The 126,835-nt window shown below is 48.1% G+C and overlaps 4 protein-coding genes across 7 annotated transcripts; 2 read left to right on the top strand and 2 right to left on the bottom strand.

Annotated features, from left to right (window-relative positions):
- Positions 1–17,403: 17,403 nt before the first annotated feature.
- On the top strand, positions 17,404–40,625 carry ISYNA1 (inositol-3-phosphate synthase 1). 2 transcript variants are annotated; one of them, XM_060275347.2, is made up of 11 exons: positions 17,404–17,432; positions 18,772–18,895; positions 25,201–25,362; positions 27,506–27,635; positions 28,453–28,646; positions 29,788–29,937; positions 31,609–31,824; positions 33,967–34,131; positions 34,251–34,364; positions 36,500–36,717; positions 40,250–40,625. In XM_060275347.2, exons 2-11 carry the CDS (start codon positions 18,782–18,784, stop codon positions 40,458–40,460), a joined length of 1,674 nt encoding a protein of 557 aa, XP_060131330.1. In that variant the 5' UTR covers positions 17,404–17,432; positions 18,772–18,781; the 3' UTR covers positions 40,461–40,625. The 2 variants fall into 2 exon arrangements, with proteins under 2 accessions (XP_060131330.1, XP_088529157.1); XM_088673031.1 differs by having other exon boundaries at positions 17,404–17,612.
- Positions 40,626–43,067: 2,442 nt separating this feature from the next.
- On the bottom strand, positions 43,068–75,360 carry SSBP4 (single stranded DNA binding protein 4). Of its 3 annotated transcripts, none has more exons than XM_060275348.2 (17): positions 75,054–75,360; positions 71,183–71,255; positions 70,672–70,733; positions 66,288–66,372; positions 64,549–64,638; positions 63,127–63,204; positions 60,786–60,845; positions 59,024–59,093; positions 57,516–57,583; positions 56,241–56,308; positions 55,462–55,507; positions 53,111–53,146; positions 52,849–52,948; positions 49,671–49,738; positions 47,518–47,596; positions 46,201–46,229; positions 43,068–45,004 (listed from the first exon to the last, which is right to left on the bottom strand). In XM_060275348.2, the coding sequence occupies exons 1-17, from the start codon at positions 75,107–75,109 to the stop codon at positions 44,735–44,737; spliced, it is 1,338 nt and encodes a 445-aa protein (XP_060131331.2). In that variant the 5' UTR covers positions 75,110–75,360; the 3' UTR covers positions 43,068–44,734. The 3 variants fall into 3 exon arrangements, with proteins under 3 accessions (XP_060131331.2, XP_088529159.1, XP_060131332.2); XM_060275349.2 differs by having other exon boundaries at positions 43,626–45,004; positions 52,849–52,903; XM_088673033.1 differs by lacking the exons at positions 70,672–70,733; positions 71,183–71,255; positions 75,054–75,360 and adding an exon at positions 66,673–67,021.
- Positions 75,361–91,237: 15,877 nt separating this feature from the next.
- Positions 91,238–101,283, top strand: LRRC25 (leucine rich repeat containing 25). Its single transcript, XM_035120715.3, has 3 exons — positions 91,238–91,466; positions 93,835–94,671; positions 99,520–101,283. Exons 2-3 carry the CDS (start codon positions 93,836–93,838, stop codon positions 99,662–99,664), a joined length of 981 nt encoding a protein of 326 aa, XP_034976606.2. The 5' UTR covers positions 91,238–91,466; position 93,835; the 3' UTR covers positions 99,665–101,283.
- Positions 101,284–120,113: 18,830 nt separating this feature from the next.
- Positions 120,114–124,057, bottom strand: GDF15 (growth differentiation factor 15). The gene is made up of 2 exons (XM_035117275.3): positions 123,760–124,057; positions 120,114–120,969 (listed from the first exon to the last, which is right to left on the bottom strand). The coding sequence occupies exons 1-2, from the start codon at positions 124,055–124,057 to the stop codon at positions 120,191–120,193; spliced, it is 1,077 nt and encodes a 358-aa protein (XP_034973166.1). The 3' UTR covers positions 120,114–120,190.
- Between the last annotated feature and the right edge of the window lie 2,778 nt (positions 124,058–126,835).

Raw genomic sequence — 126,835 nt, 5'->3', positions numbered from 1 at the left:
TCTGGGGTGAGGTTGGCAGGGAGAGCTTGTGGGAGGGACGGCCCCCAGCATTGCTGGGTCTAGCTTTGGGCAGAGTCTGGCCTGGCACCCCCCTTTCCCCCAACCCCCAAAGGCCCCCTTTGCTTCACTCTGCCCGGCGTTACCTTGAAATGCAGCCAGGTTTTGTCGATTCCCAACAGGTCTGTTTTTGTACATTTTTGTTTGTTTGTTTTCATTTTGGGGAAAAGGTCCGCCTGCTTTTCAGCAGTTGACAGCTTTTAGCCCCCTCTGGGTGCTCGAGAAACGGCAAGGCAAGCAGAGCATGTGTGTGTTAAAAGGTGGGGGGGTGTTTTCTGGGGGGGGGCAAGCAAAATTGCCATAGGAACCACCTGTTCTTTCCTTTTACTCGTGCACACAGCACAGAACAATACTAATTTTGAAAGCGGGGGGGAACTCAGAGGGTTGGTTTCAGACAGGAAAACAAAAGCACAACAATACTCCCCCCCCCCCGATTTGGTGTGCGTCCCCACCAGCTCCCTCAAGAACGTCCTCTCCCCAGCCCTTCCTCTCCTTTTTCAAACTCTTCTGCCTCTCAGGAACCTTGGGCCTGTTGGAAATTGAAAATAGCCTCTTGGGGAAAAAAGGATGTTCCTATTCAGTGCAGATTATTCGGGTACCTGCAGTGCAGATTGGGGTCCTTTTTTTTTTTTTTGCAATTCGCTTTTGCCGAAAAGTCCTCATCAGGGAAAGGGAGGGAAGCCCCAGCCCTTCTTCTCGGGCACAGCACCAGCCTCTCGCAACGGGTCGTCCAAAGAGTTTCCCAACGTCAACAGGAAGGCAGGTTTAGCTCAACCCAGAGGCGTTTTCTCAAAATGCAGAAAGCATTTCCTCACCGCTCTAAACCGGATCTCTGAGATTGAGCGCACTCTCTCTCTCTGATGACCAGCTTTTTGCGACTCGGGAATCTCAGGTCAGAGTCGTTTTGTTGGGGGGGGGCATCTTCTCTCCCCTCACCATTGGGTCAATCCATTCCTGAAACCGTCGCCGTCAAATCTCTTGACCGAGGATGATTTAGTGACAAACAGCCCAGGGCGCAGAAAGCAGGTGTATTCCGAGTTAATGCAATGAGGATTTATCTCTCGGAACTTCTAATAATATTGGGGCGGGCCGCGGGATGGGGGGGGGATGAATTCTTATAATTATTATTTTTGGAGGAGGAAGACTGTAGACAAGAGAAAGAGAGAAAGAAACAGATCTCTGTTCTTTATATGACAAAATATTTTTGCAAACAAGAGTTGGATACAAAGATATATTGTGTACATTACACAACTAGTGTGTGTGTGTGTGTGTGTGTGTGTGTGTATATATATATATATATATATATATATATATATATATATATATATATTCTGGAACTTTCTAGAATTTGGAAATAGATATTTAATGACTATCCAAAAGGAGGAAAGGGGGGGGGGATAATACTGTGAGATTTCTGCTTTTTGCTGCTGCTTTTTCTGAGACCGTGTGTTTTGACGGGAGCATAGTTTCTTTTCTCAAATGCCTCTTTTTATTTTTCTGTTCCTGTTTCCGTGATTGATTTGGGCAAAACTTTATGCTTGGGCCTGGGGGGGGGAGGTGCCGCCAAAGCCCCTTCAGCTAATTTGAACATGATCTTAACTCACTCCATATCGCGATGGGTTCCCCCCCCCTCTTTGTAATAACAGTACAATGGATAAAAATACCTTGAACCATGAGGTTGTTTACAGTATATATGTGTGTTTATGTGTGTGTTTGTACACACACACCCAAACACATACACAAAAGGGTTTCTCCCCCCCCCCCACGTTGCCAAACTCGCCATTTAAAAGCAGCATAAAGTCCTTTTCTCAGCTTACCTTTTTTTAATTAAAAAAAAAAGCTGGTATCTCCTTTTTTTTGTACACAGGAGGAAAAAAAATACAAAACCGAATATTGCTCTCTTTTTTCCTTTTTGCAACACATAATAAAGTCATTGTATGAAAACATGTCTGCTTTCGGAGGTTTGTCTTCATAATAACATTCCATAGTGTTTTGCATCTTCCACAATAACTCATCTTTACCTCTCAAGCTGGTGCTGCCGGTCAGAGCCTGGGCTGAGGTCCAAGGTAGGGCCAGGATAACCAAAAGATTCTCTCCCACTTGCAGACCCAGTTCCCCACTACACTCGGCAGGTGAGGGCCTTGTGTAAGGTACTGTCTTGCGAAGAAATCTGTTCCATGCAACGTTCTGGTCTCCTCGCCTCACAAAGGATATCGAAAAGGTTTAAACAGGGGCAGCAGTCATTATATACCTGGCAAAAAAAGTTCCTCTTAAATCAGGTGCTTGGCTGATGGACATTCAATGGCCTTTTAAATGCCTCTGGGGGGGAGCATGTGCTATTCATAAAATTCTACAAGGTGTGACCGGAAAGTTCGGACAGCGAGAAATATCCGAACATACAATCGCCATCAGAAGCCCACAAAATGCTCACAATTGTGTGTGCGGAGATGACGCCGTAACTCAGTGGTTCAAGCTTTTCCAGGAAGGGCGGCAAACCATCAAAGAGGGCCCTTGGTCTGGCAGACCGTCAAGCAGAACGGCGACAAGTGTGAACAGAGTTTGCAAGTTATTGACACGGGATCGGCTGAATGATGGCAGAAGAATTGCATATTCCATGCGAAATTGTTCCTGAGGTTACTGAGTTGTCCCACCCTCCGTAATCTCCTGATCTGGCGGATTTCTTTCTTTTTTCCAAAACTGAAATCTGGACTGAAAGGGCACAGATTTTCCCAACATTTCACACGTCAAAGCTGCTGTGACGAGGGAACTGAAAGCAGAATGGAAAGAGGACTTCTCCAGGAGTTTCCAACAATTCTAAAAAGTTGCCAACAGTGCGTTGTATCAGAGGGGGCCTACTTGGAAGGCCTGTAAGGTTGTATGTTCTCGCTGTCCAATTTCTGTGACCATTCGCTGAACTTTCCGGTCACAGCTTGTCAAATTGGAAGGGTCCCAAGGGACATCTAGTCCAACCCCCTGCAATGCTGGAATCTGCATGGGTTGGGTTTGCTTTTGGTTCCTATTCTGCATTTTGCGCGTTGGTGTTTTTATGGTGCCAGCTGCCCCGTGATCGTCGGATGAAGGGCAGCGTACAGATTTTGTAGCTAATTAATAAAATGAGTAGCAGCAACCAACAGACAACACGGTAATGTTAGCAAAACAATGAAGAGGTAAACCACCGTGAAGTGCAAATATTTAAAGGTACCAACAACCTTCACATATACAAGGAGTTTCAAAAATGTGTACAAAATCTCATGCTCGAAGTCTTAAAAGTCCAGTATAAGGTGCAATAATCAAGTCCGATAGTAAAGTGCTATGATGTACCATGCATTCTTATCTCTTCCCATGCGTTCTTATCTCATCCGACGGGTGGCCAGCTTCTTCCCCGTTTCACAGGAATGGTTTCCTCAGGGGGCGGACTCTTTCTTAAGTAATAAATTTGTATAAATTTATATGATGCACCATAAATACTTATACATTTCTTTAAAACATTGAACAGAAATGCATCTTAAAAAGCAGAGACATCACCTTGCCTACAAAGGTCCGTATAGTTAAAGCTATGGTTTTCCCAGTAGTGATGTATGGAAGTGAGAGCTGGACCATCAAGAAGGCTGATCGCCAAAGAATTGATGCTTTTGAATTATGATGCTGGAGGAGACTCTTGAGAGTCCCATGGACTGCAAGAAGATCAAACCTCTCCATTCTGAAGGAAATCAGCCCAGAGTGCTCACTGGAAGGACAGATCGTGAAGCTGAGGCTCCAATACTTGGGCCACCTCATGAGAAGAGAAGACTCCCTGGAAAAGACCCTGATGTTGGGAAAGATGGAGGGCACTAGAACGGGACAACAGAGGACGAGATGGTTGGACAGTGTTCTCGAAGCTACTAACATGAGTTTGACCAAACTGCAGGAGGCAGTGCAAGACAGGAGTGCCTGGCGTGCTATGGTCCATGGGGTCACGAGGAGTCGGACACGACTAAACAACAACAACAACAGAAATGTTTAAAATAATCACCAAAGGTTCATGTGCAAAAGCTTAACAAGACTACCGAAGCTCACGATTCTCAAAGATTGATGAAAATGCAACAGTTACTTACAAGGTTCAATACAAGGTTCAATCAGTAAATCATTTCGAATCAACCATTCCTTGCAAGAAGTACAACACCAGCAACTCTTAAAGATATACAACTGAATCATAGAATCATAGAGTTGGAAGAGACCACAAGGGCCATCCAGTCCAACCCCCTGCCAAGCAGAAACTGTTAATAATCTCATGAATAGGATAAAAACGTTCCCCACCAAATCCTTGAAATTCCTCGTTTTAGAAAGGCACTGAATTCTGCTTGGAGATTTAACCCCGCGGGTGCTAATGATCCGAATCTATGTATCCAGTATGCCTCTTTTTGGTGTAGTTTCCTTTTCAAAACCTCAGCATTTATTCCAGAGTGTTTGTGCTTATAAATAATAAACCATTTAAAGTCCGTAGCTCTATGGTTTTGCTCAATAAAATGGGACGTATTTAAAGTGACCCAGAGCAGTATACGGGGCCACTTTAAATGTGGAAGGTGTGCCGCCTGTGAATTAACGCAAGAAATTAGGGAATTTACAACACCTGGTTCTTGCAAACCTGTCCGGTTGGAGTCTTTTACTAATTGTAACTCTCGAGGAGTTGTGTATGCCCTACAATGCATGGTACATAGGGAGTACTATTAGACCGGTGAAGGCGAGAATCTTGGAGCATAAAAATCGAATCCTTAATAGAGTTTTGGAGGCGCCACTTACGTCCCATTTTATTGAGCAAAACCATAGAGCTACGGACTTTAAATGGTTTATTATTTATAAATTTATAAAAGTGTTGCTGACCTTTAGAGCCCTAAACGGCCTCGGTCCAGTATACCTGAAGGAGCGTCTTCACCTCCATCGTTCTGCCCGGACACTGAGGTCCAGTGCCAAGGGCCTTCTGGCGGTTCCCTCACTGCAAGAAGCCAAGTTACAGGGAACCAGGCAGAGGGCCTTCTCGGTAGTGGCACCCGCCCTGTGGAACGCCCTCCCACCAGATGTCAAAGAGAAAAACAACTACCAGACTTTTAGAGGACATCTGAAGGCAGCCCTGTTTAGGAAAGCTTTTAATGTTTTTTTTTTAAAATTATATTTTATTGATTTTATACAAAACAAAAACAAAAAACGAAAGATACTACATTACATATTTACCACTGGCTTCCACCCACCCTCCCTGGGCCCTCTTCTCCCACCAGAGGGACCCCCGAAAGGCAGGCAGCCGGCAGTGTTTCCTTTTATGGCTGGGTTTCTCCCCCACCCCTCCCTCCCCCCCCAGAATCCCCCCCCTGCCACCGGGAGATTCCAAGAGAGGGAACGAAGAGGAGGGCATCCGTCCAGCCAATTTCCAAACAGAAAAAAGACAAACAAAAGAAAGAAGAAAAAAAAGGAAAAATGAAAAAAAATGACTTCCCCAACCTCCCCCCTATCCCGATTTCCATTTTCAATTCTTATTTAACAGTATTCTTATTCTTATTCCCATTCTATTTCTACAAGAAAAAATTAACCTTATATTATAAAAAACTGTCCCACTTTTTAAATCCTCTTTAATCAAACTAGCTTGATCTTTCTAAATCTTTTTCATAAACAAATCTGCTCATTACTTTTATTTTTGACCTGCCTATTTTTTATCCTCCAAAGCTCCTCTTTATTATTCTTATTTGTACAGATTAAAAATCATGATTTTCCCCCTCCCCGCCCCGATCACGGCCTTTCCCTTCCAGTCCAGTAAGTTCCAAAGTCGTCAGTCCAGTTGTCAATCCTTTTTATCTGTCCTCAATAATTGATATTCAGTCTTCCTTCAACCCACCCCCTTCCTAACCTGTTTCAAAAACCAACCCCCTCTGTCTCCCCCTCCCCAGTCTTCTTTTCTTCTTTGCTGACCATTTTTCTCATGGGTGTTCTGTCTCTCCTGTAGCTCTTGCATTATTGACTCCTGTGATCCATCTTTGTTCTTTAAATTTTCCTTTTTCCCATCGCTCAGTTCATACAGCCACTCGTCGTCTTGTGCCTTTTTTTCGGTTGAAACCTTTTCCTGTAATTCTTGTGTTCCTTCTTTAACCAAGTCCTCTTTTTTCAAATCTTGCTCCTTTTCCTCTGGTAAGTCCCGTTCTCTGAGCTCCTGGGAAAGCTTTTAATGTTTAATAATTTATTGTATTTTAATATTTCTGTTGTTAGCTGCCCAGAGTGGCTGGGGAAACCCAACCAGATGGGCGGGGTATAAATAATAAATTTAATTATTATTATTATTATCATGGAGGAGAGGGGGAGCTATTGATGGCCAGTAGCCATGATGGATATCCTCTGCTTTCAACATTTGAGGTGGCAAAATTTCTGAATACCAGTTGCTGGAAACCACAAGAAGGAAAAGTTGCTCTCTTTCCCAGTTCTCTGTTTGCGGCGCTCCTTCCATGCTTAAAAGATTGTTAAGATGGACAGAACTGAAATCCAAAGACCCTCGGCGTGTGTTCTCCTGAGTTATACAACCTAGAACAGGCATCCCCAAACTTCGGCCCTTCAGATGTTTTGGACTACAATTCCCATCATCCCTGACCACTGGTCCTGTTAGCTAGGGATCATGGGAGTTGTAGGCCAAAACATCTGGAGGGCCGCAGTTTGGGGATGCCTGACCTAGAAGCTATCAAGGAAGTTTCTGCAGGATCGAGTCCTCCGTAGGGATAGGGAAGAGATTTCAATACGACCCGCTGCTGTGTTTAAAGGCTTAACCGATGTGATTCGCCCTCTCCGAAACCATTCAGGAACTTGAAACAGCAGCCAGACAGAAATTCACACCTCTCGGGAGTTTTGCAAGGCTGTTCTCCAGACAAAGTACGGTAATGCATTTAAAAAACATATATACTAAGGGTAAATGTGCATTTGAACGGTTTCAATATCCTGTTTTAATTGCACCAAGGAACGGCCCTAGAATCTTAAAAGGGAAGGGCAGGTAATTAATAATAAAACTACCTGTATAATAAAACTATCCTGCATTAAAGAGCTGGGTAATGTGTTCCTTGTGCTTCCTGTTTTGCTTTGTTCATGCCAGTCATTGGCTGCAACCATAGAAGGTTGGTTCGGTTTGATTAAAAGGCAGAAACGAAGTATTTTTAAGGGCAGCTGAATCAGTCAGACATACTCTGAAAGCCATCTGCACAAACTCTTAAAACCAAAATAATTGCATCAAATATTTAAGGTGTGACCGGAAAGTTTGGTGAATGGTCACAGAAATTGGACAGCGAGAACATACAACCTTACAGGCCTTCAAAGTAGGCCCCCTCTGATACAACGCACTGTTGGCAACTTTGTAGAATTGTTGGAAACTCCTGGAGAAGTCCTCTTCTCGTACTGTTTTCAGTTCCCTTGTTGGATGTGTGAAATGTTGGGTGTGTGAAATGTCGGAAAAATCTGTGCCCTTTCAGTCCAGATTTCAGTTTTGGAAAAAGAAAGAAATCTAGTGGGGCCAGATCAGGAGTATATGGAGGGTGGGACAACTCAGTAACCTCAGAAACGATTTCGCGTAGAATATGCAATTCTTCTGCCATCATTCGGAAGGACAAACACTGATCCCGCTTCAATAACTCACTAACTCTGTCGACATTTGCCGCCGTTCTGCTCGCCAGCAGTCTGCCAGACGGAGGGTCATCTTCGATGGTTTGCCACCCTTCCCGGAAACGCTTAAACCACTTATACACTGTCTTTCGAGTTACGGCTTCATCTCTGTACACCAGGCACGTCCAACAGGTAGATCGTGATCTACCGGTAGATCACTGGACATCTGTGGTAGATCACTGGCTCCCCCCAAAGAAGCTCAACAACTTTGGCTCCCCTAAAGAAAAGCTCAACACTTTTGCCCTGCACCCTCCAAAATGTGGCTTTCCTCCTCCCTAAAAAGCTCAACAACCTTGACCTGAACCCCAAAAGGGGGGGGGTAGATCACTGCCAGTTTGTAACTCTGTGAGTAGATCGCAGTCTCTTGGGAGTTGGCCACCCCTGCTGTACACAATTGTGAGCATTTCGTGGGTTTCCGATGGCGATTGTATGTTTTCTCGCCGTCCGAATTCTGTGACCGTTCACTGAGCTTTCCGGTCGCACCTTGTAGAATCGGTGACTTGGGGGTGGTGATGACAACAACAACAACAACGATGATGATGATGATGCAAATATTTGTTAAAGTAACATTTGGGGAAATTGCTTTGCGAACGTATGCAATGTTAGAAAACTTCAGGGGGAAAACGCCGGTGACATTTTGTGCAGCCTTTTTAAAAATTCCCTTGAAAACAGAACTGAATTTACAGTTGGAGAAACGGAGGGTCTGCTCCTGTCTCCTCTCCCGGCCAGGCCTGATGGTGGCAAAGATGGAAATTTCCACATAGCATTGGGTGTCCCTGCTCTGCGCTGCCCCTGGATCCTTGCTCTTTGGGGGGGGGTGGAGACCGGTGCAGCCCCCTGAATATTTCAACATGCTGGAACTCTCCATGTGCAGAATGCTAAAGCAAAGGCGGTTTAATTTTTTTATTATTTTTAAAGAGGCCTGTTTGGCATCTGAGCAACGCAGCTAGCGGCTCTTTTGCTGCAGGAGTTATTCTGGGAATGGCCCAAAATGAGGAAGTTGGATTGGTCTGTCTCTTTCTTCCGACACCCTCCAATGAATCAGCCAAAAGGAGGAGTCCCTCCTTTTATTCCCAGAGGCTCCTGCTTCTCTGCCAGAGCGCAAAAGATGAGCTTCATTTTTCCCAGTGGAAAACTACTGGCACGCAGCAGCTCTTGCGACTCTCATTATCTGGGCAACGAGAGGTTTGGAAAAACGAAACGAGACCCCGATGATTATTCTTTATCATATTCCTTTGCATCTCACCTTTCCCCCTCCCCATAATAGGTCTCGGATAAAATTACAAATCAAGTAGAAAAAAGCCAAAAATATAGTCACTAACAAATAATGGAAACGCTACTAGAATAAATAAATAAAAACCACCCCCAAATCTACAGATTATTACTGCAGAGAATATAAACTTCACAGCACTATTAAAAGCCCTTTCCTAAAAGAAAAAGAAAAGAAAACTAGGCAGTTGCTAATCAAATCCATTAGCGCAATATAATAATAATTTAAAAAATTGCACAGAAAAACCTAGTGATAAAGGGCCATCTATTTTCCAGAATCGTGCTTTCCATAACAAAACAGAAAGGAAATGTGAGACCACAGAGAAGAACATGGACCTCGGAGATGGATATTATTATTATTATTATTATTATTATTATTATTATTATTATTATTATTATTATTATTACCTTGTGCACATCCCCCACACAAAGAAAGCTGGGTGCTGCAATTGCCAGCACCCTCAACAAACTACATTTCCCAGGATCCTTTGCAGAGGTGGAACATGTGCTACATATGCACAGCGATGGATTTCCTCGCCGCATTTCTCGGGGCTGTCGAGATTAGAAATCCCAACCTTAGAAGGGCCTGTTTGATCAGGCCAGTGGCCCCCCTCTAGTCCAGCATCCTGTTTTCACAGGGGCCAATGGAAAACCTGCAAGCGGGATTCGAACACAAGAGCAACTCTCCAGCTCTCCAGTGGTTTCCAGCAACTGCGATTCAGAGATTCAGAAGCATTTCTGCCTTCCAACTTTGGAGGCAGAGCAGAGTGAGGCTGTGGCTAAGTTGCCATTGATAGCCCTTTTCGCCATTCATTTGTTAATCCTCTTTTAAAGCCGTCCAGGTTTGAGGGCCACCATCGCCTCCTGCGGAAGGGAGTTCCGTAGTTTTATGAATGCTTACGTTTAATGCTTATCAGTAGTTTAAGGGCAGTAGAGCATGGGGCTCTTATTAATCTCAGGGTTTTGGTTTCGAGCCCCATGTTGGGCCAAAGATTCCTACACCCAATGGCCCCTTGTTGCCCCTTCCAACTCAAAAAGTCCACAATCCTTTTATCTGTCCTGAATCTTCAAACAATGGAACACTTGTAGTTTAATGGTGAATTTTGGGTATAATGGAGAGGTGAAAGATTTGGATTATTATAAAAGATGCAGGAGGAAATGATTGGCAATAGGACCCACAAAGGGAAGGAGGGAAGTCCAGGAGATTCTGTGGAATCTACATCTTTATGTTGCATGCTCGATATGTGGTTGTAAAACTCTAATTTGAAAAAAAAACCAACCAAATAAATATTTTTTTAAAAAATAATAATCTTAAAACGATGAGCTTCATGGGGTGTCCAGGACTTGTCGCGTTAGGAGAGAGGGAGAAGGATCATTTTCCCCTCCACTTTCTCCCATGCCATGCCCAATTTTACAAAATTCCACCCTGAGGGCCTCTTCTGTGCCTTTCCTCCAAGCTGAAAATGCTGCAACCTTTCATCATTGGTGAAGTCGTGGAAGGGTACCCCAGCGGCCATCTAGTCCAACCCCCCTGCAATGCAGGAATCTCAGCTCAGGCATATGGCCACCAAACCTCTCCACCACCTTCCTCGCCATGGTCAAACAGCTCTTACTCTGTGTCAGAAAGCTCTTCCTGATAATTTAGCTGGAATCTCCTTTCTCAAAGCCTGAAGCCACGGGTTCGAGTCCTATCCCCCGGAACAGGAGGAGAACTAGACCCAAAAGGAATTGGGCGTTGGGTGAGGCGAGCTGCTGGCTTGATGCCCCAATTCTGGCACCTCTTCCAGAAAGATCTGACCGCAGTGGGGGGGGCAATGCCACCTCTCTGGGTGGCATGGTTCCAAACACTCAGCCCTCAAGGCTGCCGTGGGGGTGGGTGTGAGCGCGAGCCAGTGGAAATGTACCCACTTGGCATCGCCAAGCCTGAGAGGACAAAAGAAAGGCTACTTTTGTTTCCCCAAAACCTGCTGAGCTCAGGAGATTCCAGAGCAGAGAAAAGGGATCATCCTGTCCTAATATTAAACAACCGTGCCATTGCAGGAGGCCTGGTGGAGCACAGCTTGGGGGGGGAGGAGAGGAAAATGTGCCATCGCTGGTGAGAATTACGTGGGAAGATTATAGGGGGAGAGGAGAGGGTCACTGATAAGGAAAAGCTACATTTCTCAAGGACAAGCCAGGATGTCGAAAGGGAAGGGGGGGGGGGAGATGGATGGATGAATGGATGGATGGATGAGAGAAACCGTCCACCCTTGTTACTCACTGGGAGACCTTGGGCCCAGTGCCGGATTTACGTATAAGCTGAACAAACTATAGCTTTGGGCCCCACTCTCTTGGCCCCCCCCCAAAAAAAATATAAAGGGAAAAAACAAACCTGGGCATACCTTTCCAAAATATAACATTAAAAAAAAACCTACATCCAGCAACAGTGTTTTGTGTTGTGTAAGCTCCTGTGATGTGAGTCATGGCCCCACCTGCTCGCCTGCTCCTTAAAATATCACTGGTTTGCTCCTTTCTATATATAGGGTGCCTCCATTCTGCATGGACTGGTTGCATGGCAACATGCACAAATGGCTTGAGATCCCTATTAGGTCCATAAATGACCATATAGCATATATTCAACACAAAAAAACAGCAGCAATTTGTTGTTGACAAAGGACATCTGGACATAGAAAGGGCCCCATTACCTTCAGCGGCTTAGGGCCTCATCAAACCTAAATCCGGCCCCGGCGTGATGGATGGGTGAGAGAAATCGTACACCCTCAATACTCATAGAATCATAGAATCATAGAGTTGGAAGAGACCACAAGGGCCATCCAGTCCAACCCCCTGCCAAGCAGGAAACACCATCAAAGCATTCTTGACATATGCCTGTCAAGCCTCTGCTTAAAGACCTCCAAAGAAGGAGACTCCACCACACTCCTTGGCAGCAAATTCCACTGCCGAACAGCTCTTACTGTCAGGAAGTTCTTCCTAATGTTTAGGTGGAATCTTCTTTCTTGAAGTTTGAATCCATTGCTCCGTGTCCGCTTCTCTGGAGCAGCAGAAAACAATCTTTCTCCCTCCTCCATATGACATCACTCCATCCTCCATATTACATCACTGGGAGACCTTGGGGCAGTCACTTAAATGGGATCAAATGGGGATTAAATGGGATTAAATGGGATTAAATGGGGATTAAATGGGAAGAGAACAACATGTACCTCCTTGTGCTCCTCCAAGGAAAGGCGGGGTAGAAATTGCAGCAAAAGGAAATAAAAGGGCGTTGGGTTCCTTCTTCTCTCCCCCACCCCCTTTTAAACTCCTTTTCAAAAATGCATTGCTTATAAGGACGTCTTTCCGCAGAAGACTAGCAGGGATTTGCATTGATAAGGTATTTGTTCATGCAATGTTATTTATTTCGCAAGATTTGTATTGTGCCGCTTGATTGTAATTACGCAAGCCTCAAAGTGGTTTATGGAAAAAAATCATAACGAAGCGACAAAACTGTCGGTAAAAGAACAGTTTAAAAACAACAACTATTTATTTTCTATTATGTTTATAGTCCCACCAAGGATGTAAATGATAACCAAGGTGGCTTATGAGTGATGCTCAACCACAAATTTGGAAAACTCCAATAGCATTATCAGTTAAAGAAACACACTGTTGAAAATGATTTTTAAAGGACCCACAATTTTTTTTGGGGGGGGGGGAAGCACTAAGCCAAAAACCAGATTAAAACGCAAGGTCTGGAAAAGCTTTGCCTGAACAACAACATTTTTAGCAGATGCCCGAAAGTGTACAGCAGAAGTGCCCTTCTGATGTCAAGTGGCAGGAAGTTCCAGAGTTTCAGGACCTGCAAATTGCAATTTTGCAAATTGCCTGGAGATGCTAATTCTGTTCAGTTCTTTAGGTCTGGCCTCAACTTGCTATAAGTATCCTGGGGGCACTTTGAGGCATACTCTAAAACACTTTTGGAGGCATTCCTAATTTAAAAGGCACCTTTTCCGTGTTCCTCTCATGCAAAATACATAGTTCCTCCCCTGGGTGCAATCCAGGAAGGCTCGTGATCCTACTGGGAGCCACACCTTTGGTTGTGCAATAAGAAATTTGGGTGGATTTGACCATGGTTCTGTGGCACATGTAGTGACTGCTGTTCCCCACACCTTCTTCCGAAGCTGCCATAGCCTTTGGCTAGCGCAATAAAAATTATTAAAATTACGCATGTTTGGTTGCCCAAAAATGATTGAAGGGGTGGAGCAACTCCCTCCAGAGGCAAGACTGTATTTGGGACTACCGGTATTTAGTTTCGATAAAAGTCGAGGAAGAGGCAACAGGACAAAAGTTTATAACAGGGGTAGTCAACCTAAGGCCTAGGGGCCGGATGCGGCCCAATCGCCTTCTCAATCCGGTCTTGGAATCAGCATGTTTTTACATGAGTAGAATGTGTCCGTTTATTTAAAATGCATCTCTGGGTTATTTGTGGGCCTGCCTGGTGTTTTTACATGAGTAGAATGTGTCCTTTTATTTAAAATGCATCTCTGGGTTATTTGTGGGGCCTGCCTGGTGTTTTTACATGAGTAGAATGTGTCCGTTTATTTAAAATGCATCTCTGGGTTATTTGTGGGGCCTGCCTGGTGTTTTTACATGAGTAGAATGTGTCCTTTTATTTAAAATGCATCTCTGGGTTATTTGTGGGCCTGAATGGTGTTTTTACATGAGTAGAATGTGTCCATTTATTTAAAATGCATCTCTGGGTTATTTGTGGGGCCTGCCTGGTGTTTTTACATGAGTCGAAGGTGTCCGTTTATTTAAAATGCATCTCTGGGTTATTTGTGGGGCCTGCCTGGTGTTTTTACATGAGTAGAATGTGTCCTTTTATTTAAAATGCATCTCTGGGTTATTTGTGGGCCTGCCTGGTGTTTTTACATGAGTAGAATGTGTCCATTTATTTAAAATGCATCTCTGGGTTATTTGTGGGGCCTGCCTGGTGTTTTTACATGAGTAGAATGTGTCCATTTATTTAAAATGCATCTCTGGGTTATTTGTGGGACATAGGAATTCATTCAACTCCCCACCGCCCCCCAAAAATATACAGTAGTCTGGCCCACCACATGGTCTGAGGGACGGTGGACCGGCCCACAGCTGAAAAAGGTTGGTGACCCCTGGTTTATAACATAATGTGAGGCACGAATAGAGGATAGAGATAGAGGAAGGTTTTCTCCGTCATAACACCAGAACTTGATAGCGCATGACGAGTCAGGATAGTGTAGCACAATCCGTAGAGCGTGAGATTCTTAATCTCAGGGTTGTGGGTTCAAGATCCACGCAGGGCAAAATATTCCTGCATTGCAAGGGGTTGGACTAGAAGGATGACCCTTTGGATCCCTCGCAGCTCTACAACTCTATGATGCCCAACAAATTCATGTGGGATATGGCAAGGTGATAAATAACTATACACAACTTTTAGAAGACACCTGAAGGCAGCCCTGTATAGGGAAGTTTTTGATGTTCTACTATGGCCTTCTTATCTCTGTTGAAAGCCACCCAGAGCGCCAGGAGCAACCCAACCAAAAAACCACCTTTTCATTATTGTTGTTATAGATAGCTTTTGAAAGAGGACGGGATGAATTTGTGGAGGAAAAAGCTATTGCTGGCTCCTAGCCAGGGTAATTACTCTTTCCCTTCGTAACTGGAGACAGGCAATGCTTCTGATTACCAGCTCAGGAAGGGAGGGCTCTTGATTGCCAAATTTAATTCGAATTTTAAAACCTTACCTATAAATTCCAGATCCCCAAATGCGTTACACATTTCCCTTTAAACTTCCCGCTTTGCCCTCTCAGCTGTTCTAAATCCCGTTTACATACTGCATTCTATTAAACATTTCACCAAAGAAACATTCTTCTCTTTCGTATCTCATCAATATTTCAAATCCTGCTCTCGATTGCATCCGACTGTGGTTTTTCTCCCTCCAGGTATTCCAAAAAGGGCTTCTGTTCTTCCGTGAATCGTCGACCGTCATGTTGGTTTTTTACTTCTGCTGTTAGTTCCTCCAGCTCTGCAAAGTCCATTCACTTTAAAATCCATTCTTTAAAATTCCTTCTTCTTCCGTTTCAGTTCTGCACATAAAAAATTCTCACTGTTGTTGTTGCATGCATAAATAAGTAAATCATCTTTTTTTTGGGGGGGGGGTGTCACTAATCCCATTATCCCTAAGGAAGGCCTCAGTTTTTTGGGGGGGACGGAGCTTGTCAGTTTAAGCTCCCCCCCCATTGTGTATCATTTTCCAGAAAGCTTCTGCTTTTAACAATGGAATATTAAAAACACGATAAAACATTAAACACTAAAAACTTCCCTAAACCTCTTGTCCAAACACACTGCAATGCAGGAATATACTGTCGTCCCATACGGGAATTGAAATTGCAAAACCTTGGCCCAGAGCTCTAACTGAGCTTCAGTGAGGTGCTTTTCTGAGGGTCCTGATCTTGCCAGCCAATAGATTGCCTTTCTCTCCTTGAGGTAGTCTGCTTAGCTGCAGTTGCAGTGATATCGATTGTAAACTCAGTGGGGCAGAGAACACACAAAAAAAACACAAACATATATAACGCAAAGGCAGCTGGTTTGGCCCACGAGAGAAAAAAAGAAAACACACAGAAACCTAGGGAATACTTTTTATCACACCAGCTAAGCAGCTACAAAATAACGCCGCAATAGCCCTTGCCAGAGAATCATAGAGTCGGAAGGGACCCCCCCCAAGGGACATCTAGTCCAACCCACCCCACCCCTCCGCAATGCGCAAATAAAGGTGCTGGATATTCTGCCAAATCACTGGTCCACAAAGCTCAGTGCTGTCAACTCTGACTGGCAGCAGCTCTCCAGGGTTTAGGACTCGTGGGGTCTCTCCCAGCCCTGCCTGGGGATGCCGTTGGGGATTGAACCTGGGAGACCTTCTGCATGCAGAGCAGGTGTCCTGCTGCCGAGCCCAGACCCTTTCCTTAAAAAACGAAGCAGGGTCCTTGTGGTTCCGAATGAGGGGCAGTTTTCAATTGGAAAACAGGCAGCTGCCATGGATTCTGCATGCCAACCAGGTGTCCTGCCACTGAAACACACTGTGAGTGAACCAAACTATCTACTATAGAAGTCCCCCTCCCTTTATGTTAAATTTGCTGCTGTGGTGTGTGTGGGGGGGAGACAGCTGTGGCTCTCCAGATGCTTGCAGAATCGATGAGTTGGGAGGGACTCAAAGGGTCATCATCAAAGGGTACTTAACTTCCAGGAAATTAGTAAAAATGTATAAAACAGGGTCAAATGTATGTTGGAAATGTAAGGAAAAAGAAGGCACCTTTCATCATATGTGGTAGACATGTAAGGTAGTGAAAGGATTTTGGGAAATGATATATAATGAATTGGGGGGGATGTTTAAAATAACTTTTTCTAAAAAGCCTGGAGACTTCCTTTTAGGAATTCTAGCTATCGAAATCCCAAGGGAGCAGAAAAGACTATTTATGTATGTGACCACAGCTGTGCAGATGTTATTGGCCCAGAGATGGAAAGAAGATAAAGTCCCGAGCAGAGAAGAATGGCAGATGAAATGGATGGATTATGCCGAAATAGCAAAAATGACCGGAAAAATCAGAAATCAGGAAGACCAAAACTTTGATAAATAAATTTTATAACCGATCTTAAAAACCATTGTAAACAATTGTTAGTAGGGCAATTTAATGGTGAATTTTGGATATAATGGAGATGCGAAAGATTTGGATTGTGTTATAAAAGATGCAGGAGGAAATGATTGACAATAGGACCCACAAAGGGAAGGAGGGAAGTCCAGGAGATTCTATGGAATCTTCCGTCTTCATGTTGTATGTCGGATATGTGATTGTAAAACTGCAATTTGAAAAAAACACCAAATAAATAAATAACTTTAAAATGAAAGGGTCATTTAGCCCAACCGTCTGCAGTGCAGGAATCGCATCACGGGACTGCCAGGTCCCAGCAGCCAGCAGGGCCAATGGTCAGAGACGATGGCGGCAGCTGCAACGAGGCAACAATTCCTGCCTTGCTGGGGGTCAGACTGGATGTCCCTTGTGGTTCCCTCCCAACTCTACAATTCTATATCTTGAGACGCTCCCTCCCTTAGAGGGAGGATGGCGGTTAGATGATGCAAGCAAATTTCCCCCCTCCTGAGCGGTTCCGGGTGGGGGTGTGTGTGCAATCTCATTCATGAAAATGCTCCTGGTACAGGGAGGAAATCTGCCAACGGCAATGGGAGGGGGGGCCCCCTCCGGAGCACGTGCCTGGCGGAGGTGAGGGGGGGGTATTCGGTAGGGAGTGAATGGAAAATTTTTCCAGAGGGGGCGGAGCCGCGAGTGGGCGGGGGGAGAGGGAGAGGCGGGTCCCGGAAAAGAATTAAGTCTCCGCCGGCAGGAGGCTGAGCGCATTGCGCAGAGTGGAGCAGCTTCAGTCAGGTGCGTCCTGGCGCGGGGCTGGGGATCTGGGATTTTTACTGCGTCACCCCATCACTGCAGCCTTTTGTCCTTTCTGGAGCCCCCCTCCCTTCGAAGATGGCCCGGGTGGTGGTGGGGGGACGGTTTGGGCTTGGAAGAGAGGGGGTTGGACGCCGGGGACCCCTTTGGCTTCTCCAAGACGTACGCTTTACCTTTTCCAGGACGCCTGGGTCCTCTTCTCTCTCTCTCTCTCTCTCTCTCCCCCTTTCTCTCTCTCTCTCCTCTTTCTTTCTTTCTTTCTTTCTTTCTTTCTTTCTTTCTTTCTTTCTTTCTTTCTTTCTTTCTTTCTTTCTTTCTTTCTTTCTTTCTTTCTTTCTTTCTTTCTTTCTTTCTTTCTTTCTTTCTTTCTTTCTTTCTTTCTTTCTTTCTTTCTTTCTTTCTTTCTTTCTTTCTTTCTTTCTTTCTTTCTTTCTTTCTTTCTTTCTTTCTCCCCACCTCTGTTCCTCCAGGACGCCTGGGTCCTCTTCCTCTTCCTCCCCGCCCACTCCATCTCTCTAACTCCAGGACGCCTGAGTCCCCCCCCTTCCTCCTTCCCTTCTTCTAGGACGCCTGGGTCCTTTTTATCTCCCTCCCTCTCCCCACCTCTGTTCCTCCAGGACGCCTGGGTCCCTTTCCCCTCCAGCTTTGGGAAGGGAGCCGCTGCGTCCCCCGGGGAGAGAAGCGGAGGTTGAGGGGGCGTGCCTCCAGGTTTCAAAGACCTCTTCGAAGGGGGGGGGGAGGTCGGACACCTGGCTCCCGTCCCCCCAGCTTTGTCAATTAGTTAATAAATGGACAGTGCAGCTTTGCCAATTATGTTTAAATTGGTTAAAACCATTTAGGGTGGGTGGGCGGGCCAATGACCCACACTGGAGTTGGGGGGGAGGAGGAGCACAGGGATGTTTCCCCGGACACCTGGGTTTTTCGTCGTTTCTCTGTCCGCCCCAGCCCCCTTTCCTCTCCGTTTACCTTCCCATGTTTCCCCAAGATTTATTTTTCCTGCCTTAATGCAGCCGTGCCATAACAACAATCCCCTTTCTTCCTGCCATGCCTCTGTATGAGTCTCCGTTAAGGCTTCTAATTGCTGGGATTGGCGCATCACACTGCGTCCGTTCACGCCCTCTTTCCGGCACAGAGACTCTGCAGAGACGCCTCTGCCCTTTTCGTTCCTGCATTCCTCCAGCCAGCCAGCCAGCAGGAACCGGAACTCGCACAGAGAGGCGCATCCCTCACTGCAGGAGGAATAGCGAAGTGTCCCTTAGGGAGATTGAAGCAGCTGCCTGCTAGCTATTTAATTCCGCTCTCTTTCTCCCCCTCCACCCAGAACAAGCATCATGACATCCCCGTTTGTGGTGGAGAGCCCGGACGTCACGTACACCCCAGACTTCATTGAGGCCAGATACAGCTACCCCACAGCTCAAGTCTGCCAGGAGAACGGGGTGACCAAGGTAGGGTATAAAATGGAGAGTGGGGGGGGACCTCAAGATGGGTGAGTTGAATGAAGGAGTAGAGGGGGGGGCATCAGAAGTGCTTTAAACTGGTCCACACCAATTCGACCTATCTGGCTCAGTATCTCCTGCACTGACTGGCAGCATAAAAAAAATTCCTTCAGTAGCACCTTAAAGACCAACTAAGTTTTTATTTTGGTATGAGCTTTCGTGTGCATGCACACTTCATCAGATACACTGAAACAGAAGTAGCCAGTTCCAGTGTATCTGAAGAAGTGTGCATGCACACGAAAGCTCATACCAAAATAAAAACTTAGTTGGCCTTTAAGGTGCTACTGAAGGAATTTTTTTTATTTTGTTTTGACTCAGACCAACACAGCTACCTACCGTGTTTCCCCTTTTTTAAGACACCGTCTTATAACTTTTTTTCCTCAAAAACACACACGGTGTCTTATATTCAGGGGATGTCTTTTTTTAATTAATCTTACTGTTTTTATTACAGTACCTTACAGCTGTTCTGGTCTTTGTGTATCTACAAAAGAACTTGAACTTAGCTTGGTAATATATGGGAAGCCAGAGCAGGTGGAGAGCATGCAACACTGTCCAGGACAGGGGTCAGCAAACTTTTAATGTGGGGGGCCGGTTCACTGTCCCTCAGAATCTGTGGCGGGCTAGACCGTGTGCGCGCACATACACATACGCCCATGCCTTCCTTCCCTCCCCGCGTTCAGATGGAGCAGGCTGGGCTAAGGAGGGGGCACCCCGTCGGCGCTGGGTCTCGGCTTGTGCTGAGGGGCCGCAGCCACCCTGCCAGGAAGGGTGTCCATGACCATGCTGCTAAAGTGCCACCGCCAAGCAGCACAGAGGAGTCCTCCTCCTCCTCTTACTCCTCCTCCTCCCTCCTCGCAGGCTCTCTGCTTCCGTGGTGCTGCTGGGCTCTCCGAGCGCTCTGCGCTGCAGCAGCCGCCAGTTCTGGGCTGCGGGGTGGCAGGCCTCCTCAGCCGGGCCAGGCAGAGGCCCGGCTGCTGGCTCAGGTGCTCCGCCCGGGAGGGTCGCCTCCGCTACCTCTGCTGCCAGGTCAGGTCCCCGCCGTAGCTGCAGACTTACCGCGGGGGCCGCCTGCGAAGCGCCGCACCGAGGCTCCCCGGGAGAAGGCACGCGGGGAGCGGATTCCGACCTCGGTGATGTCAGGCGCGCGCCAGTCCCCTGAGCCGAAGCGCAGCTCGGGGTACTGGCGGCAGCAGCGGGGCTTCCTTGGGGAAGGCAGGCAGGCAGGCAGGCAACAACAGTCCCGGAGCCGAAACTCAGCGGGCGCTGCTTGCCGCCTGCCTGCCTTCCCCGCCAGTCCCCCGAGCCGAAGCGCAGCTCGGGGACTGGCGGCAGCAGCGGGGCTTCCTCAGATCGGGTCGGCGCTTATCGAGGAGCCGGTCTGCAGAGTCAGCGGCCAGCAGCGCTGCACAGAGCATCGCCTCCTCAATCCAGCACGGCGTTGCTGGGCGCTGACTCTGCAGACCGGCTCCTCAATCCAGTGCTCCGCGCAGCACTGATCAGCGCCGACCCGGCAGGCCGCCGGATCAAGGAAGCGGCCTGCCGGGTCGGCGCCCAGCACCGGATCGAGGAAGCTTTGGGGGTGGGGGGAGGAAGAGGAAAAAGGTGCCGGCGGGGAGGGAAAACGCGTGAGTCCTCTCCCCTTTCTTTCCTGTTTAGCCGGCTTGCGGGCATTTTATAGGAACAAACAATGTGAAAAGAAAAAAGAGGCAACGAGCCCAGTCAGCGGTGTCTCTCCCTCCCTCCAACTCCCCCCCCACCAAATGGAACTTCCCGACACCCCCCCCCCATAACTTTTGGCCAGAGGCGTCCTCGGGCCCCGTTCCCACCTTCCCTGCTGGGCGCCTGCATGTCTTATTTTCGGGGTATGTCTTATATTTTTAAAATCTTAAAAATCCTGCCATGGCTTACTTTATGACTATGGCTTAAAAAGGGGGAAACACGGTACCTGACTGGCAGCAGCCAGTCTCCAGGTTTTCATACGCAGGAGAGATTTCCAGTCCTGCCTGGTGGCGATACAAGGAATGACAGCTTGAAACCTCCTGCGCACAGAGGTCTGAGGCTGATCTGCAGTCCTAAGAATAAAAGATAACAGTGGCACCTCAGTTTCCGGGCATAATCCAATCCGGAAGTGCGTTTGAGTTCTGAAATGTTCGAAAAGCGGAAGCTTCAGTACAGGAAACTCAGAACTGGCACTTTTGAAAACCGAGCCACTTAACTTCTGGGTTTTCAGCGTTTGAGTTCCGAAACGTTCAACTACACAGGCGTTCGAAAACTAACCTACCACTGTATACCAAAAACAGCTATTATGATTATGATTATTGGGACGCGGGTGGCGCTGTGGGTTAAACCACAGAGCCTAGGGCTTGCTGATCAGAAGGTCGGTGGTTTGAATCCCCATGACGGGGTGAGCTCCCGTTGCTCGGTCCTTTTTCCTGCCTGCCTAACAGTTAAAACCTCCAACACAGGGAAGGGAGTTTGTGCTCTTCCCTGGACCCCCAACTCCCTCCATCGCTGACCATTGGCCATGCTGGCTCTTTGGGAGTTTGAGGTACCCAACACCCAGAGAGGCTTCCTACCCCACATCCCTGGGGTAAGATCAGACCCAGAGGGGCAGGTTCAGTCTGGTTGCCCCTGTGTCCGAACAGCTGCCCCCCATTGGGGAATTGACTCTCCCTACAGAGACGGACTTTGCTAATATGCTGCCCTGAGCGGGGACAAAATATGGCACCCCCCAAAAAAATATATACAGCTATATTCATACAGGTATCTAATGAGAAAAAGGGACGCAGGTGGCGCTGTGGGTTAAACCACAGAGCCTAGGGCTTGCCGATCAGAAGGTCAGTGGTTGGAATCCCCGCGACGGGGTTGGGGGGGAGGTCCTGTTGCTTGGTCCCTGCTCCTGCCAACCTAGCAGTTTGAAAGCACGTCAAAGTGCAAGTAGATAAGCTGCAGGTAGAGTGCGCCTGTGGGTGGGGGCGTGATTCTTAGTCATCACCATTGCTCAGTTTCCCCTTTGGGGCTGAATTTTGGGGGGGGGGCGGGCGGGGAACTGGGGAGGAAGATTGGTGCTGTAGTCAATGCGCTGCTCTGGTTTGCCAGAAGCAGCTTAGTCATGCTGGCCACATGACCCAGAAGCTGTACGCCGGCTCCCTCGGCCAGCAAAGCGAGATGAGTGCCGCAACCCCAGAGTCGTCCGTGACTGGACCTAATGGTCAGGGGTCCCTTTACCTTTACCTTTTTATTATACCCTGCCTATCTTACTGGGTTGCCCCAACTGCTCTGAGTGACTTCCAGCACATGTAAAAAATCAAACATTTAAAAGCTTTCCGATACAGGGCTGCCTTCAGATGTCTTCTAAAAGCTGTGTAGTTCTTTATCTCCTTGACATCTGGTGGGTGGAAAGAAGAAATAATTCCGACTAGGGAAAGATGACAATCGAATCTGCTGCTGGACTACACCGATATGTCAAAACTAGCCGGGACATTCAGGAATTAGGAAGACAAGGGCTTTAAAAAAGAATGGGGGCAATTTACAATTTCTTTAAAAGATCATTGTAAGCAAATTAAAACTTTAGCTGGACTTTAAGGCACGCTTGTAATGTGACGGAAACTGTGGACAACTTGGAAAAATGAAAATTGTGGAGAATAGAATGATACGCAGTTTTGAATATTGTTATAAGGACCCATGCAGGGGTTGGGGGGAAGTCACGAGAATCAGAGAACCTCGCGAGATGAGTAGACAAAATGTTTTTCTGTAAATTTGTATCGGTAAAAACAAATAAAAATATTACACACACACAAAAGAAAAGACATCTGGTGGGAGGGAGTTCCACAGGGCTGGCGCCACCACAGAGAAGGCCCTCTGCCTGGTTCCCTGTAACTTCGCTTCTCACAGGGAGGGAACCGCCAGAAGCCCTTCGGAGCTGGACCTCGGTGTCTTGGCAGAACGATGGGCTGAACTACGGTATTATAGGAATTTGAAGCAACTCTGCTGCAGTTTAGCTGCACTTCTTGGGGGGGGGGTTGGACTAAATGACCCACGGGACTCCCCTCCAACTCTACACTTCTGTGATTCTACACTACATACAGTTTGTGGCGCTTGGGAGTCGTTGCAACAGCACAGGGCCTTCGCAAGCCTTCCAGCTGCTGGCAAAAGGAATCCCTTGGAATGTCTGCAGGCCAGTTTCTTTGAGGGAATGTGGGGTAGCTGGCAGGGTGGGAAGAGAGGTCAGTTTGGCTGGGAAGGAGACCCTCGCATTGGCCTCCAGCTCTGAGATTAGTTCCGAGAGTGGGAACAAAGTTCCGTGGGAACCTTTCTGCGGTACCCTTTGGGGTGGGGGGTGTCTGCAATTTCAGAGGGTTCTTGCTCCCAATGCAGGGGCCCCTCTGATCTGGACTCTTTCGTTTTGAAAATGAAAGCAAAGGTGTTCAGGGAAAATACCCCAGCAGGAATCCTAGAATGGTAAGAGCTGGAATGGGCCCCGGGGGTCATACCTGCAATGCAGGTAATTGTTTGAGTGCTCTTAGGAAGGCGATTTTCAGCATGAAGCGGTTGTGGGGGGAGCCTTGACAGGGTGGCAATAGGACAAGCAGGAGACTTGGCTGCTGGGTCCTACACCCCCCCCAAAATCTGCTGGGTCCCCATGACCTGGAATCGAGCTCATTGGCTTGACTGCTGATAGCATCACCTTAACTCTGCCCATAGAGGATGACAAAGCAGGGATGAGGGCTTGTGTGGACGGAACTGAAGTGAAGTTGAGTGCTCCTGGTCTGTCCTGAGTGAGCCCTTCGACCCACTACTAACCTCTGACTCCCAGTCTCATAATGTTGCTGGGTGGGGGTGCTTCTGTTGGGATCCCCGCAAGCAGAAAAGTAGCAGTTCAGGGTCGTGTGTGTGTGTGTGTGAGAGAGAGAGAGTGTGTCAAAGACTTTTGCAGCAGGGGTCCCTGACTCCAGCATCCTAGAGTGGTCCAATTGGCACAAAGGGGGAGCTTTTTTGTCCTCGCCTTTTGTGGGGACCGGAGCCAATCGGAGCGAAAGGAGGCAAGTTTACCGCCATGGACCTCTGGGGTCTCTCTGGCAAAGAACGCCACGAGGGAGCTCCTTCTGTCCAAAGTCAGGAATTCGGGAACGCTGAACGCTTCAGTTTCGATGGGGGAAGTGTGGAAGTTGTGTTGCGTTTAGTGAAAAAACGCAGCCTCAGCTACTCTGAAAGAATATATTGGGCGGCACTCCAAATCTTTTGCACATGGGCACGAGAGAAAATGGGAGGTCTAGCTGAAATATGGACATATTTCCTCACTGGTTGTTGCGACACAACCCTAATTATTACTGTGTTTAATTCAGGGCCGGATTTAGGTTTGATGAGGCCCTCAGCTACTGAAGGTAATGGGGCCCTTTCTATGTCCAGCTGTCCTTTGTCAACAACAAATGGTCACTGTTTTTTGTGTTGAATATATGCTATATGGTCATTGATGGACCTAATAGGTATCTAAAGCCATTTGCACATCACAAAATATGCATTTTTATCGAAGTAATTGTTGAACTGAAATACAATTAAGAAGAAGTACTGTATATGAATAGTGAAATAATTATTATGCTCTAACTTAAAATGATTTTTATATTCATAACAAACTTAATAATGCAAACCCATTGGCATTTGGCAATAACAAAAGTTCCTTTAGAAACACAATTTACAAAAACTAATGATCTAGTCTCTAGAAACTTGCTATAACATGAAATAATAACAGGTGTAAATATATGATGCAAGCTACTAATAATTATAAATGGTAGAATGTAGGCACCCTATATATAGAAATGAGCAAAGCAGTGGTATTTTAGGGAGCAGGCTAGCAGGTGGGGCCAGTGGCGAAGCTTCATACTCTTTGAACTGATGTGGAATGGCCCGTTCAGTCTTGCGCTGCTTCATTTCTTCACGTGGTTTGTGGTCGAACTTTGGAACTCCCTCCCACTGGAGGCAGTGATGGCCACCAACCTAGATGAATTTAAGAGAGGAGTCGGCAGATTCATTAGGCGCCGGAGGGATCTTTGCACCACAGCATCGGATATGCTTAAGACGGCCCTGACACTCTCCAACCATCTCCTCTTCTGTTGTCCCCTTCTCCTTGTGCCCTCCATTTCCCCCAAAATCAGAGTCTTTTCCAGGGAGTCTTCTCTTCTCATGAGGTGGCCAAAGTCTTGGAGCCTCAGCTTCAGGATCTGTCCTTACATTCTTCTGAATTGTCACTCCTACAGGTGAAGCCATCTTCCACCAATGTCATTTTCCGCACAGAGAGGCATGTCCCCAAGCTGGGCGTGATGCTCGTCGGCTGGGGCGGGAACAACGGCTCCACGGTGACAGCCGCCGTCTTAGCCAATCGGCTGGGCCTCTCCTGGATGACGAAGACGGGACGGAAGGCGAGTGAAATTGGGTGCCGCTATCGGGCTTTATGTGGGAGCGAGTTCCTTGGCACAAGGGCTAAAAGCGGGAGCAAGGAAAGTTTTGTGCCAGGCCAAGTCCGACTAGCATTTTGGTAGCACCAAGTGTGTTTTATCTTTTTTTATTTGTGGGGTGTGTGTGTCCATGATTTTTATTTCTGCTGATTTGTTGTTTCCTTCAGTGCTCTTTTTCCTTTTTTTTTTGTTCCTTTCATTTGTCTTGTTTACTCATCACTTGTCAATACTGTAGTGATTCACTCTGGGGAATTTGTTTGAACTGAGATTCAAACATATTTCCCCCTCTTAATAATGTCTCTTTATATGGTTTATCATGTGCCTTCCATCAAAAGGGCCAGATTGATTTTGGGGTGAAAATGTTGACCGAAATCTGATAATTCCTTGCTACTAATAAATACTACGAGATGGTTGGACAGTGTTCTCGAAGCTACCAACATGAGTTTGACCAAACTGCGGGAGGCAGTGGAAGACAGGAGTGCCTGGCGTGCTATGGTCCATGGGGTCACAAAGAGTCGGACACGACTAAACAACAACAACTAATAAAAAACAACATTCAATCTCTGATCTGGGGGTGAAAATATTGATTTCAGTCCGATCCATTTTCCCCACCCGCTTCTAATAAAAAGCAAGGTTCAGTCTCTTGATTTCTGATCTGTTGCTGTTTTCAGTCTGAAGTAAATCATTCTTAATTTTTTAAAAACAACAGCAGCAGCTCCATGTTAGGACAATGTTAGGCTACCCAAAATGTCGACCCAAAAAAGTGCATTTCAACTAAGTTGAATTGGTCTGTCTAACCTAGACCTGGGGAACCCTCTGTAGATAGATAAAATCTTTTATTATTATTATTAACAATAACTTTATTTCAATTTCACAAGCAAATACAAAAATTCAATTAACAAAAAAGCAAAACAGAACAAAACAAAACCATACTAAAAACAAAGGAAATGCAAAGCAAAAACCTGAAATGATATTCAACAAAATCAAATCAAAATTTTATTTGCCTTTATTTTTATTTGCCTCAGCCACAGCAAAGGAATCAAATGCAATCAAATACAGATCTAGTTGGCTATACAAAATACATTCTGAGAACTTACTATACAAATGAAAGTGTTGATAACTGCCCTTGACCACAAATATAGCATATGAACAAGTGGGGCTTTTTGTTGTTGTTGTTTAGTCGTTTAGTCGTGTCCGACTCTTCGTGACCCCATGGACCAGAGCACGCCAGGCACTCCTGTCTTCCACTGCCTCCCGCATGGTCAGACTCATGTTGGTGGCTTTGAGAACACTGTCCAACCATCTCGTCCTCTGTTGTCCCCTTCTCCTTGTGCCCTCCATCTTTCCTAACATCAGGGTCTTTTCCAGGGAGTCTTCTCTTCTCATGACGTGGCCAAAGTATTGGAGCCTCAGCTTCAGGATCTGTCCTTCCAGTGAGCACTAAGGGCTGATATCCTTCAGAATGGAGAGGTTTGATCTTCTTGCAGTCCATGGGACTCTCAAGAGTCTCCTCCAGCACCAGAATTCAAAAGCATCCATTCTTTACTAAGGTTTAAACAGGTTGGGGAACCTTTGACTATCCAGGTGTTGCTGAACTACAAATCCCATCAGCCAGGGATGATGGGAGTTGTAGTTCAGCAACATCTGGAGGGCCAAAGTTCCCCCACGCCTGATCATGATAACCTCTGGGAAGACCACGAGTGGGTCGTGAGAAGGATAGAGTCTCTAAGGTTACCGGATATTTTTTTTCAACAAATCCAGGGGCACTTTTCAACTTCCTACTAAATCGAATGGATTTTGTCAGGGAACTGATTTGTAAATCTGGGGTCTGTCCCTGTAAAACGGGGACGTCTGGTAACCTTAGGGTAGACCACCCCCACCTCTCTCTTTTTTGGTCTCTGGGATAGACTGCCTCTAAACATGGAAGCTTGCTTAATAGTTGTGATGAGCTGCCCTTCCGCCAGATGTTTCACCAGCAACCGAACATCCTTTGAAACCGGAGCAAACCTTTGCTGGGTACCCTCCCTGAATCTGAAAGGTTGCGGGCCGAAGCTGTGAGCCCGAGACCTTGATGTTTCTAATAAGTCCCTGCCTTTCTTTTTCTTAGCATGCCAATTATTACGGATCTCTCTTGCAAGCGTCCACCGTGTGTCTGGGCACCGGTCCGGCTGGCGACGTCTACATCCCTTTCCGGGATATTCTTCCAATGGTTCACCCCAATGATATCGTCTTTGATGGTAGGTGCTGGGTTGGATAAAGGAGGTTTGGGGGGGGCGGAGTAGGGCTGTCATATGCCCGGAATCTCCCTGGAAGTAGCCGGGATTTGGCCAATGGAAACTACGTCCGGGCAGAAATTGCCAAAAAGTTATTTTCAGATAAATTGCAAGCAGATAAAAACACTGGCAGGGTAATAACCTGCAGGTACGTAAGAGTAGACATTTAAAGAAGATAAATTGTCAAACCTTTTTTGCGTTAGCATACAGCCATAGCAAAATAAAAACAATACAAAATGCCAGAGACAAGCAACAAAGCATAATTCAAGGCGATATTGCTGGTGTAATAACATTTAAATTACCCTAAGACAATAATGCAAAGATTAACGAGTAAGTTAAGTTCATTTGGATATGCAGAAGGTATCAAAAACAAATTTAAGGAACCGCAGAAAGAGGGGGAAGGAAGTCAGGTTTGGAAATGTCAACATGATTGTAAAATCTGAAAAGTACAAATAAAAAATAAAATGAAAATGAAATAAAAAGAAATCTCTTAAGAAATCGCCTTCTCAATCCGGCTCGCAGATGGTCGTGTTTTTACATGAGTAGAATGTGTGCTTTTATTTAAAATGCATCTCTGGGTTATTTGTGGGGCATAGAAATTTGTTCATCCCCCCCCCTCAAAAAAAAAGTGTGGCCCTCCACAAGGTCTGAGGGACAGTGGACCGGCCCCCTGCTGAAAAGGTTTGCTGACCCCCCCCCCTGCCTTGGATAGCCCTTTTTAAAAAGCCAAATGTAATGGGGTCCAGTATATTCACAGTATTGCCCTTTTCCCTCCCGCCAGGCTGGGACATCTCTTCCCTGAACCTGGCCGACGCCATGCACCGGGCGCAAGTTCTTGACTGGGCACTGCAGGAGCAGCTGCGTCCCTACATGGAGGGCATGAAGCCAAGGGCCTCCATCTACATCCCCAAGTTCATCGCGGACAACCAGGAGGAGAGAGCGGACAACGTCCTGACGGGAACTACAGCGCAGCAGGTGGGCGCTTGGGACCAGCGGGGGCGGGGCTCTCAGCTGCTGGCCTTGCCCCTTGTGTTGGGCTGCATCCAGACCTCATGGGCAGTTCTGTGCGCAGGATAGAACTCTGCAAAGCTCGGGTTTATTACAATGTTTGATTCCAGGCAGTGTCTCCTGGTAGGCCTGAGAGAGAAACGCTGGCAGTCCGTGTTTCCCAAACTGGGTTAGATGGCCCAGGGGGTTTGACTTGGCCTAAAGCAGGCCTCCCCAAACTGCGGCCCTCCAGATGTTTTGGCCTACAACTCCCATGATCCCTAGCTAACAGGACCAGTGGTCGGGGAAGATGGGAACTGTAGTCCAAAACATCTGGAGGGCCAAAGTTTGGGGATGCCTGGCCTAAAGCAACATTCTCTGTTCCGATTTTAAACCAGTTGTTTATTCAGAAGCTTGAAGACTTTGCCTTGTCTTAGTTTCTAAGGGAAGAACCGCAGCTCAACTGTTCAACATCCCAGAATGCTCCTGGGGAAAAATCCCTTGTCAGAAACCCTAGGTAGCTGCTGTCGGTCAGTGTAGACAATACTAGCCTATGTGGACTAGTGGTCTGTAGGAGGCATTTTCCCCTATATTCCTACTTAAAACGACCCCTTTTATTCAAAACTGCGAGAACCATAAGAACTGTGATCATAGGTTTTGTTTTTAATAATAATAATAATAATAATTAATAATTAATAATTTATTTATACCCTGCCCTCCCTGGCCAAAACTGGGCTCAGAGTTGCTAACATCAAATATATAACACATTACCATAAAATCAAGCAATCAATTAAAATACATCCTAAAATCAAATCAGAAATCTAATCAGATGGCAACCTGCAAATTAGGGATGGGGACCTTAAATGCTTAAATTCCTTAAAAAAAAAAAGGAATGGTCCCATAGGGGAGTAATGGATCACCTACTTTGCATGTGATCTCTGCAGGTTGAGAAGCACTGCTGGATCCATCCCCTTGCCTGAAATCCCGGCAAGTTGCTGCTGCCAGTCAGTGTAGACAGTACTAAGCTAGATGGACTTAGCTGGATCCCAGGGGCTCGTTTGTTATTTTGGGTTGGGAACTGACATTGTAGCATACCTGGTCAATCCCTCCCTCCCCTCCCTTTACTTAGATGGCCCAGATCCGACAAGATATCCGGGACTTCAAGAATTCCAGCGGGGTAGACAAAGTGATTGTGCTCTGGACGGCAAACACAGAGTGCTTTTCCGACGCCCAGCCCGGTGTGAACGACACAGCCGACAACTTACTCCAAGCCGTTGAGGCAAGTTGCCCAAATACCTCCCTTCGCCCTCCTCTTTTATCTGCACTGCCTCTTTTCCTGAGCCTTCTACTTTAATGGTTGGTTGGTTGGTTGGTTTTTAAATGAATTGCTGTGAAGCGAGTTCAAACTTCCCCCTGGGAAACAGCAGTTCTGCAAAGGAGTTGGCAGCAATTTTTTGGACGCCGTTTCTCCAGAATGTGGTTGCGGGAATGTGGTCTGTGGCCCTCCAGGTCTTGCAGGACCCAGGCTTCCATGGTGGATGCCATCATCACCTCCCTAGCTAACAGGACCAGTGGTCAGGGATGATGGGAATTGTAGTCCAAAACATCTGGAGGGCCGACGTTTGGGGATGTCTGCCCTAGATACTGCCATACCTCAAATCCCAGAGCATGGAAGGTGCTGGCTGCTGGGAGTCCCAGCAGTATCCCTGCAGGGCCACAGGCTTTCCTGGGATGTAGGGGGTTTTAAGGAAGGGGTAGTTCCTCTGTTGGGGGACACGTCCCACTCCTTATGGGGTAATTTGGTCCCCGCCCTGCACTGGGCTCCCAAAAGCTGTCAGCAGGCGACAGCGGTCATAATCCCGGGAAACGGCTTCGACTGGCCGGCTAAACCAGGGGAGAGGAGCCGATGGGCCAACCCATGGGGAGTTAGGGGCTTCCTCTGCGAGCGAAGACAGGCTCCGGCAGACGAGAGCAAGAGGGGGGTCCAACGGTCAAGAAGGGGGTTTCTGTAGAGCAGGGGTGCCCAAACTCTTTCCAAAGAGGGCCAGATTTGATGAAGTGAACATGCTTGAGGGCCGACCAAAGTTGTTGAGTTTTGCTTTTAGGGTTTTTTTAAAAAAGGATTTTGCCCCAGGACCTATACTGCCAAGGGGGCCGGATTAAATCGACCGACGTGCCAGATTAGGCCCCCCCCCAACAGACTTTGGATATGCCTGCTGTAGGGGGAAGTGAGGGGCAGTTAGGGGTTGTCCACCTGGGAAGGGAGCCCATCTAGGAGAAGGAAGACTCTAGCCCTAAACCTCCGCTGGGACATCTTTGGGAGAAGAAAAGGCTCAGGAGCAAATCCTGCACAGATCTGGAGTGGTTGCATGGTGCCTTGTACCCCTCCTTCTGGCAACTCCTGCAGTCCAGCTGGTGCCCAACGTCTTGCTCTGTTTCCCTTTGGGCCCCATCTTTGAGGCCGAGAGGGGGGGTCCTGTCGTCTGGGCAGCCCAGGACCTCCAGACACACAGCCCAGGCTTGTGCCCCGGGGAGGTCGCTTGGGTGCTACTAACACAGCATTTTTACTTCACCTTTTTACTTCACTCCATTGCCTCTTGAGACAGACAGGTGCCAACAACAACGACAGGGTTTCCTCCTCCGTGATCTGAGAAGAGGCATTCCTTGCTCTTGGGAGGGAAGGCCTCCTCTGAATCGCAGTTGGACGGGACCCCGAGGGTCATCTATCCCAACCCCCTGCAATACAGGAGGGTTTTTTTGCCCAACGTGGGACTCGAACCCACAACCCTGAGATTGAGAGTGAGGGATCTTGCTGGCCGCTGAGAGTTGGGATCTAGAGGACCCCCCAGTGAGTTTTTGTGGTTGAGGGGTGCCTGGGTGGGAGAGGTGCCCCCCAAGACATTGCTGCCCATCAAACCACCCCTTTTCTCTTGCTTTCTTGGGGGTCCAGTGTGGCCTGGATATCTCCCCCTCCAGCCTCTTTGCCATCGCCAGCATCTTGGAGGGCTGCAGTTATATCAACGGCTCCCCCCAGAACACCTTCCTGCCGGGGGTTGTCCAACTGGCGGTGCAACGCGGTGTGTTCATCGCCGGCGACGACTTCAAGTCTGGCCAGACAAAGATCAAGTCGGTCTTGGTGGATTTCCTCATCAGCTCTGGGATTAAGGTGAGCCGCTTAACCCAAAGGGTCTTGAGGAAACCTCGAAACCACCCCTTTCTCCCTCCTATCGCTGGCACAGCACCCCCAGAAAGTTGCCCAAAATAACAAACCCTTGGCTATCACAACCTAGAACTTTTGTCAACCTCGACTAATGGTTTTCTAACTTTCTTTCTGATTTTGCATTTTATTTTAATAGTTATTGCTATAAAATCCAAATCCTGAATAAACCCCTCCTTAGTCCTTTTTCGCAATAATTCATATAGCTCTCCCTACAAATATGTCATAAAATTCTTCCAATCTTTCAGGAAAGTCTGGTCCTGCTGGTTCCGAATTTTCCCAGTTAGTTTCGCCAACTCGGCATAGTCCATCTGTTTCATATGCCCTTCTTCTTTTGTTCGTAATTCTTCTTGCTTCCATCGCTGGGCTAATAGTATTCTTGCTGCAGTTGTCGCATATAAAAACATTTTTTTTAATCATGCTTGTAAATCTCTCTAGCTACTATACCAAGCAAAAGGGTTTCTGGTTTTTTTGTGGGGTTTTTTTTGCAAATGTATATTTCAACATTTTAAAAAATCTCATTATAAATAATTTCCCAGAAGTCCCTTTACTTTCTTACATTCCCACCACATATGATAGAAAGTACCTTCTTTTCTCTTACATTTCCAGCATTTGTTATTTGTTTTGTACATTTTAGCTAATTTCACTGGTGTTATATACCATCTGTACACCATTTTCATTATATTTTCCTTTAAAGCACTGCATGCAGTGAAATTGATTACCTCTTTCCATAATTTTTCCCAATCTTCTAATTGTATATTATGACCAATATATTTAGCCCAGTGTATCTGCCCAGAATTGAATCTTGATACAGTGGAACCTCGGTTTATGAACACCTCGGTTTACAAATTTTCGCTTTACGAACGCCGCAGACCCATCTGGAACGGATTAATTCACTTTCTATTACTTTCAATGGGAAAGTTCGCTTCAGTTTATGAACAGACTTCCGGAACCAATTACACCCATGCTTCGGGTTAAGTACGCTTCAGGTTGAGTACTCCGCAGACCCGTCTGGAACGGATTAATTCACTTTCCATTACTTTCAATGGGAAAGTTCGCTTCAGTTTATGAATGCTTCAGTTTATGAACAGACTTCTGGAACCAATTGTGTTCATAAACCGAGGTACCACTGTACAGAAATGAGAGCAGTAGGGAGGGAGATCTGTCCACAGGAGTCTCTGCTGAACCCTTGCTTGACCCCTGGGGCAGCCAAACCGGCTCAGCTGGTTCTAAACTGGAGTGCATAGCCGCCTCTCGAACCAATAAAAGGCAGGTGTTTGCTGTGTACTTTGCTGCTGCTCCGCTTTGCTGTTTACTTGACCTGTTCCTTGAGGTCTAGCAGCTTTGTGTGATTTTAAAGACTAGTAATAATTTTATCGTTTAAATGCCACCCATCAGACTGCCCTAACCACTCTGGGCGGATGCCAGCAAAATATTAAAAACACAATAAAACATCAAGCATTAAAAACTTCCCTGCCTTCAGAGGTCTTCTAAAAGTCAGGTAGTTCTTTATTTCCTTGGCATCTGATGGGAGGGCGCTCTGCCACCACCGAGAAGGCCCTCTGCCTGGTTCCCTGTTAACCTCACTTCTCGCAGGGAGGGAACCGCCAGAAGGCCCTCGGAGCTGGACCTCAGTGTCCAGGCTGGACAATGGGGGTGGAGACGCTCCTTCAGGTATACTGGACCCGAGGCTGTTGAGGGCTTTAAAGGTGAGCCCCAACACTTTGAATTGTGCTCGGAAACATACTGGGATCCAGTGAAGATACTTTCGGACTGATGCTATATGGTCCCGGTCCCCAGTCTGGATTAGTTGCCGTTTCCGAGTCACCTTCAAAGTGAGCCCCACGTGCAACGCGTGGCAATGGTCCAAGCGGGAGATAACCAGAGAATGGACCGCTGTGGCGAGACCATGCGCAAGGCAGGGAGTCATCTCGGATGGAGCTGGTGGACAGCTAAATTGACCTGCGCCTCCATGGACAGCGGTGAGTCCAAAATGACCTCCAGGCTGCGCACCTGGTCCTTCAGGGGCACGGGTACCCCGTTTGGGACCCATGCCAAGCCTCTCATTGCCGCTCCTTCCGCCGGTTCCAGCCCGTCTCCATCGTCAGCTACAACCACCTTGGCAACAACGATGGGAAGAACCTCTCGGCGCCTGCCCAGTTTCGCTCCAAGGAGATCTCAAAGAGCAACGTCGTGGACGACATGGTACAGTCGAACCCCATCCTCTACGGGCCCGGGGAGCGCCCAGACCATTGCGTGAGTAGGGGGCGGAGGGCGGGTGACATTTGCCATGTGCCTTCCTGCACCAGGCTAGGGCAAAGGATTGTTTCCCCTGTTTTCTCACCGGCGCCATTCTCCCTCCTCTCCCCGGACAGGTGGTGATCAAATATGTCCCCTATGTTGGCGATAGCAAGCGGGCCCTGGACGAATACACCTCCGAGATTGCCTTGGGCGGCACCAGCACCATAGTCATTCACAACGTCTGCGAGGTGCGTGAGGAATTGCGCCGGGAGCGGATGAGGAAGTGGGGAGGGTTGTCCCCGTTTGGAGATAGAGAGCTAGAAAATGAGCAGCTAAGGTTCGCAGGCGAGGAAGGACTTGCTCACAAATTTTCTTGAAAGCTGCACGAATTACGATAGCTAGGAAGCTTGAAGGGGCAAGCAGAATATAAAATGGAGGAATGGTACAAAGAGGTGTGGGACATATAGCTACCGTGTTTCCCCCTTTTTAAGACACCGTCTTATAACTTTTTTTCCTCAAAAAAAACCACGGTGTCTTATTTTCAGGGGATGTCTTAAGGCTTGGTGCTCTGTGCAATCACACATGACACTTTCTGGCACATGCAGATACAGATCAGCTGTAGCGCTGAAATCAGCTGTTCCTGGTTCAGGTGTAGCGCGCGCCCAGCGAAGTCAGCCCTGAGAAGGGAAAATGGCATTTAAAAATGCCATTTGAAGTGATTTTAGCCTGTCGCCCAGAACCGGCTGCTGCAGCGCGGAGCGCCCAGCAGCGCCCGGGGGGAGCGCCCAGCAACACGGACAGAGCGCTCAGCAGCACCAGGAGGAGCGTCCCACCGTGCCAGGCGGCGGGGTGGCAGGCCACCTTGGCATGGCGAGGAAGAGACGAGGCCGCTGGCTCGGGCGCTCCTGAGTCCTGACCCCAGCCGCTTCTACGCGGCAGCAGCAAAAGAGCCATGCGGCCACATGGAGAGGCTAGCGCCCGAGCGGGAGACGCGATCTCTGCAAAGCTCTGCACTCACTTCATCCGCCCGACGGGAAAGCGAAGTGGGGAAGAGAAAAAGAGAAAAAACCGAAGCGGCTCTTTTTCTCTTCCCCACTTCACTTTCCCGTCGGGCGGATGAAGTGAGTGCAGAGCTTTGCAGAGATCGCGTCTCCCGCTCGGCCACATGGAGAGGCGAGCGCCTGAGCGGGAGACGCGCTCTCTGCAAAGCTCTGCACTCACTTCATCCGCCCGACGGGAAAGCGAAGTGGGGAAGAGAAAAAGAGCCGCTTCGGTTTTTTCTCTTTTTCTCTTCCCCACTTCGCTTTCCCGTCGGGCGGATGAAGTGAGTGCAGAGCTTTGCAGAGATCGCGTCTCCCGCTCGGCCACATGGAGAGGCGAGCGCCTGAGCGGGAGACGCGCTCTCTGCAAAGCTCTGCACTCACTTCATCCGCCCGACGGGAAAGCGAAGTGGGGAAGAGAAAAAGAGCCGCTTCGGTTTTTTCTCTTTTTCTCTTCCCCACTTCGCTTTCCCGTCGGGCGGATGAAGTGAGTGCAGAGCTTTGCAGAGAGCGCGTCTCCCGCTCGGGCGCTCGCCTCTCCATGTGGCCGCACGTCTCTTTTGCTGCTGCCGCGTAGAAGCGGCTGGGGTCAGGACTCAGGAGCGCCCGAGCCAGCGGCCTCGTCTCTTCCTCGCCATGCCAAGGAGGCCTGCCACCCCGCCGCCTGGCACGGTGGGACGCTCCTCCTGGTGCTGCTGAGCGCTCCGTCCGTGTTGCTGGGCGCTCCGCCCGGCGCTGCTGCGCGCTGCAGCAGCCGGTTCCAGGCGGCGGGGAGGCAAGCTGAAATCACTTCAAACGGCGTTTTTAAACGCCATTTTACCTCCTGGTTCCAGGCCCCCAGTTGGCAGGCATGGGGGTATGTCTTATTTTCAGGGTATGTCTTATATTTCTCAAATGCTTAAAATTGTTGCCCTGGCTTACTTTTTGACTACGTATTAAAAAAGGGGAAACACGGTAGTAATAAATTAACACATGCCGTTAAGGTAATGCGGGGAATATGCAGGAGAAATGATTTTGAGGAGATGTGGAAGGTGTTTGTAGAATTTGTACTGTTAAAACGGAAAGGGGTCGAACCATCGCAAGAGGTGTTAAAGTGTTGGGAGGTCGGGTAGTTACAATGGAATGGTCGTGTGTGTGTGTGTGTGTGTGTGTGTGTGTGTGTGTGCACATTTTTATTCTTATTTATTTATGATTATTATTGTGTCAAAATAATAAAATATGGGGGGAGAGTGAGAAAATGAACGGCTATTTCCAAGCTGGGGATACAGGTGCGAATCGTCGCGTCCGAAGGGGACGGTTTGGAACAACAAAGCAAATATTTCCAGCTGCTCCCGTCTCTGTAGGATTCCTTACTGGCCAGCCCTATAATCTTGGATTTGGTGATCCTGGCTGAGCTCTGCGAACGGATCCGAGTGACCGTCGACGGCGACTTGGAGCCTAAGCCACTTCACAGTGTGTTGTCTCTCCTGAGTTTCCTCTGCAAGGCTCCCCTCGTGCCCGAAGGAGCGCCGGTGGTCAACGCTTTCTTTCGCCAGAGGGCCGCCATCGAGAACCTGTTCAGGTAATCGCAGACGCCCACCCGCCTTTTGGAAACTGGGTCGTAGCCGGACTTGGGTCCTCCTCCTGAGGAGACCCACTGAACTGAGCAGGTGCAACTAACGTGGATCCGTTCATTTTCAGGGGGTCTGCTCTGAGAGGGAAGCGGTTTGGTCTGACGTATTGGGACGTGGCTTTAAGTAACCATAGCGAGTTGGCTATCTTACTATATACATATAAATGTAAGCCTGTCGTCATGCTGCAGTTTGCGTAGCTGCCAATGGAAGCGTGTGCATTTGTGCACATAAACACACACACACACACACATATATATATATACTGGGGACCAGTATATGGACCGTGGTCTGTGTTTGACCCCTCCCAAAAAAGCACACACATGCAGTTTGCCATTTTAAAATCCTTTTCTAGCATTAAACATATTGTTACTGACCCCTCCTTCGAGTCCTCCACTGTGAAGCCATACAGTCGTACCTCGGGTTACGACCACCTCGGTTTGCGAACAGTTCGGGTTACGAACTGCGCAAACCCGGAAGTGTTTTCGCCCCGCGCGCGTGCGCAGAAGCGGCGTGCGCGCGATTGCGCGATCTGCGCAAAGCGCGCTTTGCGCATGCGCAAAATGGCGGCGCCCATCGCGTTCGGTTTACGAACTATTCGGGTTACCCGAGGTATTACTGTATATATATATATTTATTATTCTTACTAAAGCTTGAAAAACACATATACAGGGCCACCCAGGCCTAAGAGTCCACATCAGTGAGGCAGCGCTGACAGAATAGCCCATACAGCGGTACCTCGGTTTATGAACACAATTGGTTCCGGAAGTCTGTTCATAAACTGAAGCGTTCATAAACTGAAGCAAACTTTCCCATTGAAAGTAATGGAAAGTGGATTAATCTGTTCCAGACAGTCCGCGGAGTACTTAAACTGAAGCGTTCATAAACTGAAGCGAACTTTCCCATTGAAAGTAATGGAAAGTGGATTAATCCGTTCCAGACGGGTCCGCAGAGTACTTAAACTGAAGCGTTCATAAACTGAAGCATGGGTGTAATTGGTTCCGGAAGTCTGTTCATAAACTGAAGCGTTCATAAACTGAAGCGAACTTTCCCATTGAAAGTAATGGAAAATGAATTAATCCGTTCCAGATGGGTCCGCGGCGTTCATAAACCGAAAATTCATAAACCGAGGTGTTCATAAACCGAGGTTCCACTGTACTGAGCTTTTATAGATAGACCAGAGGCCCGGTTTCAGTATCACAAAGGCCTCATCATTCCTTTTCCCTCCTTCCAAACAAATATTCTGGGGGCTTAGCCCCCCCAAAACCCATTAGGTGTGTCTGAGGCTGATCCAGACTTCAGGTTTTTCCAGGCGCAAACCAGCTCCAAATCTGGACCTTTAAAACGAATAAATAAACCTCCCAAATATTATATTTTATATGCCACCCATTTGACAGGGTTCCCCCAAGCCACTCTGGGCAGCTGCCGACAAAATACTGAAAACACAACAGAATGTCAACCATTAAAAAAAGCTTCCCTGAAAAGGGCTTCCCGTTTTGGCGATGCTCTGGTAACCATGGAAACCTCCTCCCTGTATCTTTTAAACCCCCCCCCCCTTTAAGGGATGAGTTGCACCAGTAACCATGGCAACCCTGGCCCTAGCGAAACCCTCATTGATTGGGGTCTCCATGGTAACCCTGTGTTTTTCTCCCCGTGGGGTGGGGTGGGGTCTCTACAACTCTCCCTCCCTCTTTCGAGACAGACGGATGACAACCACAGCAAAATAGGGTTTGAGCCTGACACTAGGGAGCTGCTGCCGGTCAGGGTCAGGCAATGCTGAACTGTATGGCTCACTGGTCTGCAGTGTCCAATTTAAACAAGTGCTTCATTCAGAACCAGGGCTGGAATCTTAGCTTATTTGAAAGGATTATAGCGCAGGATTATAGGGCGTCTGCTTTGCGTCTAGAAGGTCCCAGGCTCCCTGGAGAGCCACTGCTGCCAGTCCGTGCTGGCAGTACTTAGGGTCAGCTCACTATAAAGGCAGCACCCTATGTTCCCTATCCGAATCAACCACAAGGACTAGAAAACTCACCTTGTTTTTAGGAATACAGTGGTACCTTGGTTCTCAACACTGCAAACCCTGATCCGATTTGCGAACTCTTTTCGGACACCAAACATGTTCCATTTTGAGTGTTACACTTTTGTTTTGAATGTTACGCTTCCGATTTGAGTGTTACGCTGAGGTCTGTATATCTTTGCTATTTATTTTGCCTTTTTGCTTTTGTGGCTCTCTTTTTGTGACACCGTGGAACCCAGTCCAGCTACTGTACGATTTGATTGTGTGACTGCAGTACAGTACATTGTTTATTGCTTTCATTTCATGGATTAATGTTCCTGTTAGAGAGTAAAAATCATGTTAAATTGCTGTTTCAGGGGTCTGGAACGGGTTAATCTGTTGGATTGGATTGGGAGGGGTGGCTAATACCCAAGAGGAAAGGATCACACTTCAAAATGACCTGATCAGATTAGACAACTGGGCCAAAGCAAACAAGATGAATTTTAAAAAGGAGAAATGTAAAGGACTACACTTGGGCAAAAAAAAAGAAAAGAAAAGAAAGGCGCTAATACAGGATGGGAGACACCTGGCTTGAGAGCAGTACATGTGAAAAGGATCTAGGAGTCTTGGTAGACCACAAACTTGACATGAGTCAACAGTGTGATGCAGCAGCTAAAAAAGCCAATGCAATTCTGGGCTGAATCAATAGGAGTATAGCATCTAGATCAAGGGAAGTAATAGTACCACTGTATTCTGCTCTGGTCAGACCTCACCTGGAGTACTGTGTCCAGTTCTGGGCACCACAGTTCAAGAAGGATACTGACAAGCTGGAACGTGTCCAGAAGAGGGCAACCAAAATGGTCAAAGGCCTGGAAACGATGCCTTATGAGGAACAGCTTAGGGAGCTGGGTATGTTTAGCCTGGAGAAGAGAAGGTTAAGGGGCGATATGATAGCCATGTTCAAATATATAAAAGGATGTCATATAGAGGAGGGAGAAAGGTTGCTTTCTGCTGCTCCAGAGAAGCGGACACGGAGCAATGGATTCAAACTACAAGAAAGAAGATTCCACCTAAACATTAGGAAGAACTTCCTAACAGTAAGATCTGTTCGGCAGTGGAATTTGCTGCCAAGGAGTGTGGTGGAGTCTCCTTCTTTGGAGGCCTTTAAGCGGAGGCTTGACAGGCATATGTCAAGAATGCTTTGATGGTGTTTCCTGCTTGGCAGGGGGTTGGACTGGATGGCCCTTGTGGTCATTTCCAACTCTATGATTCCATGATTCTAATCCGTTTTGCATTGCTTTCTATGGGAAAGCACGCCTTGGTTTTGGAACGCTTTGGTTTTGGAATGGACTTCCTGAACGGATTAAGTTTGAGAACCAAAGTACCACTGTAAATGAGTTCAGCTTTAGGGGATACACCTTTTATTTCTCTCTCCTTGCACAGAAAATCCTCTTGAGTGCATAACTCAGGTTTTTCTCACCCTGCAGAGCCTGCGTGGGCCTCCCCCCACAGAACCACATGCAGTTGGAGCACAAGACCCAGAGGACGTGGTCCTGCGTCAAGCAGGCCCCCCCAACACCGGCGGCTTGGCAGTGCGCCCCCAAGAAGGCTGCCACCCACCTGAACGGATTTGTGCGGTCGGCAGAGAGCAACGGGCACCAGCCTCCTAGCAGCCACCTCCTCGGTTTGCAAAACTAGGCTGGCACACCAAATCGTTGGTCGTGCCACACGGCGTGGTTTGTTTTGCGGGCGGGGTGGGTGGGAACGATCCTTTGCTTTCCATTGAAACTTAATTCAGAAGCTGCGGCTGTTTCGGGATGTTTGTTTTTTAGTTCGAAACAATAAACGCTTAGCTAAGAGTCATTCCGGTAGTTTGTGTGTTAAGGGTTTGCTGGAAACTTGGGACACCCTCTTTAATTCACCAACCGCCCCCTTTCCAAATTGGCTGTTTGAAATGAATAAAGGGGGGTAGACTTTGCTCAGTTCATGGGCCAGAGGCCCTGCTTGGCATGCAGAAGGTTGCAGGGTCCATCCCTGTGTGAGGTTGCAAGACAGTGTGAATGGTGCAGAATGTATGAGCCCTATGTTTGCATTCATGAGGACTGGAGCCTTAGCTTATCTTTTAAGCAGAGGGCAATAGTTCAGTGGCCGAGGCTGAAGTTCTAAAGCTCAGTAGTTAGAGCAGCTGCTTGGCTTACAGCAGGCACGTCCAACAGGTAGATCGTGATCTACCGGTAGATCACTGGACATCTGTGGTAGATCACTGGTAGATCACTGGCTCCCCCCAAAGAAGCTCAACACCTTTGCTCCCCTAAAAAAGTTCAACATTTTCACCCTGCATCCCCCAAAGATGTGGCTTTCCTCCTCCCTAAAAGAAGCTCAACAACTTTGACCTGAACCCCTAAAAACGGGGCTTTCCTCCTCCCTAAAAGAAGCTCAACAACTTCGACCTGAACCCCCCAAAAAACAGCTACTTAAAAAGCTCCTAAAAAAAGCTCAACAACCTTGACCTGAACCAAAAAAGGGGGTAGATCACTGCCAATTTTTAACTCTGCGAGTAGATCGCAGTCTCTTGGGAGTTAGCCACCCCTGGCTTACAGGATGTCTCGGGTTCAGTCCCCATTGGCACCTTTGGGTAGGGGAACGGCACCTGTCTGAGAGCCCGCGAGAAGGGCTGCTGCCTGTCAGCGCAGGTGGACTGAGAGCAAGGCAGCTTCTGGAGTTTAAATCTGCATTTTACGCAGGATCATGAGGACTAGCACCTTGGCGTGCCTTTACGGCAGGGGTGACAGCTGAGAGGTGCATCACGTGACCTGCCTGCGCAAGGCCCTAGCTTGCTGGCAGTCGCCATGGAATTGCAGAGTTGGGACCCTGAGGATCATCCAACCCTCTGCAATGCAGGAATATGCGGCTGCCCTCGCAAATAAAGACTGAACTATACGGACTCGGTATATGCAAAAGGTAGCTTCTTGTAGGTCTCTCCTCCCAAGTGACCATAGTTGCTAAGGCCACAGTCATGCGGGTCTCATATCGCAGGCAGAGAATCTGTGAGGGGAAGCTTTTTCCCCTGGCGTGTTTGTAAAAAAGGTAAAGGGGCCCCTGACCATCAGGTCCAGTCGTGTCCGACTCTGGGGTTGCGGCTCTCATCTCGCTCTATAGGCCGAGGGAGCCAGCGTTTGTCTGCAGACAGCTTCCGGGTCATGTGGCCAGCATGACAAAGCTGCTTCTGGCAAACCAGAGCAGCGCATGGAAACGCCATTTACCTTCCCGCTGGAGCGGTCCCTATTTATCTACTTGCACTTTGATGTGCTTTCGAACTGCTAGGTGGGCAGGAGCTGGGACCAAGCAACGGGAGCTCACCCCGTTGCAGGGATTCGAACCGCCGACCTTCTGATCAGCAAGCCCTAGACTCTGTGGTTTAACCCACAGCGCCACGTGGGCTGCGTGTTTAACCCACAGCGACCCAGGTGGCGTGTTTGTGGCAGGTGACAAAAAAAAGCTGCACTTGTTGAACTAGCAGGCTGCTACAAAGCTAAATGTAAAGGGGCAAGTAGCCCTCTCTTGTCTGATAGGGCCAGGATTGCGGGGGCTGTTTTGCACGTGAGCACCCAGGGATATTGGGTGTGGGGAATCTTGAGGTGTACTGTTGGGGGACGGGAATCCACAGTGGGACCCCCCAAAAATGTACCTAAATGGAACATCAATCCTGCATTGCAGGGGGGTGGACTAGGTGGCTTTTTAGTGTTCCCTCCCAACTCTACAATTCTGGATTCTGAGCTGCTAGAAGTTCCTCTAACCAGGGCCTGGGGGAAAGGGGAGTGTGTCTTAGCATCACTAGAAAAAGACTGCGCTTGTTTGCAAAAAGAACACACACAATTTCCCCCCCGTTCTTTAAAAAATCCAACTTAACATTTATTGATGCAAGGTTTTCTATTTTTTTTCTCCTTGTCGCCGACTTCTTTAAAAATTGCAGCGGCTTTCCAAAAAGCCAGGAGTTCTATTTACACACAATGACGACAAAAGATACTCAGCCTAGCTCTGGCTTTTTTTGGGGGGGGGGGAGTGGGCGAGGCAAGGAATTTCTACCCCATCCCAAAGATCTCCCCCTTTTGCAATAATAATAATATTATTAATAATAAGGGAACGTCAACCGGCTCGGATGAATCTTGCTGTCTTGTTCCCCGCCCCGTTCTTAATTCAATTCTTTTTACAAATTGCACGAGGTCTGTAGCAAAACCAGAATGTCTTAAAAATAGAAAGTTTAAACGGAAGGTTTCCCCCCTTTGCATATAGAATCGTCGAGCTGGAAGGGACCATGAAATCTTTATCAAAAGTTTAGGAGCAATTTAGTGGCAGGGAACGTGCATTTAATAATAATAATAATAATAATAATAATAATGCCACCGGGAATTTATATAGGAGGGGAAGGGAATGATTTTTCCAGCCTCTGAGAGCCCTCATGCCAGTGCTGGGGTGGAGCCAAAGGCTAAATGTGGGTGGAGCAAGTTTCTGTTGGCACCCCCCCTTAAAGGGCCCACAACTACCACTCCTCTAGACCAGCATTCTTCAAGCTTTTGAAAGAGGGGCGTCCCCAGATCCATCTGGACCACAACTCCCATCATTCCTGGCCACTGACTAAGCCAACTGGCACTGATGGGATTTGTAGTCCAATGACATCTTTGCAGAGTGGAGGAATCGAGGTTGAAGATCACTGCTCCAGCTGACAGAAGTGGGTGGGAGTTTTAATAAATTGAGATGCGGGCGGTGGTGGGGCGCGAAACCCTGCAAAAGACCGCCGCCCTGTTGGCCGCTACAGGAATTTCCAGCCAGCTTAAAAAAATAATAATCCAAAATTCTTTTTTTGGGGGGTGGGGTTGAGACGAGAGGGAAGGGGGAAAGGTGGGGATTCCCCCCACTACACCAACGAATCAATCTTGGGGGAGGGGGCATTTAAAAGGCGCAAGGCCTGTTCTGAACCAGTACAATGGTACCTCTACTTACGAATGACTCTACTTACGAATTTTTCTACTTACAAATGGAGCTCCGTCTGCCATCTTGGATGCAGTTCAGATAGGATTTTTTCTACTTACGAATTTTTTCTCCCAATGCATTCCTATGGGATTCGACTTACAAATTTTTTCGACTTACAAATGTGTGTTCGGAACGCATTAAATTCGTAAGTAGAGGTACCACTGTATTAACTCGTCTAAATTGGGGTTTGGCATGGGTTTCTTGACCAGAGGCTACTCCCCCCCCCACAGGGGCTGGAGGCAAAAGTGGGCAGGGCCACGGATGCAAATTTCGTCTATGTACAGCAAGCCAGTTTCTATATGCACGAAACTCTCTTATCTTCCACCGGGGAGGGGGTCCGAGTTCGAGGATGCATTTCCAGCAAGGAGAAAACACTCGAGGAAGGTGCAAAAGTGGGGTTCCCTCAAGGCCCCCCCCCAAGTGCTGCCCCTCTTCCGCCCAATTTACAAACTGTGCCCCCAACTCGATTCCCCAATACAGAATCCTATGCCGCCCCTCTCTGCAGCATTGTTGGGGGAGGGGGATTTTGCCCAGCACCTCCAAAGTACCCCAGCTGCCGTTGCTCCTGGTGTCTTCGAGGGGCTGTGAAGTCCGAAAGTGTTGGGAGGTGGGGAGCACAAAACGGTCCAGCCTGCCCCATCGTAAGCCCCCCTTGGAGATTCGCAAGCGTCTGAGAGATCGGGGTGACCAAAGTCGATCTGTAAATGTGTTCGGATCATCAGTTCAAGTTGGGATAGCCAGCTGGGCTGGGGAACAGATTATTAAATTAATTTTTTCCCCAAAGGACTCCCCCCGTCGTGTCTCCGCAGCGGTCAGTCCAGGTCGTATCAAAGGGGGTGGTTGCTAGGGAGACAGACCTAGGGAAATGTCACTGGAGTGTTTGGGGACCAGTGGCATCGGTCCATAGCAAGAGACATGGGGGGGGCAGCGGCCCCCCGGGGTCACAACTCTGACAGCTGCCCCTGTTTCCAGTACGAGATGGTATCGTCGGCGTTGGGCGTGGCCGGACCGGTCCTGCCTGGCCATGGGGCGCCCCGTCCCCCACGCGGACCCCGGGACCCCCGGGAACCTCGCCCCCGTCGCGGGCGCCGCTCCACGCAGGACCTCACGCTCTCGCTGTGGAACTGGTTGAGGAAGCCGGCGCCCATCTCGCCGTCGTTCCGCGGGGTGCCAGAAGGATTGCTCAAAGGCGCCAGGCTGCTGGGAGAAGCCTTGGGGAGCGGGAACGAGAAAAGGGGGACGGAGAGAGAGTTAATTCTGTTCATCGTAAAATCGTAGAGTTAGAAGGGGCCACAAGCGCCCTGCAATGCTCGAACCCACGGCCCTGAGATCAAGGGTCTCGTGCTCGACTGACAGAGCTACTTCACTCCTCAGAATCCAGCTCCCAGGGGAAACCTCAACCATTTGTTGTTTTGAAAATTCAAGTTTCCAGCCCTTATGATGCTAGCATCGACCTGTCTGGAGAGACAATGGAGTGTGCCTCTGGGGGTGAATTGACAGTTTTTCCGGGTCATGTGGCCAGCATGACTAAGCCGCTTCAGGCAAACCAGAGCAGCACACGGAAACACCGTTTACCTTCCCGCCGGAGCGGTACCTATTTATCTACTTGCACTTTGACATGCTTTCGAACTGCTAGGTTGGCAGGAGCTTGAGACCAAGCAACGGGAGCTCACCCCGTCGCAGGGATTCGAACTGCCGACCTTCCCAACGGCAAGCTCAAGAGGCTCAGTGGTTTAGACCCTTGAGCCTTTCCTTATCCCACAAGCCAGCGGAGGTTTATCAGTGGACAAGCCGCAGCTTCCCTTAACACCCCATATTTCCTTAGCCATTATGAACTGCTTAAAAGGGCGAGGCTTAAAAGGGCGAGGCAAGTCAGACTCTGAAAAGTTTGGTGGTGGACAGCTCAGGACTCCCTTCCTCTTCTCCTGACCAGACGGAGGACGGGGAATTGGGTGAAAGCAGGAGGAAGTAAAATAATGTGAATTATGAAAAATACAAAATGCTGCCTGATGCAGCAAGCAGATTCTGGAACAGAGCACAGGATCTGGCACGGAGAAAGCGGACTCGTTTCGAGCCTCGCCAATGGTACACCACACTCAATATGGTCGACACTGGCTGGCAGCAGCGGCTCTCCAGGAATTCAGACATGGGGACACCCCCCCCCAAACTACTGAGCTATGGCCTTGCCCTTAAAAATAAAGCAAGTTTCTGGTCCTTAGGACTGATTTAAATAAAGAGGTGCCCTGGGGGACGTTCTACATGCAGAGCAGAATCGCCCTTGGAGTGCCCTTCCCTGCCCCCGGCTGAGACGATTCCCCGACAGTGTCCCCCTACAATTAAACAGACCCTAACCACTTGGCCTGACTGCCCTCCCCTCCCCCCAGAGCAGCACTGTGCAAAATCTCACCTTGGACATGGGTTCCATTTCACCAGGACCTGCGGAGGAAACAGAGGCAGTTGGAATGAAACACTTGACCTCGTTCCAGACCCTGTTGGAAGCGGCTTGGAGGTTAATAATAATAATAATAATTTATATCCCCGCCCATCTGGCTGGGTTTCCCCAGCCACTCTGGATGGCTCCAAACAAAATATTAAAAAAACGTTAAACCTCTAAAAACTTCCCTAAACAGGGCTGCCTTCAGATGTCTTCTAAAAGTCAAGTAGTTCTTTATATCCTTGACATCTGAAAGGAGGGCGTTCCAATGGGCGGGTGCCACCACCGAGAAGACCCTCTGCTTGGTTTCCTGTAACCTCGCTTCTCACAGGGAGGGAATCGCCAGAAGACCCACGGAGCTGGACCTCAGTGTCTGGGCTGGACGATGGGGGTGGAGACACTCCTTCAGGTATACTGGGACGAGGCCGTTTAGGGCAGGCATCCCCAAACTGCGGCCCTCCAGATGTTTTGGCCTACAACTCCCATGATCCCTAGCTAACAGGACCAGTGGTCGGGGAAGATGGGAATTGTAGTCCAAAACATCCGGAGGGCCAAAGTTTGGGGCTGCCTGGTTTAGGGCTTTTAAAGGTCAGCACCAACACTTTGCATTGTCCTCAGAAACATACTGGGAGCCAATGTAGGTCTTTTAGGACCGGCGTTATATGGACTTGGCGGCCGCTCCCAGTCCCCAGTCTGGATTAGTTGTAGTTTCCGGGTCACCTTCAAAGGTAGCCCCACGTAGAGCAGATGGTAGTAGTCCAAGCAGGAGATAACCACAGCATGCACCACTCTGGTGAGACAATCTGCGGGCAGCGATGGTCTCATCCTGTGTACCAGATGAAGCCGGGAGACAGCTGCCCTGGACACAGAGTTGACCTGCGCCTCTATGGACGGCTGTGAGTCCAAAATGACTTGTGACATTTCAAAGGTCCTAAGAACCGTGAGAAGAGATTTGATGGAGTAGGCCAACGGGCCACCACCACCCTATTCTCACAGTGGCCAAAGGGGAGCCCCAAAGGCAAGGACCCCCCCCCCAATCTCTGCCTCCTAGGATGGAATCGTAACTGGAGAGATAGGAAACTATTCGGATTTTGTACTGAGTGTCGAGAGACAAAGGAACCTAGGGACTATGTTGAATTGTCAAAGCTTAACAGCTATAATAGGAGACTCTAATTTAGAGGACTGGGTTTTTTTGGGGGGGTGGGTTTTTTCTTTGCCTTTCTCGGATTATTAAAACAAACGCTACAGCATGAAGAATCCGCGAGCAGGACAGGCGGTTCTTAAACCCACCTAAGGTTCCGTTCATGTGTTGCGGCTCCATCGCGTTCATTCCGGGCATTGCGCCTTCGGGGCTCAGCCCCATGGAGAACTAAAAATGGGGGAGGGGGCAGGCAGGCAGGGGGACAGGGTGTGTGGGGTGGGAGAAGTTGGGTGGGGGAATAGAGAAAGAGTTAGTGGCAAGGGAGGAGAGGCTTGGTCTCCCCCTTAAACATCTCCTTCTAAAATTTAGCTGCGATCCAGTCCGGGGCTGGACTGGATGACCACTGGGGTTCCCTTTCCGACCCCACATGTTCCACGGCTCTCTGCAAATTGGTCCAATCGAGAATACTCAAAAGCAATTGTTGGAATACATCGGGATGCATCGAGAACCAGTAATTAAAATCTGGTTTTCATCTGTGCCTCGGTTTTTTTAGCATCACAAAATTGAAGGGTTGGAAAAGACCCCCAAGGGTCATCAAGCCCAACCCAGTGCAATGCAGGAACCACAATCAACAGTTTCTTTTTTCTTTTCCTTTTTTATACAATTTTATTAAGTTTTCTCTTTTACAATTTAGAATACTCATTTAAATATCCTTAAGACTTCCCTTCTCTCTCCACAGTTCATTTTGCATATCATAAATCCCTGCATATTTTACAAAAACTAAACCTTTCAGTTCTCCATTGCTACATCCATCAAGACTTATTTACACTGTCGAATTTATTTTTACGCTGCCAACGTTTTCAGATGTACACAATTTCCCCCCATGTATTCAATAAATGCTTTCCAATCTTCTCTAAACGTACGTTCTTCTTGTTCTCTTATTCTATAAGTTAGATCCGCAAGCTGCACGTATTCCATCAGCTTAAGTTGCCATTCTTTTTTAGTTGGGACCTTGCTCATTTTCCATTTTGGGGCTAACAAAACTCAGGCTGCAGTTGTTGCACACATAAATAACCCTTTTTTTTTGACACCTGGGAATTTCGGTCTGAGGTATCCTCAACAGAAAGGACTCTGGTTGTTGTTTTTTTGGAAAAGTACTTTTAAACATTTTGTTTCCAATTCATTATGGATCATTTCCCAGTACTCTTTTACCCTTTTACAAGTCCACCACATATGAAAGAACATTCCCTCTACATCTTTGCATCCCCAGCACTTATCTGATTCAGTCTTATACATCTTTGCAAGCCTGCTAACAGTTTCCAAAGGCCTGCAGAAGCCTTAGCCTGCCGGCCAGAGGATAGCAACTCCTCTATTCCGAACTTAAAAATGGAATGTGTAATGCTGGTGGTCAACAAAGGAGGTTTAAAGACTCTCTCAGGCAAATCTTTAAAAGTGTATAGTATTTCCAGGTTTAGTCGTTTGCATAATTAAGTATGACCACCACCTGCCTTTCACGGGACTTGTCCAAAGTCCTGTGGACCTGATCTTACCCTACTAATTGACCTGACCTGCCTTATTGTGAGACAAGTCTGACTTCAAGTCAGTTACATCTAAGGTTTCCTTAGTGTGCTGTTTCTTCAGGCCAAAATGGATGCAATGATCATGCCCAGAATTTGATGCTAGTTTGATGTAATGGTTTGGAATTCCAATATCAAAGCCAGAATTTCCTGGTTTGGACATACAGTAGTATAAATACCAACAATTGGGAAACACTGGCCTGCGAGCGCTCCAGTTGGAGAACAGCCTTTACCAAAGGTGCTGTGGGCTTTGAAGACACTTGAACTCAGGACGCAAGGGAGAAACGTGCTAGGAGGAAGGCATGCTTGGCACACCCTCACCAGGATCCAACTCCTGCCCAGAAACCTATGTCCCCACTGTGGAAGGACGTGGGGATCCAGAATTGGCCTCCACAGTCACGTACGGACTCATTGTTAAAACCGTGTTTATGGAAGACAATCTCACTCGGCTACAAGGGATCGCAGAAGAAGAAGAAGAAGAAGAAGAAGAAGAAGAAGAAGAAGAAGAAGAAGAAGAAGAAGAAGAAGAAGAAGAAGAAGAAGAGAAAGCCACCCTTGCCAGTCTTGGGAGGGAATCGCGCAACCTGGGAGCAGCTGCGGAAAAGGCCCTGCCTCGTGGCACCACCGACTTGCCCAGCCCAAGGGATCTCAGCACCCAGGAAGGTTTTTATATGGGGACAGCCTGGGCCCAAGCCATACTGAAGTTGTGTTCGATAGGTACTTACGCTGAGCCGACTTCCGGGGGGCCCGATGGGATTCATCAGGTACATGCTTTCGCTGGAGTTGGTGGAGTCTGGGGAGAGATGGGAGGAAGAGGAGACGGCCCCGTTGAGCTTGGGCGGAAGTGTCTTAAACTCGACCGCAAGTCTCAAAGGGTACTGTGATAATAAATGTTTCCTGGCAGATATCGAAGGAGTCTTGTGATATGTAAGGAAGTGTTAAAAAAAAGTTCAGACTAAGATATTAATAAGAAACTGTGTAAAAAAAATTGAATGCAAAATGGGTTTAGTCGGAAGTTTCTTTTCTTTTGCTATTTTTTATTCTGTATGTAATTAAGTTCTTTTTTTCTTATAAAATGTTTGTACTGCATGTTTGTTTTGTGTGTATTTTAAGATATTTTCTTGTTTAATAGTTTGTTAAAAAAATAAAATAAAAATAAACTCAACCGCAAGTCGCCCCACCCTCCACCCCGCCCCATAGTCTAAGGAATTAAAATCGATTATTATTTTAAACCATATGCCAACTATATGAGGTCTGAAAGCAGGTCAGTGTTGACGAAAAAGAAATATAGCTTCATTGGAAAGATGATGAATAATAATATAAAGAATAATAATTCCAGGTCCGCCTTTGATCAATGGATCGAAGACACGACAACTCTTGCAAATATGAACGGATTGCTTTTAGACGCAGGTATTTGGAACCCATTGATAAAGTCCCAAGAAACAGAGCTTCCGGATTCAGCGCCAGCGTCGATCGGCGGGGTTTCGTCTCGTCTCCGAGACGGCCCGTCTCTGCTAGGAGTGGGGAGGGCAGCGAGAGCAACGCTGCGCCCCTTAGAACCTCGGGAAGGGCGTCCCGAGGGCAATTTGCTCGGCACAGACCCAATCCGGACTCCCCAACTCTTCGGTTAGCTCTAATAAGAGCTCCGGAGCGAGGAGGGTAGAAGTCGCGGGGGCCATTTTGAGCGGCAACGTTATTCTAGCAGGGAGAAGCTTCAAGCCGAAGGCGGAGAGCGCTGGATTCTTCCGAAAATAAAACGATTGGAAAAGACTGTAAGTAACCTCACGATTTGGATTATAAAACAATTTGGTCTGGGAGAGAGGGGAGAAAAGAGGAAGCCACCCCCCCCCCCACGGCAACAAAGAGACAGTAAATAGAAACCCGAAGCCATAAACAGAAGATTTGTAATTCAAAAGGATCCCTCAAAGGCATCAAAGAGAATATCCCCTTTGATGCAGGGTGAAAAGGGGAGAGAGACTGTGGTTTATGACTGCCCTGCAGCAATGAGGTAAAGCCTAAGAAAAACCTTTCTTTCCCTCGGGAGCCGGCAGCCTAGGCAATTCAGTGAGTTGATCAGGATTTATAAGTCAATTTTTACTTCACTTTGTATTTCTGGACTTTGTGGAATTTCTTTTTTGGCTTAAGTGCTTGTGAAATGTGAGTTCGAACTTTATTGTTAACAAGACTTGAAGAATGCAGCCAGCTTGTTAAAATGGAGTCGAGAAAATAAACTGTGATCATATTCCACCCCACGTGATAAGTTTTGACCTTGGCAGGACTGAAATATGTCAACAAAAAAGTGTTCCCCTGAGTTCCAGCGGTCTGTTTTGACCTTAATGTGGGAAACAAGAATAGAGTTATGTCAAGAGGAGACACGACGACAGGAGTTACAGCAGAAATTTCAGGAGGTGATGGCGGAATATGATTTTCTAGGAGATGAAGCTTTTGACACTGAAAAAGAGCAATGTGAGAATGACAATGATGGGGAAGGAAAAGATGAAGATGAGGACTGTGATGATTCAACACAAAATGAAACACACCATGAAAAAAATGATGACTCTACTCTACAAAAAGTTGGATGGAGTGCCCTGTCTTTGAGGGGGGCACGATTGGTATTATTGGAACTCCAGAACGCCCACAGGGAAGAAGGAAAAAATATGCAGAGAAGAGAAGAAATTCAGGGGTCCTGTATGGTGACCTGGATGGCAAGAGACTGTAAACAGGGGGTGGGGTGAAGGGAAAGTGATGTTGTGATTATAAGGATGGATTAACAGGTTTATAACTGGTCTGCTGATTTTGGAATTTGCTGGATTGGGGGGGGTGGAGCCGGTAATCGGGGATGTAAGGTTAAATTGAGAATAGTTATAGTTTTAAAAGTGAATGGATTTTGGAAAATGTGAAAATATGGAGGCTTATAGAGGGAGAAAAAAAAATTAGGCACGGGAAGAGAAAATGGGAGTTTGAATTTTCAGTGATTTGAATATTAGATGAAAATGTTAACAATTGATTTATAAGTTGTATAAGATACAAAGGTGTATTTTTATAAAGTAAGAAACTGTTGCAGATGATAAAAAAGGGATGAAAACCGGGGAAGGGGGGGAGGGGAAGCCCATAAAATATGGTTTTTCAACTATGAATGCAAGAAAAATTTTTCTGTTTTGTATTGTTTTTTTCTTTTTCTTTTTTTTCTTCGCCCTTTCTTTTTCCCCTTTTTTTCCTATTTCTATTTTTCTCTTTTTTTGGTATAACAATAGATGGTTGGATGGATGTCCTCCTGCGTACTGCCCTGGTTTGCTGGAGCTCCCTGGTGGCAGGGGGGGGCTTTGGGGTCAGGGGAGGGGGAGGAGGACAGAAATCCAAGCATAAAATGGACCATTTCTGACTGTTCACAAACATGGGATACTTCTGTGGCAGGGGAGGACCCATGTGGGTGGGTAGGAAGGAGGTGGAAAAGGGGTTTAAGTATGTACCGTTTTTTTGTTTTTTTGTATTTTGTAAAATTAATAAAAAGTATGTTTAAAAAAAAAAAAAGATATAAAGTCCCAAGAAACAGCTTAGCTCTTGCAAAGCTCACATCGCAGGTAAAAACATATGCAGCCGTACCTTGGAAGCCGAACGCCTTGGCACTCAAACGTTTTGGCTCCCGAACGCCGCAAACCCGGAAGTGAGTGTTCCGGTTTGCAAACGCTCTTCGGAACTTGAACGTCCGACGGGGCTTCTGATTGGCTGCAGGAGCTTCCCGCAGCCAATCGGAAGCCGCGCCTCGGCTTCCGAACATTTTGGAAGTCGAACAGACTTCCGGAACGGATTCCGTTCGACTTCCGAGGTACGGCTGTACTGACGAGGAAGTAAATGAAATGGCAACCGAGTACTTGCCTTCTGGATTGCGTAAAAAGCACTCACCTCCAGGGCTGGGCAGGAGGGGGGTGCCAGGGGGGCCTCCACCTCCAGGGGGGCCCTGTGGGGAAGCAGAGAGAGACAGGACGGCGGCGTTCGGCTGGGTCTAGAAGATAAATAAAAACCCAGAAGTGTGTTCATGGGATCCCTCCACCAGCCGGCCTCCCCACACAGACTCGCCCTGCACTGAAATGTGAACACCCCTTGCACGGGGGCGGGGGGGGGCTCAGCGTCCCCCGACTCTCACGTCACCCCATGGGAAACTCACCCCGTAGCTGCCTGGAGACGAGGAGGAATACGGGATCTGGAAGAAACCAGACAGAGACTGATGTAAGAGGAGTTCAAGCATAATAATAATAATTAATTAGTTTCCTCAGCCACTCTAGGCGGCTTCCAACAGAACATTAAAATGCACTAATCTATTAAACATTGAAAGCTTCCCTAAACAGGGCTGCCTTCAGATGTCTTCTAAAAGTCTGGTAGATGCTTTTCTCTTTGACACCTGGTGGGAGGGCATTCCACAGGCAGCTTCCAACAAAGATTTAAACTACATTAAAATGATACACATTAAAAACTTCCCTGAACTGCCTTCAGGTGTCTTCTAAATGTCAGGTAGTTATTTATGTCTTTGACATCTGATGGGAGGGCGTTCCACAGGGCGGGGGCCACTACCGAGAAGGCCCTCTGCCTGGTTCCCTGTAACTTGGCTTCTTGTAGTGAGGGAACCGACAGAAGGCCCTTGGCACTGGACCTGAGTGTCCGGGCAGAACGATGGGGGTGGAGACGCTCCTTCAGGTATACTGGAATCTATCGCTTCTGCTACCCTCTGGTGGGATATTTGAAGGTGGTTCCCATCTCTCCTCTCAGTCTCCTCTTCCCCAGGCTCAACATACCTAACTCCTTCAACCGCCCCTCATACGGCTTGGTTTCCAGACCCTGGATCATCTTTGTCGCCCTCCTCTGCACACCCTCCAACTTGTCAACATCCTTCTTAAATTGTGGTGCCCAGAAATGGGACACAGTATTTCAGGCAGAATAAAGTGGAACTATTCCTTCCCTTGAACTAGATACAGTAGTAGGCTTTTGTTGGCGGACGGATCTGTCATTTTTCCTTTCTCTCTCCCAGTTTCTCTCAGACTTAAGTTCTCCACATTTTCAATATCAGTTTGTGAATGATTATTAGACTTCCATTGACGCAGCCTAGAATAGCAGTAGTTTGCATTGACTATGCAAAAGCCTTTGACTGTGTCGATCACAGCAAACTATGGCAAGTTCTTAAAGAAATGGGAGTGCCTGATCACCTCATCTGTCTCCTGAGAAATCTCTATGTGGGACAAGAAGCTACAGTTAGAACTGGATATGGAACAACTGATTGGTTCAAAATTGGGAAAGGAGTACGACAAGGTTGTATATTGTCTCCCTGCTTATTTAACTTATATGCAGAATTCATCATGCGAAAGGCTGGACTAGATGAATCCCAAGCCGGAATTAAGATTGCCGGAAGAAATATCAACAACCTCAGATATGCAGATGACACAACCTTGATGGCAGAAAGTGAGGAGGAATTAAAGAACCTTTTAATGAGGGTGAAAGAGGAGAGCGCAAAATATGGTCTGAAGCTCAACATCAAAAAAACCAAGATCATGGCCACTGGTCCCATCACCTCCCGGCAAATAGAAGGGGAAGAAATGGAGGCAGTGAGAGATTTTACTTTCTTGGGCTCCTTGATCACTGCAGATGGTGACAGCAGTCACGAAATTAAAATACGCCTGCTTCTTGGGAGAAAAGCAATGACAAACCTAGACAGCATCTTAAAAAGCAGAGACATCACCTTGCCGACAAAGGTCCGTATAGTTAAAGCTATGGTTTTCCCAGTAGTGATGTATGGAAGTGAGAGTTGGACCATAAAGAAGGCTGATCGCCGAAGAATTGATGCTTTTGAATTATGGTGCTGGAGGAGACTCTTGAGAGTCCCATGGACTGCAAGATCAAATCTATCCAATCTGAAGGAAATCAGCCCTGAGTGCTCCCTGGAAGGACAGATCATGAAGCTGAGGCTCCAATACTTTGGCCACATCATGAGAAGAGAAGACTCCCTGGAAAAGATCCTGATGTTGGGAAAGATTGAGGGCACTAGGAGAAGGGGACGACAGAGGACGAGATGGTTGGACGGTGTTCTCGAAGCTACGAACATGAGTTTGACCAAACTGCGGGAGGCAGTGGAAGACAGGAATGCCTGACGTGCCATGGTCCATGGGGTCCCGAAGAGTCGGACACGACTAAACGACTAAACAACAACAACATCACACTGTGGGCTCAGGTTCAGCTTGTGGTCTACCCAAGACCCCGGGATCCTTTTCAAACACACTGGTCAAGCCAGGAGCCCCCCCACCCTATATCTGCTTAGGATACAGTTTTCGCGCAAACATCCATAATATGCAGGTAGAGAGAGAGAGAGAGCACACATGAGGGTTCAGTGTAACATGTAAACAAGCCTTTCTGTGTAAGGAAAAAATCACATCGGTGAGGTGCTAGGAAGTGGGGTTCAGTGGTGGGGATGAATCCTGTAGTTCAGAATTTTATGTCAGGGGTGGGTTGTTGTGTTTTTTTTTAAGTTACCGAGTTTGCATTCATATTTGGCCAGGGGCTTCGCACTCCAGGACCTCTGCAAAAAAGAAAAAAAGAAAAGTGAGAGACTATATACACTGACATATTGTATTGATCATTTTAGTCTTTTTTTTGGAAACCCTTTGGGACTTTTGATTGTTTCTCGGCTTGTTCAGAGCATTTGACCCTGTAAAAGCAAATATGTTTATTCGGCTGTACGCCCATCATAAAACACAACACAACAAAACAAAACAAATAAAAACCGCGGACTCGTACAAACCACAGATAATATAACACAATTCACAACTCACAAGGACAAATATTAACAAATCAAAAACATATCTTGAAGGTTTAAGATTAAGATTAAAAATTTAGGCGCTAAACTAAAATCAATATCTGATGTCATTTTTTAAAAAATGACCCTGCATTTAGGCTGCATTTGTGATGTTCTATTGTCGCCTGCGAGCCGCTTTGGGGTCCGTCTGAACGAAAAACGGCACGGGAATAGAATAAATCCGATCAAATATGAGAGGTTGCTTGGAGCGACTGTCACAATGCCGGCCTGAGCATTTATTTATTATACAGTCGTGCCCTGGGTCCCAAACGCCTTGGAACTCGGATGTTTCGGCTCCCGAATGCCGCAAACCCGGAAGTGAGTGTTCCGGTTTGTGAACGTTCTTTGGAACCCGAACGTCCGCCGGGGCTTCTGATTGGCTGCAGGAGCTTCTGGTTTCCGGTTGGCAGCTGTCTACCCCCTCCCCAAAAATTAAAGCAACCCGGAGGTTCCTCACGTGCTCATTGCCGTCATGCCAGGACCTGCAAAGGATCCAGGTGGGGGTCTCATCACGGCACCGTAACTCTGTGGGTAAGAAAAGAGGTGTGTTCCTGTGACAAGGCAAAGGGCTTTCGGGAAATGATATATAATGAATGGAAAAGGATGTTTAAATTGGCAATCCCCACCCCCAATACCTGAAGCCTTTTTACTAGGAATAATTTGGATAGAGGTTCCGGAAAAGCTGAGTTTGTTTATGTACGGGACGACAGCAGTCAGAACTTTACATGAACAGAAGCGGAAAGGTTAACAAGGAGGGATGGCTTACGAAACTAATGGCACTATGCTGAAATTGACTGCAAAACCATGAGGATATAATGAGGGTTTAAGGAAGAAAGGAGACCTATCAAAATACCACTAGTTTCTGAGGTCGCACGCAGCAATCTGAGACTGCGCCTGCATGTGGCCAACCTCTTCCCCGCCCTTTTTATGCCCCTCCTGGTTCTGGGAGACCAGGAGGGCGGGCAGCTACTTGCAGCAGGAGGGAGAGACACCCAGGACTCCTCCTCCCAGTCCGCTCCCTCTTCTCCCTCTGACCGCTCACCACTGTCCCACCACCTCACCCCGGGCTCTGAGCCGCCTTCCCCTTGGGGGTTCCCCAGCCGGTTTCATCTTCTGCATCCAACCAGTCCATGACAACTGCCTAAATCTCCTTCTCTCCTTGGTCTTTCCCCAAGCAATCTGAGACTGTGCCTGCATGGAGCCAACCTCTCCTCCGCCCTTTTCATGCCTCTCCTGGTTCTGGGGGACCAGAAGGGAGGGCAGCTGGTTGCAGCTGGAGAGGAAGACACCCGGGACTCTTCATCTCTGTTCTCTTGGCCTCCCTCCTCTCCTGCTTCAGCCTCTGCCTCCGATTCTGGACTTTGCCACAGACTCTCCCTGCTCACTAAGCCCTGTTGCCTCTCCAGCTTCCGACACCTCCTCTTCCCAGCCTTCTCCCTCTAACCCAGGCACCCCCAAACTGTGGCCCTCCAGATGTTTTGGCCTACAACTCCCATGATCCCTAGCTAACAGGACCAGTGGTCAGGGAAGATGGGAATTGTAGTCCAAAACATCTGGAGGGCCGAAGTTTGGGGGTGCCTGCTCTAACCACTCGTCTTCCCACCACCAATCCCCAGGCTCTGAGCCTCTTTCCCTTGCGGGGTCCCCGAATAGGATCTTCGAAGAGACCCAGGAACCTCAATGCGCCTTCTGGGCATTTTGTGACCCCGGGCGTTAGTTTGGGGGTGCTCACCTGTGGGGCCATCCCCGTCAGGCCACGTGGGGGGCTCATGCGCTGCATTGGACCCATGGAGGGGTGCCCTGGTGAGGAGGAGAGAAGAGAAAGAACAAGAACACGCTGAAGGCAGCGACACAGAACCTGCTTGCTAACCTCATGAGATCCGTAAGCTTGGTCTGGTTTTTTTGGTATTGGTTTTCATTATTATTATTATTATTATTTTGACAAATTAATAATCATAGATAAACAAGAATAAAAATGTGCGCCCCACACCCCTGAGACCATTCCATTGTAACTATACAACCTCCCAAAATTTTAGCACCTCTTGTGATAGCTTGACCCCTTTCAGTTTTAACGGTACAAATTCTACAAACAGCTTCCACATCTCCTCAAAATCATTTCTCCTGCATATTCTCCATCTTACCTTAACAGCACATGTAAATTTATCATTACTAGCTATATACCACACCTCTTTATACCTTTCTTCCATTTTATATTCTGCTTGCCCCTTCCACTTCCTAGCTACCATAATTCGTGCAGCCGTCAATAAATTTGCAAGCAAGTCCTTCCTAGCCTGCAAACCCTACCGTAAATCGATAATAAGGCTACCTCTGGACTTTCAGTCAGCTTTAACCCGGTGATTTCTGTTATCTCCTTTGCCGGGAAAATTGTACATATTTGCATCCACACCACATGTGAACATAATTCCGTTTCCTGGCATCCCCTCCAACATAACACCGAACATTCCTTGTTTATTTGATTTAATCTAGGTAAAGGTAAAGGGGCCCCTGACCATTAGGTCCAGTCATGACCGACTCTGGGGTTGCGCGCTCATCTCGCATTATTGGCCGAGGGAGCCGGCGTACAGCTTCCAGGTCATGTGGCCAGCATGACAAAGCCGCTTCTGGCAAACCAGAGCAGCACATGGAAATGCCGTTTACCTTCCCGCTGTAGCGGTTCCTATTTATCTACTTGCATTTTGATGTGCTTTCGAACTGCTAGGTTGGCAGGAGCTGGGACCAAGCAACAGGAGCTCACCCCGTCACAGGGATTGGATTCGAACCGCCGACTTTCTGATCAGCAAGCCCTAGGCTCAGTAGCCCAGAGCGCCACCTGGGTCCCTAACTAATTTATAACAATTTTCTTTTATTCTTATAGACAACATTTTCAACGTACAATTCTTCCACATTTCCCCCCCCCCCCAAGTTTGACTATCTATCCGCCCTGTTGTCTCCTTTCCCCACACCTCTTTTAACTGAACTTCTTGAGCCTCCATTTAAATAATAATAAATTGGGTCTGTTTTGAAGTGAGGACCCCAACTGTTGCTTGGCATGCAGAAGGAAAACTTCCTCTGTAGAGGATCTTTTTGTGCAAACCCCTGGAACGCCACCCCCCCCCCCGGAAGTCGGGGACAGGGGGGGGGAGGCCAACTGCACGGAGCCTGACTCTGGGCCAAAAACCAGTTTCCTCCACAGCCGCTACGCCCATTTACCAGGTGAACCTCGTCTCCCTCCCAACTCACCTTGCACCCATGATGCAGGGTCCATCGCGCTGGACATTGGAGGCTGGGGGCCCGGCATGCCCGCCGGCGGCTATTGGGGCACAGGGGGAAGCACAAGAGCAATGAATCTGAGCACATAAACCTGTCTTCAGCACTCACACAACTATGGAACTCCCTGCCTCTTGACCCCAGGCCGTTGCTGGGCATCTGCTTTGGGCATCTGTTAGAAACATCTTTGTTTAGGCAACACCACGTAGAAGGTTGACATGGGTCTTAATTAATCTTAATTTTGTTTGGTTTTTTAAAAAATGTTTTATACATTTTTGTTTTTTTCACATTTTCACATATATTTAATTTTGCACACAAAAATAGTCCATGGAAGTAGAAAGCTAGCACAGCAGGTAAGAGCCTAATCATATAGCTTTCTTCTTGATGTGTATAATTTTTATTAATTTTTCTGTTTGACATTTACATTCATTTAAACAACCTTAAAACATCAATGACTTCCTTTCTTTTCTTTCCGTGGTTCATTTTACATAAACCCCTGCATGTTTTGCTCAAAGTAAACGATTCGGTGACCCATTGTTACATCCATCAAAACTTACGCTGTTGAATTTATCTTAATGCTGCCAACGTTTTCAAATGCACAGTTTTCACCCACATATTCAATAAACATTTTCCAATCTTCTGGGTTTTTTAAAAAAATGTTTTAAATACTTGTTTTTATCCGTGTGTTGTTGGTTTTTGTTTTGTTTTTGATCTGAATATTTCATTGCTTTTTTCCCCTTTGGTAGACACACACACACACAAACGGTATATAATTTTTACAAACTAGATTGAATGGATAGATGGGTGGGTTAAGAATCACCTTATCTATCCCCCACGTTGGGATACCTGCACTTGCTACAGAGATCTATTTTTATTGATTGATTTCGTTTCATAAAATTTATATATCACCTGGTTGTTAAAACAAGAACGACACCCCCAAAGCAGTTTACAAAAAAGGAAAGAGAGAGAGGCAATGAAATTCTCAACAGGAAACATTAACAGCGATAAAGTAAAACTTTCGAAAAGTTAAAACAAAAACAGATTAAGCTAGTGTGGGTGAGATCCGAAAATCCAGATGGGCAACAGCCCCCAGATGTTCAAGATATGTGCAGGACAAATGATATATACATAAAGAAATTAAAAGGAGGGGGAGATGGAAGAAGATATATCAGAAAGGCAAGCGGGGATAATGTGAAAATTTAAAAATTAGGAGCGATCAGGTCTAGGAAATGAAATATTCCATTTGTTCGGAGGTGGGGCAAATTGTTGGGGTGTTGTTTTGGAAAATGAGGGTGGTGGTATCTCAACACTAGTCCTACTTAGAGTAGACATATTGAAAGTCAATGGGCATGACTAACAGGTCATGATTTCTATCTCACTTTTTTTTTCCCTCCAAGGAACTCCCCCCTTCACTGAATTCCAACAACAGTCTTGCGAGGTAGGCTAAGCTGAGAGACAATGACTGGTTTCCAAGTCAGCCTCCTGGCCGAATTGGGGAGAGGGATTTGAACCCTGGTCTCTCCCAGGTCCTAGTCCGGCACTCTAACCACTAAATGGCACTGCCTCTCTGTTGAAGACAACCTCGGGGTTGCCGGGTTAAAAGAAATCCACAGAGCCATTGGCCAGGGAGATCGTTTCCACAACTACCCGAAGGAAAAGTTTCGTAGATACCGCCCCAGAATAGTGGGGTGGCACTTCACGGACTGGGTGCGTGCCCTTCAGTGGGTGGTCTCACCTGGCTTGGCATCCGCAGCGAAGGCCGGAGTCCAGCCGGGAAGCGTGGAGACATGAATGGCTGCGGGAGACACAGAGAGAGTCAAGTAGCAAGTCGGCAGTAAAACACACTGGAGTTAGCTCTCCCTTCACAAGAAACGCGATCTGCACAGACTTGGTCGAGGAGGGCCACGCCTAATGAGCAGAGCAGCTTTTCCTCCACGGGAAACAAGTTGCCGAAATTGAAGGCCCCCACCTCCCCACAGCAGTCCAAGCACCCTCTGGGGGGTCTGTCTGCTTTTGCTATTTATTTTTGCATTTTTGTTTACGTGGCTTTTGTTTTTGTGACTGTGCGGAACCCAGCTCAGCTACCGATTGATGGATTGTGTGACTGCAGAAATGGATAAAAGCTACGAAGCCAAGAGAACCATTAATAGAACAACAATAGAGGCAAATTGTCAAATTGCTGTTTTAGGGGTTGTTTTTACAAGTCTGGAACGGATTAATCTGTTTTGCATGACTTTCTATGGGAAAGCGCGCCTTGGTTTGGGAACGCTTTGGTTTGGGAACGGACTTCTGGAACGGATTAAGTTTGAGAACCAAGGGGCCAGATGCGGGACACAGGGACTCACAGCGCTAACCAATGGGGTGCCAGCGCCCCACTCTGAAGGTGGGTGCAGGTTCCATGCTGTGGGGGGACAAAATGTCAGGCGGCACAGTCACTGCGCTGTCCGCCTGCTGCCCCCCCCCCCCGCGCAGCATGGCGGCTGTTTCGGCTGCACACACAGCACCCGGAGCGCCGTGTAACATTGTGGGAGCTGCACAACGCCTCCTGTTGCGTGCGCAGAACTGTGGGTTCCTTTGCTGGCTTTCCTGCTGTTGGCGCACGCTTCCAGCGCCGCCCGCTGTGGGGTGCCAGCGCAGAACGACGGGGAATGCAAGCGGCAGTGGAGGAAAGATCTCTGGACGGGAACCGCGTGCTCCTATTCGTTGTGATCTGCGCGTGGTAGATCCCGTCCAGAGATGTTTCCTCCGCTGCCGCTTGCATTCTCCATCGTTCTGCACCGGCGCCCCATGTTGGCTGGTGCTGGGAGCGTGCGCCGACAGCGGAAAAGGCAGCAAAGGTACCCGCAGCTCAGCACACACAACAGGATGCGTCGTGCAGCGCCCACAATGTTACACAGTGCTCCAGGTGTGGCGCTGAAACAGCAAGCTGTCATGCATGCAGCTGGGACAAGAGCCGACAGCCAAGCGGAGCCTGTTGGAGCGTCGCGGGTTCAGGGGTGAGTGTTGGGAGTCCGGGGAAGAGCCGCCCAACGTGCTCGGCTCGGCTGTCAGCGGCTCTTCCCTGGACTCCAATGCTCGGCCCTGGATTCTTGGCCTGGCGCTCAAGAGCCCGGGTGCCGTACACCCTGAGCGCCAACGGTTAAGATGGCCCTGACTGTCATCGCACCAACCGTCCCCTGGCTCTGAGCCTTCTAACCCAGCTGGTTCCTCCCACCTAAACGGCCTCAGCCCAGTATACCTGAAGGAGCGTCTCCACCCCCATTGTTCAGCCTGGACACTGAGGTCCAGCAGCGAGGGCCTTCTGGCATTTCCTTCCCTGCGAGAGGCAAAGCTACAGGGAACCAGGCAGAGGGCCTTCTCGGTAGTGGCACCCGCCCTGTGGAAAGCCCTCCCATCAGATGTCAAAGAGATAAATAACTACCTGACATTTAGAAGACATCCAAAGGCAGCCCTGTTCAGGGAAGTTTTTATTCTGTGACATGTTAATGTATTTTAAATCTTTATTGGAAGCCGTCCAGAGTGGCTGGGGAAACCCAGCCAGATGGGCGGGGTACAAATATGGGCGGGGTACAAATTTCAGCGGAGCCTAGTGTGGCCCCCTACCCAAAAGCCATCTCTGGCACACCCCTATCTTTCAGGAGGCAATTCCTGCATTCCAGGGGGTTTCGGCAATTCTGTGATTCTATGGGTCAACCCCCAGCTTTACCAAAAAAGGGGGGGTCATTGAATCACAGACTCGTTGAGTGGGAAGGGGCTCCTTCGAAGGTCCCCCAGTCCAACCCCCTGCAAGAACTTCCTGACAGTAAGAGCTGTTCGACAGTGGAATTTGCTGCCAAGGAGTGTGGTGGAGTCTCCTTCTTTGGAGGTCTTTAAGCAGAGGCTTGACAGCCATATGTCAAGAATGCTTTGATGGTGTTTCCTGCTTGGCAGGGGGTTGGACTGGATGGCCCTTGTGGTCTCTTCCAACTCTATGATTCTATGAAATGCCAGAATCTTTATTTAGGAGAGTTCGAACGGCGGGTCTTGGGATTGCTCGAATGCAGAAATGTCGCTGCAGAATGGATCTATAGTCTCACCTGACTCTGCAGCCCCATCATCGCGGCACTGGGGTGGTGTGGCGAGCCCTGGGGCGGCGGCTGGGAGCCTGGAGGTCCCTTGTGGGGCACGGAGGGAAACAGAAACAAAGTTATAGGGGAGAGGGCCCAAGTCACAGCTTAAGCCTCCCGCCCTCACCCCCCCAATGCCATTTTCCCACAGCTGATGAGCAAAAATGGAAGGTGGGCCCCCACCTGGGGGGAAGGTTCGGGTACAGTTATCAGACTATCTGGGAAGGAACTGAAAATAAAGCTGCCGGCATCATAATACCGTTAAGACAAATTTATGGTGTGGCTGGAATTGAGCATGCTCTGGTCGCCTTAGCTCAAAAAGGATATTGTAGGGTTGGAAAATGTTCGAAAAAAGGGTGGTCTGAGTGATAAAAGCAGGAGATGGAGGTCCCCTATGACAGAAGGTTGCAGGGTTTGGAACTTTTAAGTTTGTAAAACAATGCATGGCATGGGGGAAAGTTAGCAGCGCAGTTAGCCTGTGGAACTCCCTCCCACAAGAGGCAGAGACAGCCGCCAAACCGGGTGGCTTCAAAAGAGAGCCGGGCCAAATCAATGGGAACAGGAGAGAGCGATCGATGGCTATCATTGCCGCGATGGCTTCACTCAGCCTCAATGGTTCTGAATCCCAGTTGCAGGAAACGGAGTCAAAGGGACGAAACGGAGTGACCACTGGGACGAGCTGTTGGTTCACACACACCAGAGAAGATAGAGCTTCTCCCCACCTTCAGTTCCCTCTCCTGACCCCCCACCCACCCACCCTGGCCATCCCCCTCCCCACATAATTTACATATGGCCCCCACCTTCCCCACCCCAGGAAATTCCACAAGCAAGGCACCATCTACAGGTGAGACTCGGAAAATTAGAATATCGTCTAAAAGTGCATTCATTTCAGCAATGCAACTTATTATTTTTTATTTTTCACAAATGCTTTCTTTTGGAAATTCCACAGTAATAAAACAAATAGTTACAATAATACAAAAATTAACATCGCCATTACATTTCATTAATTGCATTCCATTTATAATTGACCCGCCTAACGACAAATAATTACAATTACAACAAATAAAGGCTTGACATACCTTGCTTTGCATGTCATGCATCTAGCTCATATACAGTTTGGTTTCACCTTTTAAGTTGCGTTACCGAAATAAATGGACTTTTTGACAATATTCTGAGTTTCACCTGTAATTTACATATGGCCCACACTTTCCCCACCCTAGGAAATTACATAAGCAAGGCACCATCTAATTCACAGGTTCTCCCTGTCGGGCCGAGATCCGGTGGTAGGCTGCTCCTGCAGGTGGAGGTTCCATTCCAGGAGAGAAAGAGAAAGAGAGGGAGAGAGAGAGAAAGGAGCCTTGCTGGTCAGACCTGAGAACCCGCAAGCGTTACCTGGAAAAACCCAGACATCATTGGACTGGGCGCCATTCCATCGCCGGGGGCCACATTCGCCATCACAGGACTGGGTGCAGCCGTGGAGCTCTGTCGAGAAAAAAAGGAAAGCGGGTGGGTTAGAGTGACAAGTCACAAAATGTGCCACAATCTGCCCTGCGAACCTGTATTGCAGGGGGTTGGACTAGATGACCCACCGGGTCCCTTTTAACTCTTGTGATTCTACTATTCTATTCTATGATTCCAATAATCCAGATTCGGATAAAACAACATGGGCCATAAATCCCCGTTTCAAAGAGCACCCTTGAATTCAATGCTCAGCACCTCCTGAGCAGCTGGGCTTCTTTAGGCTGCGCAGAGTTAAACTATGGAACTCCCTGCCACAGGAGGCAGCGATGGCCATGAACTCGGTTGGCTTCAAACGAGGATTGCACAAATTCAAGGAAGGGGGAGAGGGCTATGGATGGCTAGCTAGCCAGAATGGCTATGCCCCCTATTCCAGAACTGGAGGCAGCGACGCTTCTGAATCCCGGTTGCTGGGAACCTATAGTTGCTCTAGCACTCGGATCCTGCTCCCTGATTTCCCACGGGCAACTGGCAGGCCACTGTGAGAACAGGATGCTGGCCACTGGCTGGATCCATCAGCTGCATCTTCCTGCACTGCCGGGGGTTGGACTAGACGACCGCCAGGGTCCCATTCGACTCTACGTTCACCCAACAGCTTAGGTCTTGCTGGCCCTCCAGCAAAGAGAGAGAAAGAGAAAGAGAGGGAGAGGGAGGGAGGGAGAGAGAGAGAAGGGGGGAGGCAGGCAGAGCCGGGGGCTGTGGGTCTCTGCGTGTGTGTGTGTGTGTGTGTGTGTGTGTGTGCTGGAGGAAAGGTGGTCCAGAGAGGATGCGGTTTCCATGGAAACCGGCAGGGAAGGATGCTCAGTGCGAGGTGTAGAGATGCCAGCCACCTACAGAAGCAGCCACACAGCCCTGCAGTTCCACACAGGAAGGATCCAGAGCTCGTTCTCGAAAAACAGAGAGTGTCGACCAAAGAACGCTGAATTCTTTTCTTCCTATCCTTCGCTCCCCCCCCCCCAATCCCCCAATTACAGGCAATTTTAATTTTCCCTGCCAATGCATCTTTCCTCATTGTTAGTTTTCGAGGCTGACACATCCCCCCCCCCCGATTTTAAAATGGTCTTTCAGATCCCCCCCCCACCAAAAAAATATCCTGTGGTTTTATAATCATCCAACTTGTATATTGCCACGTCATATTTTTTTGGGCTTACAGCAGTGAAATATATATAAAAAATATATAAAACGGTAATAAAAAAATAAAAATTAAAAACTGTGAGAAAATTAAAAAGGGATGGCAATTAACCATTGCGGGAGGGTTTCTTCTTAATTGCCTGCACAGGCCTGGGCAAAAGAGGCACTTGAAATGCCAAAACAGAAAATGTCTTGGGTCTCTACCAGCTGCGAGGTTATTTGCTAACCTGGAGCCCACCAGATGTTTTGGGGAGTGCCAGATGAGGAGTTGTAGTCAGACACACCTGGGAAGTCCTCAATTGACAAAATCGTTTATTATTATTGGGGGATTCCCCCCCACACACCCCTCCCAAAAACTTCTCCCTGATGAACGTTATAGCAAGAAGAATCGGTGCCTGGCCTTGCTTCCCCCCCTCCTCGTCCCTCCTCCTCGCGCCTTCTTCGCGTGCCATGCCTTTGAGAAGGCAAACGTGCATACTCACGTAATCGTGGAAGGTCTTGGCTTCGCTCGAGTGCTCGCACGCCTCCCTCCGGTCGGGCGCAGCGCAGTACAGGTCCCAGAACACACTGCGGGGTGACGGGGGGGGGGCAGAATTTAGATACAGCCAAGGCCACAAAGAGATGTAGCTCTGTCTTAGACTAGATCAAGACTAATTTGCCCACCCAGCTCTGGGAGGGCCGCCTTCCCATCAGGGTGGGGGGAGCAAAGGGCCAAAGTGCTTTATATACGTTCTAAAATGAAATAACTTTAAAAGAAAAAATATTTCTTATAAAGTTTTTAAAAAAACAAAACAAAACCGCAGACGCCAATCTTAATTAATTAATCTTAATCTTTATTAAGACGTCTTCTTAATTGCCCGCACAGACCTGGTGGAATAGACAAGTTTTCAGCAGGCGCTGTCGGGATGTTAAAACAGGAAGCCCCCTGCTGCGTCTCCAGTGGCAGAGTTCTGCCGGACGACGGCGACTCGGTCTCTTATGGGCCTCGCTAACTCGGGGAACGCCGAACGACGCTCCTGCAGGCGGTCTCAGCAATCCACAGAATTGAAAGGGACCCTGAAGGCCAGCTTGGGCTGAGGCCATGGGGCACAGAAAATCCCACCCTTTTCCAATGTCCACCAAACTTTCTGGGATAATGAATTTGTATTTTTGGGGGGGCAGGGAGGAAACAATTGATTTAGTGTGATCTTATCTAGAGGTGGTTGAGGGTAGGCAAATACACAAGTGTATAAGGCAAACTTTTTTCAAAGATGGCCAGATTTGATGAAATCAACATGCGCGAGGGCCGGACACAGCCGTTGAGCTTTTTTTTAGGATTGAAGTTGTTGAGCTTTTTAAAGGATTTTACCCAGGACATATACTGCCCTGGGGGCCGGATTAAACCAACTGGTGGGCCGGATTAGGCCCCCGAAACGGATTTTGGATGTGCCTGGTATAGGATGATTCTACAAACGGAAAAGGAACCGGCTTGTTTGTGGGGGATCCAGGGTGGGGGGACACAAACAAAATTGAAGAATTTATTTTGGAGTGATGTTTTAGTTAGTTAGTTAGTTAGTTGTTTACAGCCGTACCTTGGTTTTCGAAACAGCTTAGTTCCCAAACGTTTTGGCTCCTGAACGCCGCAAACCCAGAAGTGAGTGTTCCGGTTTGCGAACTAGTTTCGGAAGTCAAATGTCCCGACAGGGCTTCCGATTGGCTGCAGGAGCTTCCTGCAGCCAATCGGAAGCCGCGCTTTGGTTTCCGAATGTTTTGGAGGTCGAACGGACTTCTGGAACGGATTCCGTTCGGCTTCCAAGGAACGACTGTACAGTTATATGCATCTTGCTATAGAAATAGAAAGGGAAGGCAGTCGTCACGCTGTCATTCGGCAGCGCAAGCTGCTCTCCCTGCTTGGCGTTGATGTTCGTTGAAGTCATGCTGCCTCTGGCAGAAGAAGGGGGAGCATAGCCAGTGTGGCAAGTAGCCACTAATAAAAAGAAACCAAGAAAAAGAAAGACTTGGGGGGGGGGTAGAGACAGAGAAAAGCGATGGATGGAGAGAATGAGAAAGCAAGGAAATATTTGACCCTTGACTAGAGTGTTGGGGGGCTGCCAGGAAGGATTACGCACACACACACAAATAGATGCAAACCCCATTCGTCTCCCCCCCAACAACAAAAAAGCGTGGCACCATGTGAAGGAGAAATTGGAGGGTGAGGAGGCTGGGAGAAGGGAGACAAAAAGGGTGCACATTTATCAGCTGGAGGTCTCAGCCCCTCAATTTTCCTCTGCCGCCGTCCCCCCCCCAAAAAAAAAATTTGAGGCAGTTTATTTTCCTCCGTTCCAAATTATATCCATGTGTGGAGAAGCAAGGCAGCCAGACTCTGTAGAGGGCAGGCAGGGAGGGGATATTTCCGGGGTTTTTTTTGAGGGGGGGAGGAGCGAGGAAGCAGGGGAGAGAGAGGAGCTTTTGAATGCATTCCAGTTGTGCCTGAAGCCAGAAGCCGAAGGGAGGGGGGGAACTACACTTAAGCTTTATTAAACAGGAACCCCCCAAATCTGGGATCTCTTCCCTCCCCCCAAAAAACTTGTGGCAAAGTTTTGAACTCGTTTCGTACCGTTGTTGGCCAACGTTGGGTTTTCGGGTGTTAACAGCAAACCCCGGTTTGATGGATCAATCACACGGTTTGTAAGGGGGACGACAAAGCAAGCCCACCCCACCCCCACCCCCGGGTACAAAACTTTGGCACAAATTTGGAGGGGATCCCAAATTTCTGGGTTCCTATTTAATCTACTTTCCAACGCCAAGCTCTTTTTAAAAATTCTGCTCCCCCACTTCTTAAAACTGCAGCTCACCAGGAAGCTGGACTTCACAACTGCCTAGAATCACATAATTGTAGAGACAGAAGGGCCCCCCAGGGGACATCTAGCTCAGCCCCTGTGATGCAGGCATCGCCTTGACGGGGTGATGCAAAATTTAGTACAGCAGCGCCATCAAGTTAATTACTTCTAGGCTGGCGTTGGTGAAGGGGTCAGAGTGTCGGGCCAGGGTCTGGAAGGGACCAGGGTTCGAATCCCGTCACAATGGGCCACGAAGCTCCCATTGGGTGACGCTGGGGTGCCCATCCACTCACTCTCAGCCCAACCTACCTCGCAGGGTTGTCGTTAAGATAACATGAGGAATGGGTGGAGGAGCCTGAAGGTGGACGGCAAATGTAATCCAATAAATAAATATTATTTATAGAATCATAGAATCATAGAGTTGGAAGAGACCACAAGGGCCATCCAGTCCAACCCCCTGCCAAGCAGGAAACACCATCAAAGCATTCTTGACATATGCCTGTCAAGCCTCTGCTTAAAGACCTCCAAAGAAGGGGACTCCGCCACACTTCTTGGCAGCAAATTCCACTTTCGAACAGCTCTTACTGTCAGGAAGTTCTTCCTAATGTTTAGGTGGAATCTTCTTTCTTGTAGTTTTAAACTGATTAACCTTCTTTTTTTAGAAAAATAAAATTGTTTCAAGAGGCTACACTGTGGACTAGAAACTTAAACAGGCTTGCTCTTTTCTTTTCTATTCTTTTTCTGAAAACATAGGTCCTAACGGCACGGGAAGCCTAGCTTCCTGACCCTGGGTGTACCACGATCGAGGGTTTCTGCCTAATCATTTTTTGGCACAAGTCATCACGGACCTAGGAAGTGTTTTATATGGTGGAAATCCCAAACTCACACAAACGTTGGGTTTTCAAACCTCTAGTCTGATGAAGAGTTCTGCGTTACTGCAAAGCTTGCACACTATTTCATGAGATTTGGGGAGTAAGCCTCCAATAAGGTTTGGGGATTTCGGGGGGGGAAGGCATTTGGGGGGAGCGTGCATGATTGACATGACCGAGGCCTATAAATCTATGCCCAGTTTTGAGAAGGTTGGATGAAGAAATGTCCTTCTCCCTCTGCCGTAACACGAGAACTTAGTGGGAGTCAGGAAAGGCAAAAGGAAGGAGTTCGAGTTCAACTGTGGAACAGAGGCAGTGACGGCCACTGACAGCTTTAACATGAAATATCAGGGTTGTGGGTTTGAGTCCAACCTTGGGCCAAAGATTCTTGTATTGCGGTGGTGGCGGGGGCGGCGGGGGGTTGGGCTGGATGACCCTCGGGGTCCCTTCCTACTCTACAAATCTAGGGTTCTAGGATTGGGCAAAGTCGTGGAGCAGTTTCTAGCCGACATTCTCCCTCCACTGTTGGGGGCAGCGATGCTGTGGAGTACAAAATGGGGAGCATCCTCCTTTGGCCTGACCCAGCCACTGGCTCCTTCTTAGTTTCTTATGATTCCGAAATGGAGCCTACATAGACAGGGGCAGTCTACCTTAGAGTGGCGGCACACATACACCCCTTTGACAGCTCCAGCCCCCCGCCCACCCCAGGCTTGAAAGACCTACATTGGTTCCCAGTACGTTTCCAAGCACAATTCAAAGTGTTGGTGCTGACCTGTAAAGCCCTAAACGGCCTCGGGTCCAGTATACCTGAAGGAGCGTCTCCACCCCCATCGTTCAACCCAGACACTGAGGTCCAGCACCGAGGGCCTTCTGGCGGTTCCCTCCCTGCGAGAAGTGAGGTTGCAGGGAACCAGGCAGAGGGCCTTCTCGGTGGTGGCACCCGCCCTCTGGAACGCCCTCCCACCAGATGTCAAGGAAATAAACAACTACCAGACTTTTAGAAGACATCTGAAGGCAGCCCTGGTTAGGGAAGCTTTTAATGTTTAATAGATTATTGTATTTTAATATTCTGTTGGAAGCCGCCCAGAGTGGCTGGGGAAACCCAGCCAGATGGGCGGGGTATAAATAATAAATTATTATTATTATATTATTTCGAGAAGGATGTAAAACGTACTCACCACCACCAGGCGTGCAGAAATCCGGGCGGTTCTCCGAGCGTAATGTTTTTTTCCCACCGGATCTGGCACCCCAAAAAAACCCACCCCACAACCCGGTTAAGACAGGCTGGAGGAAAAAAAGTGGTTTGGTATTCCAAGCAGGGGAAGCTTCTAGGGGAGAATGCAAAGGGAAGGATGCCCTGAGGTTGGGGGGACAACGACACAGATGTGCCTCGGAGATCAGAACACCTGCTTGGCATGCAGAATGTCACTCCTTGGCACACGTTATTAAAAAAAAACACAGCTCTTTCCTCGGACCAAGAGGAAAGGAGACTTAGAAATTTATTTTTTAGAGGGTGCGCCATTGCTTCACAGGTAACAGAAGCTGCTTGGCATGCAGAACGTTTGCCAGTCAAATGACTCATGCGTTCAGTGCATTATTTGTGTCCCCCCCCCACTCCACAAAATAAAATAAATTGGTACATCGGTACATCTCCGCCCCCTCCCGTCTTCCAGACCCCTCTCTCCTCACCTCCGAGAGGAAGGTCTGTGCCGATTTCTGTGCCCCGATGTGAAGAAGGTATTCATAAACGTACAACGCCAACCTGGAGGGGTGAGAGGCATCAGTCAAGGGCCTGCCAGGCCTGGGTAGCTCAGTTTGGTGAGAGCAGGGTGCAGAAAATGCGAGGTTGCAGGTTTGACCCCGTCATTTCTGGGGGTTGGTCTAGATGACCGCCAGGGTCCCTTCCAACCCTACAATTCTATGGTTTCTGATTCTATTACGCTCCCCCTCCCCAAAGCCCCCTTTCTACCTATTCCCAGAAAATCCTTTGGGTGGGGATGAGGACCGTATCCGGCCCCTTTCAAATATTGCTGGCCAGCCAGCAGGACCAATGTTCAGGGTTAGTGCAAAGAGATACTATTTCATAAAGAGGCATTCTCTTCTGAGAGGGGAAAAGGACCTCAGGCAATGTTCTACCCTCCCCTGTCAGAGGCAGTAAACTCCTCTGGGGAATATCACAAGCCGGGAGCAGCGCCGGATTTTAGCGCTTTCCCTGAGCCAGGTGCTGAGCAGACGGGGCCCCAAAAATATCACTATTATTATTGATTAAATTTGTCTACTTCTCTTCCAACTGCAGAACTCAGGGTAGTTTGCAGCATGAAAATGCAAGATAACAAAGCACATGGTGCATAATAAGAACACGAACAAAACAAGGAAAACAAAACAAAAAGGAAATAGAACCATAGATTTGGGTACCCCAGCGGTCATCTAGTCCAACCCCCTGCAAGGCAGGAACTTCAGCTGAAGAATCCAAGGCAGATGGCCTTCAAAACTCTGCTTAAAAACCTCCAAGGAAGGAGACTCCATCACCTCCAGTCTGTTCCACTGCTGAACAGCTTTTACTATACAGGATGCTAACATAACAACAACAGCAACAGCAGCATATATTTCCTATTTTCACAATACTGTGGCGCCTTGGTTCTCAAATCTAATCCGTTCCGGAAGTCTGTTCCAAAACCAAAGCGTTCCATATGCGAGGCGCACTTTCCCATAGAAAGCAATGCAAAACGGACCAATCCGTTCCAGACTTTTAAAAACAACCCCTAAAACAGCAATTTCACATGAATTTTACTATCGAACGGGACCATTGATCCATAAAATGAAAGCAACAAACAATGTACTGCAGTCACACTATCAATCCATCAGTAGCTAAACCGGGTTCCACACAGTCACAAAAACAACACAAAAAAGAGCCGCAAAATACCAAAACCAAAATAAATAGCAAAAACAGACAGACCTCAGCGTAACACTCAAAACAAAAAGTTCTCAAACCGGAACATTTACATCCGGGTTTGCCCTGTTTGGGTTCCAAGTTGTTTGAGAACCAAGGCGTTTGAGAACCAAGGTACCACTCTAATTCATTTTGGTGCAGTTGGCTTTCTTTATGAATCTTCTTGTTAGGTAAAGGGACCCCTGACCATTAAGTCCAGTCGTGGATGACTCTGGAGTTGCGGCGCTCATCTCGCTTTATTGGCCGAGGGAGCCGGCGTACAGCTTCCAGGTCATGTGGCCAGCATGACAAAGCCGCTTCTGGCAAACCAGAGCAGCGCACAGAAACGCCGTTTACCTTACCTGAACAAGGGCTAATGGCAAGTTGACAACAGCACCAATCTTCCTCACCAATTCCCCGCCCGCCCCCCAAAAATTCAGCCCCAAAGGGGAAACTGAGCAATGGTGATGACTAAGAATCACGCCCCCACCCACAGGCGCAGTCTACCTGCAGCTTAGCCAGAGCGGTACCTATTTATCTACTTGCACTTTGACATGCTTTCAAACTGCTAGGTTGGCAGGAGCAGGGACCGAACAACAGGAGCTCACCCCGTTGCGGGGATTCGAACCGTTGACCTTCTGATCGGCAAGCCCTAGGCTCTGTGGTTTAACCCACATCGCCACCCGCGTCCCTTTTTCTCATTAGATACCTGTATGAATATAGCTGTATATATTTTTTTGGGGGGTGCCATATTTTGTCCCCGCTCAGGGCAGCATATTAGCAAAGTCCGTCTCTGTAGGGAGAGTCAATTCCCCAATGGGGGGGGCAGCTGTTTGGACACAGGGGCAACCAGACTGGACCTGCCCCTCTGGGCCTGATCTTACCCCAGGGATGTGGGGTAGGAAGCCTCTCTGGGTGTTGGGTACCTCAAACTCCCAAAGAGCCAGCATGGCCAATGGTCAGCGATGGAGGGAGTTGGGGGTCCAGGGAAGAGCACAAACTCCCCTGTGCTGGGGGTTTTAACTGAGACTCCCCCCAACCCCCAGGCTCTGTTGGGTGGGGACAATTCACCTGGCCTGCGGAGACTCCGAATGCCACATGTGATCAGTATTATTTAATAAATTTATAGGCCGCTTTGTGGGAGAAAAAACATAACGCGGAACGAGCTGTATTTCTTGCATTGCAGAGGGCTGGACTAGATGACTTCTGGGGTCCCTTTCTAACTCTGCAAAGCAAGGCATCTCGGATAAAGGGCAAAAAACAATATACAGTACATTTCCCCCGGGGGAAAAAACAAAAAATCATTTTGGCAAACTCTGGAGTGGAACGAAACTAAAATTGTTACAGCGAAATAAACAACAACTGGATACCGTAGTAGCTCAGCTGGTTAGAGAGTGGCTTCATTGTGGAGTGTTAGGCTAGATGACTCTAGGGGTCCCTTCCAGTTCTACAATTTTATGATTCTATAACCCCCTCCCCCCCAAAAAAAAATCAATATAAATATGCAACACAGAGACATTTGAATTCGAAATGCAGATCCTAAACTCCCTATGTGGGGATGGCCAATCCACTGCTTAGTGCCTGGTAAGCTGCAGGTAGACTGCGCCTGTGGATGGGGGCTTGATTCTTAGTCGTCACCATTGCTCAGAGTTTCCCCTTTGGGGCTGAATTTGGGGCGGGGGCGGGCGGAGAACTGGGGAGGAAGATTGGTGCTGTAGCCAACTTGCCATTAGCCCTTGTTCAGTGCACACCCATCTTTTGGGGGGGACACACACATACACTCTGCCCCCACTCCTTCTTTTCACCTCCCCCTGAAATACTTGGAGACCCTCTCTATGCCCCCCAACTTCAAAATCCCCCTCTCTGTTGTGGCCCTGTCCACGAAACCACTCATAAACCCAGAGTTCCACCCAAAAACTAATTTTTCCTTCTGACAGAGCCCATGAATTGGTAGGGAAATAAAGGGGTGGGGAGGCAGGTCAGGACACCCCCCCAGCTTTGAACCCCCACCCCCCCACTTCTGATTCATGGAGAAGGAGGGATTCCTCCGCCTGGGAAACTCGACACTGGAAGTTTGAAGAGAGGATCTGGGCTGATTCTGGGAAGTAGGCTCCCCAAATCTCCAAAGGAAATTGATGTTTTTTTTGGGGGGGCTGTCTTTTGGGGGAGGGGGTCCCGCTGCCTGATAGTAAAACTCCCTCTGGGAAGTTTCGGGAGCGCATTCGGAGTGGGGAGGGGGGGTGAGTGAAAGTGGGCTGATTTGGGGGGAGACGGGGCGCCCAGATTTCTTGGGAAATTGATATTGGGGGAAACTGATGTTTGGGAGGGGGTCCCACCGTCTGAAAAGCGAGGAAGTTTCAGGAGTGGGTGTTTCTCTGGTGGGGGGAGGTGAGTGCAGCTGATATGGGGTGGGGAGACCCCCAGATTTGCAGGGGGGGTCTTTTGGGGAGGCGAAACTCCAGCTTGGAAGTTTTAGGAATGCTTTCTTTTTGAGGGGGGGAGGGTTTAGGCTGAGAGGCACTGAGCTGATTTTATTGGGGGGGGGGCGTGGGTCCTCTAGATTTCCAAAGAATGCGATATTGTCGGGGTGGTCGGGTTTTGGGGGGGAGGGGGAGGGGGTTTCCAACTCACTTCTCTCGCGCCTGCCCGTCGGAAGGTACGCCGGAGCCTTTCCCCTTGGGGTACATGGCTGGCTGGGGGGTCTCTCCGGCGCCGCTGGAGGGAGGGGGGTCGCACCTGCAGCTAGAGGCAGGATCGGGGCCGCCGCCACCCCGGGGAGCATCGCCGCATGGCGCCCTCGAGGCTCCTCGGCTCCAGGAAGCGGCGGGCGCGCCAGGCTCGACGCCGCGGTGATGGCTCCTCCGGGCGGGCTGCAGAAGACCCTCCCTCCCTCCTCTTCCTTGCTTTTGCTTCTCTCTCTTTCTCCCCCCCTTAAAAAAAAAGCCTCTTTTTTTTCAGTGGCTCTTCCGAGGAAGGAGCACCCTCCCTCCTCGACTGCATCGCCTTGCTCTCTTAAAAGGGCAACGGCGCCGTCGGAAAGGAGGGGGGCGCGCGCGCGTTTTTGGAGACGCGTCTTCCTTCCCTCGCCAGGTAAAGGATGCTAAGGGGTTTATCCTGACATGCAGTGCCGGATTTACAGGTGAAACTCGGAAAAATTAGAATATCGTCGAAAAGTGCATTTGTTTCAGTAATGCAACTTATTATTATTTTATTTTTCTTTACAAATGCTTTCTTTTGGAAATTCCACAGTAATAAAACAAATACAGTAGTTACAATAATACAAAAATAAACATCGCTATTACATTTCATTAATTGCATTCCATTTATAATTGACCCGCCTAACGACAAATCATTACAATGACAACAAATAAAGGCTTGAGAACATCTCTTGCTTTGCATGTCATGCATCTATCTCATATATTGGTTTCACCTTTTAAGTTGCATTACTGAAATAATGGCATTTTTCGACGATATTCTAATTTTCCGAGTTTCACCTGTATGTATAAGCTAAACAAGCTGTACTGTAGTTTACCCACCCACCCCCCAAAAAAAATTAAAATAAAGAAAAACAACAACTGGATGTACATTTCCAAAATACGTAAGATAAAAAAAACACGAATACAATGAAACCTAAATACAGCAACAGTGTTTTGTGGGCTCCTATGATGTAAGTCACTGCCCCGCCCATCAGTGGACTATTATGGTGGTATTGATATTATATTAAAGAAATGCATTGTATTACGGTAACTACAATTGCATTGTACAGGCTATGACATTTAATTTCATGTTAATAAAGCTATTTATAATTATTAGTCGTTTGCGTCATATATTTACACCTCTTATTATTGCATGTTTCTAGAGACTAGATTATGAGTCTTTGTAAATTGTGATCCTAAAGGAACTTTTGTTATTGCCAAATGCCAATGGGTTGGCGTTATTAAGTCTGTTATGAATAAAAAAACCATTTTAAGTTAGAGCTTAATAACTATTTCACTATTCATATACAGTACTTATTCTTAATTGTATTCCAGTTCAACAATTACTTTGATAAAATACATATTTTGTTTTGTGCAAATGGCTTGAGATACCTATGAGGTCCATAAATTACCATGCAGCATATATTCAACACAAAAAACAGCGACAATTTGTTGTTGACAAAGGACAGGGCCTCATGAAACCTAAATCCGGCCCTGATCCTGACATGCATAGCTGCCAACTCCCCTGGGGTCCTGGATGCCCAAGCACCCACAAAATTCCCCATGAAGGGCAGAGACAAATTTCTTTTAAAAAAATAAATAAATATGCTTTTCAGGTTTATAAAGGTAAAGGTAAAGGGACCCCTGACCATTAGGTCCAGTCGTGACCGACTCTGGGGTTGCGGCGCTCATTATACATCTCACTAAATGTTCCATCCCCCTTCATGGATCAATGCTTTGTCGTGGCGAAGGGGCTTGAATAACTCAGAGAAGCTATGAGCTATGCCATGCAGGGCCACCCAAGATGGACAGGTCATAGTGGAGAGTTTTGACTAAACGTGATCCACCTGGAGAAGGAACTGGCAAGCCACTCCAGTATCCCTGCCAAGAAAACTCCATGGACAAAGACAACAGGCATATAAAAGTTATGACGCTGGAAGATGAGCCCCTCAGGTCGGAAGGCGTCCAACATGCTACTGAGGAAGAGCGGAGGACAAGTACAAGTAGATTCAGAGCTGATGAAGCGGCTGGGCCAAAGCCGAAAGGACGCTCAGTTGCGGATATGCCTGGAAGCGAAAGGAAAGTCCGATGCTGTAAAGAAAAATATTGCATAGGAACCTGGAATGTAAGAACCATGAATAGAGGTAAGCTGGATGTGGTCAAAAATGAGATGACAAGAATAAATATTGACATCCTGGGCATCAGTGAACTAAAATGGAAGGGAATGGGCGAATTCAGTTCGGGTGACTATCATATCTACTACTGTGGGCAAGAATCCCGTAGTAGAAATGGAGTGGCCCTCATAGTCAACAAAAGAGTGGCAAAAGCTGTAATGGGATGCAATCTCAAAAATGACAGAATGATCTCGATACGAATCCAAGGCAGACCTTTTAACATCACAGTAATCCAAGTTTATGCACCAACTACCGGTGCTGAAGAAAGTGAAATTGACCAATTCTATGAAGACCTACAACACCTTCTAGAAATGACACCAAAGAAGGATGTTCTTCTCATTACAGGGGATTGGAATGCTAAAGTAGGGAATCAAGAGATAAAAGGAACAACTGGCAAGTTTGGCCTGGGAGTTCAAAATGAAGCAGGGCAAAGGCTAATAGAGTTCTGTCAAGAGAACAAGCTGGTCATCACAAACACTCTCTTCCAACAACACAAGAGAAGACTCTACACATGGATATCACCAAATGGGCAGCATCGAAATCAGATTGATTATATTCTCTGCAGCCAAAGATGGAGAAGCTCTATACAGTCAGCAAAAACAAGACCTGGAGCTGACTGTAACTCAGATCATCAGCTTCTTATAGCAAAATTCCAGCTTAAACTGAAGAAAGTAGGAAAAACCACTGGGCCAGTAAGATACAATCTGGATCAAATCCCTTATGAATACACAGTGGAAGTGAGGAACAGGTTTAAGGATTTAGATTTGGTGGACAGAGTGCCTGAAGAACTATGGATGGAGGCTCGTAACATTATACAGGAGGCAGCAACGAAAACCATCCCAAGGAAAAGGAAATGCAAGAAAGCAAAATGGCTATCCAACGAGGCCTTACAAATAGCGGAGGAGAGGAGGCAAGCAAAATGCAAGGGAGATAGGGAAAGATACAGGAAACTGAATGCAGATTTCCAAAAAACAGCAAGGAGAGACAAGAGGGTCTTCTTAAATGAGCAATGCAAAGAAATAGAGGAAAACAATAGAATGGGGAAAACCAGAGATCTGTTCAAGAAAATTGGAGATATGAAAGGAGCATTTCGTACAAAGATTACCATAATCAAGGACAAAAGTGGTAAGGACCTAACAGAAGCAGAAGACATCAAGAAGAGGTGGCAAGAATACACAGAGGAATTATACCAGAAAGATATGGAGGTCTCGTACACCCCAGGTAGTGTGGTTGCTGACCTTGAGCCAGACATCTTGGAGAGTGAAGTCAAATGGGCCTTAGAAAGCACTGCTAATAACAAGGCCAGTGGAAGTGATGATATTCCAGCTGAACTATTTAAAATCTTAAAAGATGATGCTGTTAAGGTGCTACACCCAATATGCCAGCAAGTTTGGAAAACTCAGCAATGGCCAGAGGATTGGAGAAGATCAGTCTACATCCCAATTCCAAAGAAGGGCAGTGCCAAAGAATGCTCCAACTACCGCACAATTGCGCTCATTTCACACGCTAGCAAGGTTATGCTTAAAATTCTACAAGGCAGACTTAGGCAGTATGTGGATCGAGAACTCCCAGAAGTGCAAGCTGGATTTCGAAAGGGCAGAGGAACCAGAGACCAAATAGCAAACATGCGCTGGATTATGGAGAAAGCTAGAGAGTTCCAGAAAAACGTCTACTTCTGCTTCATTGACTATGCAAAAGCCTTTGACTGTGTCGACCACAGCAAACTACGGCAAGTTCTTAAAGAAATGGGAGTGCCTGATCACCTCATCTGTCTCCTGAGAAATCTCTATGTGGGACAAGAAGCTACAGTTAGAACTGGATATGGAACAACTGATTGGTTCAAAATTGGGAAAGGAGTACGACAAGGTTGTATATTGTCTCCCTGCTTATTTAACTTATATGCAGAATTCATCATGCGAAAGGCTGGACTAGATGAATCCCAAGCCGGAATTAAGATTGCCGGAAGAAATATCAACAACCTCAGATATGCAGATGACACAACCTTGATGGCAGAAAGTGAGGAGGAATTAAAGAACCTTTTAATGAGGGTGAAAGAGGAGAGCGCAAAATATGGTCTGAAGCTCAACATCAAAAAAACCAAGATCATGGCCACTGGTCCCATCACCTCCTGGCAAATAGAAGGGGAAGAAATGGAGGCAGTGAGAGATTTTACTTTCTTGGGCTCCTTGATCACTGCAGATGGTGACAGCAGTCACGAAATTAAAAGACGCCTGCTTCTTGGGAGAAAAGCAATGACAAACCTAGACAGCATCTTAAAAAGCAGAGACATCACCTTGCCGACAAAGGTCCGTATAGTTAAAGCTATGGTTTTCCCAGTAGTGATATATGGAAGTGAGAGCTGGACCATAAAGAAGGCTGATCGCCGAAGAATTGATGCTTTTGAATTATGGTGCTGGAGGAGACTCTTGAGAGTCCCATGGACTGCTAGAAGATCAAACCTATCCATTCTTAAGGAAATCAGCCCTGAGTGCTCCCTGGAAGGACAGATCGTGAAGCTGAGGCTCCAATACTTTGGCCACCTCATGAGAAGAGAAGAATCCTTGGAAAAGACCTTGATGCTGGGAAAGATGGAGGGCACAAGGAGAAGGGGACGACAGAGGACAAGATGGTTGGACAGTGTTCTCGAAGCTACGAACATGAGTTTGACCAAACTGCGGGAGGCAGTGCAAGACAGGAGTGCCTGGCGTGCTATGGTCCATGGGGTCACGAAGAGTCGGACACGACTAAATGACTAAACAACAACAACAACAAATGTTCCATCATTTTAACATATCAAAACTTGACTTCCTTCCCCCTCTTTCTGCGGTTCCCTAAATTTATTTTTAATATCTTCTGCATATTCCAAATTCACAAAATTTGCTTATTTATTTGACTACTTCAAATATATTCTCTTATGAAACTGCAGTACACTAGCCCTGCCAGTATTCTTATATGTTTACAGTTTGTCTGTAAATATTCAATAAACATTCTTTTATAAAAAGTTTGTTGTCTTGATTTCTTTTTCTTCTGGTAAGTCTCGCCATTTCTGCATATTCCATAAGGTTTCTGCATCTGTTTTTTCCCTTTGCGGGGACTTTTTTCTTTTTTCCAGTCTGTTGTTGTTGTTTAGTCGTTTAGTCGTGTCCGACTCTTCGTGACCGCATGGACCAGAGCACGCCAGGCACTCCTGTCTTGCACTGCCTCCCGCAGTTTGGTCAAACTCATGTTCGTAGCTTCAAGAACACTGTCCAACCATCTCGTTCTCTGTCGTCCCCTTCTCCTTGTGCCCTCAATCTTTCCCAACATCAGGGACTTTTCCAAGGATTCTTCTCTTCTCATGAGGTGGCCAAAGTATTGGAGCCTCAGCTTCACGATCTGTCCTTCCAGTGAGCACTCAGGGCTGATTTCCTTAAGAATGGATAGATTTGATCGTCTTGCAGTCCATGGGACTCTCAAGAGTCTCCTCCAGCACCATAGTAAAATTCTTGCCGCTGTAGTAGCATACATAAATAAGCTTCTATACCACTGATGGCCAAACTTGGGCCTCCAGCTGTTTTGGGACTACAACTCCCATCATCCTTAGCTAACAGGACCAGTGGTCAGGGATGATGGGAGTTGTAGTCCCAAAACAGCTAGAGGGCCGAGTTTTGCCATCACCCAGGTGGCGCTGTGGTTAAACCACTGAGCCTAGGGCTTGCTGATCAGAAGGTTGGCGGTTCAAATCCCTGTGACGGGGTGAGCTCCCGTTGCTTGGTCCCAGCTCCTGCCAACCTAGCAATTCGAAAGCACGTCAAAATGCAAGTAGATAAATAGGAACCGCTACAGCGGGAAGGTAAACGGCGTTTCCATGTGCTGCTCTGGTTTGCCAGAAGTGGCTTTGTCATGCTGGCCACATGACCTGGAAGCTATACGCCGGCTCCCTCGGCCAATAATGCGAGATGAGCGCACAACCCCAGAGTCGGTCACGACTGGACCTAATGGTCAGGGGTCCCTTTACCTTTACCTATTACAGTTTAGGTAGTTCTGTCCCTATAATTCCCACAAATTTCAACATGCTGCTGTGTGGCACCCACAGGGACATAGGGCCAAGGATCACAACCATTAATATTAATATATTTACACGAATCTATTATTGTGCCATCGAATCTAACTCACACCTCATTTTTAAAAACTTTGAAACTTGAAAAGTATGTGTTGTGTCAGAGTTGTTTTTCCAGCCTGCAATCGAATTGAATGTGCGCCCTATTTTTTGTGACGTGATTTGGCAAAAAAAAGGTAAGCATTATGTTTGAGTAAATATGGTAATAATCATAATCATAATCATAATATTTGTACCCGGCTGGGTTGCCCCAGCTACTCTTGCACTTTCCAGTACTTATAAAAAACATCAAACATTGAAAAGCTTCCCTATACAGTGGAACCATAACAATAATACTGTACAGTGGTACCTTAGTTCTCCAACGCCTAGGTTCTCCAACGCCGAAAACCCGGAAGTAAGTGTTCCAGTTTTCAAACAATTTTTTGAAGCCGAACGTCCGATGCAGCTGTCGGCTATTGTTTCCGGGGCACCTGCACCAATCAGAAGCGGCGCCTTGGTTTTAGAACATTTCAGAAGTCGAACGGACCTCTGGAATGGATTGAGTTTGGCGCTTTTGTTTTTGCTACGGTATTTATTTATTTTTTTGCATTTCTGTGGCATTTTCGGTTGATTTGTTTTTGTGACTGTGTGGAACCACGTTCAGCTACTGATTGTGTGACTGTGGAAATGGATAAAAGCCCCCCATCCAAACAATGGCTATCATCAGTGCAGGTAAGGAAAAAAATATTTTAATTTTTATCATCTACAATACTGTCTTTTTTTTTATAGCGCAGTACAATGATTATTGCTTTCATTTTATGAATCAATGGTCTCAATGGATACTAAAATTCATGTTAAATTGCTCTTTTGGGGTTGTTTTTTAAAAGTCTGTCTTAATCCGTTTTGCATTACTTTCTATGGGAAAACGTGCCCTGGTTTGGGAACGCTTTGGTTTTGAAACAGACTTCTGGAGCGGATTAAGTTTGAGAACCAAGGTACCACTGTCCAGGGCTGCCTTTAGATGTGAGGTTGCAAGGAACCAGGCAGAGGGCCTTCTCGGTGGTGGCGCCTGAAGACATCTAAAGGCAGCCCTGTTTAAGGAAGTTTTTAAAGTTTGATCTTTTATTGTGTTTTTAATATCCTGTTGGAAACCACCCAGAGTGACTAGGGAGGCCCAGTCAGATGGGCGGGGTGTAAGTAATAGCATTATCATTATTACTATTATTATTAGTCCACCTAACCTCAGGCTTGGCTCTGTGTTTGGTGTGGAGATAATAATCTGGTCCTTAATATTGCCAAGACCAAGGAACTGGTGGTGGACTACAGGAAGAAAAAGGTGGGCATTCAGCCCCTGTATATTGGGGGGGACCAGGTGGAGAGGGTGGCTGTATAATAATAATAATAATAATAATAATAATAATAATTTATTATTTATACCCCGCCCATCTGGCTGGGTTTCCCCAGCCACTCTGGGCGGCTTCCAACCGAATATTAAAAACAGTACAGCATCAAACATTAAAAACTTCCCTAAACATTTAAGTTCTTGGGTGTTACCATCGAGCAGCGTATGACCTGGAGGGCGAATACCACTGCTCTGGTGAAGAAGGCCCAGCAGAGAATATATTTCCTCAGACAAAAGAACAAGCTGAGTGAGAGACTGCTGGTGTCCTTCTATCTACCGAGGCTCCATAGAGAGCATTCTTACATAGTGTATCTGTGCTTGGTTTTCCAGCTGCACAGTCATGGACAGGAAAGTGCTCCAGAAAGTCATAACCACAGCCCAAAAGATTATCGGCCATCCTCTCCCATCTCTGGAAGAACTATACAACTCCCGTTGCCTTAAAAAAAAGCAAGTAATATTTTACAGGATTCATCTCATCCTGGATATAGTCTTTTTGCACCGTTGCCTTCGGGCAAGAGATACAGAACAATTAAATCAAGAACGAATAGATTAGAATAATAGAATCATAGAATCATATAGGTGGAAGAGACCACAAGGGCCATCCAGTCCAACCCCCTGCCAAGCAGAAAACACCATCAAAGCATTCCTCATCAAAGCATTCCTGACAGATGGCAGTCAAGCCTCTGCTTAAAGACCTTCAAAGAAGGAGACTCCACAACACTCCTTGGTAGCAAATTCCACTGCCGAACAGCTCTTACTGTCAGGAAGTTCTTCCTAATGTTGAGGTGGAATCTTCTTTCTTGTAGTTTGAATCCATTGCTCCGTGTCCGCTTCTCTGGAGCAGCAGAAAACAACCTTTCACCCTCCTCTATATGACACCCTTTTATATATTTGAACATGGCTATCATATCACCCCTTAACCTTCTCTTCTCCAGGCTAAACATACCCAGCTCCCTAAGCCGTTCCTCATAAGGCATCGTTTCCAGGCCTTTGACCATTTTGGTTGCCTTCTTCTGGACACGCTCCAAAAGAGATTAAAAAACAGTTTCTATCCAGGAGCTATAACCATCTTAAATGCTGTAACTAAATAATATTATCTTGGGGAGTTGTGATGGGTGTGTGAGTGTGTGTGTGTGTGTGTGTGGCTATTGTGTTTTTTTTATGGGATGGCATTCAATTTCATTGTATTATGTGCAATGACAATAAAGTATCTCTCTCTCTATCTATCTATCTATCTATCCATCTATCTATCTATCTATCTATCTATCTATCTATCTATCTCTATCCATACTGACTGGAAGCAGCTGTGCAGGAGTTCAGGCAAAGAGTCTTTCCCAGCGCTACATAGAGATGACAGGGATTTAACCCTTCTGCATGCAAAGCAGGTGTTCTGAGCTGCAGCCCTGCTCTGCTCATATACCTGGGAATAAAAACCATACAGTATAGCACTGGATGGATGGAGACAAACCCAACTCTGGCTGATGTTTGCACTTTTGGCAAAGGCCACTAGGTGGCGTCCCAGTGCTAGCGATGGATGGGGGATAGGTTTTCATCCCAGAACCAAAATAAAAAAAATTCCTTCAGTAGCACCTTCAAGACCAACTAAGTTTTAATTTTGGTATGAGCTTTCGTGTGCATGCACACTTCGTCAGATACACTGAAACAGAAGCCACCAGACCCGTATGTATATTCAGAGGGTGGGGGTGATGGGAATGGGTGATGGGCTGATAGAAGTGGTAAACCTGCAGATGACTGTTAACGACTGTTAATGACTGCAATTGGTCTTGCGGGGGGGGGGAGCAAGGGCTGAGGTGCTAAGGAAAGCTTGATCATGTAAAATGAGATAAGAATCCTATGTCTCTGTTCATTCCAGGTGGCTCCATGGTTTTAAGCTTGCTAATGAGTTGCAATTCAGCAACTCCTCTTTCCAGTCTGTTCCTGAAAATTTTCTGTAATAAAACAGCTGCTTTGAGATCTTGTATAGAATGTCCTGGGAGATTGAAGTGTTCTCCTACTGGTTTCTCTGTCTTGTGGTTCCTGATGTCAGATTTATGTCCATTTATCCTTTGGCGTAGGGTTTGTCCTGTTTGTCCAATATAGAGAGCTGAAGGGCACTGTTGGCATTTGACGGCATACACCAGAACCGTATAATTGCAGAGTTGGAAAGGACACCCAGCGGTCATCTAGCCCAACCCCCTGCAATGAAGAATCTCAGTTCAAGCATCCATGACAGATAGCCACCCAACCTTTACTTAAAAACATCCAACCACTTCCCGAGGGAGACTGTTCCACTGTCAAACAGCTCTTAACATCAGAAAGGTTATTGCTGATGTTTAGTCTCTTGTAACTCAGAAGCCACTGGTTCGAGTCATACCCTCCAGAGCAGGAGAAAACAAGCTCGTTCCCTCTTCCGTGTGAAAGCCCTTGAGATAAGGGAAGATGGCTCTCCTATCTCCCCTCAGTCTCCGCTTTTCCAGGCTAGACATACCCAGCTCCTTCAACCGCTCTTCATAAGGCTTGGTTTGATCATTTTGGTTGCCTTTCACAATGCATGTTCCAGCTTGTCAACATCCTTCTTAAACTGTGGTGCCCAGAACTGGACACAGGACTCCAGGAGGTGTGGTCTGACCAAAGCAGAAGACAACAGGACTCTGACTTCCCTAGACTTGTGTTGATACAGCCTAGAATAGTATTGGCCTTTTTTTGCTGCCCTTATCTTCCTAACTTTCATCAATCCCGAACTGTCAAGCATTCTTTACTTATTTGTTGAATTCATATACCGCTCTATACCCAGGCAGTTCACAGAATAAAATCAAGATATAAAACCAGAAAATACCTAACAAAAAGAAAAAGAAAACAACCCAATACCCTTCCCCCAGGAAAACACACATTTTAAAAGGGCATAGGGTGTAACAAAGGCCTGGTTAAAAAGGAACGTTTTTGCCTGGCACCCAAAGGTGTACAATGAAGGCACCAGGCGAACTTCCCTGGGGAGAGCATTCCGCAGAAGGGGAGCTGCCACAGAAAAGGCCCCGTTCTCGTGTTGCCACCCTCCGGACCTCTTGAGGAGGAGGCACACGAAGGAGGGCCTCGGAAGATGATCTCAGGGTCCGGGTAGGTTCATATGGAAAGAGGCGGTCCTTGAGGTATTGCGGTCCTGAGCCGTTTAAGGCTCTACAGGTCAGAACCAGCACTTTGAATTGGGCCCGGAAACTATTTGGTAGCCAGTGCAGTCGGACCGGGATCGGTGTAATATGCTCAAACCGTCTTGCCAGCCGGTGAGCAACCTGGCCTCTGAATTCTGCACCGGCTGAAGTTTCCAAACCATCTTCAGAGGCAGCCCTACATATAAGCTTTGCAAGACCTGAGTTGCTAGGACAAAGCAGCTGCCTTTGCAAGACCTGAGCTGCTGCATCGTCGCTGCCACGGAGCTAGCGAACCACCAGGGAAGGAGAGTCCTGGCAAATCAAAGCTCAGCGGCCACTCAGCGAGTTGTTGCACCGAAGTTTCTCTTTCACCTTTTCAAACATGAGGCAGATAAACATTGCCAAATCGGGGCCGTCAGACCCCTCCAACTGGAGGTCTTGCAAAGATTGCGAAGGCCGGCTTTTCCTGCTTCTGCCCTTTTTGCATTTAAGGAGGCTGCTTCGCTGCCAATTTCCTGGCATAGCTCGGCTCCAGCTTCCCTTAATCTGCAGAAAGGCCCCAAAAGCTCAAAGCAATGACAGAAGAAAGAGAAGTTAGCTGCAACGAGAGCTAAATGTGTCCCCCAAACCAGAATTTCCAACCTCCACTTTTCCTTAGGAGAAATTTCAGTGTTTGCTTGTCCTTGATTTTTTTTTAAATTGCTTTATTACATGCCTTTCCCTATAAGGTCCCGGGGTCAGCTGCAACAATTTAAAATACAGTGGTACCTTGGTTCTCAAATGCCTTGGTACTAAAATGCCGAAAACCCAGAAGTTAGTGTTCTGGTTTTTGAACAATTTTCGGAAGCCAAATGTCTGATACGGCTGTCAGCCATTGTCTGCACCAGGCACCCCCAAACTTCGGCCCTCCAGATGTTTTGGACTACAATTCCCATCTTCCCTGACCACTGGTCCTGTTAGCTAGGAATCATGGGAGTTGTAGGCCAAAACATCTGGAGGGCCGCAGTTTGGGGATGCCTGGTCTGCGCCAATCAGAAGCCACACCTTCAGAAGGTCGGTGAATCGAATCCCCGCGACGGGGTGAGCTCCCGTTGCTCTGTCCCAGCTCCTGCCAACCTAGCAGTTCAAAAGCACACTAGTGCAAGTAGATAAATAGGTACCGCTACAGCGGGAAGGTAAACGGCGTTTCCGTGCGCTCTGGTTTCCATCACAGTGTCCCATTGCGCCAGAAGTGGTTTAGTCATGCTGGCCACATGACCCGGAAAGCTGTCTGTGGACAAACACCAGCTCCCTTGGCCTGAAACCGAGATGAGCGCTGCAACCCCAGAGCCGTCCGCGACTGGACCTAACGGTCAGGGGTCCCTTTACCTTTACCTTTAAGCTACTGAAGGTAATAGGCCCTTTCTATGTCCAGCTGTCCTTTGTCAACAACAGATTGTTGCTGTTTTTTGTGTCGAATATATGCTATATGGTAATTGACGGACCTCATACCGTAGGTATCTCAAGCCATTTGCCCATGTCCCCATGCAACCAGTCCATGCAGAATGTAGGCACCCTATATATAAGGTAAAGGTAAAGGGACCCCTGACCATTAGGTCCAGTCGTGACCGACTCTGGGGTTCCCCGCTCATCTCGCATTATTGGCCGAGGGAGCCGGCGTATAGCTTCCAGGTCATGTGGCCAGCATGACAAAGCCGCTTCTGGCAAACCAGAGCAGCACATGGAAACGCCGTTTACCTTCCCGCTGTAGCGGTTACTATTTATCTACTTGCATTTTGATGTCCTTTCAAACTGCTAGGTTGGCAGGAGCTGGGACCGAGCAACGGGATCTCACCCCGTCACAGGGATTCGAACCGCCGACCTTCTGATCAGCAAGCCCTAGGCTCAGTGGTTTAACCACAGCGCCACCTGGGTCCCTATATATAGAAAGGAGCAAAACCGTGATATTTTAAGGAGCAGGCTAGCAGGCGGGGCCCATGACTTACATCCTAGGAGCCTACGGTACACAACACAAAACACTGTTGCCGTATGTAGGTTTTATTTTATTTGTTTTTTTATCTTATATTTTGGAAATGTACATCCATTTTGTTTTTCCCTTTAAATTTTTTTGGGGCCCCCAAGAGAGTGGGGCCCTAAGCTATAGCTTGTTTAGCTTACACGTATATCTGGCACTGGTTCAAAGGACGCAGCGCAGAAACAGCAGCTTTGTCCAACTCAACTCTCGAAACTGAAAGCCTAGAGTCTCCTTTTTCCAGCTGCGAATGGCTTTGGCAAGCGGTAAAATGAGACCAGGCTTCTGAGACTGTTTCTGAGGGCTCTGATGTGAGCTTCATCCGTAGATGATGCATCTGTTTTTTTTCCCCCGCCAGGGCTTTCCGGGAACCGGGGAGGGGTGTCCCCATAAAAGGAAGTAACCTTTCCTGTGTGCAGCCTCGGAGGAATGTGGTCAAACCAAATGCAAAACTCAGAAGGTTTGCAAAAGAGGAACGTAACTCCAATGGTTAAATGCTGGAGGACAGGCAGATATGACAAATAAATATAAATAGTTACGGGAGACATCGCAGCCTCAATATCCAGCTTTTGCCTCCTTCACTTTCTCATAAACTCTCTCACAGAATTGTAGAGTTCGAAGGGACCTCAAGGGCAATTTTGTCCAGTCCTCGGCAATGCAGAAAGTGCCCCCGATTCTTAGGAATTCGAAGAAGAAGAAAGTTCACACAATTTTTAAACCAGCGGTTAAAATCTGTTTCGGTCGACCCAGTCTGCCATTTTGGTTCCAAATGGCGTCCACTTGGATCGAAACGAAGGAAACGGTTCCCTGATCTCGGGAACCGATGTCCTTTATGCCATCTCTTTTTTGTATATATATATTTTATTAAATTTTCTGTTTTACAATTTAAAATACGCATTTTTACATCCTCAAGATACCATTGACTTCTATTCTTCTCTTTCCATGGTTCATTTCACAAATTGTATATCCCTGCATATTTTACAAGAACTATACCATTCATTATTCCATTATTGCATCAATCAAAACTTGTTTACACTGTTGAATTTCTCTTCATGCTGCCAGCATTTTCAGTTGTATACATTTATTTCTCATATAGAATCATAGAGTTGGGAGAGACCACAAGGGCCATCCAGTCCAACCCCCTGCCAAGCAGGAAACACAATCAAAGCATTCTTGACATATGGCTGTCAAGCCTCTGCTTAAAGACCTCCAAAGGAGGAGACTCCACCACACTCCTTGGCAGCAAGTTCCACTGCCGAACAACTCTTGCTGTCAGGAAGTTCTTCCTAATGTTTAGGTGGAATCTTCTTTCTTGTAGTTTGAGTCCATTGCTCCGTGTCTGCTTCTCTGGAACAGCAGAAAACAACCTTTCTCCCTCCTCTATATGACATCCTTTTATATATTTGAACATGGCTATCATATCGCCCCTTAACCTTCTCTTCTCCAGGCTAAACATACCCAGCTCCCTAAGCCGTTCCTCATAAGGCATCGTTTCCAGGCCTTTGACCATTTTGGTTGCCCTCTTCTGGACACGTTCCAGCTTGTCAGTATCCTTCTTGAACTGTGGTGCCCAGAACTGGACACAGTACTCCAGGTGAGGTCTGACCAGAGCAGAATACAGTGGTACTATTACTTCCCTTGATCTAGATGCTATACTCCTATTGATGCAGCCCAGAATTGCATTGACTTTTTAAGCTGCTGCATCACACTATTGACTCATGTCAAGTTTGTGGTCTACAAAGACTCCTAGATCCTTTTCACATGTACTGCTCTCAAGCCAGGTGTCTCCCATCCTGTATTTGTACCTTTCATTTTTTTTGCCCAAGTGTAGTACTTTATATTTCTCCTTGTTAAAATTCATCTTGTTTGCTTTGGCCCAGTTGTCTAATCTGTTAAGGTCATTCTGAAGTGTGATCCTGTCCTCTGGGGTATTAGCCACCCCTCCCAATTTGGTGTCATCTGCAAACTTGCTCAGGGTGCCCTCAAGCCCATCATATTGAATAAACATTTTCCAATCTTCTCTAAACGTATGTTCTTCTTGTTCTCTTATTCTATATTTAAGTCCATGCGTGTATTCCATCAGCTTAAGTTGCTATTCTTTTTTAATTGGGACCTCACTTGTTTTCCATTTTTGGGCTAACAAAACCTGGGCCGCAGTAGTGCCATATATCAATAACCTTTTTTGACACCTGGGAATGTCAGTCTGAATTATCCCCAGTAGAAAGGACTCTTGTTTTTTGGCGAAAGTACTTTTAAACATTCTTTTCAATTCATTATGGATCATTTCCCAATATTCTTTTACCCTTTTGCAAGTCCACCACATATGAAAGAACGTTCACTCCGCCTCTTGGCATCTCCAGCACTTATCCGATTCAGCCTTGTACATCTTAGCAAGCCTAGGTAAAGGTAAAGGTACCCTTGACCGTTAAGTCCAGTTGCGGACGACTCTGGGGTTGCGGCGCTCACCTCGCTTTACTGGCCGAGGGAGCCGGTATACAGCTTCCGGGTCATGTGGCCAGCATGACTAAGCTGCTTCCACCCACCATGTTGGGCCTTAGCCCCTCCCCTCCAGCCTCCTGGCCCCACCCCTGCACCCACCACGTTGTGACTTAGCCCCGCCCCTCCTGCTGCAAGCTCCCACCACGGTCCTGGCCCTCAACCCACCAAGTTGCACCTTAGCTCCACCCCTTATTCACCAGCTCCCACCTTGGCCCCGCCCCTCAACCCACCAAGTTCTGCCTTGGCCCCGCCCCTCCAGCCTCCTGGCCACACCCCTCCACCCACCAGGTTCCACCTTAGCTCCACCCCTTATCCACCAGGTTCTGCCTCTTGGCTCCGCCTCTTGGCCCGCCACCTCCCACCTTGGCCCCATCTGGCTCTGCTTGGCCCCGCCCCTCCAGCCTCCTGGCCCCGCCCCTGCACCCACCAGGTTCTGTCTTAGCCCCGCCCCTCCTGCTGCCAGCTCCCACCACGGTCCTGGCCCTCAACCCACCAAGTTCCACCTTAGCTCCACCCCTTATTCACCAGCTCCCGCCTTGGCCCCGCCCCGCAACCCACCAAGTTCTGCCCTGGCCCCGCCCCTCCAGCTTCCTAGCCCCGCCCCACCACCCACCAGGTTCCGCCTCAGCTCCACCCCTTTATATGGCTGGTTCCGCCTCTTGGACCACCAGCTCTCACCCTTGGGGGTGGTCCTTTGGGTTCTGTTATGATGCCCGCCTGTCCTGGCCTGACTCTGACTCACCCCTGGCAAGCTCCCTTTCCCAGGCTCAGAGCCCCGAAACCGAAACCCCACAATTCTTGGAGGGCATCTGAATGCTGCCGGTCCTGGCTTGGCGCCTTGGCGGGTTGAGCAAGGCCAGGTTTCCCCGGAGCAAACTTTCCTTTCTGCTACTATTTCCTCTCCTGCCTCCTGCCCCCCCCTGCCCCACAAAGAGGGAAGTTGAGCTTCCCCTTTTCCCCTCCCCACAAGCAAAGTCAAGAGTCCCAAGGTAGAAGGCAGACGTCCCGAGATCTCTGCGAGAAGCACCCGCTCTGCAGGTAGGGATGGGGGGGGGTGGGTGGGGTGGGGTGGGTGAGGGGGTGCTAATCGCAGTATTGAGGGCCTCTCTGCCCTCAAGGGGGTGGGTATCAGTGCTGAAACTGTCGACATGTGAGCTATTGAGTCGGACCATTTGGCTCAGCGTTGTCGGCACAGGCCGGCAGCAGCTGCTCTCCCGGGTTCCCTGGCTTGGCGGAGGTGGATGGGCAACCCCAGCCCTACCTATAAATGTCAGGATTCGCACCCAGGACTTCCCACGTGCAAAGGATGAGCTATGATCCTTCCCGTGAAGGCATCTCAAGGCCCTAGTCCTCACGAATAACCATGGAATCATAGAATTGTATAGCTGGTTGGGACTCCAGTTTGCTGCAGTGCAGGAATCTCAGCTTAAAAGGATTCTTGGCAGACGGCCATCCAGCCTCTGCTTAGAAACCTCCAAGGAAGGAGAGTCCACCACCTCCCGAGGGAGACCGTCCCACCACCACTGAATGACTCTTCACGTCAGAAGGTTCTTCCTGGTGTTGAGCCGGAATCGCCTCTCTTGTAACTTGAAGCTGTGGGTTCGAGTCCTGCCCTCCAGAGCAGGAGAAAACAAGCTTGCTCCCGCTTCCGTGTGAAAAGCCCTTGAGATGTTTGAAAAGGGCTCTCATATCTCCTCTTTCCCGGGCGAAACATACCCAGCTCCTTCAACCGTTCTTCATCAGGCTTGGTTTCCAGACCCTTGGCCGCCCTCCTCTGCACACTTTTCTGCTTGTCCGTATCCTTCTTAAAATGGGGCACCCAGAACTCGGCACAGTATTCCAGGTGTCGTCTGACCAAGGCAGAACAGAGAGCGCGACTTTTACTTCCATTGTAAAAAAAAAATTATTTTACAAGGCTGTTAATTGCACTTCACCAGATGTTAACCTATTACAGGATTTGTAAGAATGGATTCCAAATATCGTTGAATTTGTCCATGGCAAGTCTGGCGTTAATATGTTGTTCCTATATTGCGAGTTTGTATAATGCTTCGATTATTTTTATTTCCCCAATTCAACAGTACAGTATCAGCCTTTTTGCCGTGGTTAAGGCAGGCACCCCCAAACTTCGGCCCTCCAGCTGTTTCGGACTACCATTCCCATCATCCCTGACAACTGGCCCTGTTAGCTAGGGATCATGGGAGTTGTAGTCCCAAAGCATCTGGAGGGCCGAAGGTTGCCTATGCCTGGGTTAAGGACATGGAGAGTCCATTTGTATTGTCCTTTTTGTAAGGTTCCACATGCTAGGCACATAATTCAAGTGGATATTTTGCTTTGTAAATGTAAGGTTGTTCTGTATGGTTCTGTGGGTGGTTTCGGTTACCTTCTGCCAAAAAATCTTTCAACATAGGACAATGAAAAAACATTTTTAAAAAGGCTTCTGGGAGTCTGACATTATTGCAGTTCCCCTGGTCCTGTGCAAGTATTACTCTTAGGGTCGTGGGTTCGAGTCCCACGTTGGGCAAAAAGGGGGTTGGACGACTAGTGGTCGCTTCCAATGCCACAATTCCATGATTCAGCTAAGATGTGTGAAGCAGGAACTGACCCAAATTGGCTCCACGCTTGGGCCTGATCAGGGAATGGTGGGAATAATAATAATAATAATAATAATAATAATAATAATAATAATAATAATTTATTTGTACCCCGCCCATCTGACTGGGTTTCGCCAGTCACTCTGGGCAGCTTCCAACAAAGATTTAAAATACATTAAAATGATACACATTAAAAACTTCCCTGAACTGCCTTCAGGTGTCTTCTAAATGTCAGGTAGTTATTTATGTCTTTGACATCTGATGGGAGGGTGTTCCAAAGGGCGGGTGCCACTACCGAGAAGTCCCTCTGCCTGGTTCCCTGTAGCTTTCCTTCTCGCAGTGAGGGAACCACCAGAAGGCCCTCGGTGCTGGATCTCAGTGTCCGGCCTGAATGATGGGGGTGGAGACGCTCCTTCAGGTCTACTGGACTGAGGCCGTTTAGGGCTTTCAAGGTCAGCACCAACACTTTGAATTGTGCTCAAAAACGTCCTGGGAGCCAATGTAGGTCTTTCAGGACCGGTGTTATGTGGTCTCCCAGTCACCGCTCCCAGTCACCAGTCTAGCTGCCGCATTCTGGATTAGTTGTAGTTTCCGGGTCACCTTCAAAGGTAGCCCCACGGAGAGCGCATTGCAGTAGTCCAAGCGGGAGATAACCAGAGCATGCACCACTCTGGCGAGGCAGTCTGTAGCAGGGAGGGTCTCAGCCTGCGTACCCGATGGGAAGGGGTCTTCACTGCCAATGGGCCCCCCTGCCTACCTTTCCTTCCCCACATTCACCGCGGCCACCTCCCGCTTTCCAACTTGTGTCTCCGCAGGATGTGGAGACTCCTGGCGACCGCAGTCTTCTGCCTCCTTGGCCGGCCCGTATACCCCAAGTGCCCTCTGTACAACCAAACCCACCCCCCGGAGGCTCTGGCCCGTTTCTTCCGGGACTCTGCGGAAAAGCTGGCACTCGCTGGCTGTGGGGTCCCTAAAATCCCGGACGATACCACCTTGGGGCCCCAGGTGGAAGAGCTGGACTTGTCCCGGAACGACCTCCGAAGCTTGCCGGACAGTTTCCTGAGCCGTGCCGCCAAGGTGAGGAAGCTCCACCTGTCGGACATCGGCCTGCGGGAGCTGCCTCCCCAGTTCTTTGCCAATGCCTCCGGGCTGAAGGAGCTGTGGCTGGAGAACAACACCCTCCGCTCGGTGCCAGCCGGGGCGTTCCACGGCTGCCTGGAGAAACTTGCCGTGGATTGCCAGTGCCCCGTGGCCGGGAGCGTCCTGCCTTATTGCCAAAACTGCTCCGCCGACACCGAGTGCCTGTGCTTCACCTTGGAAGGCCGGGCCCAAAATGTGACCGACTTCCACGCCCAGCAATGCCAAGGCATGCCCGGTTCGCTCTATGCTGCCATCGTGGTGCCCATTGTGGTTGTGGTCCTCCTGGCTGGACTGGTGTGTTTCCTGATCCGGAGGAAGGTGACGGCTGCCATCAGCCACGACAAGAGGGGCTCCACTGCCTCGGAGGGGGTCCACGGGCAGCCGCGGTACATCAGCCACGCCGGTCCGCAGGGCGACGCAAGCCACAGCTGCCACGCCAACTACGAAAACATCGACCACGGAGCCGGAGCCAGGCAAGGCAAACGGCGGGCCAGCAAGCCGTCAACAAGCAGGTAAGCTTTTTCTTTTAAAAATGATTTCATTTTGGCCTTAGAATCATAGAATTATAGAATCATAGAGTTGGAAGGGACCACAAGGGCCATCCAGTCCAACCCCCTGCCAAGCAGGAAACACCATCAAAGCATTCCTGACATATGGCTGTCAAGCCACTCCTTGGCAGCAAATTCCACTGTCGAACAGCTCTTACTGTCAGGAAGTTCTTCCTAATGTTTAGGTGGAATCTTCTTTCTTGTAGTTTGAATCCATCGCTCCATGTCCGCTTCTCTGGAGCAGCAGAAAACAACCTTTCTCCCTCCTCTATATGACATCCTTTAATATATTTGAACATGGCTATCATATCACCTTCCTGGTTCCTTCCTGGTTCCTGAAAACTTTAAGGAAGAATGGGGATTTTTTTATTTATTTATTTAGGCAGGATTACTTTGGCAGGATTGTAATAACACTTGTGATGTAACGGGTATTATGGAGGTTTTTTGTTTTTTTAAAAAAGATAATAATAATAATAATAATAATAATAATAATAATAATAATAATAATAATATTTATACCCCGCCCATCTGGCTGGGTAGAAAGCCTTCAGCTTTTGTTGGGACTACAACTCCCGTCCTCCCTAGCTAGCAGGACCAGCGGTCAGGGATGATGGGAATTGTAGTCAGAAAACAGCTGGGGGGGGCAAGTTTTGCGAGAACCTGATTTAGAAAGTGGAAGAGAGGTGTCAGCAAACCCTCCCTCCGAAGCAGGATGTCCAGACTTCCTCCAGAAGACTTCCCTCCAACCCAGAGGTCAACCCAAGAGAAGAATCCGAATGCAAACTCTCCTAAAACGCTGACTATCAGCAATTTGGGCTGCGGCGGCTGTGGAGGTGCTGGCTTTTGCAGAAGAAGCTGAGGGAGAAACGAGATTTCGCCTGCGGTTTTTAAATGAGCGACAGGGATCTCGTTTGTGCTCCTCGCTTCTTTGCGGAAAAGCAGAAGGCAGCTGTCTTCCGAAAGCAAAAAGCAAAAAGAGCAGCTGTTCTTATTTGTGCATCGCATCGCGGAGCTGCGGAACTCACTGCCACAGGAAGAAGGGTCACCCAGCAACTCGGAGAGCTTTTAAAAAGGATCAGACCAGTATACCTGAAGGAGCGTCTCCCCCCCCCCCCATCGTTCTGCCCGGACACTGAGGTCCAGCGCCGAGGGCCTTCTGGCGGTTCCCTCGCTGCGAGAAGCCAAGTTGCAGGGAACCAGGCAGAGGGCCTTCTCGGTAGTGGCACCCGCCCTGTGGAATTATTATTATTATTATTATTATTATTATTATTATTATTATTATTATGCACGAAGGATCAAGGCTATCCACAGTGACTAGCCGCAGTGGCTATGCCCTGCCTCCCCTGTTCCTCCGTTGCTGGTGGCATGTGGGTCTTAAAAGAGGGCAATCTCCTGGCAGACCTAGACTGAGCCTTGTAGTATATAATGGTAACTGACAATTTACATAGAAATATGATTAAAAAATAAATAGAAGAAATAGGTAACTGTGCGGTAAAAGTGTATTTAACAGATAACGTACAATGAGAATGTTTGGAAGTCTTTTTAAAACCTCAATCACCTTTTCTTCTTTTTAATATATATATATTAATTTTTTCTCCTTCTCCTTTTCTTTTCTTTTTCATAAATTGTATTCTCATGTGTACTGTGAGGTATACAAGGTATTTTTGCTTCAGTTGCCATCATTTTCTTTTTTGTTACAAAAGAAAAACGGAGAGCGTTGTATAAATGTTGTATAAACGTATGTTTTTTAAAATAATAAAGATCAACATGCCGGGGGGGGGGGAGAGCCATCTTTTTGGCCACTGTGAGGACAGGATGCTGAGCTGTGATGTGCCCCCTTTGGTCTGATCCAGCCGCTTGCGGGGCTCTCCTTAGTTTCATTATGGTTCCTATGTGGAGCCTCCATGGACAGACGCAGTCTACCTTAGAGTGGCAGAGAACAAGAGTGGGAGAAGGCGGTGGCTCCGACATCCTTGTGGGGCTTCTCATTTAGGGCATCTGTGAGGATAAGGATGCTGGATCTAGCAGGTCTCTTTTTAGATTCCCCTCTTTCAGAATTTGCACCCGAATTTTGCGATGCAGCTCCCCAACTGGTCAGCACGGCCCCCCCCAAAAAATAGCATATATTGGGATGAGAGTGGGCAAAATGCATATATCCCTGAGAATATCATGCAGCCCATTAGAGGAAATTGTGAAAATGTGTACAGTAGCCCAACCTGCCAGCAGAACTGTTCGTGTGCAACAAAACGCTGGTGAATTTTCACGAAGATCTTTCGTTTCTTATTTTTTGAAAATTGCGGTAGAAGCGTATGGGGATTGGGGAAATGAGAGAAATGAATAGAAAGTGAAACTGCATATAGAGGAATATATTGAGAGGGAATGCCACAGAGATGTTGGAACAGCTGTCAGTTTTGCACTGGGCTAGGAGATCATCCCAGGCCGTGCGTTGCATAATCTGGCGGTGTCAGAAGTGGCCCAGGGGAAAGAAACTCAGTCTGGAAAAAGCAGTGGATCCGACCTCTCCCTCCTTCCCTCCCTCCGGACCTGCCCCCAACACAGCAAGCCGAGGGGCATCCATTGTGGGGACAGAGAGTAATTTTTCTCTTCCATGGTTAGCAATACCAATTGTCGCTGAGTCACAGAGACTATTGGATGTTGAGACAGGATCTTGTGAGCCGAGCGTTCGTGCGCATCCGTTCCAAAGGTGGCGGCAGAGTCACACGCCCAGCCCAAGACAGCTCCCGCTCTTAGCTAATTTCCGATGGGGCAATTTGCTCGCTCTGAGCTGACAGGAAAAGATGTGGGGTTCCCCCCCTTTTTTTGATGTGTGTGCAAATCCGCAGGGTGCAACGCAACCGCTTGTTCCAAGGAAACTGGGAGGGACTGCAGCTCAGGGGAGGAGTACTTGCTTGGCATGCAGAAGGCATCTGGTTCAAGCAGGTTGCCTCAAATTTCAGCAGTGACACCAAAACCATGAACGTTTCAGTTGCAGCCGCCGCCGTGTTGCACCTGAGACTCAGCCTCACCATTGGGGAAAGACTTTCTGCCTAATAATAATAATAATAATAATAATAATAATAATAATTTATTTTTTTATACCCCAACCATCTGGCTGGGTCTCCCCAGCCACTTTGGGCGGCTTCCAACAGAACATTAAAATACAATAATCTATTAAACATTAAAAGCTGCCTTCAGATGTCTCCTAAAAGTCTGGTAGTTGTTTTTCTCTTTGACATCTGATGGAAGGGCGTTCCACAGGGAGGGCGCCACCACCGAGAAGGCCCTCTGCCTGGTTCCTTGTAATCTCACTTCTCGCAGGGAGGGAACCACCAGAAGGCCCTCGGTGCTGGATCTCAGTGTCCGGGCAGAACGATGGGGGTGGAGACGCTCCTTAAACCCTGGGCAACCTCTGCCAGTCTGTGTAGACAGCATTGGCATCTTGCTTTGGCCTTAAATTATAAGGACCAGAATCTTGCTTTATCTGGAGGTCCGGGGCTGCTCAGATGACAAGACCCCCCCTCTCAGCTTCAAAGATGGGGTCCAAAGGAAAGCAGAACAAGACATTGGGCACCAACTGGGCTGCAGAAGTTGCCGGAAGGAAGCAGACAAGGCGCCATCCAACTGCCTTAGGGACTCTGCTCTGGATTTGTGTAGGGCCACAGATATGCCCCACCACCACCACCACATTTTTGGAGAAACGCCGTCCCCGAAATTGCTGTCAACTCCTTTGGAGAACTTCAGTTTCCCAGGACCCCCTTGTCTTTCCCAAGGCTCCTTCGCTGCTCGGGAGCCAAGGGGAAGTTTGGGAGCCAGGGGAAGTTTGAACTCTCTTTGCAGCGAACGACCCTGCAATTCATTTAGCAACAAACAAACACTTAAAGTAGAAGAAAGGAAGAAGGCGGCTCAGGAAGGGAGACAGTGCAGATAAAAGAGAGGGATCTGAGCCTGTTTTCGCTTGCAGAGGAAGCCCCTAACTCCCCGAGGGTTTGAGGCCCATCGGCTGCCCTCCCCTGGTTTAGCCAGCCAGTCGAAGCTGTTTCCCGGGATTGTGGCCGCTGTCGCCTGCTGACAGCTTCCAGGCAGTGGCGTAGCTAGCCGCCTGGCTGCCCGGGGCGGCAAACCCAAAGGCACCCCGCTGGGGGGGTGTCCGTCACGTGCATGCGTCGCGTGTCATGACACATGTGCTATGATGCACAACGCACAAGTCATGACGCACGACGCATGCGCACACAGGAGGCATACGACGCGGCAAACCCTGCGAGCAAGCTGCGGAGTGAGGCAGTCTCACTTGCATCGGGGCTTCTCCTCGATGGTGGCGGCCGTCGGAGGTGGTCAGCCCCGCCCAGCCTCCTGCCCCTCCATTACTACGCCACTGCTTCCAGGAACTGCAGCTGAGAGCTAAGTGCAGGGTGGTGACCGTAGATGGACGAACTACCCCAGAAGGAGCGGGACATGCCCCCCCATCAGAGGTACTGCCCCGCCCCTAACACTCCACACACCCCTTGCTAATCATAGAATCATAGAATTGCATTGGCTTTTTTAGCTGCTGCATCACACTGTTGACTCATGTCAAGTTAGTGGTCTACCAGGACTCCTAGATCCTTTTCACATGTACTGCTCTCAAGCCAGGTGTCTCCCATCCTGTATTTGTGCCTTTCATTTTTTCATCCCCCCCCCCCCATTTTTCCATTTTCATTTGTGCCTTTCATAATATCGCAATGTAATCTGTTATGCAACCCAAGGTGGTAGTTATAACCTTTAAGAAACAAAAAACAAACCACTCCTTCAATTTCTTCCTTTTCTTGTCCACAGATTGAGCCCCGAAGCCCCTGATCCGGACGTCCCCCATGACGACCAGCCTGTCTATGCCAACACTCAGGATCTGTATTACAACTACAGTGGGGGACCCACCCTGGGAAACGCAGAGGATGACATTTATATTGTTCCAGATCAGTGACCCACATAAACCCCACACCGGCTAGCTCCCCACCCCAAGGCATATGATGGTTTTATGGCAACTGGTGTATTCACTGCTTCTCTGGTAGAACACCCCCCCTCAGTCCCTTCCTTCCTTCCTTCCTTCCTTCCTTCCTTCCTTCCTTCCTTCCTTCCTTCCTTCCTTCCTTCCTTCCTTCCTTCCTTCCTTCCTTTTCTTTTTCTTTCTTTCCTTCCTTCCTTCTTCCTTCCTTCCTTCCTTCCCTCCCTCCCTCCCTCCTTTTCTTTCTTTCTTTCTTTCTTTCTTTCTTTCTTTCTTTCTTTCTTTCTTTCTTTCTTTCTTTCTTTCTTTCCTCCCTCCCTCCCTCCCTCCTTCCCTCCCTCCCTCCTTCCTTCCCTCCCTCCTTTTCTTTCCTTCCTTCCTTCCTTCCTTCCTTCCTTCCTTCCTTCCTTCCCTCCCTCCCTCTCTCCCTCCCTCCTTCCTTCCTTCCTTCCTCCCTTCCTTCCCTCCTTCCCTCCCTCCCTCCTTTTCTTTCCTTCCTTCCTTCCCTCCCTCCTTCCTTCCTTCCTTCCTTCCTTCCTTCCCTCCCTCCCTCCCTCCCTCCCTCCCTCCTTTTCTTTCTTTCCTTCCTTCCTTCCTTCCTTCCTTCCTTCCTTCCTTCCTTCCTTCCTTCCTTCCTTCCTTCCTTCCTTCCTTCTCTTCTCTTCTCTCTTCTCTTCTCTTCTCTTCTCTTCTCTTCTCTTCTCTTCTCTTCTCTTCTCTTCTACCTTTAAACAGAACCTTGGAATGGCAGAATTTTAAGGGGACCCCAAGAGTCCCCTAGCCCAACCCCCTGCAATGCAGGACTCCCTGACGGCTGGCCATGCAACCTCTTTTTTCCGAAAACCTCCAAGGCAGGAGCCCACGACCACCAGCAAGTGCTTTCTAATGCTTAAATCGGGATTTCTTCTCGAATCTGTTGGTTTGTGTCCTACGTTTGCAGTTCCCCTCTTTGGCCCGCGGGGGCAGCCTCTCCACGCTATAATGGGACCATCTCAACCTCTGAAGTGTAGATCTCTGTAAGTTAAGTGTCACGGAATCCTTGGAGTGGGACCCCCAAGGGCCATCTAGCCCAACCCCATGCGATGCACAAAGCGCAACTCTGCACCTGCGCATTTCATGATGCCTTTGTGCTAGTGTATGGGCATCGATGCTCACGAGCTCTGCAAAAGAAGCACGCACGCACGCATGCACGCACACACACCACTGTTCCCCAATGATGTGTTTTTCTTACTAGGGACCTAAAAGACTTATGGGACCTGTCTCTCATGCAAATGGATGTAAATTTAGGCCAATTTTGGGGTGGGGGGGTGGGGCAGGAATGCTTGCTGTCCAGGCGAACGCAGAGGAGTGCGGACAGAGCTGGATGTCGGAAGGCTCAGGACCGGACATGAAGGATAGGAACCGGCACAGAGTTAACTGGTGGAACTCCTTTCCACAGGAGGGCCACCAATTTAGGACCGGCCAATTGATGGACGATCGCTCTTCTCTGCCTCTGTGAATGGAGGCAGCGACGCTTCTGGACCCCAGTAGCTGGGAAAGCAGGAGGGAGAGGCGCTCAGAATTACTGTTTGTGTACATATTAAATCTCAGCCGAGTTCTGCCCAGTGTCTTCCTGTGACTCATCTCTCTCTCTCTTTCTCTCTCTTTGGGGATGCAAAACACACACAGAAAGTCCCCGGTTCAATTCTCGGCAGCATCCCCAGGTAGGACTATGAAGGTGCCCCCCCTCAGTGGAACCTCCATGGATAGGTGCAGCCTACCTTAGAATAGAGCAAGGGAGGGAGGAGGCTGCCGCTCTCATCTCCTGCTTGAGGACTGGACAGATTCACGGAGGAGAGAGATTGCCATCGATGGCCACGTTGCAGTTCCTCCGCTGTCGGAGGAAGTGGGCCTCTGGTTCCGAGTTTTTTTGGAGAGTTTGGGGACATCAGTCAGGCCACTTCCAGGACAAGATCCCAGACCTGATGGGCCCTCTGTGGCCTGATCCAGCTGCAGGGCTCTCCTCCGTTTCTTACGATTCCTAAATAGGGACTCCATGGAGAGTCTATCTTAGCATGGTGGAGAACCAGAGTGAGAGGAGGTTCTCACGGCCTCCTTTGGGGGGGGGCGCTTCCCTTCGAGGGGCATGTGGTTGTGAGAATGGGACACTGGACTACTAGATGGGCCACCCTTTGCCCCAGGGTTTGTTTCTTACGATTGCCCCATGGAGCCTCCTTGGGCAGGGGCAGTCTACCTTAGAATGGTGGAGAACAAGAGCGGGAGGAGGAGGCTGCTGCGCTCTCATCCAGCTGAAGTCTGGACAGATTCACGGAGGGGAGAGAGAGCTATGGGAGGAAGTGGGCTTCTGATTACAAGTTGGGTTCGTGTTTGTTTTTAATCAGGCCCTGCTCATGGGATTCATGTTCGGGGCATCTGACTGGCTTCTGCCATTCCCTCCAACAACATTTCTCCGATGAAAATGCGGACATCAATAATAATAATAATAATAATAATAATAATAATAATAATAATACCCTGCCCATCTGGCTGGGTTGCCCCCATCCTCTCTAGGTGGCTTCCAACATACAGTATATAAAAACGTAACAAAACATTGAAAACCTTCCCTATCCAGGGCTGCCTTCAGATGTCCTCTAAGGGTTGTACAGTTCCTTATCTCCTTGGCTTGGGGGGCGGGTCACCACTTCAGGCCCTCCAAATTTATCCAAGGAAAATAAAGATGTCCTAAGGAAAAGGGGGACATTCCGGGATCACATCAGAAAGCGGGACGGTTTCTGCAAATCCAGAATCGGGACGCTTGGAGGCCCTGCGCCGCGAGGACAGATGGGCTCGCTTTGGCTCTTCTTCGTTTCTTGCAGTTCCTCAGTGGAGCCTCCATGGGCAGAGGCAGTCTATCTTAGCACGGTGGAGAACGAGGGCGGAAGGAGGCCATTTGGTGTCAATGTCCAGCTTTTGCGGCTTCGCATTCCTGCTCTTTTTCAAAACGGAACAGATTCTTAGGCGCTCCGGCGAGTTCCTGGGCCCGTTCCACGCGTTATTCGCATGGCGATTGTAGATCGGTTTGTGTGTGGCAACCTCGGACCCTCGGCTCCCACCCCCCACAGTGGGGCTTCCTTCCAGCCCGGCTGCTTTGCAGCTCGTGCTGCTGAGCCAAAGGTCAGAAAGGGGAGCAGCCGGCGAACCAGGGTGTTGGTTGAGCTTTGAACTGCTTTGAACTCCTGGAGCCGGCGGGCGAGACCTACAGCCCAGTAAATAAAGCGTGATCATCGTGTGATGTGCTACGTCTCCTGATGGTTTGAAGCACCTCATTTCCTGCCCAGGTTTTGTTCAGTTTATACTGGATCAGGATCAGGATCCCCCAGCATGGCTGGGAATCCTTACGATTTTATGGCCAACGAAGAAAGGATGCAGAGAGAGAATGAGAGTATTTCGTACCTTTGAGTCATAACTCGTGTTGCGAAAGAGAGAGAGAGAGAGAGAATCCTGGAACAGCTGACCTCTTGCAAAGGCTTCCTGCCTAGCAGCTCAGCTCTTGCAAAGTGTAACCCAGGCATCCCCAAACTTTGGCCCTCCAGATGTTTTGGACTACAATTCCCATCATCCCTGACCACTGGTCCTGTTAGATAGGGATCATGGGAGTTGTAGGCCAAAACATCTGGAGGGCCGCAGTTTGGGGATGCCTGGTCTTAACCGTTGGACCCTTTTTCTTTTTTCTTTTTATTTAAAAAAAGAAGTTTCTTTGAAATTTCATTTTTCGTTTCCCCATTTCACAAATAACAAAGAAAAGAAATTACACAGTCAATTTAAAACACCGAATCTTAATGTTGACCCCCTCCCTTCCTCCCTCCCTCTCTGCAGTTACTTATGTTATATCTTTTACCACTGCCTATCCAATTCCACATGGGTGGTGCTGTGGGTTAAACCACAGAGCCTAGGGCTTGCCAATCGGAAGGTTGGCGGTTCGAATCCCCGCGACGGGGTAAGCTGAGCTCCCATTGCTCTGTCCCAGCTCCTGCCATTTAGCAGTTCCAAAGCACGTCAAGTGCAAGTAGATAAATAGGTACTGCTCCAGCGGGAAGGTAAACGGCGTTTCCGTGTGCTGCTCTGGTTCGCCAGAAGCGGCTTAGTCATGCTGGTCACATGACCTCGAAGCTGGCCAATAACGCGAGATGAGCGCCGCAACCCTAGAGTCGTCCGCGACTGGACCTAATGGTCAGGGGTCCCTTTTGTTGTTGTTGTTTAGTCATTTAGTCGTGTCCGACTCTTCATGACCCCATGGACCAGAGCACACCAGGCACTCTTGTCTTCCACTGCCTCCCGCAGTTTGGTCAGACTCATGTTCGTAGCTTCGAGAACACTGTCCAACCATCTCGTCCTCTGTCATCCCCTTCTCCTAGTGCCCTCCATCTTTCCCAACATCAGGGTCTTTTCCAGGGAGTCTTCTCTTCTCATGAGGTGGCCAAAGTCTTGGAGCCTCAGCTTCAGGATCTGTCCTTCCAGTGAGCACTCAGGGCTGATTTCCTTCAGAATGGAGAGGTTTGATCTTCTTGCAGTCCATGGGACTCTCAAGAGTCTCCTCCAGCACCATTTCCCTTTTTCTATTCCCTTTAACTTATTCTCACTGCACGTTTTCATGTTAGCCCTGCTAATGATTTAAGTGGTTTACAAGAAGTCTTCAAACAGTCCCACAAATTTCGCCTCATTCTATACTGAAGAATCTTTCTTCATTATTTCTTTTTCTTCAGTTGTTGTTGTTGTTTAGTCGTTTAGTCGTGTCCGACTCTTCGTGACCCCATGGACCATAGCACGCCAGGCACTCCTGTCTTGCACTGCCTCCCGCAGTTTGGTCAAACTCATGTTAACTTTCACCATTTCTGCGTACTCCATCAATTTTAGTTGCCAGTCCTCCTTAGTCGGAGCTTCTTCTTCTTTCCATCTCTGGGAATACAGTGGTACCTTGCTTCTCAAATGCCTTGATACTCAAACAATTTGGAACCCAAACACTGCAAACCCGGAAATAAGTGTTCCAGTTTGTCAACTTTTTTCAGAAGCCGAACTTGCTCTGTTTTGAGTGTTACGCTTCCCATTTGAGTGCCACACTTCCGTTTTGAGTGTTACGCTGAGGTCTGTCTGTTTTTGCTATTTATTTTGCAGCTTTGTTTTTGCGGCTTTTTTGTTTTTGTGACTGTGTGGGACCCAGTTCAGCAACTGACTGACTGTGTGACTGCAGTACATTGTTTATTGCAGGCATCCCCAAACTGCGGCCCTCCAGATGTTTTGGCCTACAACTCCCATGATCCCTAGCTAACAGGACCAGTGGTCAGGGATGATGGGAATTGTAGTCCAAAACATCTGGAGGGCCGAAGTTTGGGGGTGCCTGGTTTATTGCTTTCATTTTATGGATCAATGGTCTCGTTAGATAGTAAAAATCATGTTCAATTGCTGTTTTAGGGGTTGTTCTTAAAAGGCTGGAACGGATTAATCCGTTTTGCATGACTTTCTATGGGAAAGCGCGCCTTGGTTTTGGAACACTTTGGTTTTGGGACGGACTTCCAGAACGGATTAAGTTTTAGAATCAAGGTACCACTGTATATCATTCGACCAGCCACTGGAGCCTGTCTCTGTATCCAGTGAAGTCCCTAACCCACCAAGGGTTTGAGACCCATGCGTTCCCCTTACCTGGTTTAGCTGGGTGCACAAAAATAGGTGTTAGGATCTGACCTGATGTTTATACCACTCGAGGGAAGACAACACGCTGAATTTGTAGAGGCACCCAAACACATTCATAGACATGCAATTCCCGAACCACGCGGCTGTGATGTAAACTGTGCCGTTTGACCCCAGAAACTGGGGTCACTGCCTTCAGGTGTTTCAAATGTGTTTTTGCTCTGGCACCTATTCTGGCTCGACTGGAAATTCGAGGCTGGTAGCAGCATTCCTCCAAAACACAAACCCTATTCCCTTCCTCGTTTGTTGCATTACAGATGCGTATCCGAAGCTGACATGCGTAGCTGGGAATCTGGAAGCGCCCCGATTCGAATCCTCTGAGCTTCGCATCCCCTGTTTGCAAAATCAGGACAATAAGACGGGCCTACTTTACAGGGCTGTTGTTATGCCATGAACTCGGGGCAAGCCAGGCAGGGGAGACACAACAGTTCACAGCCTCAGCACATGAACATGTTATAAGAATATGGAAATAATAAAGAATAATAGGTTATACTAGCCGATTAAGTTCTACTCAGAGACATTACTTTCTATGGGAAAGCGCACCTTGGTTTTGGAACGCTTTGGTTTTGGAATGGACTTCCGGAATGGATTAAGTTTGAGAACCAAGGTACCACTGTATATCATTATATCACTGTATACCACTGTATATCTAGATCGAGGGAAGTAATAGTACCACTGTATTCTGCTCTGGTCAGACCTCACCTGGAGTACTGTGTCCAGTTCTGGGCACCACAGTTCAAGAAGGATACTGACAAGCTGGAACGAATCCAGAAGAGGGCAACCAAAATGGTCAAAGGCCTGGAAACGATGCCTTATGAGGAACGGCTTAGGGAGCTGGGTATATTTAGCCTGGAGAAGAGAAGGTTAAGGGGGTGATATGCTAGCCATGTTCAAATATATAAAAGGATGTCGTATAGAGGAGGGAGAAAGATTGTTTTCTGCTGCTCCAGAGAAGCGGACACGGAGCAAAGGATTCAAACTACAAGAAAGAAGATTCCACCTAAACATTAGGAAGAACTTCCTGACAGTAAGAGCTGTTCGGCAGTGGAATTTGCTGCCAAGGAGTGTGGTGGAGTCTCCTTCTTTGGAGGTCTTTAAGCAGAGGCTTGACAGCCATATGTCAAGAATGCTTTGATGGTGTTTCCTGCTTGGCAGGGGGTTGGACTGGATGGCCCTTGTGGTCTCTTCCAACTTCATGATTCTATGATTCATTCGAGCAGCCACTGGAGCCTCTTCCAAGATTCTCAGTCAGAGAATAGGAAATCTAAACAGATATCTGTTTATTTCTGATTGTCTATTTTATGTAGCGTCCCCTGAAATCCCCAGGGCGTTCCTCCGTTTTGAAGCAAAGCAGATTTAGACCTGGTTAGTGCTTGGGAAAAGACGTACCAAAAAAAACCACCTTACCCCAAGTGCCAAGATGGAAGAAATGTACAAACTGTTATAGGAATTCCAAGGTCTTTTAGATATAAAATAAATTTTCATGAATGTACAAGGCAAACACATACATAAGTAGGTATATAAACCACGTGTCTGAAATGGTACAGGGAAACAATCCTGAAGCCATTTTGACTCTCTGAAATTGACCTCAAATATTTCTCTGCAAGGAGGAAGGAAATGGGAAAAGCTTTCCAACTGTCTTTCAACCATAGGGGCTTACACCTCCCTTTGCAAATACAGCCTGGTAAGTATCTGTTAAGCCAGGGGTGGGCACCTAAGGCCCGTGGGCCGGATGTGGCCCAATCGCCTTCTAAATCCAGCCCGCGGACGGTTCGGGAATCAGCATGTTTTTTACATGAATAGAATGTGTCCTTTTATTTAAAATGCATCTCTGGGTTATTTGTGGGGCATAGGAATTCATTTATAAATTTTTTTTTCAAAATATAGTCCGGCCCACCACATGGTCTGAGAGATGGTGGACCGTCCCACGGCTGAAAAAGGTTGCTGACCCCTGTGTTAAGCTGAGCACACTATCAGTATGCACAACAGATTCAGGAACTAAGTATTGACCATCACCAAGGACTGGCCAGGCTATCCAGAAAAGGCAATTGATAAGGTATGATCAGGTATCCTGGCAGACAAGAGAGAAGCAACACACTCAGATTTCTGCTGGGGACCACCTCTTTCTGTGATGCATGCATGATGTTTTGGGGGTGGTCTTGAGCTACAGGGTAGGCAGTTTCTGGGCTCCTTTCTTCCCTCCCTGCGTGAGATGAGCGGGGGACCCTGTTGCAACAGTTTAATAAAGATCAGGCTTACTAGCTGCTTTGCTTCTCAATATTCTCTGGTTGGCCTCTGTTATTTTCTCCTACCGACAGAGAACCTACTTAAGGACTCTATACGGGCTCCTAGATACTCTATAAGGGAAAGGGAGCAGTATTTTCCTTATAACAAAACGAAGCAGAAATGCTCTCTCCCACCCTCAAATGCACATGGTCAAAACAAGACTCCTCGGAATGGCAACTGAAGAATTGGGTGTGTGCGGCGGGGCTCACACAACAGGTGTCTCTCTCTTACCTGCCCTGCCGGAGGCAACATTCCATCCCTTCCCCAAATATGAGAAGCAGTTAGACACGGCCCCTGTTTATCTTCCCATCACAGGCTCAGTTCCTAGAAATCTAGGCTGCCTGCAGGGTGTTTCTTTCTGCAGAAACACCCTCTAGCGATCTCTGCCCTGCTGAACCTATAATTTCTTGCAGGTGGCGCAGAGGCCATTCTTCGCCGTCCCATTAACGGTTTGGAGAAAAACAAACCGGGGCGATGGGTTTGGAGGGTCCGTTTTTTTTTTTACCCCCCTCTGAAAACTGAAAGGCAGGGCTGTGTGGCTCAATGGTTAGAGCAGCTGCTTTGCAGGCAGGCAGATCACCCCTAGGTGACATCTCTGGGTCAGGCCGGGTCAGAGCCGCTGCTGCCAGTCAGTGCTAGGTAGGCCAATCTCTTCCCATGTTGCGATTTAAATTGGATTCATGAGGACTAGAATTCTGATTTATCGTTTGGCGAAGAAGGGCCAGATAAAGCACCTGCTTTGAGGCCAGTTCTCTGCAACAGATCCAGTTTCAAAATTCGTAGGAGAGGCCCGTTTTCCCACTGCTGGCCTGTTGGCGGTGGAGATCCCGCTTCTGACACTGTCTGCTTTTAGGATGATGCAGGTTGCGGGGTCTTAAGTGCCCACCAGCTCTGACCACTGAGCATGCTGGCCGGGGCTGATGGCAGTTGTGGTCCCCAACATCGAGAGGGCACCAGGTCACTGAGGCTGCAAACTCTATGCCAGGGCTTTCTTAAAGGTACCAGATTGGTCTACGCCATTTGGGGGGGCTCAGAGGCGAATCCTGGTGGTGGGGCTGGGAAGAGCTAGTCCACTTCGCTCCCAAATGGCAACAGGATAACCTGCCATTTGGCCTCCTCGTGGTTAAAAAGAGGCAGTGCTGTGCAGTGGTTAGAGCGCCAGACTAGAATCTGGGAGATCAGGGTTTGGATGTCATGACGCTCACTGGGAGAACTTGGGTGGCAGTCCCTCACTCCCCACTTGACCTTCCTTGCAGGGTCGTTGTGAGGATACATGGGGGGAGGATAAAAGTGGACACCCCCTTGAGCTCCACGAGGAAAGGCAGAATATAAAAGCAATAAATACATACAGGAAATAGCCATTGAGAGCAGGTATTTTCCCACGGCTGAGAAACTCCACCTTTCATCTTCTGTTTTCGGAAAGTGCTCAAGCCTTCCTTGGAAGAGGCCTCTCGAAACGACCGCCTCGCCCCTCTTAGAAATCTCCAGGGTGTTTTCCTTTTTCACAACTCTCCGACCCAAGTCTCGACCCCTGCTTTGTCCCTCCCCTCCCCACGGAGGCAGGAGGCTGTTTGGGTCTCCCTATGGACTAGGAGCTTGCGTGGCCTAACCTGCCGTCGGTCAGCTGATCTAGCCATTCAAAGCACGTGAGCCGGACCATTTTGGGGGAGGTGTTGACCTGCCACCCAGGATTTCAGAAATAATTCTCCTTAGAAGAACTGTTGATCCAGGCGAGGCATTTCCAGGAATTAAAAAAAAACAAAAACCGCAGAGTTTGAAGGGACCCCAAAGTTCATCTAGCCCAACCCCTGCCATGCAGGAATTTCAGCTAAAGAGATTTAATTTTAATCCAGTTCCACATGTCTGCTCTAACATGAGATACAGACCTTGTTGTTTGGGTGTTTGATTTATCAATCACTTGCCACATATGGGCATAAGTGTTGGTTAATCCACCTCATGGTATATTGTTGGCATATTGAGTGACAATAAAGTACTGTATACCTCTGGGGGTGAAGTTTGGCAGCAGTTGTTTGCTTGTTTGTTTGTTCTGGCTCTTAGGAAGTAAACCCGAAAATTGCATTTTAGGAGCATTACTTTGTCTAAAAAGTTCAATAACTTTGGGGTTTGTCTAAAAAAAAAAAAAAGCTCAATAACTTTCAGGTTTTCTATAAGGAAGCTCAACAATTTTGGTGGTTCCCCCCAAACAAATGCTCAACAATGTTGGCTTTTAAAATTATTTTATTTATGATTTTCAGTTTTCTACAGTTCAATAATTTTACTATCATTTTAACATTTCAAAACCCAACTTCCTTCCCCCTTTCTGCGGTTCCTTCAATCTGCTTTTTGTATTTTCTGCGCATTCCAAATTAACTTAATCTACTCATTTATTCATCTACTTTAAATATATACTCTTCTAAAATTGCAGGTTATTACAATAACCCTGCCAATGTTCTTATCTGTTTCCAGTTTGTAAATATTCAATAAACCATTTCCATTCTTTTATTTTTTTAAAAAGGTTTGTTATCTTGATTTCTTATTTTCGCCAGTAAGTTCCGCCACTTCTGTATATCCCGTAAGTTTTTGTATCCATTCCTCTTTCGCTGGGACTTCATTCCATTTCCCAAATGCTCAACGATTTTGGGTCTTCCTAAGGAAAAAAAAAAACTTTTGGGGCATCCTGGTTTTTTACTTTTTGAAATATGGCAGCCCTACAGTTTTCATCGGAGAAATGTTGAGGGGTATGCTTATTACTTCTGCTTTTAGTTAAGAATTTTTATTTATTTACTTGAGGGGCGGGGCCGCTGCCCCCATGCCCCCCCCCCCGGCTATGCTCTTGCTAGTCGCCTTATCATAAACAGTTCCCACGCCTCTCCATCCCTCCCCAAGTTCGCTCTTGCAAAAACACATTTGCTTTCCCTGAAAAGCGCTCTCCTTCCTCCTAACCTCGGGTTTCCTGACCCCTTGAGCTCAGCAGGTGAGAAAATTGTGCCCGGAAGCTGACTGGGGCTCAGGAGGGCAAGGCCTCTCAGATAGGTGGCATTCTGAAGATGCTCCTTGGTCTCTGAGTCAGCAAAACAGCCAGCCGGGATGTTTAGCTGGAAGGGATCAGGGATCATCCCACGCCGAGCCCTGGTGACTGCCAGTGAGATGGCACACTCAAGCTCCTAGTCCATATGGGGGCAGGTGGCCAAAGTTTGCCCTTGGGGGCACCTGGTTGGCTATTCCGAGAACAAGATGCTGGTCTAGAGGAGCTGCTCGTGGGAGCCAGTGTTTGTTTGTTTCGTTGTTGTTGTTTAGTCGTTTAGTCGTGTCCGACTCTTCGTGACCCCATGGACCAGAGCACGCCAGGCACTCCTGTCTTGCACTGCCTCCCGCAGTTTGGTCAAACTCATGTTCGTAGCTTCGAGAACACTGTCCAACCATCTTGTCCTCTGTCGTCCCCTTCTCCTAGTGCCCTCCATCTTTCCCAACATCAGGGTCTTTTCCAGGGAGTCTTCTCTTCTCATGAGGTGGCCAAAGTCTTGGAGCCTCAGCTTCACGATCTGTCCTTCCAGTGAGCACTCTGATTTCCTTAAGAATGGAATAGGTTTGATCTTCTTGCAGTCCATGGGACTCTCAAGAGTCTCCTCCAGCACCATAAGTCAAAAGCATCAATTCTTCGGCAATCAGCCTTCTTTATGGTCCAGCTCTCACTTCCATACATCACTACTGGGAAAACCATAGCTTTAACTATACGGACCTTTGTAGGCAAGGTGATGTCTCTGCTTTTTGTTTGTTTGTTTGCTTGCGAATTGTTTGTTTGTTTGTTTGCAAATTAAATTTGTACACCACTTTTTGTCCAAAGACCACAGTGCAGTTTTGCTACATAAAACACAAAGTAAAAACATTTGAAACATTTAAAAAAATCTTCCCTTGGTTTTCGAGCATCTCAGAAGCCAAACATTTCGGTTTCTGAGCGCCGAAAACCCAGAAGTAATTGCTTCCATCTTTGAACGTGCCTCGAAAATCGAACAGCTTCCACTGTGTGCTTTTCAATTTTCTGCGTTGACTGTGCTTGACCCTTTGTGCCTTGGTTGTCGAATGTTTCGGAAGTCGGACGGTCTTCCGGAACGGATTACGTTCGACAACCGAGGTACCACTGTACAGGTCTGCCTTCAGATCATAGGTGCCAACTCCCTAAGGCCCTGGGTCCTGAGCACCCACAAAATTCCCCATGGAGGGGTGGGGCACCCACAAATTTCTGTGTATGGCACCCACAACCCTCGGCACCCACGGTCGTAGGGCCAAGCTGACACTCCTGCTTAGATGTCTTCTAATTACGTACTTATCTCCTTGGCTCGGGGGTTGCATGACTCCACCCCCTCCAACACTTCTCTGGTGAAAACAGGGACATCCTAAGGAAAAGCAGAACATTCTGGGATCAAATCAGAAACCAGGACGGCTTCTGTAAATCCAGGACTGTCCCTGGAAAAGGGGCGCTTTTAGGTCTGCCACCTCAACGCATTTTGTCTAAGTAGCCAAAGACCTGCTTGAAGTTGAATGTTTTCACCTGGTGCCTAGAGATAGGTAAGGAAGGGGCCAGGTGAGACTTCCTGGGGGATGGCATTCCCCAAGCGGGGCGCCACCACAAAAAAGGCCCCATTCTTGTTGTTACGAGGAGAGCAAGGACCAAAGGCTCAGGCAGGAGCTGGGTGGCTAGGGCTTCTTGAAAAAATTGGTCCGTGGAAAAGGAAAGGGTGCCCGATGAGAAGTGTAGACTCCTGGTTTTGCTGAGTTAGGAGAACTCAGAAGGACAGCAGCGAACCGGTGTAGGAATGAGACCTGAAGCTTCAGAGCGCTCTGACTTAAAATTGTTCTGCTAAATTGGAATAAGTTGTCGGCGCATGAAGCTCTAGACGCAAGCTTTAACCACTGGGAGAGGAAGAGGAATCTTAGAATCGTAGAATCATAGAGTTGGAAGAGACCACAAGGGCCATCCAGTCCAACCCCCTGCCAAGCAGGAAACACCATCAAAGCATTCTTGACATATGCCTGTTAAGCCTCTGCTTAAAGACCTCCAAAGAAGGAGACTCCACCACGCTCCTTGGCAGCAAATTCCACTGCCGAACAGCTCTTACTGTCAGGAAGTTCTTCCTAATGTTTAGGTGGAATCTTCTTTCTTGTAGTTTGAATCCATTGCTCCGTGTCCGCTTCTCTGGAGCAGCAGAAAACAACCTTTCTCCCTCCTCCATATGACATCCTTTCATATATTTGAGCATGGCTATCATATCACCCCTTAACCTTCTCTTCTCCAGGCTAAACATACCCAGCTCCCTAAGCCGTTCCTCATAAGGCATCGTTTCCAGGCCTTTGACCATTTTGGTTGCCCTCCTCTGGACACGTTCCAGCTTGTCAGTATCCTTCTTGAACTGCGGTGCCCAGAACTGGACACAGTACTCCAGGTGAGGTCTGACCAGAGCAGAATACAGTGGTACTATTACTTCCCTAGATCTAGATGCTATACTAAGAGTGCGGGGGGGGGGGAGCGTGCTAGCCCTGCCCCCGCCTGGACTTCGCCCCCTAGAAGCTCTGCCACTGGCTTGAACCTCTATGTTAGGGAACTGTGGTAGCTTGTACCTCAACAGCCAGAGCAGAGACGGAACATTTACCTGAGGGATATTTCAATGTCAAGCAACTTGAAGAGGTTCCTCGAAGACCAAAAACCTCCTCAATTGCAGGAAGCCAGGGAACTGGTTAAGCAACTAAAACTTTCCATTTCACCAGTTGATAAAGCCTGACTTAAAAGATGCCTTTATCACCTGGGGGGGAAAAACAACAACACCTTTCCTCCTTTAAAGAAGTTGAGTTTGAATTACATTGTGGTGCTATATGCAAACCGCAGCCTGGCACACACAAAATGCTAGCCAAACCATGTTTTTGCATGAACAGGCAAACAATTGGGCTGTAGTAGGGGAGATAGGAAATCAGAGATTGGCTTATTCCTACAATTTGAATGATATCATTATTCTATAATAATAATAATAATAATAATAATAATAATAATAATAATAAGATAATAATAATAAGATTTATACCCCCCCATCTGGCTGGGTTTCTCCAGCCATTCTGGGCGGCTTCCAACACAATATTAAAATACAATAATCTATTAAACATTAAAAGCTTCCCTAAACAGGGCTGCCTTCAGATGTCTTCTAAAAGTCTGGTAGTTGTTTTTCTCTTTGACATCTGGTGGGAGGGCGTTCCACAGGGCGGGTGCCACTACCGAGAAGGCCCTCTGCCTGGTTCCCTATAACTTGGCTTCTTGCAGCGAGGGAACCGCCAGAAGGCCCTCAGTGCTGGACCTCAGTGTCCGGGCTGAATGATGGGGGTGGAGACGCTCCTTCAGGTCTACTGGACCGAGACAGTTTAGGGCTTTAAAGGTCAGCAACAACACTTTGAATTGTGCTCGGAAACTTACTGGGAGCCAATGTAGGTCTTTCAAGACCAGTGTTATGTGGTCTCGGCGGCCGCTCCCAGTCCCCAGTCAAGCTGCCGCATTCTGGATTAGTTGTAGCTTCCGTGTCACCTTCAAAGGTTGCCCCGCATAGAGCGCATTGCAGTAATCCAAGCGGGAGATAACCAGAGCATGCACCACTCTGGCGAGACAGTCTGCAGGCAGGTAGGGTCTCAGCCTGCGTACCAGATGGAGCTGATAAACAGCTGCCCTGGACACAGAATTGACCTGCGCCTCCATGGACAGCTATATATTCTCTACTAACTATTAGCCTACATGTTGTGTTTGTATTGTTGTGAGAGGGGAGATAGGGGATAATTCGGTCCTCCTCTGGTCATTGTGCTGCTGAGCCAAACCACGGTCTGGTCAAAAGTGTCATCGAAACCAGACATTTTCTCAACTGATTGGCAGTTTTTATTACATCCATGGCCAAAAATGAAAGCGAGGGGAGGTCTCCCCTCGCATTGTGAAACTTTTCGGCTCACTGTCTATCGACTTTATACAAATAGGAGTCTGGGATAAGATGTTCTGATTTTTGAGAAAGGTGTTTTGCTTTTTTTAAAATCCATTTTGCAAAAGGAACCGCTGCGAAAACAGATGGACATTAGAAGATGGAAAACAAAACTATAAAACGCCGCGGGAGTCCCCATTGCACCGGGGTTAAAATAACAAAGTCCAAGACTATCAGCATTATCTGATAATCAGTTCAATTCCAGATTTGCCAGGCGTGTGTTGCCTTGAGAATGATGGCTCTCCTTTGCTGTGTATGAAATAATGTGTCATTTTCTTCATATTCCTGATACCAAGCACCCAGCGTCGGATTTTGGGCTGTTTTCCGTTGACTGGCAATTCCTACTTGAGTTGCCAAGGTCTTATATAAGACCAAGAACTTGCGATATTTGGTTGCTAATTTGTTTGTATTGCCTAAAAACTGGCTTTTGGGATAGGGTTGGATATTTCACGATTTAATCTGTATTATGTTATATTAAAACAGAGAGAGAGAAAGAACTAAGTATGTCATCTTGAGCTCCTTGGGGAATAGACTTAGAACCATAGAATTAGACTTAGAACCATAGAATTGCAGAGTTGGAAGGGTCCCCCAAGGGTCCTCTAGTCCAACCCCCTGCTACGCAGGGATCTTTCGCCCAACGTGGGGCTCGAACCCACAAACCCGAGATTAAGCTTCGCCCCATAGCTGCTCCAGGAGGAAGCAGACGCCATCCCTCCATCTCCAACACAGGACACTGCTCATTTCATTTCCCTTTTTGTTTCGTCAGCCGACCTCACAGGGTCGTTGTGCGGATTAAATGGGGAAGAACCATGTACAGCCATTCATGCTACTTTGGGGGGGGGAGAAGCGGGGTGTATAAACGCAACAAATAAGAGATAAACTAAAATGATTTTTGTGTGTGTGTGTGTGCAATTGCTAAGTGAGATGGGGATAAAGGCGGCGGGGGGGGGGGGAAGCGAGGAGAAATTGACCGAACCCTGGTTCCTTGTAACAGCCTGCCAACTCAGCTCCAGAAAGGAAATCGGAGGGGGAAGCTCCCATTTGCAAGGTGCAGGATGAGGCCATTTGCCTTGCCTTCTGGGCTGGCATTTCAGCAGACTACAACCTCTTTGCCGGGCTGGCAGGAAGCCCAGAGTTTATGCCTCAAGGCCGGGAAGATACACAGAGAACTTATTCCAAGGTTGCCAATGAGGCATAGGCTTCGGAGAACCCTCTGCAGAGGATGAGCTCGTGAACTTGGAACCATAGAAATGGAGAGCTGGAAGGGAACCCATGGGTCATCTAGACCAACCCCTCCCCCCTGCAATGTTGACACTGCTATTCCTCCCGCTTGGCTGTGAGGGGCAGGCTGCGGCTGGCCAGCAGAGCGAGGTTGGCCCAGGGCGGAAAGGCACCCAGATTTCCAGTGCAGTGTTCAATCACAGGGGCCGGGAAAAGCATTTGGGCAAGGATGAACTAGGGGCAGAGGGGATGTAGAGGGAAGAGAAAGGGCAAGGCATGGAAACCCAGCCAGCACATTTCCCTTGGCAATACACTCCCTTTATTCAGCGTCTTGAGGACTAGTACCTTATATTGCAGGGGAAGGTGTGTAGCTCAGCAGCAGGTTTTGTTGTTTAGTCGTTTAGTCGTGTCCGACTCTTCATGACCCCATGGACCATAGCACGCCAGGCACTCCTGTCTTGCACTTCCTCCCGCAGTTTGGTCAAACTCATGTTCGTAGCTTCGAGCAGCAGGTTTAATCCACAGCATTTCCATCTAAGTTGAAACCCCGGAGAGTCACTGCCTCGACCCAGTATACCTGAAGGGGCGTCTCCACCCCCATTGTCCAGCCCGGACACTGAGGTCCAGCTCCGAGGGCCTTCTGGCAGTTCCCTCCCTGTGAGAAGCAAGGTTACAGGGAACCAGGCAGAGGGCCTTCTTGGTGGTGGCGCCCTGCCTGTGGAACGCCCTCCTATCAGATGTTGAGGAAATAAACAACTACCTGACTTTTAGAAGATATCTGAAAGCAGCCCTATTTAGGGAAGTTTTTAATGTTTGGTGTTTTATTGTTTTTTTGATATTCTGTTGGAAGCCGCCCAGGGTGGCTGGGGAAACGCAGCCAGATGGGCGGGGTATAAACAATGAATTATTATTATTATTATTAGCTCCATAGATTATTATTATCCATAGATGGACCAATGGGCTGAGTCGGTTTAAGGCTCTTCAAACCGGACCTGGTAATTACAATTATGAGGGACCGTTAAAGGAACAGGCTGTTGATCGGGGAAAGCTTTGCAAGCAGAATGTCCCGGGGTTCGAAGTCAGGGCCTCCAAAACAAAAATGTGTCTAGGAAAACAGAATTTCCGCTATCCAGAGGAACAGAAACCCCGGCTGGATAGATCAATGGTCTTACTCAGGATGTAGGTAAAGGTAAAGGACCCCTTGACTGGACTTCAGTCAAAGGTGACTATGGTGTTGTGGTGCTCATCTTGCTTTCAGGCCAAGGGAGCCGGCGTTTGTCCACAGACGGCTTTTTGGGTCATGTGTACCAAACTGTAAACTCCAGTTTCTCCCCCCCCCCGTAAGTGTATGCATATATAGATGGAATTGCTTTTATATATATATATATATATATATATATATATATATATATATATATATAATTATTTTTATTAAAGATTTTATTGGGTTACAAAGGTAGCGCAATGTCTCATTATTTTTTTCCATGCATCATTTTTACACAGCAATTTTACTTGTTGAGACATTATGAGGAAGGGGGGGGAAGAGGTGGGTGGGATGGGGAGTTGGGTGTGGTGGATTGCTGATGTTTCTGTTTTTCTTGATATGTGTAGGGGTTCAGCGTCAGCGTCGTTTGTGCAGGTTCTCTGTTGTCTGTTTGTGTTTCTTTGTTGGTGAGAGAGGTCAGGATTTGTCTTAGAATGTGGTTGTTCATTTATGGTTGGCTGTGGTGATCCTTAGTTTCTTGCGTGAGTGGGGAGAGAGGGTGTTTTGATTAGGTTAGCCATATTGATTTGTATGCTGACGGTAAGTTTTTGTCATTGTCCTGTTGGGCTGTATAAGCGATGAAGGGGAACCATACTGGGGTGAAGGTGTCTTCTTCTGTTTGTCCCCGTGTCAGTTTCAGCTTACTGGTTAGTTTTTCTAGTAGGGCTGTTTCCCATACAACTTGGTACCATTGGTCCATGCCCACTCCCGATAGGTCCCTCCAGTGCCTGGCTATGATGTTTCTGGTTGCTGACAACAGATGGATTATAAGTTCTTTATGATCTGAGTGAGCGTTGTTATCTTGAAAGATATTTAGTAAAACCAATTCGATGGAATTGCTTTTACGTCAACACTACAGTGGAACCTCGGTTTGCGACTGCCTCCGTTTACGACGAACTCGGAGAGTGACTGCTGCGGACCCGGAAGTATTTACATCCGGGTTTCCCGCGCGCGTGGATGCGCAGAAGCGATCTGCGCAGCTTGCGCATGTGCAGAAGCGATCTGCGCAGCACGTGCGTGCGCAGAAGCGCTCTATCGGCGCTTTGTGCATGTGCAGAAGCGTGCCTTCAACAAGCGACGGACTCGGGGAGTGACCGGCTCCCCGGAACGGATCATCGTCGTAAACTGAGGTACCACTGTAATCGTTGCGAACTGTTTCCATATTCCGGATGTTTTCACTGCGAAAGTCCTTTGAGATATTCCAGTGGGGAGAGATTCACAATAAGTAAACCGTTCTGGTGTGGGCAGTTGTAAGGGGGGGTGGGGAGTCCTCCTGACTGAGACAGCTCAGTCGGTACAGCGTGAGCCACTTAATCTCAGGGTTGTGATTTTGAGTCCCACGTTGGGGAAAAAGACTCCTACACTGCAGGGGGTTGGACCAAAATTCTATGATACTTCCAAGATTCCCCAGGATTTTATAGAAGAAATTCAGAACAGCTGGATGAAACATTAGAAATGTGCCGCAGCCTCCGATGGATTTGGGGACGGATCCAGAGTGGGGTGGGTGTTCTCTGTGTTGGGTACAGGATAGCAGAGAGGCTGTTCACAGCCCCCAATCTTTACCTTTGGAAGGAAGAACATACAGCCACAGACGAGACCTATTTGGAGAATTTTTTATTGCTCTGTTCATTGCTTCCTACCCATCTCCAGATAAATCTTATATAAATAATACAAACCAACAACACGTACAAAACATTGGCGACACAAACAAGAATAAGTTAACAATAAATAAGAGGACCGGGTTTTAAACACACACACACACACACACACACACACACACACACACACAAACCAGGTTGATGTTTTTTGACAGGTGCTCAGAGAACGGGGGACATGATCAAACTCGTCTCTCTCTCACACACACCCCCCCGCAAGACCCTGCTTTTGACATATATGCCCTAAAAGAACCCCAGAATTACTACTTATCCTCTACATTTAATATCACCCACTTATAAATAAAGCTCTTTGTTTGCTGCATTAAAGTGCTTGTAACCTGTAATGGTGTTTCACTGACACTGTGATCCCCCATTGGTTGGGTTTTTAGGGGAAGAGGTCCCTGATTGGTTGAGACGGACTTCTGAGAGAAGAGGTCCTTGGTTGGTTGGGATGGCTTGAGTGAAATGAGGTCCCTGATTGGTTGGGATGGGCTCTTGAAGAAGAAGAAGAAGAAGAGGACGAGGAGGAGGAGTTTGGATTTTATATCCCGCTTTATCACTACCCGAAGGAGTCTCAAAGCGGCTAACATTCTCCTTTCCCTTCCTCCCCCACAACAAACTCTCTGTGAGGTGAGTGAGGCTGAGAGACTTCAAAGAAATGTGACTAGCCCGAGGTCACCCAGCAGCTGCATGTGGAGGAGCAGGGAAGCGAACCCGGTTCACCAGATTAAGAGCCCACTGCTCTTAACCACTACACCACACTGGTGTAGTGATAAGAGGTCTTTGGTTGGGACAGGGTTTTGTGAAAAGAGGCCCTGATTGGGATGGGCTTTTGATAAAAAGAGGTCCCTGGTTGGCTAAGACAAAATTTCAAGAAAAGATGACCTAAATAAGATAGGTCCTTGATCCCTGATTGGTTGGGAAGGGCTTTTGGGGAAAATAGGTCCCTGATTGGTTGGGATGGGCTTTTGATAAAAGAGGTCCCTGGTTGGCTAAGACAAACTTTCAAGAAAAGATGACCTAGATAAGATAGGTCCTTGATCCCTGATTGGTTGGGAAGGGCTTTTGGGGAAAATAGGTCCCTGATTGGTTGGGATGGGCTTTTGATAAAAGAGGTCCCTGGTTGGTTAGGACAGACCTTTGAGAAAAGATGACCTAGTAGTAAAAAGGAGCTGCCAATTGGGCAATGCACTGGTGCACAGCTGGCAAGAAGAGACGATGTTCAGAACACACACATCCTCCCCAAAAGTGCTGTTTTGCACCGACCCTGGGCTGTTCCTATTGTCCTGTTGCTCCAGACAGACGGGATGCTGCTTCCCGCAGAGCCCCTCTCTCCGCCCTCCCCAGGCTGCTACGCACAGTGGCAGCGTGTGACGATCATGTCGTCAAAGAGCTGCGTGACCACCTTCCCGTCGCTGGCGTAATGCATGAGGACCATGGGTTCGTAGGCGGCTGGGACGCAGCACGGCGCCGGTGTCTCCCCAGACAGGCTATGGAGCCTGGCCTTGATCTGGGCATGCATGCTGGCCGGCTTGTAGTTGTGGGGGCACGAACCCTCGCAGAACCTCATGGAGTAGCTGCTGGGCGCCAGCACCCAGTCGGACCACCCGATGTCGGCAAAGGAGACCTTGAGCGAGCGGAGGCAGCATTTGGTGTCGCCTTTGCCGCACTCCTCGTCCAGCTGCCTCGGCTTCCGGACCCGCCTGCGCCCCTGCGTCTCGACCTCCAGGGGGAGCCACTCTCTCCCTTCCAGGGTGGAGGCAGCCACATCCATGGGAAACTCCAGACCCAAATGGAGCCTCGGGTCGGGGCTGGCTAGCCACTGCCCCACGGCGTCTCCAAGGTTGAGGACGGGTGTGGTCCTCGAGACCACCTGGGAGGACAGGAGCACGGGGGTTTCTCCATCCCCACCGGCCAGTCTGTAGATGTTGACGTGAGCCAACCCTGTTGAGTTGAGCTGGGAGATGCCAGGGATGTCCGGGAACTTCTTGGACAGAGTCAGCTCGGCCCGAAAGACATGGAGGCCCTGGCTGAGCGCTGCTGTCCTGGAGACTTCCAGACCGTATAGGGGCCTAAGTGGGTCACTGGTGTCCCCGGTACCTGCAGCCAGTCCTTGCCCCAGAAGCTTAACTGTGGAGAGAATGAAGAGAGGAAGATGTCAGGAGCGGGCCAGCAATAAATCACACAGAGCAGGCGATGTTAACTCTTTATTAGCAAGAACACAATCTGCACAGACTCGGTGGGGTGTCAGCCCACATGAGCACAGCAGCTCATCCCTGGTAGGCCTTGCCCCATGGATCAGTGGCTGAGGCTGAAGGCCCCTGTCTTCCCCATAGATGTCTAGGTCTGCTCCTCTCCTCAGTGTTTTCCAAGCAATCAGAGATGGTGCCTGTGTGGAGCCAGCCTTTCCTCCGCCCTCTTCGTGCCTCTCTTGGTTCTGGGAGACAAGAGGAGAGGGGAGCTTGTTGCAGCAGAAGGGGGAGACCCCCATGCCTCTTCCCCAGCTGGACTCCTCTCTGCCTCTTGGCCTCCCTCCTCTCCTGCTTCTGAACTTCTCTCTGTCACAGACTCTCCCCGCTCACTAAGTCCTGTTGCCTCTTCAGCTTCCGACACCTCCTCTTCCCAGTCTGCTCCCTCTGACCATTCGTCCCACTGCCCCTTGGGACACCCCAAGAAGCCGGCGGCTGCTACGCATAACACATTTAAAAATATGTTTAAAATAGCCATTCCCAAGCACTCTGCAGTATTTCTACCAGGGATGATAGGGGCAGAGGCTCCCAAAGAGATGGTCAAGTCATTTATCTACGTTACTACCTCAACCAGAATCCTGTATACACAGAAGTGGAAAGATGGAGAAGCCCCAACGAAAGAATGGATTTTAAAGTTGATAGACCAGGCAGAGAGGGCAAAGATGGTGGCTAAAAGAAAAAAAGATATCGAAAAGACAGGGAGAACTTTGCTGAAGAGTGGATGTTCTTTTCAGAGTATTTGTGTGTCTGGGGGGAATTATAAGAAGGTCCCCGATAACTGCTGGAAGTGTAAACAAACAGGGGGTTCTTTTTTTAAAATATGTGGTGGGCTTGTAAAAAAGCTGGGGTAGTTTGGGATAGGATATTAAGGTAAAGGTAAAGGTAAAGGGACCCCTGACCATTAGGTCCAGTCGTGACCGACTCTGGGGTTACGCGCTCATCTCGCATTATTGGCCGAGGGAGCCGGCGTATAGCTTCCAGGTCATGTGGCCAGCATGACAAAGCCGCTTCTGGCAAACCAGAGCAGCACATGGAAACGCTGTTTACCTTCCCGCTGTAGCGGTTCCTATTTATCTACTTGCATTTTGACGTGCTTTCGAACTGCTAGGTTGGCAGGAGCTGGGACCAAGCAACGGGAGCTCACCCCGTCACAGGGATTCGAACCGCCGACCTTCTGATCAGCAAGCCCTAGGCTCGGTGGTTTAACCCACAGCGCCACCTGGGTCCCTCCTAGGGATAGGATATACGATGAGATAAAAAAGATGTTTAAAGTGAGTTTACAAAACAAAACAAAAAACCACATTGAAGCTTTCCTGCTAGGAATCGTAAGGATAGAAAATCCAAAAGGGATGTTGAAGTTGTTTAACTACGGCCGCTAGGATTCTTCACGCTCAGAAATGGAAAGATGAAGAAGTTCCTACTACTAAAGAAGAACGGATAAGCAAAGTAATGAGCTATGTCAGTGGTTTTCAACCCTGGGGTGCCTTGAATGATGGTCAGGGATGCTGCGGGCAACCCTGACCTCCATCCCTCTTTCTTTCTTTCTTTCTCTCCCTCCCCTGATGCCCTCTGGCGTCTCTGCTTCCCAAAGGCTTGCACAGCCGTTTGTTGCAGCAGCCCTGGCTGCAAGCTCCACAGGCGAATGGTGCCTCTGGGGCTGGCCAGGGGGTGCTGGGTGCCAGGGGCTTCGGTGGCTTCGGAGAAAGCAAGCAAGCAAGCGGGCAGGGGAGCCCAGCCAGCTAGTCTGCCAGCCCTTGCTATTGCGAATGGGCAGACAAATCTCTGGGGCAGGGGAGGGGGGTCAGATCAGAGACCAGGGATGGAAGCAGTGGCTGCCTGGAGGACTCCCAAGGAGAGGGGAGAGGAGGCTGAGAGAACACTCCACAAGGGAGGGTGTTCAAAAAGGGGTGAGGGGCTGCCAGCTCTGCAGGGAAGGGGGGACATAACTGGGCTCCTGAGCCCCACAGGGGAGCTGCAGAAAGAATGTAGTTGGTCAAGGGAGCCGTGGACTCAACAAGGTTGACAATCTCTGAGCTAGGTTGAATCAGCAAAGCTAACAGCAAATCTAATTTTTTTGAAGGATGGAAGACCTTTTCGGATTATTTGAAGGAAAATGACAACAGGGAGAATCCGCAACCAGGTTTTGAGCTATGAGCAGCGGAAAGAACGAGAGACTATTGTGTTATGATTATGATTTTTAAAAGAAAGTGAAGATGCAGCAAAGGGGGGGTGGGGATAAGGAAAACGTCACGGGAAATGGTCTCGGAAGCCGAAAATAGAAAAGAAATCTCTTTTTAAAATGCATTGGAATTTTCTGTGTAATTTTTTGGAAATTTAGTAAAAATACTATAAAGAGAGAGAGAGAGAGAGAAAGAGAAAGAGAGAGAGAGAGAGAGAGAGAGAAAGAAAGAAAGAAAGAAAGAAAGAAAGAAAACGACAGTCGAACAAAATCACGACCAGGATTCGAATAACAGGCAAGGGATGGTGATATAAATTATAATGCAGTAGAAAATAAACAGCAGATAAAGGAACACAACAGGAGCATCGTGGACACACGGCTGGGAAGTCGAAACGTAAGGAATTATGAGATTGAAAGCGAACTGAATGATGTCAAATTTTGTGTAAAAATCTTTATATATATATGAATGCAAGGAAGCCGGTGGCTGCTTACCTTTCGCCCTCAGGGTATGAACAGTTTTTGCTGCTGGTGGCAAAGTCTGGTTCGCTCTGAGTTGTGCCAGCATCTCCTGGTAGACCTGTCGAGCCTCTTGCAGCCCACCTTGACCCAATGCCCCTGGCACGCTGGGAGGCTTCTCCATCCCAAGGCGGTCCAGGATGCTTCGTTTGATTGCCTCCAGTTGCGGGTGGGCATCTTGGGGGCTGTGGGGTCGCAGGTCAACCATGCCAGACAGGAGAGACTGGAGGAACAGCACCCAGAGGCTGGTGGCAAGGCGAGAGGCTCCGGGCATCGTGGGTGGGTGGGGGGAAGTCAGAGACCTCGGGGCTGGTGAATTTCTCCAGAGAGCTGTGCTCGGCTTCCCTTCGCTTGGCCCAGACCTTTGGCTTTATACCCGAGGCGAACTTGTCAGCAATGACGTGGAAGTACAGTAAACAGAGAAAAGGGTAAAAAAAAAGAAAAAGATTTTGACAGTTGGCTGGTGTTTTTTCCCCCCTTTCCTTTCCTTTTCTTCCTTGAAGCAATTGCAGGTGCTTGGGGTGGGGATGGGGGGGCAAAGGCGAAAGGGCAAAGGCCAGGTCTGCTGTTCTCTGTGGCAGTGCCCAACTGGACACCGATTTCTGGGAAGCCCCAAAATGGAAACGGAACGCAACGGTTGCACCTCCTTAGGGAGATGGGGGGGGGGTAGCAGAGGTCGGGTGGTCATCTGCCATGGATGCTTGAGCCAAGATTCCTGCATTGGTGGGGGTTGGACTGGATAATAATAATAATAATGATAATAATAATAATAATAATAATAATAATAATAATAATAATAATAATAATTTATTATTTGTACCCCGCCCATCTGGCTGGGTTTCCCCAGCCACTCTGGGCAGCTTCCAACAAAGATTAAAAACACATTAAAATGTCACACATTAAAAAACTTCCCTGAACAGGGCTGCCTTCAGATGTTTTCTAAATGTCAGGTAGTTAATTTATCTCTTTGACACCTGGTGGGAGGGCGTTCCACAGGGCGGGCGCCACCACCGAGAAGGCCCTCTGCCTGGTTCCCTGTAACTTGGCTTCTCGCAGCGAGGGAACCGCCAGAAGGCCCTTGGCACTGGACTTCAGTGTCCGGGCAGAACGGTGGGGGTGGAGTTACAGGTAGGTAGCCGTGTTGGTCTGAGTCGAAGCAAAATAAAAAAATTCCTTCAGTATTTAAAATTCCTTCATCACCTTAAAGACCAACTAAGTTTTTATTTTGGTATGACCTTTCGTGTGCATGCACACTTCTTCAGATACACTTGAAACAGAAGTGTCAGACCCTTATACAGAGGGTGGTGGGGGTGGGTGAGAATGGGTGATGGGCTGGTGGGAGTGGTAAACCTGTAGATGGCTGTTAACGACTGCTGATGACTGCAATTAGTCCAGGGGGGGGGGAAGCAAGGGCTGAGGCGCTAAAGAAAGTTGATCATGCATAATGAGATAAGAATCCGATGTCTTTATTCATCCCAGGTGGCTCCATGGTTTTAAGCTTGGTAATGAGTTCCAATTCAGAAACTTCTCTTTCAACTCTGTTCCTGAAATTTCTCTGTAATTTCAGGTGGTGGGGGTGGAGACGCTCCTTCAGGTATACTGGGCCGAGGCCAGTAATGGATGACCCTGTGGTTTCCAGCTACTGGGGCTGAGAGGCATACTCTCAGCTCAAGCATCCAGGAGAGATGGCCATCCAACCTCTGCTGAAAAGCCTCCAAGGAAGGAGAGCCCACCACCTCCCGAGGGAGACCGTTCCACGGTCTAACAGCTCATACCACCAGAACGTTCTTCTTCATGTTTAGCTGGAATCTCCTTTCTTGAAACTTGAAGCCAATCGTGGGTTTGAGTCCTACCCTCCAGAGCTCAGGCTTGCAAAGCGGCGACGGGTCTAGAGTTCAAATCGGGATTTCAGCCTGATCCAGGAAGGCTCTCTTTACGACTTTGCTCCTTCTCCAAACAAGCCTTTGCCTTTTGCCTTTCTGGCAACTGGTCTGAACACAAAACATCAACCAGAGGCGGGTTCCAATCAGCCTCTAAACCTGGTCATTTTGTATGTCCAACTAAGGCAAAAGACCAGGATGGGGGGCAGGGGGTCACCTGTGGCCCCCTCCATATGTATTTGGCCTCCCAAATCCCACCAGCCTCGGCTGAATCGGTCAGGAATGGTCAGGAATGATGAGGGAGCCCACCAACATTACACTGCAGGGGGTTGGACTAGATGACCCCTGATCCCTTCCAACTCTGCAATTGCATAATTCTGATGTTCCCTTCCTTTGATGCGAGGCTTCCTTTCAGGACTCCCGGCGCAAACCGGATCGCACCCTCTCCAAGGGGCTGGAACGTCAAGTGTGGTTTTTTTTGGGTGGGTGGGGGAATCTGGGCCTCCTTTTCATCCAAATATTTTTGCGGTGATTCGGCGTCTTCCATTATTGGGTCAGTCGGTGGTGAGCTTTCGTGAAGCCGCAGAGCCTTCGTTCCGAAAATGACGGCCGGGCGATTTACAAGGCAGCGGAAGCCATAAAACATAAAATCCGTGTGGAATGAACCCGTCCAAACATTGGAGTTGCAAGCGATGTTGATTCACGAGGGCGTCATTGCCGTTGCATCCCATACGCCTCCCCCCATCACTAGGGGACCTGCAACCCAAGACTCTCACAATTATTTCACAACCTCCCCTCTGGGGCAAGGAACAAATTCCTCACCATATTTGAGAAGCCGCAAGCCAATTCTGTTGGGAAACCTTCACTGAAAGCATGGCTTTGGAGCTGTTTGCGAATGTTTCGCCTCTATGAGACCAGAGAGCTGTTCCTTATAGGGTGGGGAGAAGCTTTATGGGATGCTGGGGGGCTGGTTTGGGGGGAGCAGGGCTTCGCAGGGTGTGGCCCACATCCCCAAATCATTTTTTCTAATGATCTGAGTGCTCCTGTTCAGGCAATGGATTTAGAGAGAGGAGTCTGAATTGGGGGTGACTGGGGTTACTGTATGGGATATTAGTTTTTTGGGGGGAGATAACTTAAGCATAACTTCCAACATTTCTCTGGTGAAAATAGGG

This window comes from Zootoca vivipara, chromosome 6 (assembly GCF_965207765.1).
Source record: "Zootoca vivipara chromosome 6, rZooViv2.hap1.1, whole genome shotgun sequence".
NCBI classification, from domain to species: Eukaryota; Metazoa; Chordata; class Lepidosauria; order Squamata; family Lacertidae; genus Zootoca; species Zootoca vivipara.
This window is presented reverse-complemented; position numbering and strand designations above follow the sequence as displayed.

Coding starts and splice junctions, on each gene's coding strand:
- SSBP4 (XM_060275348.2), bottom strand. CDS start 75,109: ATGTACCCCAAGGGGAAAGGCTCCGGCGTACCTTCCGACGGGCAGGCG. Junction 66,373..70,671: donor TTTCTGCACGCCTGGTGGTG/GTGAGTACGTTT, acceptor GTCACCCCGCAG/TGTGTTCTGGGACCTGTACT. Junction 47,597..49,670: donor CCCCCGGAAGTCGGCTCAGC/GTAAGTACCTAT, acceptor CCCCATTTTTAG/TTCTCCATGGGGCTGAGCCC.
- ISYNA1 (XM_060275347.2), top strand. CDS start 18,782: ATGACATCCCCGTTTGTGGTGGAGAGCCCGGACGTCACGTACACCCCA. Junction 27,636..28,452: donor CAATGATATCGTCTTTGATG/GTAGGTGCTGGG, acceptor CCCTCCCGCCAG/GCTGGGACATCTCTTCCCTG. Junction 36,718..40,249: donor GCCATCGAGAACCTGTTCAG/GTAATCGCAGAC, acceptor CTCACCCTGCAG/AGCCTGCGTGGGCCTCCCCC.
- LRRC25 (XM_035120715.3), top strand. CDS start 93,836: ATGTGGAGACTCCTGGCGACCGCAGTCTTCTGCCTCCTTGGCCGGCCC. Junction 94,672..99,519: donor AGCAAGCCGTCAACAAGCAG/GTAAGCTTTTTC, acceptor TCTTGTCCACAG/ATTGAGCCCCGAAGCCCCTG.
- GDF15 (XM_035117275.3), bottom strand. CDS start 124,057: ATGCCCGGAGCCTCTCGCCTTGCCACCAGCCTCTGGGTGCTGTTCCTC. Junction 120,970..123,759: donor TCATACCCTGAGGGCGAAAG/GTAAGCAGCCAC, acceptor TTCTCTCCACAG/TTAAGCTTCTGGGGCAAGGA.